The sequence below is a fragment of the Schistocerca nitens genome, chromosome 4 (genome assembly GCF_023898315.1).
Source record: "Schistocerca nitens isolate TAMUIC-IGC-003100 chromosome 4, iqSchNite1.1, whole genome shotgun sequence".
Taxonomy (NCBI): domain Eukaryota; kingdom Metazoa; phylum Arthropoda; class Insecta; order Orthoptera; family Acrididae; genus Schistocerca; species Schistocerca nitens.
In genome coordinates this window covers 254,726,630-254,870,808 of record NC_064617.1, presented here as the reverse complement: position 1 = coordinate 254,870,808, position 144,179 = coordinate 254,726,630, and the positions used below count along the sequence as shown (strand labels likewise).

The 144,179-nt window shown below is 43.0% G+C and overlaps 1 protein-coding gene across 1 annotated transcript; it reads left to right on the top strand.

The window, feature by feature from the left end:
- The first annotated feature begins 27,352 nt into the window (after positions 1 to 27,352).
- Positions 27,353 to 135,916, top strand: LOC126252237 (homeobox protein Nkx-2.5-like). Its single transcript, XM_049953110.1, has 7 exons — positions 27,353 to 27,436; positions 28,673 to 28,841; positions 28,899 to 29,183; positions 100,568 to 100,653; positions 120,272 to 120,454; positions 135,617 to 135,662; positions 135,747 to 135,916. The coding sequence occupies exons 1-7, from the start codon at positions 27,353 to 27,355 to the stop codon at positions 135,914 to 135,916; spliced, it is 1,023 nt and encodes a 340-aa protein (XP_049809067.1).
- Positions 135,917 to 144,179: the final 8,263 nt, after the last annotated feature.

Genomic DNA, 144,179 nt, shown 5'->3' with positions numbered 1-144,179 from the left:
AATGCTCGAAACGTCCATTACTGGGAAAGAGAAATCCTCACGTCACATACGTCCACAAACACCGGGAACGATTTTCGCTCAACATTTTTGCAGGCATTGTGTGTGACCATCTGATTGGGCCGGTCCGTCTACCTTCTCGACTTACCGGGGTAAATTACCTTCACTTTTTGCAAGAATCTCTACCCGGCCTTCTGGAAGATGTTCCCCTGGACATACGGCTACGCAAGAGGTTGCAGCATGTTGGGGCGCCCGCACATAACAATCGTGCTGTGGGCGGATATTTAAATGAACTCTTCGACGGCCGGGTAACTGGCAGAGGTGTTCGTAAGACATGGCCCCCGCGATCACCAGACCTCACGCCACTGAACTTTTTCCTATAGGGATTCTTCAAGGTTGTAGTTCACCCAACCAGAAGCGAACCACCTAGAAACGAAGAGGAATTAATGGATCCCGTTCAGCATGCCTCCAGACACATCAGGGCAATGCCAAGATTCTTTGAAAGAAACTTCCTGGCAGATTAAAATTGTGTGCCGGACCGAGACTCGAACCCGGAACCTTTGCCTCCGAGCGCAGGTGCTCTACCAACTGAGCTACCAAAGCACGACTCACACCCCGTCCTCACAGCTGTACTTCTCCTCGTCTCCTCGTCTCCTACCTTCCAAACTTTACAGAAGCTCTCCTGCGAACCTTGCAGAACTAGCACTCCTGAAAGAAAGGACATTGTGGAGAGATGGCTTAGCCACAGCCTGGGGGATGTTTCCAGAATGAGATTTTCACTCTGCAGCTGAGCGAAAATCTCAATCTTTGAAAGAGTTCGGCAAAACACCGTTCGTTGTTACCAAGCTCTCCTGCGAACCTTGCAGAACTAGCACTTCTGAAAGAAAGGATATTGTGGAGACATGGCTTAGCCACAGCCTGGGGGATGTTTCCGGAATGAGATTTTCACTCTACAGCTGAGTGAAAATCTCAATCTTTGAAAGAGTTCGGCAAAACACTGTTCGTTGTTACCAAGCTTGTGTCGCGTCAGACGGTCGCCAGTTCTAGCACCTGCTTTACGCAAATTATGTCCTAGCTACAAAGAAGGCCCTTTTCAGCGCCGACACGATTTGTAAAAGATTTTCTGTACGTGAACTAACAGCTGTTGACGGGTTTGTTCCCGGTATGTCTTATCATGAAACTACAATGCATGTGTCGGGAACCCGGTGGATTCGCCCACAGGCCCCCACAGTGGAAGACTGGCGCGCTACCGCCGAGCCTGCTGGCCGCTGTGGATACATCGCGATCTCCGGCGGCAAAGCATTCGTGGTCACGCGTTGTCCAGAGCATCTGGCAATAGGGCAATGCCGCCGCCAATCGGAGCGCTTGGTGCCAAGTTTCCGTAGTTTCCGACCTACACGACATCAGTAATTTTAGTTCCTACTGGCATCAGCTATCAAGGGTTAAAATTTCGTGACACGATTTTTCTCCACCCTATATGAGTTATTAAAGATACGGTTAGCGAACTGGTTGTTGATGTTCACTCTGACATTATTGGTGTATGGGAGCACCACTTTTACGGTATGACATTTCAGAGGCTGCCCTTTCCATGATACAGAATCAGCTGGCTATTATTCAAGATCTTTGCGAAGTGGAGGAGTGGCCATACGTATGAAAAAAGCTGTATTCCATTTGCATCAACTGACTTGTCAAAGCACTGCATTGGACAGGTCACTGAATATTGTGCAGGGACAGTTGAATTTAGTGACATTAAACTTTTCAATGCTGTTATCTATTGGCCCCCTAACTCTGATTTCAGGTCATTTCTGTTCTAGGGAGTAAGGTCCCTTGTTTCACATTAATTGACTGCGTGGATCACAAAATATTACTGCAAAAGTTGAGCCTTTATGGAATAACAAAAGTAGCTCACTACTGATTCCTGTCATTCCTTGAGAACGGTAGTAAAAAGGTCATTCTGCACAGTAATGGAAAACCTATGAGGTGGCATCTGATTGGTACATTTCTGGTAATGATGCCACCTTGGTGGTGAGAAGGATGCAACCTACGCAATGTATCAAAAACTGCACTTAAAGACAGAAATTCGTGGGTTGTAGAAAATAAATTGATTCTAAATCATAGTAAGACTCAGTTTTCACAGTTTATAACACACATTTCAACTAAAACAAGCATTTTGCTTACACAGAATGGATGTATGATTAGTGAGTCACAACAGTTCAAGTTTCTAAGTGTTCAAATAGACAGTAAACTTAATGCTGGTCTATTTACCATTGGAAGAGTAGCTTCAATAAGTAAGGGTCCAACAAGAAAATTTATCTTGTTTCCTTACTTTCATTCGTGTGTCATACAGCGCTATATTCTATGGTAACTGTACCCATTCACAAAGGGTATTTTGGCTTAGAAATGTGTAGTTCGAGAAATATGTGCTGTATATTCGTGAACCTCTTATCGACTACTTTTCAGGAATCTGGGCCTTTCAATATTTATTTGCTTCAGTGTTGCTTGTTGGTCACAATGTGAGCTTATTCCCAAGGATTTGCAGCTTTCCACTCAGTTACTTCTAGGCAGAAATCCAGTCTACATTTCGATCCCACCTTCTTGCCTGTTGTGCGTTTATTCTCAGTAAGCTATCACAAGAATAAAAAAAATTGTAGTAGTAATCCTTGCATTTTCAAGTACAAAGTGAAAAATTTACTCATGGTCCTTTCTTTCTATCCCATCGGGAAGCTCCTGGAAAAGATTAAGCTAAATCCTGTTTTATATTGTTGATTATGGTAATATATACTCGCAGCTAGTCATTTGCATACGAATAGTCTACATTTTATTCCATCCATGCTGATTCCGTGTAGTGACCCGTTCCACCGCCATGGCGATTGGTTTCTCAATTTGGTCCAACGGAATTAGGAGTGTAAATAATAATAAATAAAACTATATTACGGGTCAATTGTTGATCCAATATCATCAGTTACGATTGCAATTGGCACGGGATGATCGAGATTGGACCGTGGACCAATGAAAGTGTGTCAGCTGCTCAGATAAACCATGCTTCTTGTTATAACATGTCGACAGCGTGTCAGAATACGCCGTAATCCAGGCAAACGTCTGCACGAGAAATGAACCACTCCGCAGACACAGGCTGGTTGTGGAGGGGGGATGGGGTGGCGTTATTGCGCTGAGGGGGATATTCACCCGGGCTTCCATTGAACCTGTATGGGTTTTCAAAGGCAACGTGGCAACGTGACTGTGTGTACTACGGGAACATTATTGCACACCTCCTGCCTACGTTCACGCTTATTGTCTTCCTCTACGGCGAGGGCAACTTCCCGCGAGGTAACTGTCCGTGTCACCTGATCAGAATCGTGTTATTTCGGTTTGAACTCTTGTCGATGTCTTCCCTACACTATAGAACACATTGTGGTCGCTATTTGGCGTCAACTTCACGCGCAAATATTACTGGATCCTAATTTATGGAAATTGTTTGAGCAGCGCGTAGGCAACTCGTGCCATATAGCCTCGGAAAACTACCAAGAACTCGTCCAATCGATAACACGCTGTATCGCCACTGTATTGTGTTCCAGAGGTTAACCACCACGCTATTTAGCAGGTACCGTAGTAATAATGTTTCGACTCATCAGTGTAACTGCACTGTTTCAATGTATTGTGATCAGACGAAACTACATTCGTTCGCCTGCAGCTGTAGATTCTTAACGTGCTGTGGTATACGGTTCATTTTTCACTACAACAGATGAAATATTACTTCACTTTATCATATGAATAAAAGAAAATATTTCATTGACTTGAGACTGTTCCTGGCTACAGGAGAGCGTAGAATATCTACAACTGTCATTGACCATGAAAGTATCATTTGAAGGATACAATCGCATATTGTCGTCTTGAAGTATGATGTTCATCTTTAACCACTGGTCATGTTTATATTTAACTTCACGATTACTGCTCTCTCACGATGCTGTTGGCTGCTGCAAACTAGGCTGAGCTCTTGCATGGTCGACACTAGACGGACCTCCGGTGTGAGGGTGCTGCAGTGCTGAGAGGATAGTGAAACGTCCCCTTTGAACAATTATACGTGACTGTGCTTAAACTGACATACAATATTTTTTGCGCAACGCAATCTGACTTTCAATAATCCCTAAAAAAGAATGGCCCTGACTAACATTAACCTATACCTTTCACAAATCACTTACCTCACCAAAAATCTTCGCTACTCGAACTACTGTAATACAGCGAGCGCCACTACTGCCAGCTAAATAAAAGATTCAAAGTACTGAAGGCACTAACTACTGATATGCATAGTTAGCAAATGAACGATTTTGATAGAGAACAAACAATGAATTTACCTCAATAGTGTTCAAAAGTCATAATGTATATGGCAGTTCATGACATCCAGTCTTACAAATTTCAAAACTCCGCCATCTCTCTCCCCAAATCCACCACTGCTGGCGGCTCACCTCCAACTGCGCAACACTACGCGCTGTTCACATCCAGCTGCCCAACACTACAATGGCAGACAACAATGCAAACTAGCCACAGACTGCACACAGCACAGCCAGTGATTTTCATACAGAGCGATACATAACGTTGCCAACAAGAAAACATAAACAGCCTACTTACAATAGTTGTGGCCTTCAGGAGACCCTCCCATACGTAGTTGTGGTTAGCAGCGGAATCTGGCTAACGTATGTGGTATCGTTTCGGGTTGGCGACTCTAGTGTGGCACACGGATCTCTGCACGATACCACACAATGTACTTACACACACAGAAAGAGTAATTTATTTACATCTGGCCTATCCTGTGTAATGAACAACTTCGTTGTACACGAAAGTGTTTGGACACTGTTTTGAATGGTAAAGCATTACAATGAGACAAGACTAGAGCATTGGAGGAACCAACGTTTTGCCTTAAAGCGTTATGGTAATTCCAATAGAAAACAGTAGGAGCAGAAATATGTTTATGGCTTCTTATAACATTTGCACATTCGGGAGGACGACGGTTCAATCCCGCGTCCGGCCATCCTGATTTAGGTTTTCCGTGATTTCCCTAAATCGCTCCAGGCAAATGCCGGGATGGTTCCTTTCAAAGGGCACGGCCGACTTCCTTCCCCGTCCTTCCCTAATCCGATGAGACCGATGACCTCGCTGTCTGGTCTCCTTCCCCAAAACAACCAACCAACCAACATTTGCAAAAAAAAATTGTTATTCCGTGCGCAAGTGAAGTATGTTAATAAATCACACACTGATTTCTAAATTTCTCATTGAAGAATCTGTTCCAGTCTTTTTGAAAAGTTGAAAATTCATTTAATCATAGATATGCAGTGCTTCAGCAAGGTGATACTTTCATACCTTTAAACCTACTCACATTGTCCTTCCTCGTTTCTCTTTTCAGTGTCAACCTCACAACCTTGTATGGTCGTCAGTCTTACAACTCACAGGGCTATGGCAACAAATATCGCGTAAATTTTAATGCTGGTAACCCGATGTTACACGGTGATTTCAACTTCGATGTTGCAGTACGATCTTCATTACTCGTATTATCTAAAGAGGATCTGTTAATAGACGTGATGTCAGTAACGAGAAGAATCTTGAATCGTGTTAGACTGTTTTTAGCCATCATCGTAGAGAGTTAACAGCAGTAAGACATATTACTGACCATGCTGGCAGAGGCATTCAAGAGCTCGAGTTGTATATAGATACGAGCACGTTTACAAAGATACGTGGAGGAGAGCAGACTATAGGTATTATAAGTATGCATTTCTGCAATATTATTGAGTTATTGTGCTGGAGTCAACCAAAAGAGCTCACTTGCGCTAGGAACAACAAATCTCATCTAGCCAAGTACTCTGCAGCAGTGGCTGGTGGACGTCGTCACCGGAATTCTGCTGTATAATATCGAGAGCTCTGAATAACACAGGATCAGAAAAACGAAACGTAAGGTGATGTTCCCCCCCATGAACCATGGACCTTGCCGTTGGTGGGGAGGCTTGCGTGTCTCAGCGATACAGATGGCCGTACCGTAGGTGCAACCACAACGGAGGGGTATCTGTTGAGAGGCCAGACAAACATGTGGTTCCTGAAGAGGGGCAGCAGCCTTTTCAGTAGTTGCAGGGGCAACAGTCTGGATGATTGACTGATCTGGCCTTGTAACATTAACCAAAACGGCCTTGCTGTGCTGGTACTGCGAACGGCTGAAAGCAAGGGGAAACTACAGCCGTAATTGTTCCCGAGGGCATGCAGCTTTACTGTATGATTAAATGATAATGGCGTCCTCTTGGGTAAAATATTCCGGAGGTAAAATAGTCCCCCATTCGGATCTCCGGGCGGGGACTACTCAAGAGGACGTCTTTATCAGGAGAAAGAAAACGGGCGTTCTACGGATCGGAGCGTGGAATGTCAGATCCCTTAATCGGGTAGGTAGGTTAGAAAATTTAAAAAGGGAAATGGATAGGTTAAAGTTAGATATAGTGGGAATTAGTGAAGTTCGGTGGCAGGAGGAACAAGACTTTTGGTCAGGTGATTACAGGGTTATAAATACAAAATCAAATAGGGGTAATGAAGGAGTAGGTTTAATAATAAATAAAAAAATAGGAGTGCGGGTTAGCTACTACAAACAGCATAGTGAACGCATTATTGTGGCCAAGATAGACACAAAGCCCATGCCTACTACAGTAGTACAAGTTTACATGCCAACTAGTTCTGCAGATGATGAAGAAATAGATGAAATGCATGACGAGATAAAAGAAATTATTCAAGTAGTGAAGGGAGACGAAAATTGAATAGTCATGGGTGACTGGAATTTGTCAGTAGGAAAAGGGAGAGAAGGAAACATAGTAGGTGAATATGGATTGGGGGGAAGGAATGGGAGAGGAAGCCGCCTTGTAGAATTTTGCACAGAGCATAACTTAATCATAGCTAACATTTGGTTCAAGAATCATAAAAGAAGGTTGTATACCTGGAAGAATCCTGGAGATACTAAAAGGTATCAGACAGATTATATAATGGTAAGACAGAGATTTAGGAACCAGGTTTTAAATTGTAAGACATTTCCTGGGGCAGATGTGGATTCTGACCACAATCTATTGGTTATGAACTGCAGGTTGAAACTGAAGAAACTGCAAAAAGGTGGGAATTTAAGGAGATGGGACCTGGATAAACTGAAAGAACCAGAGGTTGTAGAGAGTTTCAGGGAGAGCATAAGGGAACAATTGACAGGAATGGGGGAAAGAAATACAGTAGAAGAAGAATGGGTAGCTCTGAGGGATCAAGTAGTGAAGGTAGTAGACGATCAAGTAGGTAAAAAGACGAGGGCTAATAGAAATTGAATTTAATTGATGAAAGGAGAAAATATAAAAATGCAGTAAATGAAGCAGGCAAAAAGGAATACAAACGTCTCAAAAATGATATCGACAGGAAGTGCAAAATGGCTAAGCAGGACTAAGAGGACAAATGCAAGGATGTAGAGGCTTGTCTCACTAGGGGTAAGATAGATACTGCCTACAGGAAAATTAAAGAGACCTTTGGAGAGGAGAGAACGACTTGTATGAATATCAAGAGCTCAGATGGCAAACCAGTTCCAAGCAAAGAAGGGAAGGCAGAATGGTGGAAGGAGTATAGAGAGGGTTTATACAAGGGCGATGTACTTGAGGACAATGGAAATGGAAGAGGATGTAGATGAAGACGAAATGGGAGATAAGATACTGCGTGAAGAGTTTGACAGAACACTGAAAGACCTGAGTCGAAACAAGACCCCGGGAGTAGACAACATTCCATTAGAACTACTGATGGCCTCGGGAGAGCCAGTCATGACAAATCTCTACCATCTGGTGAGCACGATGTTTGAGACAGGCGAAATACCCTCAGACTTCAAGAAGAATATATTAATTCCAATCCCAAAGAAAGCAGGTGTTGACAGATGTGAAAATTACCGAACTATCAGTTTAATAAGTCAACAGCTGCAAAATACTAACGCGAGTTCTTTACAGACGAATGGAAAAACTGATAGAAGCCGACCTCGGGGAAGATCAGTTTGGATTCCGTAGAAATGTTGGAAAACGTGAGGCAATACTGACCTTACGACTTATCTTAGAAGAAAGATTAAGAAAAGGCAAACCTACATTTCTAGCATTTGTAGACTTAGAGAAAGCTTTTGACAATGTTAACTGGAATACTCTCTTTCAAATTCTGAAGGTGGCAGGGGTAAAATACAGGGAGCGAAAGGCTATTTACAATTTGTTCAGAAACCAGATGGCAGTTATAAGAGTCGAGGGGCATGAAAGGGAAGCAGTGGTTGGGAAAGTAGTGAGACAGGGTTGTAGCCTCTCCCCGATGTTATTCAATCTGTATATTGAGCAAGCAGTAAAGGAAACAAAAGAATAATTCGGAGTAGGTATTAAAATTCATGGAGAAGAAGTAAAAACTTTGAGGTTCGCCGATGACATTGTAATTCTGTCAGAGACAGCAAAGGACTTGGAAGAGCAGTTGAACGGAATGGACAGTGTCTTGAAAGGAGGATATAAGATGAAAAAGCAAAACGAGGATAATGGAATGTAGTCAAATTAAGTCGGGTGATGCTGAGGGAATTAGATTAGGAAATGAGACACTTAAACTAGTAAAGGAGTTTTGGTATTTAGGGAGTAAAATAACCGATGATGGTCGAAGTAGAGAGGATTAAAAATGTAGACTGGCAATGGCAAGGAAAGCGTTTCTCAAGAAGAGGGAATTAGATTAGGAAATGAGACACTTAAACTAGTAAAGGAGTTTTGCTATTTAGGGAGTAAAATAACCGATGATTGTCGAAGTAGAGAGGATTAAAAATGTAGACTGGCAATGGCAAGGAAAGCGTTTCTCAAGAAGAGAAATTTGTTAACATCGAGTATAGATTTAAGTGGCATGAAGTCGTTTCTGAAAGTATTTGTATGGAGTGTAGCCATGTATGGAAGTGAAACATGGACGATAACTAGTTTGGACAAGAAGAGAATAGAAGCTTTCGAAATGTGGTGCTATAGAAGAATGCTGAAGATAAGGTGGGTAGATCACGTAACTAATGAGGAGGTATTGAATAGGATTGGGGAGAAGATAAGTTTGTGGCACAACTTGACTAGAAGAGGAGATCGGTTGGTAGGACATGTTTTGAGGCATCGAGGGATCACAAATTTAGCATTGGAGGGCACCGTGGAGGGTAAAAATCGTAGAGGGAGACCAAGAGATGAATACACTAAGCAGATTCAGAAGGATGAAGGTTGCAGTAGGTACTGGGAGATGAAGAAGCTTGCACAGGATAGAGTAGCATGGAGAGCTGCATCAAACCGGTCTCAGGACTGAAGACCACAACAACAAGGTGATGTATCCAACTCATCCTGATTAATTCGCTCCGGGCGAGTACAGAGAGCGTTGAATAATTTTTCAGCGAGATGGACGGCTTCACAATGGGACAACTCTCAGCAATAGATTTGAGACGCCATTTCAAATGGTTCAAATGGCTTTGAGCACTGGGACTTAACTTCTGAGGTCATTAGTCCCCTAGAACTTAGAACTACTTAAACCTAACTAACCTAAGGACATCACACACATCCATGCCCGAGGCAGGATTCGAATCTGCGACCGTAGCGGTCGCGCGGTTCCAGAGTGTAGCGCCTAGAACCGCTCGGCCACTACGGTGGGCTATGTCATTTCATATCTGAGAAGGGCTGTGACAGTCTTTCTTGGAATATGTTGAGGAAGTTTGTTTAAACAATCGGTCAGTGACGAATGTTGAATCAATCTGCAGTTATTGTCTGATGGCGGTGCAGTTTATGAAGTAATAGAGGAAGAGTATGGTGCTTCTGCTCCTCGCTAACGACTAGTCAATAGCCACTGTGTTTTGCTCAAATATCGCCGTCTCTAAAGGCAGAGGTGATCACCGGAAACCTCTGGATGACAAGAGGACTAAGCGTAGTTCTATGGTATGAAAGCCACACTGAAGTTGATTGTACTAGTGTGGATTGATTAATCTGGTAAATCTCTACTAAAGACAGTCAATATTGGTATTAAGGCCGACTGATATAAAGGTTATGTTGAAACTTTCAAACAAGTGCAACATATAGTTGACTGTCTTCGTTGGAGATTATAACGAAGACGGAATCTGCGAGTGGTTCATCCCATTTATTATTTTTGCGTGCGTCTTGGAAGGGCTTACTTTGAGGAACCGTTGAACGGGAGGAATCGCTGGGATTTCTGGAAGCTGAAATACAGGGGAAGGAAGGAGGTGCCACCTGTGTGCTGGAGGAGGTAGTCAAAGGAGTTTTATATATATCGGCGGTGCAAAGGGCACATAAGTGAAGATAAACGGCGGAGCCTTGATGCATAGCTACAGTGAGATGGCCTATTCGGGAGTTGTGTTATTCGACATTGTATGATATGGAAGTTTGGATAGAAAGGATGCAATAAGATAACCACTGCGAACTGGAAGTGTATACGTCTGGAGTTTTAGCAGGTGACCTGAATGTGGGCAAAGTGTACGGCCTGACCATCAGAGGAAATGTCGGGACGGAACGCACTCTGGTTGATACGTGTTGGGGGTGGGGGATGCCCTATTAGATGTTTATATTGGAAGGGAAGCATTCGAATACCTTGCTGCTCACATCACTGAGGTAAGGCTGATGAGGTCGCTAGCAGGAGGTGTGAAGTGTCAGAAGCTGCCGGCTGGAATCATCGCAGAAACATCCACAGGCTGCACCCAGCTTTTGACGGCCACAAATAAAGTCTTGAGCAGAAAGTCAGAGAGTGTGACGGCAGCTAGTAAAAGCCTCGCGGAAGGACAGATCGTGGCAGTGACGCAGGCGGTCGGGGCTGCGTAGTGTCTGCTGGCGCCAGCCACCGGGCCCCTGCGCTGTTCTGCTGCCGGCTCCGGCCCCGGCTGCAGATAACGCCGCCCGAAGCCCGCCACTGGCGCCAAAGGGGTGGCGCCAGCCGAGGCGGCGGCAGCGGCGACAGCGACGGCGACAGCAACAGCGCCGGCCACACACGTACGACGCCGCAGGGGGTCGCCCCAGGGGACCCTGTCGACGTGTTTTGTTTGGAACGCTACTAGTGGAGCCCGTTATTAGAGCGAGTTGTTACAAGAGGAAGTTTTGCAAAAATTAAGAGATCCTGATATCTAAAAAAGTGAACGCGTAAGTTTTTAAGGATAGTTCTACGACTGAGAAGTAATAAATAGAACTCAGAGAACTGTTAAAAACAGAAATGAGACAATGAAAATTAAAAATTAGGTGAGCTACAAAATGTAGATGGCTGATGTCTGGATAAGAAAACGATGAGCAAGACGTTCTGCAACACACTGCAAGCTCCAAATTACTGCCTTACGTGGAGTCTAGACAACACAAAAACTGTAAAAGTTTCACCATACTCGATTCATCTAAAGTGTATCCCATGTGTACGCAGCAGACACTACGAACGGGTAATCGAATATCTCTGTTTGGATAGTATTATTTTATAAAATTAGTCAATTTTAAGTCATTTGTGGCCATAAAACGGATCATTGCTATAGTCTCAAATGTCCTTTCTGCAGCGTCCTCCAACAGGTGAAAGTTCTTAGAGATGGAGTGTTACTCCTGAGCCAAAACTAAAAGTGCCTAATAAGCTCTCTGAGTTGGTGAAGCTTGCATTACGGTGGTAACTTTGGAACATCTGGTCATACCCGGGCTTAAAGAGGGGAATTAAAGTAGCTACCTTTTATGAGTTGAGGTTTTTCTTAGAATTTCTAGTGACGTGGGACACTGCCGAGACAAGGCGCCTTGACATATGCAGTGGTTGTACATAAATCCATACTTCCCATCTCGATGGTTACTCCATGCCAAAGAAAAATTTGATCCTGGCTGGCGTTGTCGGTTATATGAACGAAATGTTCCGGCATTATTTGCCCAAATCATTCTTTTTGGTCCTGAGATTCTTATTCTTCTTCACAGCACTAATATGACACCCGTCAATTACTGTCAGAAATGTTCCTAATGACTTCCCTAACATCTGTTGAAATGCTTAGACAGTAAGAAAGAGGAATAGAATCTATGAGAACTTCTTGTATGTTATGACTGAATAGTTCAGAAAGTGGAACACAGACACGAAATGCAAGACTTTGTTTTAGAATTCCGGTACGGCATACACTTGTAATCAGTTTAAAAGATCAAAAGTAAGTAGTAATTCCTCAGCAAACAGTAAATGAGATATGCAATGTAGAGTCCTACCGTTACATGATTTCCCGGCTCCTACCGTCTTGGCAAATGGCGTAGTTAATTTTCCATTTCTGCCACCAGCGTTGATTTGTCACAATAGCTATACCTGACTGACCATATGCTAGTAGCGAAACTAACTTGTCGAGCTGTATGTGCCAATAGGGGTCCGCATGTATCAGTGTACGTGAAACCAGTAATTTATCTCTAATATTAGAAAATGTGTCACGTGGATTTCATAAAGCGAACACATGCAATAAGTTAGTCCCATAGATGTTCAATAAGATTAAAATCAGGGGTATTTGGGAGCTACAGAATAGCTTCAACTTTTATTCAAGCCAATTTCAGATTGTGTTGAAGCAACAATCCTGATTTTATTAAAAAGTCCTGCCCTCGCCAGGCCAAGAAAATCATCAGTTGAAAGTCAGAGATAATTCGTAAGGATACCAGCCAAGAGATAGTTCCATAGCCCGCAGCTCGTGGTCGTGCGGTAGCGTTTTCGCTTCCCACGGCCGGGTTCCCGGGTTCGATTCCCGGCGGGGTCAGGGATTTTCTCTGCCTCGTGATGGCTGCGTGTTGTGTGCTGTCCTTAGGTTAGTTAGGTTTAAGTAGTTCTAAGTTCTAGGGTACTGATGACCATAGATGTTAAGCCCCATAGTGCTCAGAGCCATTTGAACCATTTTTTTGATACTTCCATATACGTTAATGTTCGTAGAGAATGCCACGAGAAGGCTTCTGTTTGTTCGTTCTTCCAGTTCTAATGTGAATGTTGGCCGATGTCTGTAGCCGACCAATATAGCGCAAAATCATCTAATCACTCTAATGAAACGCGCCTGATGCGATAAAGATGCACTGGTCAGTAAACTGCAGTCCAGTTTCCGTTCTAATGGGTGATTTCAGATACCTTCTTTCGACACAACAGCTACCAAAGCAGCATAAATAACTCATTCATACTTCGGAGTTCCACACGTAAAACGGTTCCCTGAATTGTAATGATATACACAACTCTGGTTGGCATTTAGTTTATTTGACCTATCAACTGTTCTACCCTCGCGTTTATGTTACGTTTCATGAACCGTCATAATCAAATTTGATCTCAAACATTATTGGCATGTGAAGACCATTCTTTAGAGACACGTGAACAGCCAAATCTCTTCCTCTGACAGACGATAATCAGCACTTTATTTCAACATTGATAAATCACTACATTGACCCAGGGCAGCGGTATGAGTCTGACTGTAAGCCCCTTTTCGAAACAACTTTTCCAGTGCACACACCATGACACACCAAGTGATAAGTGCTACACACGTCACATCTAGGAGGTACTCGTAATAATGACGCTCTACATCTATACACTTAAAACCAGTCTGAAGTGCACCGCAGAGGGACCCTCCCACTGTTTCATGTACTAAAATTTCTACTCCGTCAATTCGCTTTTGGAGCAGGGGAAGAATAACTGCCTGAATGGTTTTTGCGCGATGTAATTAGTACAGTCTTGCCGTCACAACCACTATGAGAGCGGTAAGTAGGGAGCTTAAGCATATTTCTAGTTTCTGCACTTACTACTAGTTCTTCGTAAGTAGTCTTTCGCGGAATATTTGGTGTGTGTCCTCAAGCGTCTGACACTTAAGATTTTTCTATATTTCTGTGATGCTCTCGCGCTGGTTAATTCGTGCTCCTCTGCTGTTGGTCCTAATTGGTGCAGGCTCCACACACCGGAGCATGTTTGCATGATGAGTCGCACGAGAGATTTATAGGCCGAAACCCACTTGCTTTACCTGCGGTCAACCCTATGTGATAAGTAAATTTCACATCCCCACAAACTGTTAGACCTAAGCGTCTGTGTGAATTGATTGATTCCAGTTTTGACTCATTAACGTTGTAATCATTGTAGCCGTTTTTTAGTTTGTGAGGAGCACAGTTTTTCAATTTTCAAAATATAAAGGAAACTGTTAATATAAGCAGTATTTCTAAACCTTACCAAGTATTGACTGAATAATCATACAGTTTTTTCACATAATACTTCACTGTAGACGGCTGTATAATCTCCAAATAGTCCGAGGTTACTGTTAATATTGTCTGCTGTGCCATCTATATTAGTAAACTTCTATCCTGGAAAGCACTTTCAATTACAGGTTGCCTATCTAATAACTTGCAGGGACAATAAAAATATGGTATTCCATATCTCGCGTATTAAATAACCGAAGTTAATAATTTAATGTATACTGGAACGTATCACCATGCACCTGGTACTTTGTATCATGTTAACTACTAAGTAATTCTGAACCGGAAGCGGAAGCGGATGTGGAAAATGATGTAAGAGTAGCATTCAGCGGCTGAAGGCTCCCGATTATAGCGTCACTCGCAATACAGCCTGCCTTCCTTGGCGAAGAACAGCGCATCTCTTGCAGTCGCTGTAGTAGAAGATCGCTAGTGTTGATAAGATCTCAGTTAATTTTTTATAACGTGAACCGATTACTATAAGATCACTAGATGCCTACGTGTTCTCAAATCTTATTTGAAGACATAGCGGCACAAGAAGATTCGAAGTGAATGACAGTTTCGACTCTAAACTTCGGATGGGTCAGCCATAGTGTACTACTTGCCTTTTGGATGACGAAATAGGCCCAGATTGCTTCCAGCAATTTATACAGTAGCTGTCCTAATGCCGAGGAGTACAGAATGGATAATACGACTCTGGTTACCATTGCAATGGACATAATGGAATGCCTGTTTTTAAAATCTACAGAAGCTGTCTTAACAATATTCTAAAACACGTTAGACTTCAGACCCTTTCGTTCACAACCAAGCAGTATACTGTAGTGGAAAAAAGCAGACTTGAAGAGTAGAATTGGTGCTCCCACGGAGGATGGAGACCATAATATGAAACATGAACTAGCAGATGATCTATTACATAGCGGCTGTAGTATGAACAAAGCGTGCACGTTGTTAGAAATGTTTAAGCGAATATTAGCCAGTTTTCGTGCTTATTAAATCACCCATTCGTATTTTAATTATTCTCTCACGCTTTTCGCGTGTCATGTAACACATCAGACAACCGAATTTCCTGTTAACAATTCGAAAATTTAACAGGGGGGTGAATATATGATACCAACGCCACAGCTCCAACAGCTATTCCCGATGCCAAAAGGTAATAGTACATCTATATATCTACATACTTACACGTTCCAGTGACATTAAAATAACGACTAATCAAAAGCCTGAGTAACCACCTTTTGCAGCTCAAGACGTGCAGGAAGAGACTGAGTAAGATTCTGGACGGTACCGACTCGGATGTGTAGCCACGCCGACCCTACTGCCATGGTCAGCTGCGCTAGGTTTCTCTGTTGACGATCCAGGCGCTACAGTCCGGGACCGCGCGAGTGCTACGGTCGCAGGTTCGAATCCTGCCTCGGGCATGGATGTGTGTGATGTCCTTAGGTTAGTTAGGTTTAAGTAGTTCTAAGTTCTAGGGGACTGATGACCTCAGATGTTGAGTCCCATAGAGCTCAGAGCCATTTGAACCATTTTTTTGTCCTCTCTTTCATGTGTGTTCTAGAAGTTAACAAATGCTGCAGTCTCAGCGTATTCAGTTTCTGCATATGCAGAACTTCCGTGGCAAGAGTATGTAACCATCCATATGAATGTTTCTGATTTCACTAATCACACTAACCTTAATACCAAACTCATGCATCTCTGTGTGTTGATTTTCATTTAACTTTCTTTCAGACGAAATCTCGGTCAGTCACACAGATGTTGCCAATATTGAACCATTTCCATGGCGTGAACAGCCAGATCCGGGGATCTTGGTGGCCAGGACAGTAAGGTCAACTCATTTTTGTACTATTCGAGCCACGCACGCACACGCACGTACATGCACGTACGTGTGACATGTTGCGTGATCGTGCTGGTAAATGCCCTCTTACAGAGGAAATACTAATTGCATGTGGGGTGGTCATGGTCACCAAGGACAGACCCGTAGCTCATTTGTTCCATCCATTGTGCCTTCCAGAATGACGAAATCACCCATTGAATGCCACGTTAACATTACTCAATCATGAACGCTCCCTCCTCCTGCCTGGCCTCCTTCGACGCTTCTTGCAGGGTGTTTGCGTTCAGACGTTTCACACAGTACACGCCAACGGCCGCCTGTCCTATGGAACATAAAACGTGATTCATCTGAGAAAACCACCCGTCGCCGCTAAGTGGAAGCCCAGTTGCTGTATTGGATGCAAATTCCAGATTTCATCGCCCATAATAAGCAGTCACCAAGGGCGCATGAACCAGGTGCCCGTTGCAGAGCCCGATATGCAGCAACGTTCGCTGAACAGCCGTTGCGGAGACACTGTTGATAGCCCCCTTCGTCCATCTGCGCGATCAGATGCTATGCTGTTGCACGTCTGTTGGCCAGTACATATCTCCACAGCCACCGTTAACCGCTGTCACTATTCCCGAGTGCACCACAGTCGCTTCGGTGCCGCTTTTCAAAAGCGCCGTTTTGCTGTGCACGGTATACTTTAAACACTGCGACACGCGAACAGTTTATAGATTTAGCTGTTGCGGAAATGGTTTCTCCTTTGGCACGAAAGCCAATGATCATGCCCTCTTGTACGTCAGGTAAATACACAACACTGTTTCCCGCGTACCTGCCGACACCCTTTACATAGCCTTCGCTGCTACTGCTGCCACGTGCCGTCTATGAGTGGTTACTGCGCGGTTGGGGTTGGGTTGTTTGGGGGAGGAGACCAGACAGCGAGGTCATCGGTCTCATAGCATTAGGGAAGGATGGGGAAGGATGTCGGCCGTGCCCTTTCAAAGGATACATCCCGGCATTTGCCTGGAGCGATTTAGGGAAATCACGGAAAACCTAAATCAGGATGGCCGGACGCGGGATTGAACCGTCGTCCTCCCGAATGCGAGTCCAGTGTGCTAACCACTGCGCCACCTCGCTCGGTACTGCGCGGTGACGTCGAACATAGGCGGTAGTCACATTAATGTGGCTGGACCGCTTGTATACACAGCAAAAAAAGTTTTGCATCACCTCGGTTCAGAGAGTTCCGGAACCTGTACAGAAAATTGGAATACAACATAAACTACATTTCCGCTCTTTTTATTGCTCATGAAAAAAAAATTCAAATGGCTCTGAGCATTATGGGACTTAACTTCTGAGGTCATCAGTCCCCTACAAATTAGAACTGCTTAAACCTAACTAACCTAAGGACATCACACACATCCACGCCCGAGGGAGGTTTCGAACCTGCGACCGTAGCGGTCGCGCGGTTCCAGACTGATGCGCCTAGAACGGCTCGGCCACTCCGGCCGGCGCTCATGAAATCATTGGATGTTGCACCACCATTCAGCGAAACCTTCAGAGGTGGTGGTCCAGATTGCTGTACACACCGGTACCTCTAATACCCAGTAGCAAGTCCTCTTGCACTGATGGACGCCTGTGTTCGTCGGTGGCATACTATCCACAAGTTCATCAAAATGCCTTCCATGACCACCAGCGACGTACGTCGGCCTCATATAATGCCAAAACAGCAGGGAACCTCCACCTTGCTGCACTTGCTGGACAGTGCGTCTAAGGCAGGGCCGCCCAGAAATTCTGCACGCGTGCGGTGCTCTTGCACATGTGCAACTTCCGGGTCACAGCGTGCACGCCGCAGCCGTCAGCGTTCATGTAGTGCATGTGTCTACCCACAGATGTCGCTTTATCCACTTGCTGGGATACTCTGTACCGGCGCATTCTAGTGCTCTTTCCACAGCTTTCAAGCCAATCATGAGAAGGTATTTCGCGCATTGAACATTTAAAATACTGTCACAGTCTACTCACTGAGACGTCTACTTTTATGTTAACAGTTTAACCCAGTAACACAAGTAATACAGTTAACAACCGTGGGCTTTTAGTAAGGCAGCTTGACTGACGGCACGTAAATACGCTTAATGTTTTTGATCTAGTATTTAAGAAAAAGAGCACTTAGCGACTTTCAACGAACCTTACTCCTGATTTCAAATAACATTAAACCAATGCAAGGTTTCCTATAACTAATTCTCGATGCCCTCAGTTACACCCACATAATTTCTGTCTCACTGACCTCTGAACAGAATGACAACCGCAGACCTCTCGATGATGACCTGTACCATTATTTCTATATCTTTCATCAGTTCCGTCTGAAATCTGCATAATAACCGACAATTAGATGAATGTTATGTTTTATCAACTTCAGCTGAGCGTATCCCTTCACACATTAAAAAAAAAAAAACTCTAAATGTAAGTATACAACAATCGGTTTAATGACCAATTTTCCTGGTAATAATGCAACATGGAGTAGAATGAGGTAATAATGCACAGTTAGTAAACAATAATTTTTAATTATGAAAGGAATAAATCCAAACACGTTTATCACTGGTCATGAGAAATGATATAGTTAATATCGGGCACAAAAGCACGTCTCATTGACAAACGCAAGCAGTTGCGGGAGATTTTAATCACTGATGCTTGGTCGAAACGACTGAGAACATAGATCTTCCGTTCTTTGCTTTTTCACAGTACCTGCCATTTCTCAGTACTTCTCTGTTAAAGTTACGGTCACCAGGGGTAAACGAGGCTGGGTATGTTGCGCTCGTGCTTGTACCACATAAACAGGGAAGAGGAGCCGCCGCCGTTCATTTAGGACACATGTCTAATAACAGATGTCACTGTCGCACACGTGCGCACATGTGCAACACTTCCGCACACCTGCACACTGTGCAGCGTTTGGCCGGCCCTGGTCTAAGGCGTTCAGCTTGACTGGGTTGCCTCCGACGAAGTGTCATTGAAAGGCGTGCTCACTTTACTAAAATGTGACTTTTTACCTAGCTGAATGTCTTGAAGTTGGTCTCGTTTTACTAGCAGGAGTATGGCTATGACCACAGCTCTTGTTTGTGTGAAGAAAGGAAACTGCTTCCACGTTTGTGGATGGTCGAAGAATCACTAACTACGAAATGAAATAAAAATGACAATAGTTTTAACGTTTGTACTAATATTTTCAACTCTTCGTGCATCAGACTGACTAAACTAGTATCTATTGGCTCCGTTGACCTACACATTCCTAACAAACACCTTTCTGTAATGTCACAAAACATCATTTTAATCCATTACACAGCACTTCTCACCGAGTGTCAACGAAAAGAAGGACAAAGTTTACATCTGAGGCAAAGAGGATTGAATGATTTTTATCGTTGTCAAAGACATTGCTTCAGGTAAGTGATACATACTTAGTGAAGCTCAGTAGAAATAAATTTACATGTTTTCATGTGAAATCTTCAGAATTATACTAATCACACACATTATAAGTAGTAATACATAAAATAACGAATTTTAGTTAATACAGTTTTACACGCACTAGTTTACTCATAAATAAAAATACTGATACCCACTGGTATCGAAGAGTTCATAATGTGTATCAGACTTCATTACATCACAATCGACATTTGCCAGATAACTATTGCTAAAATATTGCCTGTAACAGATTTTGATATTATGTATTTACTGACGCGTTATACCCATTAAACATATGCTGCATGAAGTCAGTGTCGATAGCAAAGGAGCCACTGCCGATTACTGGCAATCGAATTTCATCGACGCACCGTTTTTCAACCCTCACCCCGCCGAGAATCTCCTCGGAACGTGTATTTACTACTGTTGTTATTAAATCACATACTACCAAATAAAGCAGATCTATTTTTGTATAAATCATAGTTTCAAGTCCTTTCCGACGCAATCAAGAGTGATTAAGAATACTATGGAGTACATCTGTAGACAAGTCAGAAGGTACATCCACGAGGGCCCGTCATGGTTCGCAGCTGGCTGCACAGATGCCTACGTCTAACATACACTCCTGGAAATTGAAATAAGAACACCGTGAATTCATTGTCCCAGGAAGGCGAAACTTTATTGACACATTCCTGGGGTCAGATACATCACATGATCACACTGACAGAACCACAGGCACATAGACACAGGCAACAGAGCATGCACAATGTCGGCACTAGTACAGTGTATATCCACCTTTCGCAGCAATGCAGGCTGCTATTCTCCCATGGAGACGATCGTAGAGATGCTGGATGTAGTCCTGTGGAACGGCTTGCCATGCCATTTCCACCTGGCGCCTCAGTTGGACCAGCGTTCGTGCCGGACGTGCAGACCGCGTGAGACGACGCTTCATCCAGTCCCAAACATGCTCAATGGGGGACAGATCCGGAGATCTTGCTGGCCAGGGTAGTTGACTTACACCTTCTAGAGCACGTTGGGTGGCACGGGATACATGCGGACGTGCATTGTCCTGTTGGAACAGCAAGTTCCCTTGCCGGTCTAGGAATGGTAGAACGATGGGTTCGATGACGGTTTGGATGTACCGTGCACTATTCAGTGTCCCCTCGACGATCACCAGTGGTGTACGGCCAGTGTGGGAGATCGCTCCCCACACCATGATGCTGGGTGTTGGCCCTGTGTGCCTCGGTCGTATGCAGTCCTGATTGTGGCGCTCACCTGCACGGCGCCAAACACGCATACGACCATCATTGGCACCAAGGCAGAAGCGACTCTCATCGCTGAAGACGACACGTCTCCATTCGTCCCTCCATTCACGCCTGTCGCGACACCACTGGAGACGGGCTGCACGATGTTGGGGCGTGAGCGGAAGACGGCCTAACGGTGTGCGGGACCGTAGCCCAGCTTCATGGAGACGGTTGCGAATGGTCCTCGCCGATACCCCAGGAGCAACAGTGTCCCTAATTTGCTGGGAAGTGGCGGTGCGGTCCCCTACGGCACTGCGTAGGATCCTACGGTCTTGGCGTGCATCCGTGCGTCGCTGCGGTCCGGTCCCAGGTCGACGGGCACGTGCACCTTCCGCCGACCACTGGCGACAACATCGATGTACTGTGGAGACCTCACGCCCCACGTGTTGAGCAATTCGGCGGTACGTCCACCCGGCCTCCCGCATGCCCACTATACGCCCTCGCTCAAAGTCCGTCAACTGCACATACGGTTCACGTCCACGCTGTCGCGGCATGCTACCAGTGTTAAAGACTGCGATGGAGCTCTGTATGCCACGGCAAACTGGCTGACACTGACGGCGGCGGTGCACAAATGCTGCGCAGCTAGCGCCATTCGATGGCCAACACCGCGGTTCCTGGTGTGTCCGCTGTGCCGTGCGTGTGATCATTGCTTGTACAGCCCTCTCGCAGTGTCCGGAGCAAGTATTGTGGGTCTGACACACCGGTGTCAATGTGTTCTTTTTTCCATTTCCAGGAGTGTAGAAACTACTGTTAAAGCTCCTGAAGAAGCGAAAACCAATTCATTGCACGTTTTAAACGATAGATTGCTCTAGAAACCTAGGAAAATCAAAGCTTTCGTACAAAATAAACAACTTTGTGCCTACTATGAAAGGACTACGTCTTAAACGTTTGTTAGTGTTTCAGAAAACATGAATTACCTTTCAGGTGATGGAAGTTTTTGCTCAAAGGCCTTGTTGCGATAGAAACAAGTACAACAATTCCATACCAGGAATGCGTTCTTCAAGGACCAGTCCACCGACCTGAAACTGAGTAGTCTCCACGAGCTGTATCTATATCCAACAACTGCAGGTACGGGGTGCGAAAACTAATAAAGATTTGGAGCTGTCTTTCAAGTACAATTCTGCCAAGTTCCGCCATCTGCCTTGAGTTTAGGTCAGCGCAGAACCCCAGGTGGGCCGAAGAGAACACCGTAGTCTCTCGTGAACAGGAAACAAAAAAAAGTTACGTACCGATTGCTAAAGCAGTAGTAATTCTTATTATGGTAGCCCACGCTGTGCTAGAACTGTGTACTGCGGTTTGGCGGAATCAGGCCGCATCCAGCATATAGAAACTCTTAGGTTGAACATGTAGCGTGGGCCCTACCTATGGGAACTTGTGATAGATGACTCGTACAACATGGCAGAGAGATTTTCGACTTTAAAACCTAAACGTGGTATTCAACGTTTATTACTTAGTTCCATCAAATTTTACTACACAATTTGTGATTTAACGATTTGATGAGACTAAAAAAAGAAAAATTATCGATTTGCATTTTCGCTTTTAAATTCTTCTTTCCTTTTGTGACGATTAGTTTGTATTTAAAGGAAGTCTGTAATTATAGCTTATATGAAAAAGTACATTAAAATCTTATTAGAGTAATAGGTTTGCTTTCCTTCTACATAGTCATGCCCCGACAATGATGGGTAAAGCGCCGACAGATGTGTGGGTACTGAGCTATAATGACAAGTACAACCGATATAACTTTGTAATAGGGATGTGTGCCAATTTTTTAAGTTTTTTGAAGCTGTGGGTTGCTGGTATAATCAGTGCGAGCAAAGGATCTGTATGATCGACTTTGCAGGCCTTGAGGAGTAAGCAGACGGAGTGACCTAAAGAGGCATGATATATAGAACAGATTGTAGGAAATCACATGGCAGTCTGAGGTTCACTGAAAGAAACTTAAGGAGATATAATTAATCCACAAAAGTAGCGGCTGGCAAGACTGCTGTTCTACCGATTCTTGAATACTGTCCATCAGTCTGAGACTGTTAAAAAGTGTGACTAACAGAAAAGACAGAGAAGATACCATTTCGGCTTCGGGATCGTGTAGAGAGGGCGGGAGCGTTACGGAGACGCCCAACGAACTCAGTGGCACTCACTAGAAGACAACCGCTGTTTATCACGGAAAAGGTTACTGTTGAAAGAGCGTTAGTTGGAAGAACAGTGTAGCGACATGTTACGTCCTCCCACATATGTCGCACAAGATAACCACGAGGAAAAAATCGTGGAAATTTGAGCTGATTCAGAAATATACGGACAATCGTTACTCCCACGCAACATCTGCGAATGGAACAGAGAAGAGGGAAAATGACTTTCTAATTGTAGCAAAGGTACCCTTCACCGCATACTGTAAAGTGGCTTGCGGAGCGTAGATGTGTAGATGTAGAATTTTGAATTTTCTCCTGAAATGCTCGTCAGATAATACGTGCCAGTAAGACGCGTAAGGCTACGGATCTTAAGACGTACATTTCCCGTAAAAGTTTTCTGGAAATGGTTGAGCTCAGAGATACGAAGTATAAAAAATTATGACCCTCCTTTAGATGAAATGAAATATGGAAGAAATCTTATTCACAAACACATTTCAAACTTCTAAAATTTTCATAACGATTATTTTAAAAACCTTTATGGTTTTGCCAATTGGATTAATAAATATTTGATGGGTTCACTGGAAATTTGATGCGACCCATGGAACCAGCATGCCGACTTATTCACACCAGCTGTCCACTGAACCAGATGAAAATGTTTGTATGAAATAATTACGTTTTCGTATTTTCCTGGTATAAGAGTGTCCTCGCCACAGTTTCATAATAAATATATATTTTATTTTACAGTTTTGTGGTGCTGACTCCTAAGCTGGAGCCTAAATAGTCTGAGGGTTCATATGGGCCAAACAGAATTACACAAAATCATTTTTAAAAGTGTTTGAGAATTCTCGTTTTGCTGTTGTTGTTTGTTATCGTTGTTGTTGTTGTTGTGGTCTTCCGTCCCAAGACTGGTTTGATGCATTACTTTACCATGTGCAACCCTCTTGGTCTCTTCTTAGCTGCCGGAACCTGCATTGCGTCGAAGCTGCTTAGCTTATTCAGAACTTAGTCTCCTACTATTTTTATGCTCCCTCTCTCCCCCCCCCCCCTAGACTACACTTAGTTCCTTCACTAAACAGAGAAATCCTTAATGCCTCAGGACGTGTCCTATCAGTCGACAGCTTCTTTTAGTGAAGTTATGCCATAAATTTCATTTTTTCAAATTGGTTCAGTACATCATTAATTATTCAATCTATCCACCTAATTTTCATCATTCTTCTGTAATGCCACATTTCAAAAGCTTCTATTCTCTCCCTATATGAAGTGCTTATCGTCCATGTTTCACTGTCGTACGACACTGTTCTCCGCAGAGATAACTTCAGAGAAGGTCAACACGTAAATCAATATTCGATATTAATTTCTCTCTTTCAGAAACACTTTTCTTGCTATTTCCAGGCTGCAATTTTCATCCGCTCTACTTTGGACATCGTCAGTTATTTTCCTGCCCAAATAGCAAAACTCATCCACTTCTTTTACTGTCTCACTTCCTGACCTAATTCCCTCGTCATCGACTAATTCAATTCGACTACGTTCCTTTAAACGAGTTTTACTTTTGTTGATATTCAACTATTAATTTGTTTTCCTCATCTGAAGACACTACCCATTTCACAGAACTACAATGACATCGGCAAGCCGCAAAGTTTCTATTTCTTCTCCCTCAACATAAAATCCCTTTCCTAATTTATCTTTGGTTTTCGCGTCTACAGACTGCTTAACATTGAGGAGAGCCTACAGCGCTGTCTAGGACCCTTACCAAATACTGCAGCCTTTTAATGCCGTTTGACTCTTCTAACTGCAGCCTTGTTTCTGTACAACTTGTCGATAACCTTTCGCTCCCTGAGTTTTACCCCTGCTGCCTTCAGAATTTCACAGTACAATGTAGTCAACAGTATCAAAAGCCTTCTCTAAATCTACAAACACTGTAATTGTAAGACTGAAGACTGTTTTTCTTCATTCTGTCTCCTAAGACAAATCGTAGACTCAATAATGTCTCCCTTGTTCCAACATTTCTCCGGAATACAACCTGATCTTCTCCAAGGTCGCCTTCAAGAAATTTTTCCGTTCTTCTGTGCATAATTCGTGTCTGCAACCATGACTTATTAACGTTGATTAATAATAGAGCAGTGCTCCAGATTCTGGATGGGGAATGCACATTCCATAAGTCCTATTACGGTTCCACGCCTTATAACTTTTTTCTGTTGAACATTCGCCTTACACTGTTGCGTTCTGTATATTACGTGCCAGTTACCCAGTACAAATGTGCACGTGGATATGAGGGTGATTCATATTAACAGGCCGGCCGAAGTGGCCGCGCGGTTCTGGCGCTGCAGTCTGGAACCGCGAGACCGCTACGGTCGCAGGTTCGAATCCTGCCTCGGGCATGGATGTGTGTGATGTCCTTAGGTTAGTTAGGTTTAACTAGTTCTAAGTTCTAGGGGACTAATGACCTCAGCAGTTGAGTCCCATAGTGCTCAGAACCATTTGAACCATTTGAATCATATTAACACCTAAAACACTCCGAGGTGACGTAGATGACGCTGAGACAAGTAATTCAATATAAGACACATGGAGCCTCAAATATCGGGAAATACCCCAACAGTGTATGACAAGTATCGATCATGTGACATCAGAAGATGACGTATCTCGTCAAAAGATCAGCCATTATGCTTGTTGATACTGCCCTCTCCAGTAGGGGCAGTGCTAAGAGTAAATGATATATATATATATATATATATATATATATATATATATATATATATATATATATATCATTTTATTTATATTTATCATTTTATTTATTATCATATATATATATATATATATATATATATATATATATATAATTAACGTTTTACAATGCAACAAACGGCACTGATTACGTATTTGTTTATATGTTCAGGTGTGCTAACAAAACTAATGTGGTTCCATTTAAAAAAACGTAGGTTTGTGTTAAAAAACATACTTCCGTGCATTTTTGTATGGTTTGTATTAACCAATTACACTAGCCCCTCTCCTCATGTTCGGTCTGTGGAAACGGTTCGTCAGTATTTGATGTGGTTTACGAAATATATACAGCGGTAACGTTAGGTGACTCACCGTCTTTTACTCTTAGCTGTGAAATTCGGAAGCTTATATATTATTTTCTTGTGACGCAATACTGTAGGTCTTTGTTTTACTGTCTTTTGCACTTAACAACTGTCTAACGCAATCCAAAGAAACACCGCCTGCCAAACGCAAGGCACGAAACCAGAGCCCCACATGCTGAATTCGAGCCCGGAGCCACACCGACGGGAATACTTGATTTGGGTTGGGATGATCGGGTGCGACAGACTGATAGGCTTCACCATTGCACGAGAGGCGAGGTACGTCATCTGGTGACCTCACATGTTCAACATTTGTCATCCACTTTTGTGGTATTTTCCGACATTTGCAGCCCCATGTGACTTTTATTAAATTACTTGTCTCAGCATCAAATAAGTCGCTTCGTGGGTTTCTAAACGTTAATAAGAATCACCCTGTTTATGTAGGGTGTTTCACAATTCAAATTACACATATCTAGAGGTTGTATAGAAGACTTAATACAACAAGTTTTACATAGGAACCCATGTCCGCTAACGTCATCCAACGACGCCACAGAGCGTCAAACTTGTAAGCACCGGCGCCTGTACATGTTATGTATATACAGGGTGATTCCGGGGTGATGTTTCAAACTTTCAAGGATGATGGGGCCGCAAAATTGATAAATTCCCCGGAAGGGTCCATGGTTTGGAAACGAAGTGTCGAAAGTTAAGAGCGAAACCCGTTCTGATATACCTGACATTGAAATGCATGTATCGGTACCGTTGTTGCTAATGATGTAGAGTAGGCAGTATTCGGAGGTGGTTGCATGGACCAAAATAACAACAAAAAGTCTAAAAAACATGGGCTCTAAATGTATACCTTAAGAGCTGTGACCACCTACTCAGTACAGGAGAGTGCTCCACACTAGCGAAGAAGAACAATGCTCCTAGCTCCTCAGGTATGCGTTTTAGGGCCCTTGTGTACTGGGAATTTTTTACCTTGTTTTGCACGATACTACCACACTCGGAAAGCTGCCTACCCTACAATCTTAGCAGTAGCAGTACATGTATTCCAGGATCAGAGGTATCAGAACGGGTTTCGCTTATGACTTTCGACTCGTTTTCGAATCAGGGACCCTTACATCAAATTAATACATTTATCTGTCTCCATCATACTTGAAAGTTTTTACCATTATTATGGAATTACCCTGTATATACATACATTTACAGGCAGCGGCTATAACTTTGGCCCTTTGTAGCGTCATCGGATGGCGTTTACGGACATGGGTTCCTATGTGGAACTTGATCTAGTAAGGCTCCTCTACTACCGCTAGCAGTGTGTGACGTTAATTGTGAAAGACGCAATAATTTTTTAAGCTCAGTGAAGAATTTCTGTAGGAACATGGGGCCGTCTGAGGGTTCGCTGCCTTCGCCGGGTCTCAGCCCTAGATTAGGAGGTCGATACGGCGGCCCATTGGCCGCGGCGGTTTGTTAGTGGGCGTGTTTTGTAACGGGCTGCACTGCTGGAGGGGGAAGGGGGGCGCCTGATCGCCGCCTGAGGGGAGGGGAGAGGCCGGTGGCGGTGACGGCTGACACGCTCCTCCGCCCCCACCGCCGCCCCCGCGCTGCCTCCGCCTCCGGCGCGGCCGTCCATCGGCAGTCCCCGGCGGGCGCCGCTCGTGGCTCATTACCAGCGCGTGACACGCAGGCTGGCGGACGCGCACGGACGCTCGACGCCGCTGTCAGCGTTACCTGCTAGTGGCCGGCTGGTGATCCAACTTGTCACCAAGGCGAGTCGCTCCGATGCCCGCGTGGCAGGTGACGAGGTAAGAGACGGTCGCCGCCACTCGAACTGTGCGCGTGTGCCGCCACACCCCCTCCGCCCAACTTTCCGGAAAGCGTCGCTCCGCGTGTTGATGGACGTGTGTCGAAGGAGCAATCTCGCCTGCCAACGGCAGCTGCCCCTGCATCACGAGCTGTGCCAAAGTTGGTAGCGACGCTACAGCAAGGAGTTGACGCGGTGCGGGGTGAACTGACCGCAGAGACAGTTGTCAACAGAGCTACGACGAACTGTTCACACATTACTAATACACTACTACAGTGCTCTTAAATAAACTGCGATCTTTTCATTCACTGCCTGCCCTAAATAGTAAGCCAAATGCTATTTAATTTTTTGCGCAGCTTAAGGCTCTTGGCTGTACACCACGCTATTTATATGACGATTCGTAACTTCTAGTCGTGATCCAGAAACAGTTAAGCTTTCTTTGGCAAACTCGTAAAGACACTACTGTTCCTAGGAAAGTCTGAAGTGATGAGATTGCAGTATTACTAACTGCTCTCTGTCGTGCTGTACAAACTAATAGTGTCGTAATTTGTAGAAAGTGTTTGATCTGCACTCTGGACTCTGGGAAATAATAGCAAGAAATGTAAAGCAATTCTAGTCTCCGCGAAATGTCTGCTACTAGATTACTGGTGGCATTCAGAGGCCAGAATTATCGCTGAACACTCATTCAGAAAAGTATGGAACGCCCTGTTTGTACTACCGAGTTCAGAGCGTCAGACACTCGACCGTCCACCGTGTGACCGAACCAAGATGCTGTCTGGCGGGTGCTACCAGCCGCAGTACAGCGGCAACTGCACCGCAGCCTTCAGCGGTGCCACCACCACGGGGTACCACCCAGCGCACCACCACCATCACCACCACGTGCACCACCACGGCCAGGTCCACGCGGCCGCCACCCCCTTCTCCGTCAAGGACATCCTGAACCTGGCGGCGGCCAACGAGCAGCAAGCTGCGAGCCAGTTCTTCCCCGTCATGGACGTCAGCTTCGCCTTCGACGAGTGCTCCGCAGCCGGCGCCACCTTCACGGCAAGCAACAACAATAACATCTGTAACGTCGCGAACAACAACAATAACATCAACGGCTCCCTGATCGGTGGCAGCGCAGTGAACGGCACGTCCGGTTTCTGCGACGGCAACGCCCCTCTCGACCCGTTCGCTGACCTGTACTACTCCACCGGGTACGCAGGGGGAGGCGCCAGCGGGAAAGTGTCCGTGTCTGTGGAGGGCTTTTGCGGAGGCGGCGGCGACGTGGACCAGTCGCTCACGTCGCCGCACGTGCAGCAGCTCAGCCACCTGTGTCCGCCTTACCCGGAGCAGCAGCCGCCGCACGTGCACCAACAACTGCAGCCACAGCAGCAACACACCCAGCCAGGCGCGGTTGAAAGCGACAGTAAGTACTATGATAGCTTGTTTTCACTCATCAGTCTTCTGTCTTCTTTGGACCTGTCTTAAATTTATTCCTGTCTTGTGTTAATCTTTCAGTCTCTGCGTAACTACTATACCAAAAATCTTTTACACATTCATAAAATCTTCTCGGTGTTCAGACAGCGACAAATCGGAGGTAAAGCCTCAAGCTTCACCAGCTGCTTCGTAAGGAGATATGACAGCTGGAAGCGATCTTGGCAGACATCCATCTCCTGACGAAGGGGATCGTGATAGTCTTAGAAAGCTCAAGTTTTAGCTCCGATCTGATGCTGTCTGAACACAGAGAAATCCCTTCCTTAACCTGATTCGCATATTGTATCCTTTTTCTACCCCTTCTGTATTTCCTTTCTGCCACTCTTTCCAGAACCTAATATGTTGTTGTTGTTGTGGTCTTCAGTCCTGAGACTGGTTTGATGCAGCTCTCCATGCTAATCTATCCTGTGCAAGCTCCTTCATCTCCCAGTACCTACTACCACCTACATCCTTTTGAATCTGCTTAGTGTATTCATCTCTTGGTCTCCCTCTAAGATTTTTACCCTCCACTCTGCCCTCCAATGCTAAATTTGTGATCCCTTGATGCCTCAGGACATGTCCTACCAATCGATCCCTTCTTCTAGTCAAGCTGTGCCACAAACTTCTCCCCAATCCTATTCAATACCTACTCATTAGTTACATGATCTACCCACCTAATCTTCAACATTCTTCTGTAGCACCGTATTTCGAAAGCTCCTATTTTGTCCAAACTATTTATTGTCCATGTTTCACTTCCATACATGGCTACACTCCATACAAATACTTTCAGAAACGACTTCCTGACACTTAAATCTATACTCGATGTTAACAAATATCTCTTCTTCAGAAACGCTTTCCTTGCCATTGCCAGTCTACATTTTATATCCTCTCTACTTCGACCATCATCATTTATTTTGCTCCCCAAATAGCAAAACTCCTTTACTACTTTAAGTGTCTCATTTCCTAATCTAATTCCCTCAGCATCACCTGACATAATTCGACTACATTCCATTATCCTCGTTTTGCTTTTGTTGATGTTCATCTTATATCCTCCTTTCAAGACACTGTCCATTCCGTTCAACTGCTCTTCTAAGTCCTTTGCTGTCTCTGACAGAATTACAATGTCCATCTGAGCTCTTGGTATTCATACAAGTGGCTCTCTTTTCTCCAAAGGTCTCTTTAATTTTCCTGTAGGCTGTATCTATCTTACCCCTAGTGAGATAAGCCTCTATATCCTTACATTTGTCCTCTAGAGAACCTAATATACTGGTTCACAATGTTTAGCAGTTGCCACACTAATATGCCCCCTTTTCTGGCAACTGTCTTCCACAGTTCATCACCTTTGTTCTTTGTAGGACTTCTTCATTTCATACTTCCACTGTCCATTTCATTCTTAACGATATTCGATAGGTCCACGCTTAAAACTTTTCTAGTTTCTTCTTCCTCCGATATCCGGTTGTCCCTGTCTTTCTTCCGTTCAGTACTGTCCTCCAGATTTCCGCTGACAGGAAGCTATATTCAAGGTGCATAATATAGGCTACAGTGCTAATTGTAGTCGTCTGACTGCTTCCCGGAGCAACAAAAATTTAACTTTCAGTATTTAATATAATTACTTACCGAATTTAAAATGTTTAAATGTATTCGTAATCTACTCATTAACAAAGCTTAACACATTAACAAAGTTAGAAATTGCTATATGTCTTCAGGCGGCGTTGCTCACTGCGCGCAATTATCCACATTATATTCATCCAGAATTTGGAAATGAGAGCACAAAGGGACTTCCAGTACACCTAACGCATAATATGAAACCAAGTTTATCGCTCAATATATTTCGCTGCATATGCAATGAAACTTCATCAACAGGCGTGACGTTTTAATTTATTACTTCTTAACGACTGACTCTATTCGCAACAAATTTTGCGCGCAGTATCCACAAATACCGCAGAGCATATCTCCAAAATTAAGTCACTGAGTATACGTAGCTGATACGTGAAAAGCTAGTTCTTGCTTAAAACTAAGTGCAAATTATCCAGACTGTAATTATTGATTAAGTGGTTGATAATGAGAGTACGTGGCGATTACCAATGAATTTTTAACTTAATCCAGACCTTTTCTTAGGTTTTCCTTGCCTACATGCTTAAAATAAGATATTTTAAAAATCAGAAGCTTGAAACAGTTTGGTAGTCCTACATGGGAGTTCGATTCTTTTTAAGGAAAAGAGGGGGGGGGGGCAGAGGGGAGGACCTGTTTACTGACTTCTTCCAAATTTCCATATCAACATCTAACTTTCTACTGAATAAAGTTTTCTCCACTTCTGCCAATCTACTTCTCATCTTTGCATCAGCCATCCTGCATAATGTTCCTTCTGAATCAGTAGGATTGTTTCACTTCCACCACTACAAATTTTGAAGTCAAGAGAGTCGTTATTCTCCTTTATATTATTCTTTATCACCTCCTCCTTCTCTACCTAATTTATCCTTAAACCATATGCAGTTGTGAACCATTTTGCAACATACAGAACTTTTATCTTCGTCAAGAACTTACAGGGTGCTCAAACGTCCTTCAACATTTAAAAACGCACAATTCATGGTATATTGTAGGTAGAGAGTTAAAACTTGACACTCACGTCTGAAATGACATGGGGTTTTATTAAAACGAATACTAGTGTATAAACTGGCCAACAGAGAGCTCTATAGAGCAACACGTCAGTGCCGCTGCTTGAGAATCGTGTATACAACGAACTCTAATGAGACACTGAATCAGTCCCTAGGAGTCACTCTGTGTGATTATTGGTTGTGTGGCTAGTAGAAGTCGCAGAACTGCCACGATCGTCCGACATCATTGTCGATGCTAAAAGACCACATCCAACAGCAGTTTCTTACCTTTGCCACTGATGTACTGCACAGTGATTTGCTAAAAGTCAATTGGAAAGAAATTATGTGCTTTCTAGATGAAGGATGATTAAATGATATTGAAGTAAGATGATGCACTTTGCTGGAAACAAATATTTTCTATTAATATTTAGCAATAATCGGTCAAGCGTTAATTCTTTTCTTTTCTGAGGTTAATAAAAATAATTATTGATTTGGATTACATGGTTTGGAATACGGTACACAAGTGTAGAATGTCAGCAAATGTGAATTACCATTTTCAGATTCGGAAGTAAAAAAGGAATGATACAGTTGTTGCTGAAAACATTTTTTTTTCCTTTTCCAGCAGTTTGCTCAGCACGTGCAGTCGTTTCGCCTTTTTCTATACATTATTCATGTAATTCTTAATCGTGTCGTTTGAGAAACAAGTTATCCCGTAAGACTCAAAAACTTTAAAGGAACTGTAATAGGAATATTAGTTGACGGACACTCTACCTAAGTAGCCCAACGAACGAAGGATAAAGATCCGTGTGGTCACCGATTTTTGTACGGTGTTACAGAGGAATGAAATGAGTAACATAACAAAAGTCCTGACCATTGGTGTCTGAGCTTGGCGGCGAGAGGGGGAGGGGGGCTTTAGAGGTACGATTTTATGTTTTTCTGGAATCTCTAAATCTGCGAATTCTAATGAAAATGTTTCCCAGTAAAAAACTAAATTACATTATATTTCCTGCAAAACACGTGGTATTCCTTTTTTCTCTAGGAATAACAGCTTCCACGTTGCAAGGAATGAAGAAATCGCAATTTATTAAAAATGGTGATTTAATGATACAAAATTAATGAATATTGTTAAATAACATGGGATGAGAACAAAGATTAAATTTTTGTACCATAAAGAAGAGCAGTATTAATGGATAAATTGTATTCTGGGAGTGTAACAGGGTGAATGGTGAGGGTGGAAGTCAGAAGCATGTGGGAAGACTGGTCGCCAGATTATGGTCGCGCACTTCCCTCCGTCATAGGTCTGCAAAATTAAGAGCGAGCAGGCAATCCCTCATCCTCTCAGCCATATTACCCCAGAAAAGGCAACTACAGTATGTTTCACAAAGCTATACTGACCTTTTCGCAGCTCGGCTTATGAATCACTGGCGACACAGTGCACTGATATGCATGGGGATATATATTTTCCATATTCTCTCCACTTTTTCTTTTCATTTTGAAGACCTACAAAGGAGGGAAGTGCATGACCACAATCCGGTGACGACCTTCTCTCACTCTTCTAACCTTCACTCACGCCTTTCCACTCTGTTACACACACAGAACACTATTTATCCCTTAATACGGCTATATTACATTCAGATGTGGCACACGCAATTAATTTTGTGCGTAATCAACTTCATTTAACAATAAATATCAAATTTATACCATTAACCATTAAAACATTATGTTAATATGCTGCGATTTCTCCACAACCTGCAACGCGGAAACTAATAGTTCTAAATAAAAAATGAAAATGACCTTTTTGGAGGGAATTGTATGAAGCTTAATTTTGTGCGGAGTAACATTTTCTCAAGATGCCGCGATTCTCGAGATATTCAAGACAAAGCTAAACAGGTGACCAATACAGACAACCCCTCTCCCCTCAACCCTGCTCACATCTCATCGGTAAGGATTTTTGGTATGTTGTTCATTGCACCCCTGCCTTTGGCCTTCGTGGCTTGCCATACGGCAGAGTTAAGAAATCGCCATAAGAATTTCTACTGAAAAAAAATTACAAAAAAAATATTTGCCCTGGCTTGCAACTATCTGCACATAGCTGGAATGACACTTAGCTTTGTTATAATAAATGTATATATCACCTGAAAACGGTTACTATCTTCTCAGGCTTATTCAATATGATAGAACCCCCGGCCTTTGTTTATGAAAGAAATACTCAGCCGTTAAAGCACTTGCGAAAATAAAACGCAAGCTAGCGAAATCTTTCAGTCATCAGCCACGCAATGTTTCGTTATAGTGCGATATTTCAATGAGTTTCGTAATCGACGTTCCCCTGACAGACAGGGCCATGACAGCGAGTGGGCCGTTGATGCTTAAGATATAACCTGTCTGAGAAATTAATTTAGAAACCTAGCATTCATAAATGAGAAATTAATATCTCACCCAGGACTGCGTACCTATTATCATCGATTTGACAGTATCAATTTCAATGGATTATGATGTAAGTATTAGGTGACATCACTGTTTTTCTCTGATCAGTTTGCATTGGTCACGAAATAATCTGATGTAGATTCGCTTTTAATCAAGCACGTCTGATGAGAGCCTCCTTGAGAAAACAGCCAAGTTTCTTAAAAAGGGAATCAGAAGAATCAAGGTGTCAATGTTATTGAATTTCACAACACCCAAAACGCTATTGTAGAATAAAAGAGTGTGAGTATGGTTTAAAATTCCAACATTCGATGACAACGCTGTTCTGTTACAATAATGGCGGTGCACTCCTTGTTTTTCTTTCTTATCTTTGTACAAATATGGTTACCTTCGATAAGGACTGAGACTAAATACGGCTCCAGGAAAATAAAATTACGTCAGATTCACTAATATGATTACATCTTTCTTAAAAATGAGTTTTAATGTATGATATATAAACAGTTCAGACTCCGAGTCATCATGTTTCGTCAACATATTTATATGACCACAGTAATGCTTTTAAGAATGCTACTTCAAATTAGTGAGCCAGTTTGGACGCCACAGATAAATCAGGTGAGTCAGAACGTTGTGACTACCTGCTGAATGTCATGTTGTTTCACCTTCTGAATGGAACACGTACACCACTGATGACGAATCTGCTTAAAATGGGTTCGAGAAATCCTTTCTGGTTTTCCGAAAGAATACGGCGCTGGATGTCTACGCTCAGACCACGCCATTCTCGTAAATTACAGGCCAATTGGTTGTGGACGCGAAACTGGCGCCAATAGCATGTCGGATGTATTACATAGGCTCCAGCTCACGCGAATTTGGTGGCGAAGACATCAACATGAGTTCATTATCAAGTTTCTCCAACCACAGTAGTACTATTCTGGTCTCGTGAGACGAGCTGTTATCCTGATGGAAGATCGCAGACAGGGAAGATAAGCATGAAAGGGTCCGCCCCCTCCGCTGAATAGACAGCGCGTCTGGTTTCAATGCAGCGAACCCGGGCTTGATTCCCGGCAGATTCGGAGATTTTCTCTGCTCGGGGACTGGTTGTTGTATTGTCCTCATCATCATTTCATCATCATCGACACCCAAGTCGACCAGTGTAGCACCGACTGAAAAGACTTACAATTCGTGACCGAACTTCCCCAGGTTGCGACTCCTGGTCATCAGTGCCATACTACCATTTCCTTTTAGCATGAAGGGGTGCAGGCGGTCCACAACAATATTCACGTACACCGCACCTGCTTTGGTGCCTTTGATTACTACCACGGGTCACATGGAAGTCCAGGCAAATGTTCTCCGTTGCACAATACTTCCTTCATCAGGCTGTGTCCGTGGCGCATATTTCGACCAGCGATTCGCCTGGACGAGAGCATACCTGGGGACGACCACTAATCTGCTTTAAAAAGAAAAGTGTATCTAACTAAGTGATAAATGCGGATGACCGTGCCCACTGCAATCGTAAACGACAATATCGGTGAGTAAACAAGCAAGCATATAGTGGTCGTCCGTTGCGGAGCCCAAAGTTCAATACGTGCTGAACGGTGGTGTGCTCCGACACACTTGAACCTGCGCCATCATTGTATTCTGTTGTCAGGTCTGCAAGAGATCGCCGCCTGTCCCATTTTCCAGAGTGGGCAAGCCTCCGATTGCTATGTTCTGTAATGGGGCTTAGACGTCAAACGCCTTGTTGCGTTACTCGTGATTTTAATGAATTTCCCCATTTACGGCCCTAGAATGATTCCTCATACAGCTGTGGTCCGTTTATATACTTCTGTAAACGCGTCACGTGTCCGCTTCGCCACGGGGCAGCATTCAGTCTCGCGCTGGGGACCCGTCATAATGTTTTGGCTTGGTAGCCTGCGTGTGAGTGTGTGTATGTGTGTATAAGGATTTTCTGTCCTGCCAACAATGAGGTCCATAGAGACGGAGTACACGGTCTGCTTGCACAGTATGGCAAACTAAATTGGCTGCGTCTCTTTCAAACTACCCATCTCATTATTCGCGTTGGCAAATTTAGGGGAACATCAAAAAATATAAAACTGGATAGAATGACGACGATTTGAAACTACTCCATCGGAAAGGAAGTCCAGATCCTTCACCACTGAATCACTTCGCTCGGGTAAGTCAGTTATAAGGGGTATTCAAATGAAAGTGACACAGACAGAAAAAAGTAAGTGAACTGTTTATTATTTGAGAAGGAGTTGCCATAACCACTAATTGATTTATCCTACTGTGAGACAAGAAGGACAGTACGCTCATAGAAAAATATTTGTGTTGTCCATGGAACCATGATTGTACCTACGCCTGCACTGCATCTTCCGAAGTAAATCGACGGCCACGAATTTCTTTCTTCAGGGCTCGAAAAATATAGAAATTGCTTGGAGAGATATCGAGGCTGTGTGTCTGATGGGTAACAGCTTCAGATCGAAACGGTTGCAACGTAGACGAAACAACCTTGGTAATTCTTAAACGACTGGCTGGGCTTGATGGCGAGCTTCAGTTCTTGCAAGGTATTCACCTACCATTGTGCGTTATCTGTGGCACCGTTTTCCAGAAGGTCAATGAGCAACGGGACTTTTCAGTCATAGGAAGAGGTCATCATGACTTTCCCGAAGTTGGTGTGTACAGCTTTGGATTTTTTCCGAGGGGTGGAGTTTGGGGGAGGGGGTCAATCCATGTGCTTCCACTTTTAACTCTGATGCCTGATCTCCGGCTCAAAATGATGACATCATGTTTCATCTCCCGCGACAGTAAGGGACAGAAATCAATATTCTTCAGTGTAATAATGTTCCAGGTGCTGCAGTGTTGTTGACGTTCTTTTCACTGTTCAATTAGGCCGTGGGGAGCGCAGCACACACAAGTTTTCCGTAGCTTCAGGGGAAGTGTCATGTTGGCGTTGACACCAGCGTCCACCGCAGCAGTGACAGTGGGATAAGGACACGATGAGCTTGTCATGACCAATTTCTGTCTTTCAATGACACACGACCTTATCGAACTCTTTTAGTCCACTTAAATACACGCGCAAGCGACATACTACGTTTGCCATAAACGAAAGACCTGAATTTCACTTCATGACGCTCCTTCCGCAGTCAAAAACCACGCTTCAGTTCACTGTTCCTTCTTCCTGGCCTCCATCGTGAAGTAGGATGCACAAAAACCACTCTCTGACTTCACGCCGAGCAAGTCTAAAAGACAAATGGCACAGCCGTGAACGTCTGCACAGTTCCTTCCTGATTCCCAATAGAGGGAACTTCTATAAACACACGTACCTGCGTTATCCAGTGCTCGTTATACAGTCTGACGCGTTTTCATTTGACTACCCCTGACACAGTGAAGCACCAGAGAAACTGGTAGAGGCATGCATATTCAAATATAGAGATATGTACAAAGGCAGAATACGGCGCTGCGATCGACAGTGCCTATGTAAGACAACAAGAGTCTGGTGCAGTTGTGAGATCGGCTACTCCTGTTACAATGGCCGGTTATCAATATTTAAATGAGTTTGAACGCGGTGTTATAGTCAGTGCAAGAGCGATGGGACACAGCACCTCCGAGGTAGCTATTATGAAACGTCCCCTTTTTGAACAATTAATACAAGACTGTGCTTAAACTGACACACAATATTTTTAGCGCAACGCAATCTGACTTTCAAAAATCCCTACAAAAAAAATGGCCCTGACTAACATTAAACTATGCGTTTCACAAATCGCTTACCTCACAAAAATCTTCGTTACTCCCACTACTGCAATACAGCAAGCGCCACTACTGCCAGCTAAATAAAAGATTCAAACTATGGAAGGCACTAACTACTGATAGGGATAGTTAGCAAATGAAAGATATTAATGGAGAACAAAAAATGTATTTACCTTAATATCATCATGTATATATCAGTTCATGACAAATTTCAAAACTCCGCCATCTCTCTCCCCACATCCACCACTGCTGGCGGCTCACCTCCAACTGCGCAACGCTACGCGCTGTTCACATCCAGCTGCCGCTGCCCAACACTACAATGGCAGACAACAATGCAAACTAGCCACCGACTGCACACAGCACAGCCAGTGATTTTCATACAGAGGTGGCGTTACCAATAAAAAAACCTAAACAGCCTACTTACACTATGAAGTGGGTATTTTCCGGTACAACCATTTTACGAGTGTACCATGAATACCATAAATCCGCTAAAACGTCAAATTTCCTACATCACTGCTGCCGGAAAAATACCCTGCACGAACGGGACCAAGGGCGACTGAAAATAATTGTTCAAAGTGACAGAAGTGAAACCCTTCCGCAAATTGCTACAGATTTGAATGCTGATTTCAATGGCATAAACAAGTATCAACATCATCGATATGTGCTTTCGGGCCGGCCGAAGTGGCCGTGCGGTTAAAGGCGCTGCAGTCTGGAACCGCAAGACCGCTACGGTCGCAGGTTCGAATCCTGCCTCGGGCATGGATGTTTGTGATGTCCTTAGGTTAGTTAGGTTTAACTAGTTCTAAGTTCTAGGGGACTAATGACCTCAGCAGTTGAGTCCCATAGTTCTCAGAGCCATTTGAACCATTTTTTTGTGCTTTCGGAGCCGAAGGTCTACTCGTGTACCCTTGATTACTGCACGGCACAAAGCTTTACGCCTCACCTGGGCCCGTCAACACCGACATTACACTTTTGATGACTAGAAACTTGTTGCCTGGTCGGACAAGTCTCGTTTCAAGTTTTATTGAGTGGATGGACGTGTGCGGCAATGGAGACAACCTCATGAATCCATGAACCCTGAATGTCAGCAGGGTACTATTCGGGCTGGTGAACGCTCTGTAATGGTAAGGACCGTGTGCAGTTAGAGTGATACGGGACACCTAGATACGAATCTGACAGGTGGCACGTACGTAAGCATCCTGACCATCTGCATCCATTCATGTCCATTGTGCACTCCGACGGACTTGGGCAGTTCCAGCAGGACAACGCGACGCTCGAAACATCCAGAATTGCTACAGAGCGGCACCAGGAGCACTCTTCTGAGTTTAAACACTGCCGTTGGTCACCAAACGCCCTAGACATGAGCATTGTTGAGCGTATCTGGGATGTCTTGCAACGTGCTGGCTGTTCAGAAGATATCTCCACACCCTCGTACTCTTGCGGATTTATGTTCAGCCCTGCAGGACTCATGATCTCATTTCCCTCCAGCACTACTTCAGACATTAGTCGAGTCCATGCCACGTGTTGTTGCGGCATTTCTTCGCGCTCGTGGGGGCCCTACATGATATTAGGCAGGTGTACTAGTTTCTTTGTGTCTGCAGTGTACAATGGCAAAGAAGGCATGGAGCACTTTATCTGTTTCCTCATTGCAAGTGTTTCTGCAGTCTAAATATTTTGTGTTGTGGGAGTAAGACGGAAAATAGACTCACCACACTATTTCACTGTTAAATAACCTGAAAGTCACACCAGTAATGGCGAATGGGGCATGTCGCTGGAACACATCAAATGCCTGTCGTCTTTTTAAGCTGTCAAAATTTTCGCTGGACGTACAAGCAGTTTTGACATATTTATTGTACACTGATGAGAAACTGATTCAGAGACGCCCAGTAAGTATCACTACACTTCGTTACCATTTCGATATGGGTAGGACGACACGGAACTGTGTTAATCCACGACCGTGCAGCAAGCGTCCTCAGATTAGTTCAGGAGCTTCTAAAACGCTTAGGTCTTTCCTGACAGTATCTCACAACTGTTCAGTAGATTAGAATAAGTTATCATTAAGTCTCCGGAATGTTTATCGAACCATCGTGCCAGAATTGCGGAGGTGTATGGCTGGTCACTGTAGTGCTGAGAATGCTTTTCATCAAGTGCGTCTCGTAAGCGGACAAACACTTGTACGAATTCCTCCAGCCCTTTCTTACAACGTTCTGTGGCAGAGATTCTATCAGATTCTGTTTAGTTGCCCATCAACATTCCTGTTACGAGGGTTTCAACGATAACTACATTGTGCGATGTGTAGTTGTGATACAAGACTGACTTTCCATGACGATCGTTGAGCTAGATTCCCTGGGACCACGTTTGCTGTTGTATCAATCTGAGATTGGCATTGACGACCCAGCTCATCCACACATTGTTGTCCGCAAGCATTTAACACCTTAAGCAGCTGTTTTATCCTTACTGAGGCCAATGAAAAATGGGGCTGTATTATGCCTAATCTACAGTTATGAAAGCGATGTCTCTGGTTAGCAAACGCCCCTGTAGTTGTCGATATATGTAGTATTTCAGTTATCCTTTCTTAATCAGGCATACGAAGTGGCTCTGGCCTAATGAGGTCCTGTCAGAGAAGCGACATGGAGGAGGGGTAGTCATAATGTTGTAATTAACCACTCGAAAAAATAAAGTTACGTAACTATTTTCTTATTTATTTGCACTCTCATGTCTTCAGGTCTGACACAAATTCATATCTCTGGGTGGCTCTACCGTTGTACTGAACCAGAGGGGCCAAAATAAGATGATATAGTCCATACGACGCTATCAATGATGTGCGCCATTGCTGCAGTACTGTGGTTAGAGAATCACGGTGTCAATTTCGCTGAGGACGAAGCCATACTGCGCAAAAGTGAAGATGAGATCCAGGAGCTGTTGAATGGTATAGACAGTCTACTGCCTGTATGTATGGGTGAAGAATAAACCAAAGAAAGACAAAAGTGTTAAGCTGTATCAGAAATGAGATTAGTGACAAACTTAATAAATGCCGGGGCACATTTAATAGAGCAAGTTAAGGGACTGTGCTACCTTGGAAGTAGAATAACGGATGAAGGACGAAATAAGAATGACTTAAGTAACCACCAGCACAAGCAAAGAGAGGATATCTTGCCAATAGAAGTGTACTGGTATCGAAGATAGATGTTAATCCCAGGAAGAAATTTCTGAGAATTTTGTTCGGAACGCTCCATTGGAGGAGGATGATGTGGTATGGGGAAACCAAAGAAGGGGATCAAAGCTCCTCAGATATGGATTTATAGAAAGATGCTGAAAATTAATTGGAGTGATAAGACAAGAAACGATGAGGTATTTCGTGAAATCGGCGATGAAAGGAAGACGTTGACAACACTAACTAAAGTAAGAGGTGAGATGGTAGAACTTTCGTTGAGATATTGGGGATTAACTTCCACAATACTAGTGAGAACTTTATAGGGCAGCGATTATAGAGCAAGGCTGAGATTTGGAATATATCCACCAAACAGTTGAGGTCGCGTTAAGTTCTCCTCAGAGATGAACGATTTGGTACAGGAATTGAAGTCGTAGTGGACGTCTTCAAAAGAGTCAAAAGATTGGCTTGCATAACGCATTTACCGCCACTCAGTCAACTCAAAACGTTTTCCAACCTCAAAGTTCTTTGACACGGGAATCAGGAAAAGATAGTGGCTGCCAAATTTGATGAACAGAGACGACATGCCAAAAATTCATACTTCAAATCCTTAATTTTCTCCTATTGGCGAAGCACTTCTATGGGCGGGGGTATACTAGTGACGAAATAAGTTTATTTTGTTTTCCTTTATACATGTATTTGCATTTATAAATTATATCACAAATTTTGTTCTTACAATTGGCCTAGAACGCCCTAGAAGTCTAGGTCTAGAAGTATTCGCCCAATATTGTCTTCACGTTTGTAAGGTAATCGATAAAAAGAATCTGTTTTATATCTCTGGAACCACCAGTCATAGCCTTACAGCCTGATATAATGGACCCAGTCTACAATGGTGTGGTAACAACTCACATCTTTCATTGGGGCTTCATTCTGGAGTGAAATGATGTGTTCACGGCTCACCTGCATTGAAAAGTCACCGTTTTCGGGCTTTACGAAAATTGTCGCGAAAATCCGTTTTTGCCCTTGCTGACGTTCAGTATTCAATAAATGAGGCTGCTATTTTGAGGACGTCTTTCTCGTCAGAAATTCCTCAAGTAATATGTATAGTACTCCATCTCTTGATACACCTACGGCATTTATTACATCATACAAATTTAATTGCCATTGGATAATACTATACAGTACAGTTAAGCGGTTTTTTTACCTGTGTGTGAATTTGGTCGCGTCCTTCAAGTATATCTGTTTAATGATCACGTTTGAATTCACAACCAAATTTTTAATGGTTGAAAATGTTGGAGCAGAATCCTTACGAACTCTTCTGTAAAGTTTGGAAGGTAGGAGACAAGTTACTGCCAGAAGTAAAGTTGTGAGGACGGGCCGTGAGTCGTCATTGGGTTACTCAGATGGTAGAGCACTTGCCCGCGAAAGGCGAAGGTCCCGAGTTCGAGTCACGGTCCGGCACACAGTTTTAATCTGCCAGTAAGTTTCAGCTCTCAATTACTTCGAATGAAAATAGGTTGACTATAAAAAACCCAAACTGAAAAACGTTTTGGACCATACTGTATTTCAACTAACCACACAACACCACTACTGTCAACGTAACTGTTGCGCGAATCAAACTAATGAAAATCATTTCGCTAAATATGCCGAAACTATAAGAAAGAAATTTCGTTGATATCGAAGCCATCTCCGTGCCATGCCGAGTAATTTTCACCTCACTGCAATAGGGTTTCTCTCGGACAGCGTGCATTGTCTGATCAAAAGTATCGGTACAACAATTAGTGGACATTATCGTGGAGTGTGACCATTCTTCACCTTCATGACGGCTTAAACTTTGCTGGGGACATTTTAAATGGGATATCTGAATGTCTGTGAAGCAATGACAGCTCATCCTTCCTCAGGAGCCAAAACCAGTGAAGGTAGCGATGTTGGACGCTGGGGTTTGTAGCGATTGCGGCGTTCTGATTCATCCGAAAGACGTTCCATTGGTCTGAGGTCTGAGCTCTGAGCTCTGGACAGGCCAGTTCACTTCAGGATTGATAGTGTGCACGGACTACCGCCTCGCAGATGCTGCTTTATCACAAGGTGCATAATCATAGTCTAAGACTGACGATGAAACATGGAAAAACTATGTATGTTACAACAAGTTTTGTGGTTCATTTATAGCCTGAGCAGTTCAGGCATATACCTGAAGGGACACTGATTTAATTTGTGACTATTCCAGTTATACACACAACTGAAGGAAATGCAGCCGGGCGACATCGTCGTCGACTACGTCATCCGGCTGCATTCTCGTAAGTTATTTGAACATTGTATACACCGGGAATCAGGTCTCATATAGCAGTTTCGCTCCTAGGCTTAAAGATGCCCGGGTACCATCGTTGCCTGGGAAGTTGCATGCTTGGATCTGGGTTTTAAATGTGCTGTTTCTGTTCGTACCTACTACAGTAAAAAAATTAAATAAGACAAATGAGTACACTTAGCTTCTCACTGCAAACCAACAAGTGCTTACAAACGTGGTTGAGACTCAAAATAAAACTAAGTGAAACAAAAGGAAACTACGGAGCGGATCGCATAACAGGGCTGACAAATGCCGGATTTCAAATGTGTAATAATAAGAAAAAAATAATAAATATTTCGAACATATTTTTACTTAATGATAAAACAAACCACCATACATGTTATCCATTTAGTAAGTGTGGGACGCACTTTCTCCGTCAGTATATTGCTGAATCATGTGATCTGTTCTCTTTCATTTCCCTATATCTTCACCTTTAACTATCAATAGCTTTTCTTAGATTGATAAGACATCAATATCTCATATGCCGTTTCACTTAGGGCCGAAATTAATAATTTAGACACTCGAAGCGGAAGGCTAACGCGTACACTGCAATCACTTTAACTCTTCCACTGTCGTTCTCGCACTATTTGTAAGAAAAACATGGACGTCTTGTAAACATTTTTTCCAATAAATTTTACTGAAGCTACCTTGTAATATTATTTTTATTTGTTCTCCTGAACTATTACTTACGCCAAGGCTTTAAGATCTTCTGAGAACTGTGTATTTACAGCCAGAGCCCTAAGTCATTTTCAACAAGAAACAAATGGAACCCATCTTTCTTATGTCGCAAGGGCACCTTTACGAAATCCACGGCGGAAAGCGTAAAACTAGTGGGAGACCTACATGGTGATATGAGTATAGTAAATTCGGACTCGCTTCTGTCACCAGTGAAGCATTTAAGCTGGGCCTGACACAACTGTTTTCAGTTATCGGCATCTGACTGACCCACGTCGAGCTCTACTGAGTCGAGCGGTCTCTAGCAGGCAGCTATGTTGCTTTTGTATTGCTGGTATTCTAGCTCTGACACCATCGTGTGAAGTAACGCTCGTGTTCCTCCACCAAGTATTCTCTGCAAAACGTACGTCAATTTTATTATCGTGGTGGCATTACATGTAATATCATGCTTCATGCAAGATCAATGTCGCTATCTAAAAGCGAATTCACTGCTAGTAACCTCTTAGACATTCACCTCTTTACTGGCGTCTTTCACATGGTTCATCTGCATCCGAAATTGTTGGAATTCCTTAATCTCTGTCTATAGTGTCACGTTATACGTGTACTTGAATAATCGTTACAACAAGTTATTCTGTTTGTAATTATGAAATGTCTGCTCTTCCCGGAAAATGTCAAGGAACAAATATTTTATTTTTTATTTTTGTGTCGTATCTCTTGTTAAAATGGGCACAAAATCTTCGTAAGTCTACAAGTAGACACAGAGGACATGTCTTACTTGCTAGATGAGGTAGGAGGTGCTGTCACCAGACAAGTACAGTACAAGCGCGTAAAAAGATAGGCTCTGAACCTTCTTGTACATTGATGGGAATTTCATTATGTTCGGTGTGCTTTCAATCATAGAGATATATGTTCACGGTGCACTGCAGTTTGAGACTTGCACATCTTTTGGACCAGTCAGATAGTAGAAATATTAGTAGTTACGTTGGGACGGAAAGCTATGAAAGTGAAGTCACGGCTAACTGCTCGACGAATAACGAAAACATACTCGCCTATTACCTCCGTATCATTTTGTCGCTGTGTGTAAGACCTTTCTGTGAAGATACATAAACGGTTTCTTTGCATAGTACCACTGGTAAGGCACAGGTGGTCAGTAATGATCATTTTCAATATGTTTTTGTGTAACAATGATTTCCTTATCCTCATCACACTACCAACTGTGTGCACGGAGTCGCTGTGTTACCTTCACGAATATTCCTCAGAGGACGTCACCATGACACACTGCTCTTGGACCCAGTAACAATGTATATTCACCACCGCAATACGACCAGCGTTCTGAGGGAACAGCATTAAGAGAACCCAGTACGGAGGAAAGTGAGGATACACTCGGGCAGTGGGTACCCACTATCAAGGCCTGCAAGAGTACAGGACCTACTTCACAACACTTTCTCTGCGCCCAACACTTTTGCTTGTCGTACGTTTTCAACCAATTCCACGATGTACATTCACATCTGTTTCTCTAGAATCACTAAATACATCATTCGTGAGGTCACAGTGACATTGTCATCCATGAGCAGCTATGAATGTGTGAATGCACCTGTGTAGGCCTGATTATCACACTTATCATGTATGCACGTATCGAAACATACAGTAAAATAAGATCAGAAGACCAGACTGGTCAATGGCACGGACCGCGTCTACCAATACTCCGTCAAAGGCGGATATCGGCCAAAATCCTGGTAGCATGAACTTCGTGTTCATCAAGAAGGCCAAGTAGGCTCGTCAGCTGAATCACCAGCGTTGCTAGCACGAGATTATGCGATGGTTATGATACATAATCCTATAGCGCACCACACAATAAATCTTAATCGCTGGCCGCGACTGGTAACCTCCGCACCAAAGGGGTTGTCACATTCCTATGTGTTAGTTGTACGTACGTTAACGATGCCATCTCGGCCAAATTAGCATGACTTGTGAAAAACGTGGATGACCGAAATGTAAGTAGGCTTGTGGCCATGTGTGCTAACCACAGAATTCTGAACGAATGAGAATAGCCCTCAGTTAATTGCTATACTGTTTGCAAATAGTTTAGGTGTACAGCAAGTCAAGAGAAAGACACTAGACAGACATAAGACTTACATTCATTACACGGTCCACTTATAGTCACTTCTTAGGTGGACCGCTGGTTACACTATCTAACACTGGTCACAAAATGTAACACGCGTCGTCCATGGAAAGTAATGCTATACGTCGCGTTACATCGCAGTTTATACGGTCACACCACTCTCAGATTGCTTTACACACGTGATGAGACACTCCTACATGTATGCAGATAGCGGTATTGTGTGTGAAATGCGACGTCCTCTCTCGTGAACATTGCCATTTGCAAGGCAATATAAGCAAATTGGACAAAATTGTTGTCATTCCCAGGAGAAATAACTATACTCGTAATACCGTCTAACATGGTGCAAAACTGCAAGTTTATTGTTTCACTCGCATCCTCACATGGACGATTTAACACAGAAATGGCGTCGATATTCCATACTAAACACTAAATAATAACTAATAAAAACTTAATCTTAACTAACCTAAGGACATCACACACATCCATGCCCGAGGCAGGATTCGAACTTGCGACCGTAGCAGCAGCTCGGTTCTGGACTTAAGCGCCTAGAACCACTCGGCCACAACGGCCGGCCGCTGAAAATGGTCCCAGTTTGGCGATGGAGAGAGCCTACACCTTCATGCAGGTATGCCATATCCAGGTGAAGCAAATCATTGACGATTGGAAGTAACAAACTGCTGAGACATTGACTGCTGCGTTACACTTGGTCACGGAGCATGTAGAAATAGACGCCTTGTTTGATGTTCACAGTGACAGAAAAATGTGCACCTAAATTATGGTATGATAAACACCCAAAACATCTCAGAATCACCCGTGGCGTAACCTCCACACACAGTGGGGTAACACCTCACGGGGCACTCGTTGCATCAGCGCCCTGCTTTATTTGCAAAGAATTAAAATCGTGACTCGGCGGACAATACTACACTCATGCTCATAAATTAAGAATAATGCTGATACATGGTGAAACAATGCTCTGGTGGGCGGTTTGCTGGTTGCATCACCTCGGGGTATGACCATGCGGTGCATCTGACCTGCAGCCGTCGCACGGTGGCGCTGGTAGCAGTCCACATGCGCAGAGGTGTGGTGGTGTACGTCACAGTACGGTGCAGACGTTTTCAGACGTGCTAATGGTGACAGTGTGTTGAAAATGGCTCAAAGAACACGTATTGATGACGTTATGAGGGACAGAATACAAGGGCGACTGGAGGCTGGTAAAACACAGCAGGTCGTAACACGTGCCCTCTGTGTGCCACAAAGTGTGGTCTCAGGATTATGGGAATGACTCCATCAGACAGGAAACGGAACCGGACGCTACAGTACGGGACGTCCACAGTGTACAACACCACAGGAAGACCGATATCTCACCCATCAGTGCCCGCAGCCGGCCACGGAGTACTGCAGGTAGCCTTGCTCGGGACCTTACTGCAGTCACTGGAACAGTTGTCTCCAGACACACAGTCTACAGACGACTGAACAGACATGGTTTATTCGCTCGGAGACCTGCAAGGTGCATTCCACTGACCCGTGGTCATAGGAGAGCCAGTACAACCTGGTGTCAAGAACACAGTATATGGTCATTGGAACGGTGGTTACAGGTTATGTTCACAGACGAGTCCAGGTATAGTCTGAACAGTGATTCTCGCGGGGGTTTCATATGGCGTGAACCAGGAACCAGATACTAACCCTTAATATCCTTGAAAGGGACCTGTATGGAGGTCGTGGTTAGATGGTGCAGCGTTGGATTTTTATTGGTGCACGTACACCCCTGCATGTCTTTGACAGAGGAACTGCCACAGGTCAGGTGTATCGGGACGTCATTTTGGACCAGTATGTCCACCTTTTCAGTGGTTCACTGGGTCCCATCTTCCGCCTGATGGATGATAACGCACGGCTCCACCGAACTGCCATCGTGGAGGAGTACCTTGAAACAGAAGATACCAGGCGAATGGAATAGCCTCCTTTTCTCCAGACCTAAACCCCATCGAGCACGTCTGGGATGCTCTTGGTCGACGTATCGCTGCACGTCTTCATTCCCCTACGACACTTCAGGAGCTCCGACAGGCACTATTGCAAGAATGGGAGGCTATACCCCAGCAACTGCTCGACCACCTGATCCAGAGCATGCCAACCCGTTGTGCGGCCTGTGTACGTGTGCATGGTGATGACGTCCCATATTGATGTTCGGGTACATGCGCATGAAACAGTGGTGTTTTGTAGCACATGTGTGTCGGGTCGGATTTCTCAACTTATCACCAATACGGTAGGACTTACAGATCTGTGTCGTGTGTGTTCTCTATGTCCCTATGCTATTGGCGCCAGTTTTGTGTAGTGCCACGTTGTGTGGCACCACATTCTGAAATTATCCTTAATTTATGAGCATGAGTATATATTCCTGCAGTCAGTTACTGTCAGTGCACTCCAGGTAGCTGAGTGGTCGCCGACCCGGTAGCTCAGTGTGTCCGGTCAGAGGGTTATCTAGTATCTGTAATAAAAAAAAACTGAGTTAGCGAATCAACAAAGAACCTAAACGGGTGTCATCAGACGTCCGCTCCGAACAAATTCCACAAACAATATAGAACAAAGTGAGATCAACCAAAATAAAAAAAAGGTGGTCAGAGCGACAGAATGTCAATCCTAAGGGCCCGGGTTCGATTCCAGGCTTGGTCGGAGATTTTTCTCCGCTCAGGGACTGGGTGTTGTGTTGTCTTAATTATCATCATTTCATCCACATCGACGTGCAAGTGGCCGAAGTGGCGTCAAATCGAAAGACTTGCACCCGGCGAACGGTCTACCCGACGGGAGGCCCTAGTCACACGAGAGTTCATTTAGGATGTTTCTGTATTCCTTCGATTTACTGAAGATGTGTAGCGTTATTCACCGGTGTCAGCAATGGCCTTTGCGAGGTACCCGACTCAAAAAGTTCCTTGCATGCGGTTTACTTCAAAGTGCTCGCTCGGAAACTTGTTGAAATGGATCTACATTCACTGACAACAGCAGTTCATGAGAGCTTTGAAACCGACTGTCAGCGGCAAGGCGTGACACTGGACTGCGATCTTCTAACTACCACAGTTCTTACATCATGACAGTGAGTAGTACACTGTTCCTTGCACTCACGTTGGACAGACCACTGTCATACACAAACAAATTGTGAGATCATGGGCACGTCCAAAAATGATAGCTACTTTCTGCTATTCTCTTACGTCTTCACGTCGACTGACATCACTGTGCTGATTCCATACAACAGACTGGCTCAAACGCTTTAGTTTACTGTTACGAGTTACGTCAGTGATTGAGGGTGATGGAGAGTCACCTGACTTCCTCTTTCTAGTTCTACCCGAACACCAAAGTCAGTGTCTTGTTGACACTGATGACCGCGAGCAACAGTTTGCCACTGAAAAGTAACCTGACAGAGCAGTTATTTTTCTGCTGGAGTAGGCATTTGTTAAACAGGAATTTGGTCACCACGTAATGGCCATACATCATCCCTACAGAGTTTAATTCATCTAACACGTTTGCTGGTATACGCAATATTAATTGAACTAGCTCAAATAAACAATGACTGGAAAATCACCTTCGCTTATTCAAAGGAGATTTGGCTGGCCAAAGGAGTGCTCAGGGCGTACACGTGTGGTGAGTCAAGGAATCGATTAGAACCCAAAATATGGGTGATGGGACGAGAATTTGAAACCCAGTTCTTCAGAAAGCGAGTCCTGTGTCTGAAATGAATGTGAAATTCTTGGTATATGCATGTGAGATGGAAGTGATTTCGGACTGATCTCAGAGATGGATGATAAGGCTGCTACAGTTAATGGTTATATACAAATATTCATGAGTCACCAGTAACAGGTAAAATATCGCATATTTCGAAGAGGATGGGGTTATCTAAAGGAGAGTATTATTCGATTATTAGTCAAATTGATGTCCAACTGCTATGAAATCCTGAATATAAATAAAAATATTAGAGGTATTCGATAATAATAAGTTTGCTTTCGCACAAAGTGCAAGCATTTCGGAAGGCATTCTTCATGCTTCATGCTAAAGGAATATACATCGCGATTTGAACCTCCCCGATGAATATTTTTCTCATTTTAATTCAAGAAAATATTTGCAGTTCTTGGCAAAACAGAGAAACACGCATCTAAAATTTGTAAATGGTGATATAATGTTGCCCTTCTGACTGAAATCATGAGGATTAACTGATAAACGGAATCAGTGACGTACATAGCACGTAATTCAATTTAAAGAAAATAAAAATATATCAAAAGTTATGGTCTTAATGGAGACGAAAATAATTATCTACTAAGCCTCTAAAGAATCTATGGAGGATGTGAATGAATACTGCTCCCTGGGAAAGATATTACTAAATACATTAACAGATTAGCGACGAACTTCAATTTTTCACTAAAACTCTCTTCAACAAAAGTGAGATACAACTGTCAAACACTAACAGTTAGATGAACAACTTTTTAGAGTAGCACTGAACCCTGAGAAGTGTGGACAATGAACAGAACTGAAAATAGATGGCATTTGAATTCTTGTTTTTGGTATGACCGTATGATGTGCGAAATGAAGAAATGAAAGATGTCTACTATAAACTCTTGTCAGGAGGAGGAATTTATTATAGTATCGTGTGCTGAAGCCTGTAAGACCATTTTACCCGACAAGAGGGATCGTTAGAGCCAAATACGTGTTCAAATATGCAAAGTTATGAAAGTACAGACCATATTTACAAAACCAGTGGTTGATACAAATTTTCTGAGCTGAAAATGTTTGTTAACTTTAAAAGGAGATCTGAAGATCTAGTACAACCAGCTGAAGGATTTTTAGTGACACTTTTAAACAATTCTACTTAACAACAGCATGAGAAACGTTAACACAACATACGTACAGAGCTTTTTTTAAAGTGGTGACTCTGTGTTAAAATATTATGACGTTGCGACAATCAGCAGAGACAGTGGACTCAGATTCGAGAGGAAACGATATGAGACGCCTATGGTGATTTTCCTGAGACGCTACGTATGGCTGTTTCTTACACGAGTACTACAGTATAAAGTACATTATGGGAAAGAGAAATGCTTAGCCCAGAACATGAAAAATTTTCTATTTCAGATGTTTTTCAAATAAGCAGCAAATGCTTTACTGATTCAATGATAGTTGAAATTAAACAGATTGCAAACAGTTAATAGAAATTTCATTGAGCTACTGTGAGACAAACCAGCATGCTGTTGATACATAGATCGTAAAGAATTAGGCTGGGTACTGAAAGTTTTATTACTTCATTTATCAATCGTAAAATAAATAACCTAATTGAGTCAGTGTTTTAACTGTGTCAACTTTGGTATTAACTCGTGACAGGTAAGGCAGTTAAATTCGTGGTATGAACTCACTGGAAATGTTGGAAATCAAAGAAAAGAAGACTCTAGAGGATACGTAGTCTTATAGCTGCGTAGATGTAATGAAAGCTTGGTTTATCTACATTTCAACAACATCGCCCTTAAAGGACCTCTGCAGTTTATTTTAGTGGCCACTGATTAGGAATCAGTCCTATTAGTGTCTTAAATTACATGTTATGTTAACCGGGGACCTAGAAACGAAGGAGAGGCTCCGTCCCCGCCGCAGCCGCAGTGGTCCGCAACCCCACGACGACTACCGCAGTCCACTTCACCCCTCCGCCGCCCCACACCGAACTCAGGGTTACTGTGTTGTTCGGCACCCAAGGGATCCGCCAAGGAACGTCTCACACCAGACGAGTGTAACCGCTATGATTGCGTGGTAGAGTAATGGTGGTGTACGCCTACGTGGAGAACTTGTTGGCGCAGCAATCGCTGACATAGTGTAGCTGAGGCGGAATAAGGGGAACCAGCCCGCATTTGCCGAGGCAGAAGGAAAACCGCCTAAAAACCATCCACAGATTGGCCAGCTCACCGGACCTCGACAGAAATCCGCCCGGCTTATTCGTGCCGGCGACCAGGCGCTCCTTCCCGCCCGGAAAGCCGTGCGTTAGACCGTACGGCCAACCGGGCGGGCTCTTATATTACATAATAATAAGACATGTAAGTTAAAAAAGGGAACATCTGTTTGTGGATATTATATTATAATTTTCTTCACGGAACCCTGGTGATGTTACATAGTTGCTTCAGATAGGTAGACGTCTAATAAACTGTAACAGACCACAAGCAACTAAAGGTTTAGTATTGTGTTTGTTTCTACGTAACAACGTAGCAAACTCTTTGGAATGCTTCTATTACCGAGTATAATCATAAATATGTAATGCATTGTAAGCGATCCGTTACGAATGGGAGTGTTTGGTTGCTTTAAGTTTGATACACAGAAAAACTTAAAAGTCGCTACATAGTAACGTTATTAGTAAAGATTCTTAATAAGACTATCAGACGCCTTAACTGGAAATTATAACTTTCGTAAATTAAATTTTAATATAAGGAATCAATTTTAAAACTGAAATATTGGAGTTACGTCGACTTACATCTACACTCCTGGAAATTGAAATAAGAACACCGTGAATTCATTGTCCCAGGAAGGGGAAACTTTATTGACACATTCCTGGGGTCAGATACATCACATGATCACACTGACAGAACCACAGGCACATAGACACAGGCAACAGAGCATGCACATTGTTGGCACTAGTACAGTGTATATCCACCTTTCGCAGCAATGCAGGCTGCTATTCTCTCATGGAGACGATCGTAGAGATGCTGGATGTAGTCCTGTGGAACGGCTTGCCATGCCATTTCCACCTGGCGCCTCAGTTGGACCAGCGTTCGTGCTGGACGTGCAGACCGCGTGAGACGACGCTTCATCCAGTCCCAAACATGCTCAATGGGCGACAGATCCGGAGATCTTGCTCGCCAGGGTAGTTGACTTACACCTTCTAGAGCACGTTGGGTGGCACGGGATACATGCGGACGTGCATTGTCCTGTTGGAACAGCAAGTTCCCTTGCCGGTCTAGGAATGGTAGAACGATGGGTTCGATGACGGTTTGGATGTACCGTGCACTATTCAGTGTCCCCTCGACGATCACCAGTGGTGTACGGCCAGTGTAGGAGATCGCTCCCCACACCATGATGCCGGGTGTTGGCCCTGTGTGCCTCGGTCGTATGCAGTCCTGATTGTGGCGCTCACCTGCACGGCGCCAAACACGCATACGACCATCATTGGCACCAAGGCAGAAGCGACTCTCATCGCTGAAGACGACACGTCTCCATTCGTCCCTCCATTCACGCCTGTCGCGACACCACTGGAGGCGGGCTGCACGATGTTGGGGCGTGAGCGGAAGACGGCCTAACGGTGTGCGGGACCGTAGCCCAGCTTCATGGAGACGGTTGCGAATGGTCCTCGCCGATACCCCAGGAGTAACAGTGTCCCTAATTTGCTGGGAAGTGGCGGTGCGGTCCCCTACGGCACTGCGTAGGATCCTACGGTCTTGGCGTGCATCCGTGCGTCGCTGCGGTCCGGTCCCAGGTCGACGGGCACGTGCACCTTCCGCCGACCACTGGCGACAACATCGATGTACTGTGGAGACCTCACGCCCCACGTGTTGAGCAATTCGGCGGTACGTCCACCCGGCCTCCCGCATGCCCACTATACGCCCTCGCTCAAAGTCCGTCAACTGCACATACGGTTCACGTCCACGCTGTCGCGGCATGCTACCAGTGTTAAAGACTGCGATGGAGCTCCGTATGCCACGGCAAACTGGCTGACACTGACGGCGGCGGTGCACAAATGCTGCGCAGCTAGCGCCATTCGACGGCCAACACCGCGGTTCCTGGTTTGTCCGCTGTGCCGTGCGTGTGATCATTGCTTGTACAGCCCTCTCGCAGTGTCCGGAGCAAGTATGGTGGGTGTGACACACCGGTATCAATGTGTTCTTTTTTCCATTTCCAGGAGTGTATGTATTGCCCATTTCCTGGACGCCAGTAGCAAAGTGAAACAAACTCCTGCAAATTTACCGAAAACAAGTTAGATCCTATGATTGCAGAAACCATGACAGTGTTGATATGCATACAGCTTCAGAATTTTTACGAAAAGATAATCAGTGACTAGATTTCTGAACGAAAAGGTGGTAATAAACAAATGAAAAATAATGTTACCAAATTTATACATAATAATGATGAAAGTGAAAAATATTCCATGTGAACTTTATTTCTCTGAGGTGGGATCTCAAATTGACCTCAAGAGTGCATGGCAAACCAGAAAGTAGCGTAAAAACAACATGAGCTCTAATAGAGAGCTCTGTGTGTTACAGCGACGCTGTCGCTGTTGTGGACTTCAATATGAAGACTGGTTTGATACAGCACTCCACGCTGGTCTAGCTTGCACAAGTCACTTCATCCGTTCAAAGCTAGTGCAACCTACATTCTCTTAAGTAAAGTCTCTGCGCAGCGTGAGGCAGCCGTGCGGTCTGCGGCGCCTTGACGTGGTTCACGCGGCTGTCCCCGTCGGAGGTTATAGTCCTCCCTTGGGCATGGGTGTGTGTGTTGTCCTTAGAGTAAGTTAGTTTAAGTTATATTAAGTAGTGTGTAAGCATAGGGACCGATGACCTCATCAGTTTGGTCCCATAGAACTTACCACAAATTTAAAAAATGAAAATGAAAGTCTCTGCCTGTCTCTCTGAGTTGTACCCTCTCCCCCCCCCCCCGCCCCCTTCACCACACACAAAGATCCGTTCATTGCAAAATTAACTATTCCTTGACGCCTTAGGACGTTTCCTATCAGTGTGCCTTCTTTTATTTAAGCTGTGGCATAAAGCACTTCTCCAAATTCCATTCCTCTTCATTGGTTGTTCTATCTACTCATCTAACCTTCAGCTCTTTTCTCGCACTTCACATTTCGAAGGCTTTTGCCTCTTCCTGCCTGTACTCTTTATCGTCAGGGTTTCACTTCGATATGAGGCTAAACCACAAATACTTTCATAAAAGGTATCTCAACACTTGTATGTATATTTGACGCTAAAATTTATCTTTTTCTAAGACGTTTTTACTGATATTGCCAGTGTATGTGTAATAACCTCTTTACTTCAGCCATCCTCGTCTGTTTTTTTGCCAAATAGAAAAAGTCGTCTACCACTTTTAGGCTTGCATTTTCCAGTCAAATTCCAATAGCATTGCCTGACTTATTTCAATCACATTCCATCACTCTCGTTTAATTTTGTACAGCTTCGTTTAACAACCTCATTTCCAGGCATTATCCACATCGTTCAACTGATCTTCGTGGTCCATAGCCATCTTCGACCACATGAAAGTGTCACCTAAAAAGCTTAAAGGCTCCTGATCTTTACTTCATTTTCCAATTTTTCTTTCGTGTCCTTTAATGCTAGCTCTATGTACAGTTTGAATAATAGGGAAGATTCTACTAATCGAAGAAAATTAGCGGGAGAATAATACGTAAACGTCTGTTCCATATAGTTGTTTCAGATTACGACTAGATGCGAAGAAGTTGAGAATAGGGATATTAAGTGAGATCCAGAAACTTAGATGAATTCAGCATTCTAAAATGCGGAATATCAATCAACACATTCGATGAGATATCTTCGCGCGACGATCTTTAAGAAATCGAACTTGGACAACTAAAATTATAGACTATTGTAATTAACAGCATTCACTTAACTTGCTTGAAGTAAAATACAATCGAGCTATGAATTGTATCACAACTTGTGACACACCGAGTGTAGAGACAATCAAGAGGTCTCACGAGTGTTCAGTTGTGTGTATATGACAAATATAAAATATAAAATACGTATCTATGGCACCAGAAGTCGCTCGTGATTTCTAGGTACTGGACGTTCTAAAAGGAAGGATAATACACGAACTATTATGGGATCACTGACGAAATACACTCAGATCAACGTTTACAGTATTCAAAAGATGCGTCTCCATAGCCAAAGATTCTAACGAACGGTGAGGCATTGTCACACTACCCGAATATAGCCACTTCGGATGGATACTGACAATGGGAAACATTTTTACCACCCGGATTTGGCCAACGGGATAAGCGGTCTAAGTAAGCGATTCGAAATCATAAGAGTGCTCAAACGATACGAATTATTATCCAAAACGAGCGATATCGTAAGACCCTTTAATGGTGCTTTGCATGTTGGAAGAGAATGTAAAACTATGTGAGCTTTTTAGGGTTTTACGAGAACATCAGATTTCATCCTTCCTTTCTCTCATCAGCATCGACAATGCAAAGAAACTACAACATTCAAGAACCACTCGTCACAGTCGTCTGCAGGGTGAGACAGCCAAGACAAGTCTCCCAAATATACACTCCTGGAAATGGAAAAAAGAACACATTGACACCGGTGTGTCACACCCACCATACTTGCTCCGGACACTGCGAGAGGGCTGTACAAGCAATGATCACACGCACGGCACAGCGGACACACCAGGAACCGCGGTGGTGGCCGTCGAATGGCGCTAGCTGCGCAGCATTTGTGCACCGCCGCCGTCAGTGTCAGCCAGTTTTCCGTGGCATACGGAGCTCCATCGCAGTCTTTAACACTGGTAGCATGCCGCGACAGCGTGGACGTGAACCGTATGTGCAGTTGACGGACTTTGAGCGAGGGCGTATAGTGGGCATGCGGGAGGCCGGGTGGACGTACCGCCGAATTGCTCAACACGTGGGGCGTGAGGTCTCCACAGTACATCGATGTTGTCGCCAGTGGTCGGCGGAAGGTGCACGTGCCCGTCGACCTGGGACCGGACCGCAGCGACGCACGGATGCACGCCAAGACCGTAGGATCCTACGCAGTGCCGTAGGGGACCGCACCGCCACTTCCCAGCAAATTAGGGACACTGTTACTCCTGGGGTATCGGCGAGGACCATTCGCAACCGTCTCCATGAAGCTGGGCTACGGTCCCGCACACCGTTAGGCCGTCTTCCGCTCACGCCCCAACATCGTGCAGCCCGCCTCCAGTGGTGTCGCGACAGGCGTGAATGGAGGGACGAATGGAGACGTGTCGTCTTCAGCGATGAGAGTCGCTTCTGCCTTGGTGCCAATGATGGTCGTATGCGTGTTTGGCGCCGTGCAGGTGAGCGCCACAATCAGGACTGCATACGACCGAGGCACACAGGGCCAACACCCGGCATCATGGTGTGGGGAGCGATCTCCTACACTGGCCGTACACCACTGGTGATCGTCGAGGGGACACTGAATAGTGCACGGTACATCCAAACCGTCATCGAACCCATCGTTCTACCATTCCTAGACCGGCAAGGGAACTTGCTGTTCCAACAGGACAATGCACGTCCGCATGTATCCCGTGCCACCCAACGTGCTCTAGAAGGTGTAAGTCAACTACCCTGGCCAGCAAGATCTCCGGATCTGTCCCGCATTGAGCATGTTTGGGACTGGATGAAGCGTCGTCTCACGCGGTCTGCACGTCCAGCACGAACGATGGTCCAACCGAGGCGCCAGGTGGAAATGGCATGGCAAGCCGTTCCACAGGACTACATCCAGCATCTCTACGATCGTCTCCATGGGAGAATAGCAGCCTGCATTGCTGCGAAAGGTGGATATACACTGTACTAGTGCCGACATTGTGCATGCTCTGTTGCCTGTCTCTGTGTGCCTGTGGTTCTGTCAGTGTGATCATGTGATGTATCTGACCCCAGGAATGTGTCAATAAAGTTTCCCCTTCCTGGGACAATGAATTCATGGTGTTCTTATTTCAATTTCCAGGAGTGTACATCCAGATCTAGTGAATCTGTCGAAGTACCCACTTAGGGCGGACGATGTGGCGAATTTTCTGACGTACGCAAGCATTTTTCAACACTTGTAGCTGCCGAATTATGACATCGATATTGGCTTTTTCTGTTAACCGAACAGTATATTTTATTTGTGGCTCTGCCAGGTCCCTTCCAAGAGATCTTCTGCGACTCAGCATGTGTGGATGTAGGATGTAGGAAGATAATAGCGTCGCAAGCCACTGTCACAATGTACAATTGTCGAAAATGTATGTGAGTTTCGCTTATGGGGAATCTAGCCACATTGTTTGAGCAGCGGCGATACCGCTTGATAGAAGGCATGTTGATCGTAACAAGCCCTCTCCTACTGACTTTGCAAACATCATTTTTTTTTCAATGGAATGGAAATATGAAAAATAAAATACGCCAACGAAAAAGAACAGCAGTTGATGAGAAAAATGGAACTCACATAGCAGCAGTAACAAAAAATGATTTTTCTGCTAATACTTATTTCCAAGATCACTTTTTTTTCTATGCACTACTTTGTTTACTAATGAAGGGCCGATACAAGCTAGGGACAAATCAATCTTCGTAATATGCACTGCTTGTCAATTGAAAACCCACGGTAAGAGAAGTGTATGAAGAGCGACGACCATGGTCTGTCAAAGCGTGGTGACTTTTTTAGGGTTTTTCGAGAGCATCGTGTGTCACTGGTTATATTGATTCGACCTTACGTAGCCATAAGCAAAATATCTGTTGCCTCAGTTCGTGGAAGACGTCCCACTGGACATAAGGCAATCCATGTGCTATCAATGTGACGGACGTCCTGCCCATTACACGCAGATGCACCCACAGATAGCCTTCAGGCTAACAAGCTCTGGAATTTGGTCTGTGTGGAAAATTAGATCACGAGCTATAAGACGGTAGGCTTCCACGGCCGGCTTCATTTTGGACAAAATAATTTTGGGTATTAGGCCACGTCATTGGAAACTATTAAAAAAATTAAACTGCCGACGTTTCGACCGACTGCCTGTGAATGTCTTCAGGGCAGTTCACTGCTCCAGTGAACCGCCCTGAAGAGGACCGAAAGAAGTTCAGTTTAGTTGTTTTACTAGTTTACAATTACGCGGCCCACTACCAAAAATTATCCAAAATAGAACACGAGTTGTACAAGGAAACTGCCGACAACTTTCGAAGCCTTGAAATACAATATATCACATTCCTGTGGTGCGATAGGTCCACGTGACAAGGTTTATAATTTCAAACACCATCCAGCCCCAAGATGGTTTAAAAATTTTGTTTATGTCAAACCATTACTGGTTTCGCATTTATTACAAATCCCTCTTTAGATAACTGTCACAGATTTTCTTTCTCTACTGCTGGATCCTCGTTCTGTAGTCATTGTTAGTTTTGGGCACTAAGATAAAAAAGTTTTTAGTTCAAAATTCAGTAAACTTACCAGAGTTTTCTTTTATCTTCAGAGATGGAGACAGGAAATGATTTTAAAGTTAATGACACATGAGATGCGGCGCAAAATTCTCGGGAAACTGTTTTTACACATACCATTCTTTGTTTTACGGCAGCATATTTGTAAAACGCAGTTCCTACTTCAGATAAGTAACAAACATTAGTTCAAAGACGTTTCGGTGCAAGGATGGTTAGTTACAGACGCCGTATAGAGATTATCGGCACAGTAAAATACACTCCTGGAAATGGAAAAAAGAACACATTGACACCGGTGTGTCAGACCCACCATACTTGCTCCGGACACTGCGAGAGGGCTGTACAAGCAATGATCACACGCACGGCACAGCGGACACACCAGGAACCGCGGTGGTGGCCGTCGAATGGCGCTAGCTGCGCAGCATTTGTGCACCGCCGCCGTCAGTGTCAGCCAGTTTGCCGTGGCATACGGAGCTCCATCGCAGTCTTTAACACTGGTAGCATGCCGCGACAGCGTGGACGTGAACCGTATGTGCAGTTGACGGACTTTGAGCGAGGGCGTATAGTGGGCATGCGGGAGGCCGGGTGGACGTACCGCCGAATTGCTCAACACGTGGGGCGTGAGGTCTCCACAGTACATCGATGTTGTCGCCAGTGGTCGGCGGAGGGTGCACGTGCCCGTCGACCTGGGACGGGACCGCAGCGACGCACGGATGCACGCCAAGACCGTAGGATCCTACGCAGTGCCGTAGGGGACCGCACCGCCACTTCCCAGCAAATTAGGGACACTGTTGCTCCTGGGGTATCGGCGAGGACCATTCGCAACCGTCTCCATGAAGCTGGGCTACGGTCCCGCACACCGTTAGGCCGTCTTCCGCTCACGCCCCAACATCGTGCAGCCCGCCTCCAGTGGTGTCGCGACAGGCGTGAATGGAGGGACGAATGGAGACGTGTCGTCTTCAGCGATGAGAGTCGCTTCTTCCTTGGTGCCAGTAATGGTCGTATGCGTGTTTGGCGCCGTGCAGGTGAGCGCCACAATCAGGACTGCATACGACCGAGGCACACAGGGCCAACACCCGGCATCATGGTGTGGGGAGCGATCTCCTACACTGGCCGTACACCACTGGTGATCGTCGAGGGGACACTGAATAGTGCACGGTACATCCAAACCGTCATCGAACCCATCGTTCTACCATTCCTAGACCGGCAAGGGAACTTGCTGTTCCAACAGGACAATGCACGTCCGCATGTATCCCGTGCCACCCAACGTGCTCTAGAAGGTGTAAGTCAACTACCCTGGCCAGCACGATCTCCGGATCTGTCCCCAATTGAGCATGTTTGGGACTGGATGAAGCGTCGTCTCACGCGGTCTGCACGTCCAGCACGAACGCTGGTCCAACTGAGGCGCCAGGTGGAAATGGCATGGCAAGCCGTTCCACAGGACTACATCCAGCATCTCTACGATCGTCTCCATGGGAGAATAGCAGCCTGCATTGCTGCGAAAGGTGGATATACACTGTACTAGTGCCGACATTGTGCATGCTCTGTTGCCTGTGTCTATGTGCCTGTGGTTCTGTCAGTGTGATCATATGATGTATCTGACCCCAGGAATGTGTCAATAAAGTTTCCGCTTCCTGGGACAATGAATTCACGGTGTTCTTATTTCAATTTCCAGGAGTGTATGTCTTTCCTAGAGCGATGGAAGTAATTTAACGGTTGAAGAGAAAGGTAAAACTATTTAGAGTAAATTCTAATATGGCATTCTCCTGAATGGCTAAGACTACACGTACACAAATTTCATACGTAAATAATTAAAGATTTATAGGGCTGAACGAAGCCGGCCGGAGTGGCAGAGCGGTTCTAGGCGCTATAGTCTGGAACCGCGCGACCGCTACGGTCGTAGCTTCGAATCCTGCCTCTGGCAAGAATGTGTGTGATGTCCTTAGGTTATTTAAGTTTAAGTTTTCTTAGTTCTAGGGGACTGATGCCCTCAGAAGTTAAGTCCCATAGTGCTCAGAGCCATTTCAACTGTTTTTGAGGTCTGAACGAACTAATCAGTGTATATGTACATTTTAAGCTTTTTTTGTTACTTATATGGAGCTGGACTACGTTTTGTAAATGTTAAGCGTGTGTGCTGTCATAAAACGTGGTACGGTGTGTATTACGCAGTTCATCGACAATTTCACAGCATTCACACAACGCACGTCCCCAATTGTGTACGCTTCAAAATGTAAAGCACAATTACACGAAGAATTTGTCCTACAGAAAAATATACAACGTGAGTTTACCCACATTTCTGTTTTAACTTCCAAATCAGTTCATGTACCTTTTTCTATGGTAAAAAAATAAATCAAGTAATATAAAATAAAATCAAATAAAAAATCTCACTTTAGTTAACCGAATTCTGAAGGAAAGTTTTTTGGTTATCTCACGAAGGACCGTACGAACTTCGCTTCACCGTTCTGATTCATACTGAAAGGATGTGTAGAGCACGACTAGGACTTCAACATATGTAAACAAGAATACAAATCTCTCAATATTTGTGGAGAAAACATAATCTCAAAATTTTTAGCGTGTTCATATATTTCGTATGGTCGTAACTGTTAGAGGATTCCGCAGTCGAATGAGTAAGTGCTTAATTTCATAAGCGCGACGTTTGTCGATCGCTTCTCGTTGCCAGCAGTCTTCTTTTTTTCATTCCCACGTAATTGTAACAACAGATATGCTTGGTACGCTACAAAATTGTATGACGACCGAGAACCCTTTAAGAATGTAAACCAAGTCGGTTTTGCTACAGACACGTTACAAAACTCATGCACATGAAAAATTCGGTGCTCCTTACAACTGCTGATGTCGCAGGCATTACTGCTTTCCTGTTTCTATGATATGTATCATCGTCTGTAGGCTACATATTATAATTGTCACACATGTACATATAACAATATAAATAAAATTACTATACTGATTTGACGCAAAGTATTTATTCATCCTTTTTTTATTTCTAATCAGTATATGACAATTTTTCACCTGTTTTTAGGATTAAAAAGACGAAAATAATAAATAAATCATTAAAAACTGATAATTTAATCAGTAATAACAAGTCTATTGTTAGAATTACGTGCAAATAAAAAAACAGAGCCAGTACGGGCGTTCGATCTAATGACCTCGCACTTTTGAAACTAAGCGCTTAACCACTCGACTATGGACTCCTTGAATCGTAGCGGCCAAACAAATTATATAAGCAGGCGTAAAATTTCAAACTCTGTTTTCTCGAAACTGGTTGATGATTGCTTCTTGTCGTTTACGTTTGTTGAAGATATTGTAGGGCTCTACACACCCTGTCACAGAGGTGAGGGGAAGCTCGTACGACCCCCTCGGCAGTGGTCACAATCAGCGATGACCATAAAACGAGGCCCCAACAGGAAAGCAAGATAAACTGTAAGAGCCATCCGAAGATGGGTATCTAAAACTGATAGTCGCTTGAAATGAATAAATATTTTAAATAATATTTGTGCGTAGAGCTGTTTCAAATTATAGACTTTTAATTGAACTATAGGCACGGCTGTCGCTATATCTTCGTTCAAGATAGCAATATCTATAGAAATTCAGCTTGCAGTATTGTCTATCCAACATCGCTTTATAGCATGTATGAATGCTCGGGATTAACATTTTGAGTACGTGAAATGACAGTTACAATAATAAACAAACGCACCACACCTGAGTTACATGTTTGATTAGTTTTGGTGCAGCAGGGCAAACGTTTGTGACACCTAATCTAGCGAAGGCAGGATAGTTGTTTATTGTGCTGTTGTCGTCTTACTGTCTGATTAATTTTCACATATGTACAAGTTGTCTTGCAAGGCTCTTTCAGAATACAAAGAAACAGTATTAGTTCGTTACAAAAGTTATTTCGGTTTCACAATTCAACAAAAATAAACGGTAAAAATTATTTGCTTACGTCCCCCTGTAATCCGCTATAACTTAGCGAAAACAACATATCCATATTTTCACTCGTTTTGCATACACCTGGGATGGTCTTTTTCAGATGATTCATTCTGTTTGCTACACTATGTCGTTCACACACTACACGAGGTCATGTGGCGATGAGAACGAGAGCAAATAGCATGAAATAAAATATGTAGAACTCTAGCAGCTGAACCTAATCTTCTCGGTATCCAATAAACGGCAAAAAAAGCAAATGACTTTACTTCTAATTTAGACTCAGGAACTTTCTTATCAACACAAGGACAAGCAGGTGCTACACGTGCTACATCAGCTAGATCTTTTGAGTATGGGAATGACGGGGAAAGGGCAGGTCGAAAAAAGGAGATGCTGTAACGATTATTTGGTCTAAAAGAATAATAATCTAGGAGAAGGAAGGTAAAACTAAAGGTTCTACCGAAAAATAATCATCCTTTCCTGTTTGCATCAATGAGGCTTAGAGTTCGCCGAGTTAATGACGCTAACATCAGTAGAGATGTGGCACCAGCTCAGTTTTTTAATATATATACCATATAAATAGATATATAAAATCAATACTGCTATACGAAGACAAGTCGTTGTTTACCGTTGTTATCCAAAATTTCGAAAAATTGTTGATAGATTTGCTTCAGATTTTACACGATAGGCTTTTGAAACAATGTGGCAGAATCTCGAAAAGTCCTTGACCAATCCACTTCAAATTTTTACACAATATCCTATCAGACGTTTGGACGGAGATAGGATGTATATACTCCAATAAACTTTCGGACCGTCATAGGCTACATACACTGATGAGCCAAATATCATTACCACCTACTTAACAGCTTGTTTATCCGTCTTTGGAACGAATTACATCACTTATTCTGCGTATCAGGCATCTGACAGTTTGTTGGTAGGTTTGTGGATGTACGTGGCATTAAATGAGTAAACACGGGTTAATTCTCGTGAGTAACGAGCCGCTTATTTTGCGTACAGGGTGATGGCGCCCGATTGCGACCCAGATGGGTTCCATAGGATCTACATCACGTGAATTTGGTCGCCGGGACATCGACGTGACTTCACTATAATGCTCCTCAGACCACTGTAGCACGGTTCTGGCTTCGAGTCACGGAACGATGTCATCGCCGTTGGGGAGGTCATCAAGCATGAAGCGATGTAATTGGTTTGTAGCTGTCAATGTCTTCGATCACTACCAAAGGTCTTATATAAGCGCAGGAGAAAGTCTCCCAAAGCATAACACTGCTCCCACCAGCCTGCGTCCGTGACGCTCTGCAGGCTTCGAGACGCCGTTCACCTCGGTGACGGCGTTTGTCGAGACGAGCAGCGACCTAGTGTAGCAGAAATGTGATTCACCCTAAGAGCAGAAACGTTTCCATTGATCCACGATCGAATCCCTATGGTCCCATGCCCACAGCTGTTGTAATTGACAATGTCGTTTGATAAACATGTGAACACGTAGGGGTGGTCCGCTGCGGAGCCCCATGTTCAACAATGTATACGAACGGCGTGCTCCGAAACGTGCGTGCACCAGCACTGTGCCCCTTAGGCAGAGAAGACCCACACCACCATCTCCTCTACTTTACAAAGCAGACAAGCGTCCATCCCACGTTCTGTAAAGAGTCGTAGACGTCCAACCACTTAGCTCCTACTGGTAGTTTCATTGGCCTTCAACCTCTTTATGTAGTTGCTCATGACAGTCGCACGTGAACATTCGACGAGCTTCGCTGTTTTCGAGATAATCGCTCACAGGCTGTGTGTAATAATAAGCCGCCTTTTGTCAAAGTCGAACGTCTCAATCAATTTTCCTATTTGCAGCCCATATCTTTGCTAGGGTGATCGCTCGTCCTTACTGCTCTACTTACTCGTACTTACTCTTGATACCGCGTCACGTGCGCGTAACGCCACCAGGCGGCATCCGACTTCAAAATACACTCCTGGAAATGGAAAAAAAGAACACATTGACACCGGTGTGTCAGACCCACCATACTTGCTCCGGACACTGCGAGAGGGCTGTACAAGCAATGATCACACGCACGGCACAGCGGACACACCAGGACCCGCGGTGTTGGCCGTCGAATGGCGCTAGCTGCGCAGCATTTGTGCACCGCCGCCGTCAGTGTCAGCCAGTTTGCCGTGGCATACGGAGTTCCATCGCAGTCTTTAACACTGGTAGCATGCCGCGACAGCGTGGACGTGAACCGTATGTTCAGTTGACGGACTTTGAGCGAGGGCGTATAGTGGGCATGCGGGAGGCCGGGTGGATGTACCGCCGAATTGCTCAACACGTGGGGCGTGAGGTCTCCACAGTACATCGATGTTGTCGCCAGTGGTCGGCGGAAGGTGCACGTGCCCGTCGACCTGGGACCGGACCGCAGCGACGCACGGATCCTACGCAGTGCCGTAGGGGACCGCTCCGCCACTTCCCAGCAAATTAGGGACACTGTTGCTCCTGGCGTATCGGCGAGGACCATTCGCAACCGTCTCCATGAAGCTGGGCTACGGTCCCGCACACCGTTAGGCCGTCTTCCGCTCACGCCCCAACATCGTGCAGCCCGCCTCCAGTGGTGTCGCGACAGGCGTGAATGGAGGGACGAATGGAGACGTGTCGTCTTCAGCGATGAGAGTCGCTTCTGCCTTGGTGCCAATGATGGTCGTATGCGTGTTTGGCGCCGTGCAGGTGAGCGCCACAATCAGGACTGCATACGACCGAGGCACACAGGGCCAACACCCGGCATCATGGTGTGGGGAGCGATCTCCTACACTAGCCGTACACCACTGGTGATCGTCGAGGGGACACTGAATAGTGCACGGTACATCCAAACCGTCATTGAACCCATCGTTCTACCATTCCTAGACCGGCAAGGGAACTTGCTGTTCCAACAGGACAATGCACGTCCGCATGTATCCCGTGCCACCCAACGTGCTCTAGAAGGTGTAAGTCAACTACCCTGGCCAGCAAGATCTCCGGATCTGTCCCCCATTGAGCATGTTTGGGACTGGATGAAGCGTCGTCTCACGCGGTCTGCACGTCCAGCACGAACGCTGGTCCAACTGAGGCGCCAGGTGGAAATGGCATGGCAAGCCGTTCCACAGGACTACATCCAGCATCTCTACGATCGTCTCCATGGGAGAATAGCAGCCTGCATTGCTGCGAAAGGTGGATATACACTGTACTAGTGCCGACATTGTGCATGCTCTGTTGCCTGTGTCTATGTGCCTGTGGTTCTGTCAGTGTGATCATGTGATGTATCTGACCCCAGGAATGTGTCAATAAAGTTTCCCCTTCCTGGGACAATGAATTCACGGTGTTCTTATTTCAATTTCCAGGAGTGTAGTTCAAATGGCTCTGAACACTATCGGGCTTAACATATGTGGTCATCAGTCCCCTAGAACTTAGAACTACATCACATGCCCGAGGCAGGATTCGAACCTGCGACCGTAGCGGTCACGCGGTTCCAGACTGAAGCGCCTAGAACCGCACGGCCACACCGGCCGGCATCCGACTTCGCTGTGGGCAATGTCCACACTTATCAGTGTATTACTTATATTTGTGTGGCGGCCCTGTAGGATCACGCCAAAGCATTCTGCCTCATTTGGGTATTCTTTCTTATCTTCCACGGTTCCCTCAGTTTTTCCTCGATGGAGTCTCTATCGTCACTGCACTTTGTGCCTGGTTGCTTTGGGACTTCATTCTGTAACTTAACATTCAACTTGTATATCTTCTCTCTGTTCATGCCTCTGTCTTAAACATCTATTGGATCGAATTTTGCCTTTTCTAGCTCAAGCTTTGACTTTTGTGATGCATAACATAATTGACTTAATCCCTTGTTTGTATGTCACAATTCTGATGGTGAGTATCGTTGGTGGTAGCCTGCTGATGTGAACATGGAACTTTATTCTTCTCTTTCTGACATTTGGTGCTAAGTTTGAAACCTTCTCTTTGGTTTTCCTATAGTGTAATCTGTACCCTTTTTCACTCGCCTTTGGATCGAGATTTTCCTCGTGATTCTACGTTCTTCCTTCAGTACACTTTCCGTGTCCCTTTTCATATGCTGTTACTGTCTCACTTGTGTACAGTATTTCAAGTTTGATTATTGTGTCGTAGTGTCTGATCTGTGTTTGAATGGACATGCATTTCGTATTGCTGATTACTTGTGTCCAGCAAGCTCTATTTTTTGTTGTCGAGTCTTCTGTGAGATCTTTTCTACTCCTGTAGGTTCGCAGCTTACACCTAGATACTTGGTATGTTTAACTTTGTTTATCTTGCCGTATTTTGCGGCTAATTTTTATATGTTTAATATTGGGCTGAAGAAATCGGATTTCTGGAAAAAGACTTGCAGGCCATCTTTTCCTGCACATTCCTTTAGTATGTCAATTTGTTTGGTCGCTGTTGCTTCGTTATCCGCGAGTATGGCCAGTTCGTCTGCGAAAGCTACGTTTGAGATTCCTATCATGTCCCGGAATCGTCTTTAATATATTTTTGTAAGGGATCTAAAATTTAAAAACCTCTCTCACACCGGCCTGATTTAGCTTCACTGATCAGGATAGTAAAAACATGCGTATATTAAGGGAATTTTCATTGACAAAGCAGGCTTATCACATTCACACAGTTCAATACTGTTCTATCCTGATTAAATTAAGCTTAACTTAAATTCCATAAGGCAGTGAGGCAATTTCGAAGTCTCGGTGCGACGAAAATTGTCAGTCGATCTCCTGGAAACATTTGTAATAATTATTAACTTTCGGTGATCACATGGGGAAGACCGGAGATCTGCTGGTAAGACCGTGTTAGCCTATTTACTTGAAGGAACTGGATATTTTGAGCATACAAAACGGCAGGTTCGTCCAGTGTAAATCAGACGTTCCCCATTGATCCCGTGCAACACAGCGTAGTAAGCAGACACTGTCAATAATAATAATCCGTTAAATAATACGCGAACACACTTACTTTAGTTCAGTTCATGTATTAAATTCCTTCTCATACAGAATCTCATCAAGATGGCGACTATCTCAACACTACATACATATACATCCTTCTTTTACGACTAATCGGCAAGAAGTCCTCTATTCTTTATTCCTAAGAGAAAACATAGATAGCAGAGAAGCTATTCCATGGAGTAAATGGACGCTCCAAGGAATAATTGGGCTTGAAACTACTTTGCCTTGATAATCGGTAAGATAAGAAGAGATATTTCGAGATATGTACTGAGTTATATGATTTATAAAATTTCTGTAAATATCGCGGAGAGACCGCTGCAAGAGACATTACACGTCCTAGTCGTGTTGGTTCTTGGATTTTCCGTTCTTTTTCCCATTCTCTCATTACCTTGCCCAGGACTAGGTTGGACAATAATGGGGATAATCCGTCACGTTGGCGCACCCCAGTTTTCATCATGAACAGCTTCTAGGATTTCAGCCATGAATTTAACGTTCGATTTTATGTCATCCATTGTCTGTTTGATTAGTCGTAGTGTTTTGGGTCGAGTTCCTGTTCTTCTAGGATGTTGAATAAGGATTGTCAGTCAACACAACCGTATGCTTTCTTGAAATCCATGAAAGTGAAAATGATTGAAGTATTCTTAACAGCCTTGTATTTTATAAATGTTTTCAGACCCAAAATTTGTTCTGTGCATGAACGACTGTGGCGAAAACCTGCCTGGTAGTCACTAATTCTATGTTCTAACTGTTCTTGTGTTCTCTGGACTAAGCACGACAAGAAAATTTTGCAGGTGATTTATAGCAGGGAAATTCCTCTGTAGTTGTTCACATTCGCCCGATCTCCTTTCCTGTGCAGCGGGTGGATAAGTGCATATTTCCACTCATCAGGAAGTTTTTCTCTTTTTCCAGATGTTTGTGTTTATTTGCGCAAGTTCCTGTAAATGCTTTAGGCCGAGGTCCTTCAGTAATTCTGCAATGATGCGGTCTTCATTGGATGTCTTGGTGTTTTTTTTTTTTAATTTCAGTAAATGTTTCCGGATCTGTTTTCATGTCGGTGGGAGTGATTCTGGGTGAGAGGCAGTGCAATCCTATGTTGGAAATCTTTTTTCAGGTTCTGGGCAGTTAAGCAGATCATAGAAATAACATGCCATTTCCTGTCAATTCTTCTTGATAGTTTTCTATCTTGTTTTCTGAGGCACAAGTTTTGAGGTGTGTACACGTGGACCTTCCTTGCGAAAGTCCTGTAGAATCCTCTTGCGATGCGGTTTCAGAAATTTTCCTCTATAGCGTACAGTTGCTCCTTCATGTACTTTCTCTCGATTTGACTAGTGACTTTTGCTGCCTGTTGTCTGGCCTCATTAAAATGGCTCAGGTTTTCTGTGGATTTTTTACTCTTGTATTCCTGGAACAAACTAGTTTGTGTCTTTCTAGTCCATTTTCACATACTCAATCACTCCATGGGTGTTAAGTGTTCTCTTTTCGTCGTATCAGTTCTTTTGCTTTTTGCGCAATTTTCCTATGTAATTTTTCTCCTGCGTTTGCTTTTTGTCTTCTATATATATACGGAAGAGACAAAGAAACCTGTACACCTGCCTAATACCGTGCAGGGCCCCCGCGAGCGCACAGAAGTGCCGAAACACGGCGTGGCATGGACTCGAGTAATGTCTGAAGTAGCGCTGGAGGGATTTGGCTCCATGAATCTAGCAGGGGTGTTCATGAATTCGTAAGAGTACGAAGGGGGGAGATATCTTCTGAACAGCATGTGCCAAGGCATCCCAGATATGCTCAATAATGTTCATGTCTGGGGAGTTTGGCGGTCTGTGTTTGAACCCAGAATGTTGCTGAAGCCACTCTGTAGCAATTCTAGACGTATCGCATTGTCCTGCTGGAATTGCGCAAGTTCGTCGAAATGCAAAATGGACAGGAATAGACGCAGGTGACCAGGCAGGATACTTACGTACGTGTCACCTGTCAGAGTTCTATCTAGACGTATGAAGGGTCCCATTTCTCCTACTGCACATGCCTCACACCATTACAGAGCCTCCACCAGCTTGAACAAACCCCTGCTGACATGCAGCGTACATGGATTAATGAGGATGTTTCCATACCAGTATATGTCCATCCGCTCGATACAATTTGAAACGAGACTCGTCCGACCAGGCAACTTGTCTGCAGCCATCAACGGTCCAATATGAAAAGTTGTCAGGAAAAATCTCGATATTTTTTGACTGACTTACTTCAAATAAACATTCAGTCAGTTATATATTTTTTCTTTCTCACAGTCATTTTTAACTGCGATTGCACCGCATTTGCACTCTGGAACAGTTGTTTCTCCCATGCGTATTGTTTTTCCTTACACATAATTTTTAACAACTATATCCTGTTTCTTTTTTTCTTTCTCACAATTCGTTTTAACAGGAAACAGGTGAGTTGTATTTATGGCTCATTGGCTTATGTTTAGAAGACTACTACAGAATCGGAATCGTCCGGAACTTTGTAATCCAACCTGTTTGCGCTATGCAAAATACTATAAATGAAGCCGCTATCCTCACAGATCCAGAAGGAAGAGAGATCTCTCATGTACTGTATACCAATGTTACCAACCATTTTCCACATTCATTTTAAGTGACTTCAATTCTCAATCAATATTTCGTTGGTAATCACAATAAACAAGGCTCATGATCGGAGAAAGAGGGGAAGAGAAGATGGACGGCGATGAAATGGACATAAAGAGGGGAAAGGAGGAGATGCTCAGAAAGAGAGGAGAGAAAAAGGTGGAGAGAGGTAGAGGGAGCAGGAGATGGACGGAGAGAGGGTGACAGAAGAACATTCGAACGTATATTCCGGATTTGCTAGTAATTCAAATGAAAACTAAATAGTGACGGTCGGAAGTGGATTTGAGTCGCACATTTCCAGAATGTACCGACGAAAAGGAGGTGTTCTTTCGACAATATCTAACGAAATGTGACAATGGTATTCTCTTACCGTACAGATGTGAGTCTAAGGATGGGCACAGTGTGAAGAGTAGAAGAGGGGAAACTGCTGGGGAGAAGCGGAAATGTTGCGGAAGCAGTAGGGGTTAGTGTACCGGCTGGGGGGTGGGTCGCCTTGCCTTTCCCGTTCTCCAGAATCGCCCATACATCACACGCTGACGGAGACTCCTTCGGTACTGAGAGGCTGTACTTGTCCGGCGGAAGAGCCTCTTGAACGGTCGATTCCGTCAAGACCTTCTCCGTGGCCGCACTCGAAACCTCTGCTAAGGACCGCTACTGGAGCGCAAAAACTCACGCCCGCCTCTAAGAGCCCAATAATAAATCGACACCTCACTCTCGCCTCGTAACAGCATCCATAAAATTCGTATTTTACTGCAGTTAAACCTCCTTCGTTACTGCAGTCAGCTATATGATCATTTTGAAATTTATCGTACGGACTCCTGGATGTATCATCTCGTACATTCTGTTCAGCAACATGTCTGTGCTAAGTTGCTCTTATAGCTCTCCCACACCACGAATTAAACGCGAATCACATACGAATCGTTCAGTAACCGTTTCTGAAGAGCAGACAGTGACAAAAACAATGATACCGAGGCATCGAATACCCATACAACGCCTACTTCTATAGCTGTACAATTCCAAAACTCGTCATTCTCAAAGAAGCAGGTGCACCATTAAAGCAAAAACAAATGAAAAGACCGCCTGAATCGAAGTCCTCTGTTATGAACAAATATCTGGATGAAAGAGAACATAATAAGCTAATTCTTATGCTATGACTTTCTGGCAACAAACCTACATAGGTTGGAAAATGAAATGGACATGGAACTGCCAAACGAAGTTCATATGTTCAGGCGTATGGTAGAAACAACAGCCAATAATGCGAATGAAGGTGATTGGAAGTATATACAAATTAAAAGCCAGAGTGAAAAGGTAACATAGAGGTGCCATTATCATCGAGTCTTAACCCTGTTAGTGGTGAAATCAGTAGCAAATCATGACGATCCTTCTGCTGTGTCAGTCATATTAGTGGTCGTATTTATACTATGTCAGATGTCATAAATTATGACATTCACGCGAAGAACTTTCTGGTATGTTTGAGACTTCGGTGGCCTGTTTTCACCAAGTGAGACATGAAATAATGATTAGCGTAATATCGCAAACCTATTAAGCACAGGCGTAAGGACCACTACTTTTACTTCAATTTAGTCAGAAAGAATTGTGCTGTGCTAAGGCTGTACAATAGCCTTAATAAAAGAGACAAACTCGATTATTGCTATTTCATTGATACGACGTAACATACGGGAGTTTAAAACTGAGATTATCAGCTGTTCTAGCAGCATATGGAATGTTGCACCAACTGTAAGCTAATGTCACTCCCAATAGCAAAAGACTCACATAAGTTCGAGATTTTTAGTTAGTTGGCTTATGCTCTTCGGAGGATCTGAATGAAGTACAGTGGAGCCGATCTTTTACACAGATCACATTTGTTGGGATATCACACACTGGCCTCGCATTCGGGAGGACGACGGTTCAATCCCCATCCGGAGATCCCGATTTAGGTTTTCCATGATTTAACTAAAACGCTTCAGGCAAATGCTAGGATAAATTATTTGAAAAGGGCACGACCTGTTTCCTCCCCCATCCTTCCATAATTCATCTCTAATGACTATTGCTGTCAACGGGACGTTAAACTCTAATCACCATCCTCTACTGGGATATCTATCAAAATTAATTTACAGTAAATTCTTCAAAAACGTGTGCACTTACATTTTACGAGAACTAGCGGCATATTTATTGCGACAGTTTCAAAATCCGTAGCCGCTGTTGCTTTGTTCGTGAAACTCACACGTTGAATACGTGTCCGTTGAACAAAATTTCAACCTCGGAGAAAGCTTTTGACAGGGAACGGATGTATCTTAACCCAATTTACTGACATTCTACGTAAGTAAATAGCATGCCAACTAATTCTGTGTTAGCGAAACTCAAGGTAAAGCTACTTTAAACTAATTAACCGCAGCACGACACTTTAAAAAAATTATGAAGACAATAATCCACATAAATTTCGACTTACTACCAATAAATGAGATATGCATAAAGGCTAATCCCAGGGTACTTCATTAAAATGTTGTGGAGATAGACGAATGACAAATTTCACAAGCTGTTTTTTGCACTTAAGAAATCATTCACACAGGAAGATCGATCACCATACAAACTTTTCAACGAATGATTTAGATAAAAGCATTACTCATGCTAAAAGGTAAATGTGCCAGTAGAAAATTATAAAACGCTAGAAAGTGATGGAATTTCAGTTCGGTTTTACGGAGAGTAGGCTTAGATATTGACTACTTTATTTGATCGAATTTATATGGAATTTCTAGAACAGCGATCATTCTCAAGATCTGGCAAAAAATGGAAGTTATTCCTGCGCGGTGTGTTCCAGGAGTAATATGAAACATTTTGAGAGGTTGTAGATAGACTAATTCGAATAAAACATTCCATATAACGTGTGTTCAATACTTATTTATTACAGAGATACGGATGTGTACTGATATAAATTTACATTTCGCTTGATCAATTACAATGTATCATTTAAACACGCCGCACGTAATTACAGGCGCAGGTATACTGATGTGGTTTTTGTTACTAGTTTTGTAATGGAACATAGGCTAGACAATTTCCTAACCACAGAGTTCCACATCCACTAAAACGCGTGAGACTAATGCAGTACTCAACAGTCACATTTCATCTGGACGTGCACATGAAGTTGAAGCTATTTCCACTTGTGACATTATCAATATCGTTCGTGAGTCATATCGGTGGTCAGACGAGAGAACTGCTTGCTTCTCTGCGGGATAGCTGCGCTTTCTAGGGCGACTTGCCACGGTTCGCGCGGCTCCCCCCATCGAAGGTTCGAGTCCTCCCTTGGACGTGGGTGTGTGTGTTGTCCTCAGCGTAAGTTAGTTTAAGTTAGATTAAGTAGTGTATAAGCCTAGGGACCGATGACGTCAGTAGTTTTGTCCCATAGGAACGTACCACCACCATCACCATGCTTTTGTAGATATAAATTTTCAAGAATGCTTTTCTGTAAAAGAGTAGTTTTGTGTTATAGACAATCAGCTGACAGGGTCTGTTGTGTTGCCCCGTTGTCTAACGGGACTGCTTTACATAAAATTTTTTGAAAAAGAAATTCCAATATTAATGAAAGAGGTTCCTTTAGCTACGAGGATTTTTATGATCTTCCAGCATGAAGTGACCCTGCACATTCTAGTTGGCAGAGGAAAGATCATCTAAACCTTACACTTCCCGGAAAATGGATCGACAGAAACAGTGATGATTTTTGGCCACAAGTGTTGAACTACGCGTGGTGTTGTCAAGAGATTTAGAGCGTGTGTAGAAATTGGAAGAGGAATTTATGGAATCTAACTTTGAAATTCATTATTTGCCTTTGCTTAACACCTTCTGCTAGTATTTGCTTGAATTACATTTCAATAGCTTCATTTCTGTAAATAATAAAAACTGCAGTTGATTTCTATGGAATGTTCCATTCGAATTTATCTATGTTACCACCTCCTGAAACACCCTGCGTATGTATAGGATATACGAAAACTTTTACTGCCTATTTTTAGATCCTTACGACTATGAGCACGTATTATAACGCTGCTCTGTTAGATCCCTAAATTCAGCGACCAATTGTTGTTAAAATCTATATTTTCTGGCGCCTTTCGGGCACAGCGAATCATCAGATCATCACATAAAATGCCTTAATACAGAATATCGTTTCACCTAATTACATTCTTGACATTAGTGCTTAACTGACGGCGAACTGCTGTTTCAAAACCTTACAATACCATGTATTAAGGTATTTTATGAGGCACATAAACTTAATTGCGGAAATTTTAAAATATTTTTACTCTTAATGTCATGCTTACACTGTACTTCCAATTTTAAGGCCATGCGTTTCATTTGAAGATGATCCCATGATGGGATGAGCCTGAAATGCATAGCAAGCATCATTTTTAACTAAAAGTTATCTGGTGCCTTTAGCGAGCTATTAGAACAGTGACAACAGATGCTCATTTACATAATGGTAGCAAGCCTCCTTCGCGACTCTGTGTTGCCTTCTTAAACCAATATCCTTAGCGTCTGTCTCCTCCATTATCCTTGAGCGTATTCTAACATGGAAAATAAAAGGGTTTTACATAGAAAGGAAAGCTTATGTCCACAAAACAGCAATTATTGAGAACGTGAAAGTGGTTTTAATGCTCCAGGTGTTCTAGATAATCTCCCTTAACTTAAGTCGAACAGAGTGAACGTTCAGGCACACATGTGAAACTGTCAGAATAGACCATCTTTGGGATGTCGTTCAACTTACGCGTGTCATTCTCTCACTGTTCGGCCTTGGATGAACCGTCAGAGATCCGTTCTGCACTTTGTGGTTTTGTGGTAGGTTCGTATTGATAACACCAACTCTCGTCACCCGTGATGATTTTTCTAGAATGAAAAGTCAATGTTTTTCATTTCAACCAAGTTGCGGCAGGTGTCCACTCGTTGTTTGTGTTAGGGAGTCAAAGTGTACGGCACAAAATTTGCACACACTTTTCTCTTCTTCAAAGCATTCTGGAGAGTAACTTGAACACCTGATTCAGAAATCTTGCTTCACTGAGGTTCGTGACACAACGTTGACTCACTACGGTTGCTCGTCCGCTGTATGACATGCCTGCTGACAACTGACTTGTCGAATGCAGATCTATTATTTACAGTTGTTGGTTCAAGCTGCCACCTTAGTCATTGTTCTCGGAACTTTTTGGACGGTCGGTATAGCACTAATGGTGCGCAGCCTGATTTAGTCATGTCGGTTAATTATGTGAACATAGCGTTGTATAAAGCCACAGAAAGCGGCGAGCATGAAAGGACAGTTGTAGGAAAGGCTACTGATGATTATGGTTTCGTGGAAAGTTCTGCGGCTGTGTAACACGCCTTTAAGAAGCACAGGGGACAAAACGCTTATGTGAACCACTGGAATTCCCACCACATCTGATCAAAGGGAGATATCGACACGATTCAAAGGCATACTGCCTGTTAGATTTGTTACCGGTAAGTTCGATCAGTACCAGACTATTACGGAGGTACTTTGTGAGTTTAAACGAATATCCATGGATTGAAGAAGACAATCGTTTCAAAAAACGCTACTGAAGTTTTCCGCAGAATCATAATTTGAGGCTGATAGCTGAACAAGTCTACTGCCGCTAATATTCATCTCGCCTAAGGACTATAATGATAAAATAAGAGTACACCAGTAATTGTAACTTCATCGTTCAGAATTGTAAAAATTTAGAGAGTGTGTCATTCAATTTGTCACACAACTAACAGAAAAACCTGTATTATATGCATGTGTACTCCGTAACTTCTTATAAGACATACGAGATACACCGCCTGGCACAGAAAGTGATGCTCTATAAAGGCATGGTCGGATGTCAACGTGCTTTCTTACACGTACAGCCTATTGGTGGGTAAGTAACGAATTAAGGCTACAGTTCTCTGCGACCGGTGGAACGGCCATCAGAGTGAGTGTTGTTGCCAGGCCTGGTAGGATATATCAGCCGTGAACAGCGTCGGATGTTGAGTGATAACTACAAAGGACACGGCGATGTCTCGCACTTGTGTAACACAGTAGCATTAAGAAGTGGTTGATTTTGAAAGGGGACTCCTTGTGGGTCTCCATTTGGGCTGCTGGTCAATTCGTGCATTATCCAGACTGGTGGATCATTTGGATACGACAGTGTCCCGATGTTGGACTGTCTGGGAAAGAGGGGGCTGGCGTACACTTTGTCAAGGTTCCAGTCAACCACTACTGACCACCACAAGAGAGAATCGCCATATTGTGCACCAAGAATAGGCTGTAGTTACCATTCACAGCTACGCCTTCCATCCGAGAACAAGTAATGGACGCCCTGCAACATCTGTCGGAGACTAGCAGCATAGCAGCAGCCGGACTAGGGAATTACGTCCCATTGTCACTGCAACACGAACGGCTGCGTTTGTAGCTGAGACGCGATCGGAAAGCATGGGCTGTTGATGACTGGCGTCGCACTATGTTGAGCGTCGGATTATGATTCTGCACTACACCGGATGACCATCGTTAACGAGTATGGCAGCTACTTCGGGAATAGGCCCATTCTTCCAACGATTTGGGGAGATACTGCGTTGTTACTCCTGGCGTCCTGGTGTGAGGAGTTTACGGTTAGTAGCGAATGGGGGAACTCTGACAGCAGAACGGTACCTCAAGGACATGCTGCTTTCTCATGTGTTGTCTCTCATGTGACAGTATCGTGTTGCTATTTTCCAATAGGACAACACTAGTTCACACATGGCACGTGTCTCTATGAACTGCGTGAGTGATGTTGAGGTAATCCTGTGGTCAGCAATATCCTCAGATCTGTCCCCAGTAGGACATTTGTGGGACCAACTCGGAAGTCAACTCCATCCTAAATGAAATGTCGAGTGGCTATGGCCTCCCGTCAGGTAGACCAGTCGCCTGGTGCAAGTATTTTGATTTGACGCCACTTCGGCGATTTGCGCGTCTATAGGGATGAGATGATTATGACAAAACAACACCCAGTCCCTGAGAGGAGAAAATCTCCGACCCAGCCGGGAATCGAACCCGGGCCCCTTTGCAAGGCATTCCGTCGCTCTGACCACTTTTTTTTTATTTATTCCACAAAAACAGTAACAAAAATGGCTACAATGAAATGACATAAATAAGGTGACAGATGATTGCAGTCATAAATTACAGCATTCAAAGAATGAGTCTTTAGCAGTAGCACAATTTAGCACCTTCACTGTCACCTTCAACTGGTGGCAGTTCAGCACGCACATTTTCTTCTTCTGCAGCCTGAGGTTCCTCATCATTATTTCCCAGACCCAAATTAATCATTCAGTAAATCCTTTATGTGTGTTCCTTCCAGGGTAAATTACGTGGACAGAAGAGCAGTCTCGAACAGCGACATCGCAAAATCCTTCACTGCCTTGTTATTTTGGCCAGTTCCAGCCTTCTGAAGGCATCCTTAGGGAGTTCAAGGTCTTCCTTTATATCAGACACCAGATGTTTGTCGCCATATTATTGTATCTGCTGTACTGTTGATTTATTTTTCATGTGTGACTTGCAGGTGAGGTTAGGGTCGGGAACGTGACCCAACCCATTCCCCCTCTACTAGGAATCCAGTTCCTAACCTATACCCATTCTGTTGAAGACAATTCGGAGCATGTTACCATATTTCTTATTGTGATTCCAGTATTAAGTATTTTCTCGAATTCATTCTCCATATACATTTTGTATTCAATATGTTCATCGCTCCCAATATTGTTAAAAACATAACTTGTATATTTGCCCATTAACCAAATCACTGCGTTAGTTTTTGACCGAGGGTAGTAACTTTTCTCTGGTCTGAAGAAAATGTTAGTCGGTACAGCTATCGGGGCGGACAACTCCATCCTAATGCGGATATGCTATCTAGGATACCAAGAACCAGTTGAAACAGTAGTGCACTAGCGTGCGTCAAGGGAGAATAAAGACTCTGTTTGACACCATTGCCAAGCGAATCAGCGCGTGCCTAGGTCTTTAAAAATATTCTCGATTGTGTAATCTTAATAACACACCCTCTCAAACTGTGAAGTTTCCTGTAGTTTTCGTTTCCCCTTCTGGGTACTTCACCTTTTTGTCGGATAGTCTGCTTATAATAGCAAATTCGACACACTCTTTCAGCAACATGAGATCTGTGGTTCTGACTTGACGCAAGCGTTCTGTTCATTATATCCGAACTAGTCTTAGCATTGAGTCACAATTATCAATGGTTTTCTTCATTTTATATTTTTTCTGTCTTACACGCTGCTAATTTGGTAACGTGTGGGGGGTTTCCCACACAGCACGTTATGTGTTGGCCTCCATTTTCGAGATAACTGCTTGGAAAACTTCATGCTTGGGTGTAAACCGCAACTAATCAGTCTTGCCTTCTGTCGGTGACTTCAACCGACTGTCTTAAACAGCGAAATCCACAGGAGCAGAAAATCGATCAGCAAACAAGACTGATTAACTGCAGTTTTACTACCAAAGACGAAGTTTTAGAATCAGTCCAGTAAACCGAGGCCAACACTTGACACGCTGTATGACGGAAGCGCAACACGTTACTAATGTAGCGAGTTATAAAAAAAATAAAAAATAACGCTGATGATGACTTGGTATCGCTCAACTTACTTGAAAATAGTAAAGCGTTTCCATCTACATCTACATCGACGTCTACGTGTACTTGATTAATCTGCAATTAACACTTAAGTACTTGGCAGAGAATAGCGCTTGGGATGGATAAACACTTAAACCTTTGTGTACGAACTGTGATTTATCGTACTTTATTACGAGGCTCATTTCTTCCTATGTAAGCGGGTGTCAACAAAATGTTTTCGCATTCTGGGGAGAGATTTGGCGATTGAAATTTCGTAAAAATGTCCCTCCGTAAGAAGAAAAGCCTCTCTTTTGGTGACTGTCATGACCACTCACATATTTTATCCGCGACAATCCTTTTCTTTTTTCGTGTTGATAAAAAACTTTTTCCATGTCGTCCGTCAATCCTATCTGGTAATTATCCCATATTGCGCAACAATACTCCGCAGGAGAACGAACAAATGTAACGGTGATACTCTCCTTAGAACATCTTTGAAGTGTTCTGTCAGTTATATCCAGTCTTTCGTTTACCTTTAACAAAATATTTTCTATGTGATCGTTCCAATTCATGGTGTGCGTAATTACAATCCCTAAGTATTCTGTAGTATTGACGACTTTAAATTTTTGTAGTTTATCATGTAAGCGAATTTTAATGGACTTCTTTTAGTAGGCTGCTCAAGTGGACGACCTCACACTTCTTATTATTGACAGCAGTGGTCACCCAAGTTTTCTGCTCAATTACCAATACTGACAATATGAGGTGAGACCTGGGGCTACATGTGAACCAATGTTATTGTTAATTGGAAGCCAATATAAAGTGGTTGGTTAGGAGCCCACAATAGACTAGTTATAGCGAGAATGCAATAGGTTTGGGGCCGTTATTCGGAGCACTTTGTGTGTTACTGTTCTCCGTTTCAGGTTACTGCTACCCGCAGACACCCCAAGGTTATGAGACTGTAACTGTTTGAAGAAGTGTTGTTGTGATGTCCGCGTATCGATTAATTAATCGATTAATAACAGCAACCGCACTTACATTTAAAAGCATTTTGTAATATAAGATACGGTCTCAAATATTTATTAAATGTTTTGAATGTCAATTTACTTCTACTCATTGCACTGTATTACAATTGCGCTGTATTACAATTGCCTTAACTTAATTTCGCACTCCTTGATACAAATATGTGCTCTCATTGAAGACGGCCATCTCTATAACGCATATTCACTAATCCATGTTACTTTAGTTTGAAATTTATACCACAGCAGCTGATCAATACAAGTCGCGCACGCCAGTGAGTTGTCAGCACTGGAAGACAAACAATAAAATATTCGTACTTTCAAACAATAAAACATTCGTACTTCCGCACACTGTAACCCTACTGTGATCGCTCTACTACCCCTCTGCCGCTGAAGTAAGAAGCCAGATTTACTTACCTCACGACAGAAGTCATCAACGTCAATTTAAATTAATCAGATCGTAAAATATTACTGCCTCTATGAACATATTTGTCTGTTACTGACCAGGAAACTTACAGTCTTAGGAAGCTGTCGACGTTTGTTGACGTTTTTGAATTGCGCTGTTAGTTGTTATATGATAATTGTTATACAATATGTAAATACATAAAACTGCAACCAGTCACTTCTGTGAATATTTATTCATTTCTGTGAACCGGTTTTCGAACTTTTACAGGTTAATCTTCAGATGGTTTTCTGGAAGTTACATCACTGTTCCCAACGTAATGCTGGGCGCTGGCTTGCGGCAATATGAACGGCTTTTCTCGTTAGTGTTCATCTGTCTGCTTCTATTTTGATGGGCGTTTGGTACCTCACTTCACTCACTTGTGACGCATGTGAAGTGATGAAATAAGCCGCCCATACTGTCGCAAACCAGCATTACGCTAGAAATGGTGATGTAACGTGCAGAAAACCATCTGAAGATGAACCTGAAAAGGTTCATATGGTTCAAATGGCTCTGAGCACTAAGGGACTTAACATCTGAGGTCATCAGAAGTACTTAAACCTAACTAACCTAACGTCACACACATCCATGCCCGAGGCAGGATTCGAACCTGCGACAGTAGCGTTCGCGCGGTTCCAAACTGAAGCGCCTAGAACCGCTCGGCCTCACCGGCCGGCCTGAAAAGGTTCGAAAACTGGTTCATGGAATAATAAATAACTATCCATAAAAGTGTCTGCCTGCAGTTTTATGTATTACATTCAATTAACAGTCTGGATTTCTAAAATATCCATAATGGATAAGCTTAATCTGTAACACTATATGGCGCGAACCGCAGGCCACACGAATATTTGATTCGGTCCGCACGCTCGCCTTTGCTGCAGTTTGACGACCGGTGATTTACAGTCAGTTGTCCTTTTCTCACCACATAGATGTTTTATACATGCCATTCTGCAATTGGTTCCGAGCTTCTTATTGTTTCAGAAGACTTTAAACAACTGCATCACCTACACACAATATAAGAGTGTTGCTCAGATTATCTCCTCAATCCATTATCTAGAATAGGAACAGCAGAAGGCCTACAATACGGCCGAGTTCACTTCTATTTTACTCGACGACTTTCTGCCGATTACAGAATACTGCAACCCTTCTGACAGGAAATCACGCACCATGTTGAATAATGCTTTTCGTGCAGCCGCAGGACGTCGTCTGACGACTCAAACTGTGCGCAATGGCCTGTATGATGCGCAACTACACTCCCGACGTCCATGGCGAGGTCCATGTTTGCAGCACGGTAGACATGGGCCCAGCAACATGCCGAATGGACCACTCAGGATTGGCATCACGATCTCCGATGAGTGTCGCATATGCCTTCAACCAGAAAATCGTCAGAGACGTGTTTGGAGGCAAACCGGTCAGGCTGAACGCCTTACACACAGTCCAGCGAGTGCAGCAAGGTGGAGGTTCCCAGCTGTTTCGGGGTGGCATTAACTGGGGCCGACGTACGCCGCTGGTGGTCATGGAAGGCGACTTAACGGCTGTACGATACACGAATGCGGTAGCATATTGGCGAGACATTCGTCTTCATGGACGACAATTCGCACCCCCATCGTGCACTTCTTGTGGATGACTTCCTTCAGGATAACGACATCGCTCGACTAGAGTGGCCAGCATCTTCTCCAGAGATGAACCATACAGAACATGCCTGGGACAGACGTGACCCACCAACTACTCTGAGGGATCTACGGCGAATCGCCGTTGAGAAGTGGGACATTCTGGACCAACAGTGCCTTGATGAACTTGTGAGTAGTATGCCACGACGAACACAGGAGTGCATCAATGCACGAGGACGTGCTACTGGGAATTAGAGGTACCGGTGTGTACAGCAATCTGGACCACCACCTTTTAAGGTCTCGCTGTATGGTGGTACAGTATGCAATGTGTGGTTTTCATGAGCAATAAAGAGGGCGGAAATGATGTTAATGTTGATCTCTATTCGAATTTTCTGTACAGGTTCCGGAACTCTCGGAACCGAGGTGATGCAAAATTTTTTTTGATGTGTGTAGACTGAAGTCGCCACCACCATTGTATGAGCGGGTACTTGCTTCAGACGATACTCAAGTTTTCTTTGAACTGTTGAGCAAACTCGGGGGTCGGTAAAAAGAACCAATTATTAATTCATTCCGGTTGTCAGGTGTGACCTCTACCCATACTAACTTACAGGAACTATTTACTTCACTTTCGCTACATGATAAACTACAGATGACAGCAATAAGAACTCAGTCATCAACTGTATTTGATCTGTTCTTTCTGAACACCGTTAAGTCCTTTGCGAAAGTTGGGGCTGAAGGTATCTGCGGTTCAAGCCAGCTCTCGTTATGTATAAAGATTTGAGCTTCAGTGCTTTTTATTAGCGCTAGGAGCTCTGGTTCTTTTCCAGCACAGGTACCAAAATATTCTGCAACATTGCTGATTGCTGCTATGTCTAACCACTTTCTGTGGTCCTTTGAGACTGAAGCCCTTTCTGTACTTTCCTGAGACACTCTTACCTAAAAAAACCACTCAGTTTGTTCCTCACGAAACCCGTTGTTTACAAGTTACACGGCCGCAGAACCACCTGAGCCTCTGATTCAGACTCTCCACTCATCTCTGCACCAAAGGGCAGCATACTGTGCTGTCATGGGTGGTACAGATGGTAAGCTCTACTTTAACTCACAAGCAAGACTTGCTTTACTACTGCAGACAGCCGCCAGAAACCAGAGGGAATCTCTTCCGATCAACAGTGACACACACGATTGGTACCGGTGTGTACCACCACCTCCAGCTGGGTGCACCCTGTGCTCATCATGGAATCTGGAAGGAGATGTTCCACATCTGGTTTGACTTCCTCGTGTGCACATAGCGGGCACACTGGGCTTCTTTCCCTCTGTGGCAGCCTTACACCTGAGGAGAGCCATCACGCGCCAATCACCTGTAAATAATTCCATCTTCTGTGAATGCCCGGATCTTTTAGGCTAAGAGGCTTCCACGCAAACAGAGCAGACGACTGCAGCTGACTCAGGATTTAATCAGCCACGGATAGCACCTGAACCCTGTTTGCGAGACAAAACACAGAAGCCTTCCGATTGGTCCCCCAGAAAGTCTTTCGCGGAACACCACATCTTGAAACGGCCTCCCACTCGACCACTGGTGACACGTCAATCTCAATGCTGGTAGTACCTGGGCCAACTATAGTAGTGCACCAATCAGGAAACAAATGGGACGTGCTGGACGCACCTTGAGTCGCCATGTCTGGGCCTCACCCTACCCCTCCCCCAGTGACGCCCATTGGCAGCATCCTGAAACTGTGGGACTGAAGCCAGCACCACCTAGAGCTATGGACGACAGGTCACCAAGTATACATCCGAACAAAATATGCATATACCTATCAATATTAATGACGGTGGAAAATTCCATTACACGAACACACAAGAAATTTATGGTTCAATTTGCACACAGAAAATTCTTAATAAGTCACTCGCTTCTAAATGGAATCTCTTAAAATGAACTCAAAAACGAACTACTATCCTGCTGCTGCTTCTATAGAAGTCGGCTGAGGACTGAGCTCTCTAGAACGGTCCTGGCTGGCCAAAACAAATGACATAAAACTACACTACATCAAATCAGACACACAAAGTCGGCATTGTTAATCTCAGGGAACAATAAGTAGATGAGTTCAAGTGTACAGCGATGGACACACCTTTAACTTGTCACATACGTTCATCGCGAAAAATAGTTCGTCGACTAATGAAAACATGTTGATTTAGATATAGTGACTTCTTCTTTTCCTTGTGCTTTTATCCCGCAGTGTTGGCAGGGTCGCTATGGTTACAATCGGATTTGGCATGGTTAGTTTGAAGGGGTGGCCGGATGCCCTTCCTGCCGCCACCCTGTGCCCCCCAGGATGGAAACAGTGCACCCCAGCTGTCGGAGTCTAGTGTAAATCGTGGAATAGTGCCAACGTGTTTAGATATAGTGACTCTAGTTGAATATTTTAGTATTCACACATATTGTACGACTAGTCTTAAATATGTTGTGTACAATATCCATATTCATGTAGACTCTGATTTGTGTTTAAAATATAAACGAGTTAACCAATATACTCCTGAAAGATTAGGCCTACAAAGAAAATGTAAATGCAACAGACGAATCGACCTTTCCGCTTATGAATAATACTGCCCTCATAAAAGAATCTCAAAGTGGCCTCAGAAGAGCGAAACGTCGTGTTGACGAGATTTCGAAAGTGAGTTGAGGTAGAATTTCGAAAATCAGCTTTGAACTTATTAATTTGCCTTTATTTAACATTTTCCCTGAGTATTTATTTGCGTCCCATTCCGACAATTACAACTTTGTAAACAAAATGTATGAAATATTTTACATGGTATGTTTTATTCTGATTAATCTGCAATAATAGTCGCAAAATATTTTCAAATATATGCCTCCTGCAACACCTTGTATTTACGCTGCCTCGCTTTCTGATCAAAGGTTCTAGTGTCTTTTATATTTATCTACTGTTTGTGATGAAGTAAATGATGAAACTGAAAATTTTCTATTGCACATTGGCAGTTGTAGACTTCCACCGTTCTTGTCGTAACAAAGAGCCTTTAAAAAGAAAAGAAAATCCTCGCCCGAATAGATAAAAAGAAGTTCAGAAAACTTTTTCTTCAGGTTGCAAATCAACGCTACTCAACAAGGAAAAATGGAGAACAAACGATCCACGTGGCTGAGTGATTACTAATTGCTGAAAAGCTTCACAAAGGTACATTTCATCCAGCGCTGAACACAAATACATGATCTTCCCACTGACTCAAAGGACTAATTATTTACATTCCCTTGTTCTTGATGAGTCGCCCAATTGACAACTTCGATATAGAAGGAATGATTTCTATTGTGTGGATGTTCTACGACCTTGTGCTGTGACAAGTTTTATTAAAATCGATCAACTCATTAGCAGATTTTATTGCATAAAAATTTTTAATATAAGAAACTTTTACTGCCTAGACTGCAATTCAGTTACTCTTAGTTTTGACGTGTCTTGTCAGTCTGGTTGTGCTTGTAGCATTTTACTTTTAGTAATCAACTTCTGCTCATATTGTAAGGTTGACTGTTTTATACGCCATGATACTTAGTTCCTTTGCAAGCAAGGTTATGGAACCTTGCTACCGTTGCATATGTTATACAATTGCAGATAATAAACATTTGAACCAATTTTTACCTACGCAACTCGCCATTTTCCTTCTTTATTACCTGCATCTTCCGAGTTATGGTTTACAACCTGGTTCGCTCTCTAAGACGCTTTTAACAGCATACTGTCCTAGGCCTTGTTGGTTCATAATACGAATACATGTCATTTCATGACTGTTTCTATTTCTGATGCTTTTCAATGCGTATTCAACTCGTTTTTACTCTCCAAACGACCCGAAGGTGGTTGCTGTATGTAACCGAAACTAGTCATCACTTCTGACTGTATAATGTAAATTGCGGTCTAGGCAGTAAAAGTTTTTTAGGGAGGTTTTTATTCAATAAATTGCTTTCAGTCCCCTGTCTCCCATCTGACAATGTTAGGCCTCACTCATTAGCAGAAGACGAGGAGGATTTTCGTAAATATGTGTTCTCGCGTTGCGACGACAGGGAGATATGAAGGAGCTGTTTCTCTGAGGGCAATCACATGCATAAAACAAACTCAGACTTGTGGAGACACAAACGATTTCTAGTTAGAAGGCGACTACGAGTGACTAAACATACCTGGTAGGGAGACAAGTCTGCAATATGTCTCTTTCTTTTAAAAACATACTTCGTTCCCGACATTCTTTAGTGGAGCGCTAAAGAACTTCTATATTAAACTACTGATTTACAGTCACACAGTTAATCGATTCTGATTAAAATTCAAGGTAGAAAATCAGATGCGATCTCATACGCAACCACATATGGTTCGTTATTAATGCGAGCGGTTTGCTTTTTCTCTTGCGTCGAGGTAGTATAAACCGTCGGATGTCCGCGAAAAATTCCAGTTCTCCCCAAGCGCTCTCAGTAGGTTTGGTATAATGTTATCTGCTGCTGTAGTCACAAAACTTTTAAATTCCGATAACGTGGCTAGAGGCCTGGGGCTATAAATTTGTCCTTGATAATCTACTACGGGAAGATATTAGCACTGAATAACGTGCAGATTCGGTAGCAATAGCAGTTTGCCGGTTTGTAGTTTATAATATTTAGTTTGGTAATTTGCCTCTCCACACTGATTTCTCCGGGCTTTGTATGAAACATTGACACAGTAATTTACATTAGCTACCAAATGCATTCTTTTCCTGTCGGCAGATGGGACGCTTGTCGCAAATTGGCGATTGGAGCTCTCCGTTTGTTGACACAGAAGGAGTACAATATTTACATTTATTTTTCTTTATCGACTGTTTACAGGAGCAGTACATTTGTTTCCAAACCCGTAATGTAGATAATACAATAACAACAACGGTAAGAACAAGCACAATTCACTTTCAGTGGCGTATCCAATGAAACGGCTACGCCGAAACTTCGTATTTACAAATTCAAGATGGCGGCATGATACCATATTTACGTTGATAAGCCAAATACTTTTGACCATTGCCCACCGCGACGTTGTAGGCCGCCTGTTCGCGTTGCGGGCATGAGACGCAGTAACAAAAAGTATGAAAGTTGAGCAGACATGGACGTGGATCACCCTAGCGGAGATATGGGCTGCAACTGGGAAAATCCATTGGGATAAGCTATTTCGACAAAGGGGAAATTATTATTACTCACAGCCTGTGAACGAGTATCTGGAAAACGGCGAATCCGGTCGAGTGTTCACGTGCGACTGTCAGGAGCATCTACGTAAAGAGGTAGAAGGACAGTGAAACTACAACTAGGCGCCAGATGGTTGGACGTCCACGACTCTTCACAGAACTTGGGGTGGACGCTTGTCTGCTTTGTAAAGTAGATTGGATGGTGATCTGTGGCATCGCTGCCAATAGAGCACAATGCTGGTGCACGCACAAGTGTTTCAGAGCAAACCGTCCATCGTACATTGTTGAACATGGAAGTCGGCAGCAGACCACTCCTACGTGTTCACAAGTTGACTCAACGACAACATCAGTCACGATTGCAGTGGGCACGGGACTATAGGGATTTGACCGTCCATTAATGAAAACGCGTCGGCTCTTCGGGTTAACCGCATTTTCGCTACACTAGGTCGATGGTCGTTTCCACTAACACCGCCATCTACATCTACATGGATACTCTGTAAATCACATTTAAGTGCCTGGCAGAGCGTTCATCGAACCACCTTCACAATTCTCTATTATTCCAATCTCGTATAGCGCGCGTAAAGAAAGCTGGTGATTGGAATTTCGTGAGAAGATCCCGTCACAAGGAAAAACGCCTTCCTTTTAATGATGTCCAGCTCAGATCCTGTATCATTTCTGTGACACTCTCTGTCATATTTCGCGATAATACAAAACGTGTTGCCCTTCTTTGAACTTTTTCGATGTACTCCGTTAGTCCTTTCTGGTAAGGATCCCACACCGCGCAGCAGTATTCTAAAAGAGGAAGGGAAAGCGTAGTGTAGGCAGTCTCCTTAGTAGAACTGTTACATTTTGTAAGAGTCCTGCCAATGAAACGCAGTTAACCTTCCCACAACGTTTTCTATGTGTTCCTTCCAATTTAAGTTATTCGTAATTGTAATACCTAGGTATTTAGTTGAATTTACGGCTTTCAGATTAGACTGATTTATCGTGTAACCGAAGTTTAACGAATTCCTTTTAGCACTCATGTGGATGACCTCACACTTTTTGTTATTTAGCGTCAACTGCCAATTTTCGCACCATTCAGGTATATTTTCTAAATCGTTTTGCAACTTGTTTTGATCTTCTGATGACTTTATTAGTCGATAAACGACAGCGTTATATGCAAATAACCTAAGATGGTTGCTCAGATTGTCTCCCAAATCTGTTATTAAGATAAGGAACAGTAAAGGGCCTATAACACTATCTTGGGGATAGCCAGAAATCACTTCTGTTTTACCCCATGACTTTCCGTCAGTTACAACGAACTGTGACCTCTCTGACAGGAAATCACAAATCCAGTCACATAACTGAGACGATATTCCATAAGCACGAAATTTCACTACAAGCTGCTTGTGTGGCGCAGTGTCAAAAGCCTTCCGGAAATCCAGAAATACGGAATCGATCTGAAATCCCCTGTTAATAGCACTCAACACTGCACGTGAATAAAGAGCTAGTTGTGTTTCACTGGAAGTATGTTTTCTAAACCCATGTTGACTGTGTGTCAACAGACAGTTTTCTTCGAGGTAATGCATGATGTTTGAACGCAATATATGATCCAAAATCCTGCTGCATATCGACGTTAACGATATAGGCCTGTAATTTAGTGAATTACCCCTACTACCTTTCTTGAACATTGGTGTGATCAGTGCAACTTTGCAGTCTTTGGGTACGGATCCTTCGTGGAGCGAACGGTTGTATATGATTGTTAATTATGGAGCTAATGCATCAGCATCTCCGAAAGGAACCTAATTAGTATACAGTCTGAACAGAAGACTTGCGTTTATTAAGTGATTTAAGTTGCTTCACTACTACGAGGATATTTACTTCTACGTTACTCATATAACTGAACTGCTGCTGGCCGGCCGGCCGGTGTGGCCGTGCGGTTCTAGGCGCTTCAGTCTGGAACCGTGTGACCGCTACGGTCGCAGGTTGGAATCCTGCCTTGGGCATGGATGTGTGTGATGTCCTTAGGTTAGTTACGTTTAAGTAGTTGTAAGTTCTAGGGGACAGATGAACACAGGTGTTAGGTCCCATAATGCTCAGAGCCATTTGAACCATTTTTTTGAACTGCGGCTCGAAACGTGCAGTGTGCCTCGGACTCAGGCTGATGGGAGCAGTATTATGCTGTGGGAGACATTCACCTGCACTTGCATGGGACCTGAGGTAGTAGTCGAAGACATGCTGACAGTTGCGAACCACCTGCATTCTTTCATGCTTGATGTCTTTCCCTAAGGCGATGTCCTTGTCTCGGAGCCAGAACCGTGCTGCCGTAGTTTGAGGAGCAATACAAAAAACTCACGGATGTCTCCGCGGCCAAATTCGCCTGATAAATTCTGTGAGGCCCAGCTGAAACCCTATCAGGTGCCATCACTGCGTACGTAAGTCAGCGGCCCGTTATTTACGCGCATTACATGACCCGCGCGTACACATCTAATGCCACATACCCCCAGAAACCTACCAACAAACTATCGGATCCCTGATACGTAGAATCAATGACTTGTTTCGTTCCAAAGAGGGACAAATAAGGTAGTAAGCAGGTGATCATGATGTTCTGGCTCATCAGTGTATATTATATGTTGCTGAAAATAAAATCTACAGCAATCGTCCAATCTGCTCTCATTCAGTTACATCGACGTACGTTGTAAGTATGCCGTTATGCTCGTATATATTTCAGACACCTTTGTTATTAGAATTCTGTTTTTAATTAAAATTCTTCATTACTATCATTAGGGAGAGTGCCTCGCACCGAACGATTAAAAATTAAATCATACTTTTTAGCAGCCGTTACTGAAATAACAATTAATACGAGCTTACTGCTGAAATTCGTCTGCTTATGAACTCTTTCTGCACTTTTACAGAACGCCGCACTAGCAATAAGAAGAATCGTGTAGTTAACGCACGATGGCGGTTCAACGCGTTTTAATCACATTGTTGAAAACAAATTGGTTCACATCTAACACACCATGTATGGTAAAATCAGTTCAATGGCCTGCATTTTCGCCGACCTCACACTTCAAGTTTTTCAGCCCTGGAAGCACATTAACGAACTAAATTCTCTTACGGCTGTTCAAAATGCAGAGGTACGATATTTCTTGTACAAAGTGACGACATTTTACAACACTCATACGCGCTGTGCTACCAGTCTTCCGACACTTTCTGTATCACTTGAAGCGATACATTGGAAATTATATTGTTGCAGGTACATTGTCAACATTACACATCTCTTTTCTGCCACAAAAAAAATGTAACTAATGTAATTACAGGCATTAGGACGGGGCGTGAAGATGTTCCCTTCGAGTTCAAGCAATCCGCCAGAAATACTTCTAATGAGTTACTACACTTCCAAGATCCACGGCCAGTTACGTTATATGAGAATGGGAACGTAAGGGAAGCACTAAGTGAATGCTTTAGTAGGTCAAGACAATCAAATTATAGAGGCATATGAACTATAAAATAACTATTGCACAAACGAATAGACTTTCACATTATGAAAAGATCCGTGACGGACTGTTCCGTCGAGGGACAATCGACGTGCTCAACACGGTCAAGATCTAGCTCATAAACCACCAGCCACAAGAAACAATGCGAGACAATACTTAGGGTCGTTAAACAGCGCCGTCATTGACTCAGTGGGCTGAAGAAGAAGGTTGTGTGGAGTGGTCTTGTTCTCAGATGGGCGTGTATGATTCACGTAATTCGTGGAAAACATTACATAATTCAGTGCGCTGTGGCGAGGGTACTACATGAGGTTGTTGGTGTGATGTAGGGTGCAGTGTTCACAGATGCAGTACTGGCTATTACACTTGGTTGACAACTAAACAAACGCAAATTTTTACTATTAGCTCTCTGACAACAATGTGCTGCCCGCAATGGGGCGAGGGAGGGACGGGAGGGGGGGGGGAGACAGTCTTGAAACGGAGCCACTATGAATTTGCCTAACAGTATCCCTGTTCACAAAGCAAAGATCTTACACAAAAACAATTAATTATTCCATAAATCCAGCTGCAACTATTCAGGAATAGTAGAAAGACATTCCGCTGTCAGTTTGTAGGAAATCTCTGAAAAGATAAGCCTGAAACTTAAAAGCTACAGTAGTATCAAAAAAGAGGTTCTGTACACTTCACTGGGAGCTGCAGGCGTGACGTCGCTGAATGGAAAAAAAGAGATTGTCCATACACGTTCGACAAATCGAATAGATAACTGAAAAATTTCCATGAGCCAGACACTGTTTTGGAGAAAAGTTAGTATGCATACAAGCTACTATAGGGTGTTACAAAAAGGTACGGCCAAACTTTCAGGAGACATTCCTCACACACAAAGAAAGAAAATATGTTATATGGACATGCGTCCGGAAACGCTTTCTTTCCATGTTAGAGCTCATTTTATTATTTCTCTTCAAATCACATTAATCATGGAATGGAAACACACAGCAACAGAACGTATCAGCTTGACTGCAAACACTTTGTTACAGGAAATGTTCAAAATGTCCTCCGTTAGCGAGGATACATGCATCCACCCTCCGTCGCATGGAATCCCTAATGCGCTGATGCACCCCTGGAGAATGGCGTATTGTATCACAGTCGTACACAATACGAGCCCGAAGAGTCTCTACATTTGGTACCGGGGTTGCGTAGACAAGATCTTTCAAATGCCCCATAAATGAAAGTCAAGAGGGTTGAGGTCAGGATAGCGTGGAGGCCATGGAATTGGTCCGCCTCTACCAATCTATCGGTCACCGAATCAGTTGTTGAGAAGCGTACGAACACTTCGACTGAAATGTGCAGGAGCTCCATCGTGCATGAACCACATGTTGTGTCGTACTAGTAAAGGCACATGTTCTAAAGCACAGGTAGAGTATCCCGTATGAAATCATGATAACGTGCTCCATTGAGCGTAGGTGGAAGAACATGGGGCCCAATCAAGACATCACCAACAATGCCTGCCGAAACGTTCACAGAAAATCTGTGTTGATGACGCGATTGCACAATTGCGTGCGGATTCTCGTCAGCCCACACATGTTGATTGTAAAAATTTACAATTTGATCACGTTGGAATGAAGCCTCATCCGTAAAGAGAACATTTGCACTGAAATGAGGATTGACACATTGTTGGATGAACCGTTCGCAGAAGTGTACCCGTGGAGGCCAATCAGCTGCTGATAGTGACTGCACACGCTGTACATGGTACGGAAACAACTGGTTGTCCCGTAGCACTCTCCATACAGTGACGTGGTCAACGTTATCTTGTACAGCAGAAACTTCTCTAACGCTGACATTAGGTTTATCGTCAACTGCACGAAGAATTGCCTCGTCCATTGCAGGTGTCCACGTCGTTCTAGGTCTTCCCCAGTCGCGAGTCATAGGCTGGAATGTTCCGTGCTCCCTAAGACGCCGATCAATTGCTTCGGACGTCTTCCTGTCGGGACACCTTCGTTCTGGAAATCTGTCTCGATACAAACGTACCGCGCCACGGCTATTGCCCCGTGCTAATCCATACATCAAATGGGCATCTGCCAACTCCGCATTTGTAAACATTGCACTGACTGCAAAACCACGTTCGTGATGAACACTAACCTGTTGATGCTACGTACTGATGTGCTTGATGCTAGTACTGTAGAGCAATGAGTCGCATGTCAACACAAGCACCGAAGTCAAAATTACCTTCCTTCAATTGGGCCAACTGACGGTGAATCGAGGAAGTACAGTACATACTGACAAAAATGAAATGAGCTCTAACATGGAAATTAAGCGTTTCCGGACACATGTCCACATAACATCTTTTCTTTATTTGTATGTGAGGAATATTTCCTGAAAGTTTGGCAGTACCTTTTTGTAACACCCTGTGTATTAACAAACAAGTAAGACAAATGTTGAGATTTCTTGTTATACAACAACTTTAAGTGGAGCTCGTTCCATTTCTTCAAATCTAATTGACTGAAATGATCATTGAAAGATTCGGAATGCCACAACCTGAAATGTGTGCTTGCGTAAGTTCCAATTGACGAAAAAAAAAGTTTCATGTGCTTTGTGCTCTGTTCTTCAGGTACCTGCTCGCAGTAAGGTTGGTGTGCTGTGCTTCAGTTGGAAAGAAAGTGGGTACTGTAATGGTACTTAACTGCAGTCAGTACAAATACTTTCAATGCACTACGAGATACATTGCTGGTACCCCATTAAGCACTCATCTGTCAGTACGAAGTTTTACAGAATTTTTAAACGAAAGACCACATCAGATCATTTCAGAATGCTTAACTGGATCAATAAATATCGCCGAATGGCGCTAAGGTAGAACGTCTTGGAGTGAAATGATCCAGCTTCGAACCTGGTGGCGAAATATACGTTCACCACAAGAATTCCTCAGCAGGATTTCCCTTGATTAGCAGACTGTCCGCCAGTGCTGTGGCTTCAGCCCCAAATCTCAGCAGAGTGTCTCGTGTGGTGAGGGGATACCACGCTGTTGATCCGACAGCAAGCTGCAGCCCCCTTTACTGCTATTTGAAATGAGTGAGATCTGTTCCAGTGTCGGGTTTCACCCTCTCCCTTCACTCACGAAGAAAAACAACGCAAACATAACACGTCGCAGATGCTTTCGACACACTCAACTACTCTCTTTCAAAAGCGACGCCAGAGATAGAAAGCTCATAGGAGCTGGGATACAAATAGCGAGAAAGAAAATATTTCTGTCTTGAGCGGATTAATTTACCTCATATCCCAGCAAACGGTTCTTTAGAAACTCAGTTCAGTTCTTGATTCTGTACATATTTCGGTTACAATTACAATTTCTTTCCATTTGGAAAACGAATTTGGTGTCCTGACAGCATCTGATATGTTCCATACTACTATTCGTTAAATTGCCACTCAGATTTACGCCATCCCTGAATCCTACAAACAGCGCACTCGCGTTAACAGAACTAGAAACAGAAAATAAAAAAGTTAGTATATGCTGAAAAGTTGTAAATAAACTGATAACCAAATAGATGAATATCTGGCCATCATAAAAAATTTCTCCACCCCCTCCGGCAATATTAGGTACGTCGCGTTTTGTGCCGATCTAATTTAAAACGTTTCTTGGAAATGCGCCAAACACACAGAAAGTCGACCTGTTGACTACAGCATGAGACAAGCGCAACTTGAATTGCCCGAATTTCATAATATAATAGCATTTCACAAACGAAAGTGTCTGTAGTACAACAAATTGTAGGAACTGCATCACGTTGTCCATTCTTAGATACCAAGGTACGTAAAACTGAAGTTCTTTCGTTGGCCACAAAGTCAAAACTTCTGTTCAACCCTGTCACGAAAACAATGAAATCTGTGGTCTGTTTCTGTTCATTTGTCAACACAAAAATTTCATTTACGTTTGGTATGACATCGGCAAATGATAATTCTGTCCAATGATTCCATCAACCTTTTCCCCATGTAACAACAAGAGTTTTGACGAGAATGGTTGTTTTTCTCTTGTGGTAATTATCTGGTATTACTTATAATACTTTTGTCTCTCTAAAACAGGAAACTTTCTACTATCTTATTTTGAAGCTGGCACATTGTTACAATCTCTGATAACCACCGATTGACATTACTTGAATTACTTGTATTTTTTACTCGAGTTTCATTAGTTTGTTATTATGATCATATCTAACAATGTCTACAACTTTATATGTTTCTATTCTTGTTCTCATTTAACTTTACTATAGTCACAGCTTTTACTGCGTTTTAGCTCGCGCACATATTTTCCCTTTAGTCGCCTGATAGATAACAATTACTGCCTTCTCTTTATGTGTTAAATCTAGAACACAGTTAAAAAATGTCAGTTGATAACGTGCACACTTTCTCAGAGGCAAATTATTTTCATGCAGTACACTGAAATAACACGTGCGTTTAAATAAACTGTATTGTTATCGGCGCATTATAACAAAATTTGCAACAATTTCTACCATTATTTGGAAATACCTCTTGTGCCATACAATAATAATAAAGACGAAAGTTTTGTTACTCGCAACTGGCGTCTTAATGACTACAAAAGAGTACGAAATTACAAATAATGTGTCACTCCTTATTATAGACTGAAACAAACGCCCTTTCTTCTTACCCGTGAAATAATGTTTTATATTCTCTTGGCTTCAGCGGGATATGTTAGCATTACATTCAATTTCGCAAGTAATTCTTTATGAATACGTTGCAGGTTATGTAATTTGATTTGTATGTTTTAGCTCTGTTTACGACTATTTTACGGTTATTCATTTCTAGTAATACTGAAGTTTGGAAGACTCAACTACTGTAAAAGTTTCACAAGCTTCGCAGTGAAATCATGACGAACAAACACTTTATGACGTGAAGACGCTTAGAGACCTAGTTTCGATCCACAGTTGAACGGTTAACAGCTTTTGCAATAGTGTTTGTCCACATACAAGAACCTATTATAGTTTTATGTAGTTCAGAAGTGGCAATATTTTCTTAGTTAAAACTAATATAGGCCGAATTCCCTGTTTCCAGCAAAGACATTATGAGTGTTATTCCTTCGTACTAAAGCAGATTATGGAACTTGCAATAAGGTTATCTTTCTCTCACACTTTGCGAATCAAGTCCCAGTATAGTTAGGCTCGTTACTAGCCGTGGCGACGTCAGGTTTGAATAGTGTTGACTAATTTACCTAAGTATGTACACATACCTGGTTGCACATGTCTCTATGGGGGCAGTAATGCTCTAGTAGCACATTAAACTAACTCCAATTACCGAACCCTAACAAAATTTTTCTGAACATTTCAAGTGACTGTCATGTTTCCCACCTCGTGCTGCACATTGTCAAACTACAACCTACGTATTACAAAACTCATCTGGAAAAAAAAAAGAAAGTAAATACCTTTTCTTCCAGTTTACTAAAAAATTACTCCAATTCCCTTCAAGGCTTCCGAACGTTGAACCTTTGTATAATCATAACTATTATCAAATAGAATATAAATTTATAGTTCATCAACAATCACAAATCAGAATCACAGTTAACACCTTCTCTTCTCATAATAAGCAAAACAAATGTCTTCACATTACCAATTCTACGCTAAAAATACTGATACATGCTAGTGATGACACGATATATTCGCATGCCTGATTAGAGATCGTGTATCATGAGTTGTACTACCGTCAAAGCAATGAATTAAATTAAGAAACTGGCGAGCTCCCTTGTAAGCCAACAAAATTAATGTACGTCATATAACTGTTTTACTGAAGTGCTAAAGCACAGAGTACGTAATCGTATAAGCGTGTTTACCTACATGTTAGGAGTGCCTCACTGGTTGTATCAGTTAATGTTAAACAAAAACACATCTGAATAATATTAAATGTTCATACGAAGAGCTTTAGGAAAGGATCTTAAATCACAAATTCTCTCAACAACCACCTACATTAAAATTTCATTTTAAATGGTGTGTTCAAAAAACAAAAAAAATTAAGAAACAACGCTATTTAGAATTACTGTGTTTATACCTGTATATCTGGAAATCAGTACATCAACTGTGTAGTTGGTATTTTCATTACAAAATAAAATCACTACTTCATGTGTAGTTTAAGTTCTGGAATTCCAGTTATGGTGAAACAAGAATATACTTTACCGAAAACATTGAGGATTATAAAAAAATGTTTGCAATATCGTCGTTTCGTATTAAGTGCGCCGATCGCAAATTTCTCTCAACACTTACCTGCAACACGTTTGTTTGAAAGAAGTACATGCTCTGCAAATCTGCCGATGTCTGTTACGAGCTTCTGCCAGTACATGCCACTCTCTGATGTTAGTAAACTTTTTCCACCTCACGTTTTTCCTTTACACAATAATATTGACGTATTCCACTACACAAAAGCTTATATAAATTTTAAGCAGCGAGCTTTCAAAACTGTTCGACAGTGCGCCATTACCTTTCAGGCCGATTTTCTTGATGCAGCGCTACGCCTCTACCAAATTAACTTCTTTGACCCATACTACCAACAACAAATATATATCGTTGTTCTTTCGACGCATTGCCGAATTATTAACATAATTACTTTGCAGATATGTTTAATATAGCATTATAATTGTCCCAAATACAGTTTTCGACCGTCTTTCAGAAAACCGTTTCAGTTTATATCATTATTCGCACTCGCAGTCGCACAGACATTAGCATCGGTGACCACCCATAATTCGCCCTGTTTCTCAATAGATGTCACTTGCCTCATTACTACAGTGTGAGTCTGTTTCCTCTTGTGAAAAAAGGAAGGAACCACCAGGACGCTAAAAGTAACTAAAATTGTTGTTTCCATAACATTATATGTATGGGAAGGATTCCTTGTGAATTACTCGTCGTAGCGTGAAATAAGCGGCATCAGTTGGGCATAGTATCTAGTACCTACGTTGAAACTGATACGGGGTAAATTAAAACTTTTGTTGTCATCTGACAAACATCGATGCTTGTATAAGCTATCAAGAATACACTGAAGACTGCAGCAGTGTGTGCCAGACACGAGATGTCGGTAGGAATCTATCTCGTGTCATGTCGCTCGAAATGTCCGTGAAAGTCTACTGTAAAAAGTGAGTGATTATGCTGCTACGCTGTGTTTCTTCTTTATTAGTAAATTTGTATGAAACATGTTTGCCCAGGGATTAATGTGCTTGGCATCGCAGGAGCACTTCTTTTGTTTCTCCCATTGAGGTAACAAATGAAGGGAGGCGGCACTACAGACTTGCGCTGTACGTTGTTTTGAAGACAGAGTGGGCGCTATTTCAAGTAGCCCAAAACATTAGCAGACTACTGTTTACTGGTGCTTCTTGTTCATTATTTCTGTCGTGCGCGCTCAACAACAGTTTTAAATACTAAAAATTGTATAGCTCACATGAATAACGTAGTGTCAAGAAGGCAATTTCGAACGTTTTTCTGTTCTTGAATGCGTATTTACTCTAGTAACACGACACAGTCAGAGTGACGTCACTGGAAAGTATCACCGCGATGAACTATGAGGTATCAATGCGGTGATCCTAATGGTTTGGGCTAGTTAAGGTGGCGGACATCGGCTTAAAGTTTGGAACGTAAGCCGCCTCCCTTCTTTTTTTACCTCTGTGGTTTCCACCGTAGATTATGTATATCTATGGAATGAGCATAGTCTACAGCGCATGTTTTCAACATCAAACGGAGTCACTCGCGTGATTATGGGACGACACTGGCTGTCTTCGATTTGTGGTAATAGCCAAACTTGAATAGTACACGTATTTGTCTTGCCTATATACATTCAGCACGTCTGAGTTTTCATAACAGCTATTGTCGTTGCCACGGATGCAAGGAGAAATATGTGAGAGGAGTAGCGGTTACTTTTCATAGGTATGTACAACAAATTTGTAATTGTAAATTAATTACTGATATGAGGCACTGTTGAAAAATATAGAGACGCTGTGTTAAAATGTATTCTAGAAGTAATTTCAGTAATTTGACCGTCATGTGATTACGAGACATGTGCTAGATAAATTTACAAGTGTGTTTGAGTAAAATGTCAGTTTATAAATATTGATGCTATTTCATATGCAGATAAAATCTATACACAACAGTCTGATTAACTCCTTCCAGTTCATGCAGGTTTTCAAAACCGTTCCGTGCATCTTAGTTTTATTCATGAAACGGTCTCCTATACAGGGTCATTGTTACGCAGTTAATTAAAATAATTCCGACAATATGAATCAGTGTAACAAAAATCTAAAAAAAATATATTTTTGGCTGTCACTTCTTTAATTACTCCAAAATTAGAGCATTGATCTTGTATTTTTTATTTTCATTTGAGTAGTGTATGGTTTTAGTTTTCTTGTGAGATGGCGAAAAATATCAGAGATGTTTTACTTGTTCACAAAAAGCAGAAGGCTAAATAAAGAAAAACTGAAAATAATAATGGACAAGCATGTGGTGCAAATCGCTTGCCGTATTTACTGCAACAGTTTCATAGTTCCAAATGGGTAGTTTTTTCCTTACACTTTAGCGCCGTCTACAGCGTCATTGTAACGTAATTAATTAGAATAGTGATTCGACAATATGAATAAATGTAACAGAAAGCGTAAAGAAGTATTGTTGGCTGTCACTTTTTATCCTGTTACCGAAAAACGTAAATAACGTGGAAATTGAGCTTAGATACTGGAGCGAAAAAACACAATATCATTGCTCTTCCCATCTTCAAGCCAACAACAGTTCCTGGTATCAAACTGTTAAGCTATCCGTAAAACATGTATACATAGTGTCACGGTATTTGTGACCCTGTAGCAGTGAAGTAATAACACTCCAAATATGTTAAGCGCCATGCTAGTTAAAAGTCGCCGTAACAAAATCATGTGGTTTGAGCTGCAGGGAAGTTACTGACACAATTCTCGGTCTACGCATCCAAATACGAATTCCATATATATTTATACTCTAAAGTTTCTACCAATGAGCTCAATACCTTCGGCTCACTGGATTCTATCCACTGCTGAATTTCTCTAATTAAACTCTTGTACAAAACTATGAATAAGCACTACCGTCGTGACTACGCATCTCCAGAGTCAGGAAAGTTTTCTGTTGTACGGTTACTTACATTGTATATTATCATGTGACAAATAAAAATTCAGATGATGAAACGTAATTCTATGATCGATAATCTATCATTAAAATTTCTAAATGACATAATTTTTACGTTGTTGTGTTTAAAGGGAACGTAGATGATAGTGTATTATGTCAATGTTTCGTTTCAGAGACGGTCCGAACAGATTCGAAAAGGAGCCAGACTGGTCAGCATCGCCAAAGGATTAAGAGGAAGCCCAGAGTGCTCTTCTCGCAGGTCAGTACAGCAAGACATGTTGGGTCATTTACATAAATATACTAAGAAATACGTATAGGACGTAGTATGAAATGAACGCAGAACTCCAGTTTATCTTAGGCAAGACAACAAAAATAATACATTTATTATAGCTATTTGCTGAAATCTAAACTACGAAATGAGCTCAGGACGTAGTATGAAATGCCTACAGGACTCCAGTTTATCTTCAACGAGGCAACATACGTAAGATACAAAAAAGGAACTAGTCGTTAATTATCTTTGTAACGTGACAGGCCAAGATGTTTCTCTCCTCTTCATTGTTGTTGTGACACTTTAATTTGATACCCTGCAATATTTTGGAATACTGCTGCCATGCAGAAAATATCGTTTCCGATGCCGATTCACCAAGGCTTTTTTTTCACTTTCACCTTCTATTCTGTCGAAAGCTATCTCAGCTCTTCTTTTCTTTATTCCTGTACTTCTTAATTTGTATCTATTTACATCCTAGTCGGCGTACTTTCATTCCGTTCGATTATAAAATTGGTTCGTAATCTCGACAAACATTTTAGAAATCGTTATTATACACATGGACGTGCAGAGAATTAGTTAATTGTATATATATCAGGGACAGTCAAATTGTGACGAGACAGACGGAAAAAGAGGAATTGGACTTTTATTATTTCAAAAGTAATCACCACAACTTTAATCGATTTATAGTACTATGTGACAAGACAACCAGCACTCTCGTGGAAAAAGTGTTTGCAGTTGCCTGCGGAATCATTATTGTAGCGAGGCATGCACTTCGTCGGAAGCAAACGAAGGCCGCGAATGTCTTTCTTCAGGGCTCCAACGATACAGAAATCGCATGGGGAGGGATCGGCAGTGTATGGAAGACATATAAGGGCTTCCCAGCGAAACTTCTGCAGCGTAGTCGAAACAACAGCCACGTCAGCTCCGGGAAACTCATGATCACCTTTTTCTTTAACTGCAGATGCCCGCTGCTCATTGACTTTCAGAAACACGACGCCACAATTAACCTACAGAGGCACGTGAACACTGTACTAAAATAGAAATGCGCCATCAAGTCGAAACGCCCAGTAATGTTGGCAGACGGCTTCTCTCTATTGCAGGATAAAGCCTGCCCAATTGCAGCCAGGGTTATATCGGCTACGCTGCAGTAGTTTCGCTGGAAACATTTACGCATCTTCCCTATAGTCCCGTTCTCTCCACATGCGATTTCCATATTTTTGAATCCTGAAGAAAGGTATTCATAGCCGTCGATTTGCTTCAGACCAAGAGGGTCACGCATGGACAGTCATGGACTCTATAGGCAACAACCAACATTTTTCCACGGAGCATTGACCTTCTTGTCTAGCAGTGGGATAAATTTATGAGCTGTTTTGGAGAGCCTCTTATAGTATGTGGGCTGCCCAAAGAGTAAATTCCATGTAGCATGGGATGTTGTTGGGGATACGAAACAGTCGCTGGCACCGATTCACGCAGTAGGTCACTGTGGTTAAGAGCTACAATAGCGAGAGAAAAAACTGCTTCTCGTTCGTCTGTAATAGATGTTGAAAATGAGCGTGGCGTCGGGAAATTCCATCTAATCGGAAAATTCATCCTCATATATGATTTTTAGTGCCAACAAATCTCAGATTTCTTGGCATTCAACGCGAAATTTGTGCTGCATGCGGACTGAATGTGTTGTCTGAACGTAGTGTGCGTCACTGTTATTTATCTAAGAGGGGAAGGACGATCGTTCACAGTGATGAGAAAGTGACAGTCCGTCGTCGTCAGCAAAGCACTGGTACAGGAAATGAAAAATTACATGACAACCTACGTTTCTGTGTACTTCAACACTCAGAATACTTTTTACAGGTTTTCCGGAGTGTTCTACATGATGTCGTAAGTAAATAGTTAGGATAACCGAAATTCTTTTTTGTTCGTTGGGTTTGAGGATTTATTTATGGGAACCTCAAAACTCAACAGATTACTGCAGCTGTAGATTTGCTTTTTCGTTGTGTTGTAGAAGGGAAAAGCCTATAAAACACAATGTAACGGTGACAATACTTGGTTTTCGACTCTAATACACAGACAAAGCGGCCGTCAGTATTGTGGATCATAGAACCTCCCCCAACAAACCAAAACAAGCTCCCAAAACGTATCCGCCAGAATGTTTATGACGTCTTGTTTTGTGACGCTAAGGGAATACTGATTAAGGATTTTCTGGAGCGCGGATGGACGATCAGTTTTGAAGTCTATTGTGAAATGTTAAAGAAACAGAAAAGGTCAAATTAAATAAAAAAAGTGTTTCTTTGCTAATTGTGTCGTGTTTTCGTGGAACAATGCTCAGCTGTACTCTCCAGTAGGAGGAATTGTTGTGCCATTTCAAAAGAGACGGTTCTGAACGCCCACTCTACAGCCCATACTCGTCTTGTAACACTTGGATCCCAACGTTTAACGTTTTTACACCAACGAAGTTGAAAACTGTTACGGCCTCCAAGCAAGGACGTAACCAAAGGGGGGGGGGGGGGGGGGGGAGGTGGGCGGGGAGGAGGCCTAGGGAGTCTGGACCCGCTCTATCACTTAAATGAAGCTGCAGATGACCTAGTTGCCATGCAGTGAATTTAAAAGATATCTTGATTTTCAATTTTACGATGATAAAGGGTATACGCACTGTCGATTGTCAACAAGGCCCTCGATAGATTTAAATTACTGGTATGTCGACAGCACTATAGGCTATCGCTCATTCATACTTTAGCCAAGACCGTTACATTGGTCTTACTTGATCTCAGTTGTTTTTTTAATAAGTTGATTTCTTACTGCAGTTGAATTCAATGAAAGTGCTGCCATTTTTTGCTTTTGTTCTGTTCGGTGTTGTGATAGTGTCTGATTGGAGGTAATTTTGTAACACGAAAGAAGAAGAAAATCAATTTTGATTGGTCCTCTAGCATTACCGTATTATCATATTAAGAATATGTACTCGCTACTGGAATATTTGATTTATCTACTATAGCAGTTTAATTTTAACACTGGAGTCGTTATTTGAAGACGGATAGAACTTTGGGATTGCAATATTTCAGTATCTGACAAGACAATGGAGTGTAAACATAAAAACAAATAACATTAAATTAAAATCAGTACATAAAAATAAACTTGCATTTGACTATGTCGCCCAAAAATCGCACTGATCAACAAAAATATCTCTCAAAAGGCGATGTTGCATTGTTTAAAAAAATTTGCTCAAAATTCTATCATTAGAAGCCCAAGTGGCCAAATATCTTCTCATATTGTCACCTGGGCGACACTCATTTACGAAAACCTATTCCGATACTGAACGACGGGGAGGAGTTTGCTGATAGTGGAAGGGGTATATGATGACAGTACATTCGTTTGTAAGAGATTTTTTCAGCACGTTGCTTGTATTCGTCTGAGCCGCATGCGCCTGCACCCCCGCCCCCGCCCCCGCCCCCGTCCCCCACCCCCATTCTCCTTCACCGTCCACCAATAATCTGTTCAACTTCTTCTATCACTAATAACATGCCTTCTCGGATGTTCTATAATTATCATCAAACTCTAACGTTTCTAAGTTGTGGAAACAACTGTATAGAACAATTTTTTCGTTACTTTTGTAATAGTACTTACCTACATTTCGAGAATAGTTATTTATTTCTTGGGCAGAGAGTGTTTAATTTTAATGTTGGTTTGGATAAGATTTCGACAATATACGTAGTTCAACGATATTTGTTTTGAAAGGCAGCTCTCCAACACCATTTTCTACTATGTACATTTGCGTAAAGATAGCTTACTTGTGGAACCGTGATATATCATTTCTTCAAATTTTGCTGCAAGAAAGTTAGCCCACAATGAAATGCCTTATTCGTAATATTCTTGGAACAAGGAATACAACCGTCATAATTCTAACATATTTGTAAGTAAACATCACATAACTGATAAAGTATGTTCTACATCACGGAAGAGTTCATTATCATCAAAGACTGTATAACCATTATATCACAGAAAAACGCCGATTCATTTGTGATGTCGCATACATTTTAAGTCTGGTTGATATCAGTGCATGAACCAACGTTACGATCCCAAAACTGTAGCTCATGTTATATGTGTATTCCGTCTTGCTATAATTTCAAGTTGACTATTCAAATAATCATTTAAAAAGAAGAGCTTGATCACTTGAGGAAATTGAAGAATTTTAATGAAATGTAACACACGTAATTTGAGACTGAATTGAGGAACTTGATATGGTTTGATGTACTGAAGGAATTTAAAGACAAGATTGTAGCAGGAGAAAGATAGCTACTCTCAATAAAGGTTTGCACCTCAGAATTTTATACTTTGACGTGACATATAGATAAGTATTTATATTACCATTTTGACAGCTTACCTTCACTGATATTTAGCTTTTGTTGAGGCTGTCTTTCTGCAAGGGCTACTTTCTCACAGATGCGTAGATGTAGTTCATCCTGAACATTATATTATGCTCTACGCTGAAGAGCCAATGAAACTTTTACACCTGCTTAATATCGAGTAGGGCCCCCGCGAGATCGCGGAAGTGCCGCAACACGACGTGGTATGTACTCGACTAATGTCTGAAGTAGTGCTGGAGGGAATTGACACCTTGAATCCTGCAGAGCTGTCCGTAAATTCGTAAGAATATGAGGGGTGGAGATCTCTTCTGAACAGCACGTTGCAAGTCATCCCAGGTGCGCTCACTAATTTTCATGTCTGGGGCATTAGGTGGCCAGCGGAAGTGTGTAAATGCAGAAAAGTGTTCCTGCAGCCACTCTGTAGCAACTCTGGACGTGTGGGGTGTCGCATTCTCCTGCTGGAATTGTCCATGTCCGTCGGAATGCACAATGGAGATAAATGGATGCAGGTGCTCAGGAAGGATGCTTACTTACGTATCACGTGTCAAGAGTCGTATCTAGACAAAACGGGGGTCCCATATCACTCAAACCGCACACGCCACACACCATCAAAGAGCCTCCACCAGCTTCAACAGTCCCCTGCTGACATGCAGGGTCCATGGCTTCATGAGATTGTCTCCATACCTGTAGACGTCCATCCATCAATTCGAAACGAGACTCGTCCAAAAAGGAGACATGTTTTCAGCATCGGTGTTGACGGGCCCAGGCGGGCGTAAAACTTAGTGTCGTGCAGTCATCAAGGGTACACGGGTGGGTCTTCGGCTCCGAAAGCCCATATCGATGATGTTTCGTTGAATAGTTCGCACGCCGACACTTGATGATGGCCCACCATTGAAATCTGCAGCAATTTGCGGAAGGGATGGACTTCTGTCACGTTGAATGATTCTCTTCAGCCGCCGTTGGTCCCGTTCTTGCAGGATCTTTCTCCGGCGGCAACGATGTCGGAGATTTGATGTTCTACCGAATCCCTGATGCTGACTGTACACTCATGAAATGGCTCGTATATTGGCAATGCCGACCGCAGCGGCGTATTATGCCTGTTTACATATCTCTGTGTTTAAATACTCACGCCTATACCAGTTTCTTTGACGCTTCAGTGTATATATTCTGTGTATGGTATGAGTAGGTGGTTTTCTGCATTTGGTCTCGGACATTCATTTGATACATATGACATAATTATGCTTATATTCGGTTTTCTTCTTGGCATTTTATAGCTTTGATGTGGCGAACAGATATTTTTACACTGTCATTTTGCTATATTTACTTATATTGACAATAAGATGTTGCTGATGCTGTCATTGTGCAAGGACTACTTGCACATCGATGCATATTTCGTTGGTTTGCATGTTTTTCTGATGTAGTTTCCTTCATGTATCTTTTTTTACAATATTTTTGACTAGTAGGTTACTTCAAGATTCTGCAGTTTAATGTAGCATCCAACTGACCAATAAAAATCATGGCATGTTTAATTAATGATTTTGTTAGTAAATAGTACATTTTCACAACGTGTAGAGTGGAAATTTGTTATGGTATACTATATATAATTCTAGGTATGTGACGATCGATGTATCTGTTGGTTTTATCAAATGATTACTATAAATTCAGTTGTATAGTATTGTCCTTGATTCTTGTTCTGTCTTTAATCTGTCTTTGATTTGCGTGATTGGTAAGTTGATGATGCTATCGTTAATGTTTAAGCATACAGGACGTGTGTTTGTGTACTGAATCTCCGAAACTGGTGAATATATAATAAATAAAATCGAAAGGACGGCTGCAGGGGTTCCATTTTATTACGTGAGTGAACGGCTGAAGTCCCTCAAACCTTCAGTCTGAAGGTTGGACATACAAAATCATTGAAGATGATCGTAGGTCAAACATGACACGTTTGCCAGGTTGATAAAACATAGAAGTATGTAATCGCGACAATGATTTCTATTTAAAGAATGTTGATTCATGAAGAAGACACAGGATCGACTTCAACTGCAGGCGATCGATGACTCTGGCCTTCTTCCAGGCTTTGGAGTAAATCTGACATTTGATGGATTTCGCACATTTTGATGATCGTGTGTAAGTCTACTGTTCCTTGACAGACGTTGAAATTTAGGCTGTTCCCAACGACAAGAACGAAGACAATGACGAAGCAGGAGGAGAAGAAGAAGAAGAAGAAGAAGGGGAAGCAGAAATAGAGTCAAATTCCATTTATGACTAGAAAATGAGGAAAGCCATTATTGAAAACTTGTACGTTAGCAGAACGGATTATACTATGATATTCTTTCAGTACTTGGTACGCCCATTTCGTTTCATTTTTTACAATAAATAAAAATTAATGAACTTTGTAAAAGAATTAACTTTCTTTTGAGTTTCAGTTACTTTCTTTCTTTCTTTCGCTTGTGCCTTTTTCCTGCAATGACGCAAGGTCGGCATGGTTAATCGGAATTGCCAAGGGTAAGTTAAGGGGTGGCCGGATGACCTTCCTACCGCCAACCCAGTACCCCCCGGGACGCAATTAGTGTACCCCAACTGTCTGTGTCTAGTGTAATCCATGGAATGGTGCGAATGTGTTCAGATGTCTACGAGCCGTGCAACTGAGGCGGGACGTGAGGACCAGCACGATATTCACCTAGTGGAATGTGGAAAACCGCCTAAAAACCACATCCAGGCTGGCCAGCACACCAGCCTTTGTCGTTAAGCTGCCAGGCGGATTCGATCCGGGGCTGGCGCACCTACCCGAGTCCAGGAAGCAGCGCATTAGCGCTCTCGGCTAACCTGGCGGGTCTTTTCAGTTTCAGTTACTGATTTCTAAAAAAATATTTCTTGATTAGTAAAACTTTCGTGAAATCGAATTCTCATAGAATAGGACTTTCAGTTGCGCCCCTCGTGCTTTGCATTTTCGAGAGTCGACTGTATTATTCTGAAATTTGAACGGTTATTATGTAGAGAAGTACAGTAAAGATATAATTTTAAGATTTTTCTAATAATTCTGCTTTAAATGTTCCATTTTTACCCTACCTAAAATTATTTCCTGGATTTTCTTCATTTTTCACGTTGTAACCATAAGTTAGTCCCATAGTACATTCATCCGGAGATGATTCGTGGCAGTTTGACTGGGCTCTGCTCTTTCGCTTCACGCTTCTGTAGTAGTGAGCAGTTAGTTTGTTTACGTTCCTATAGGAAAAACTCAGTGTTGATTCAGTTTCAAGAAACACCAGTTTTTAGTCAGTACTGACGGCAGCCTTTCGCTGTTCAGAGCAAACAGCGCTGCCAACTGTGGGACATCTTTCCCGCCGAATAATGTATTGTGTTGTGTACTTCCGTATACCAATCAAGATAACGTCTAAGCAAACCTGTAGCAAATGAATTTTAAAATAAAATATTAACAACTGTGAGCCGACGATTTTTACAACTGTCTTAAATTTTTCTCAAAATATTTCTTCATTCTCTTTCTTGTACACGGAGATGGGAGCAATATGTTTGTTCAGATTCATTGAAAGTCTTTGATTCGTTTTCATATTTAACCTGATTATTGTTTTTCTAAACAGTAGATAGTGTTAAAATGATTAACTAATTAACTATATCGTTTACAATGAACAATTAACCATATTTTTTAGTATCGCAAGTTACGGTTTTAAACGCTGGAGTTAATTTCTTATTCATAAAGGTCCATGCTTTAAAAATGCATTTTTCCGGATCTGTTGTCAGTCTCACTCAAATGGGGTTTAATCAGGTTGACACCAGACGCGAAAGAGTTGACCTGTTTGGTGGAGTGTCTTTACTATGAGAAAGTTACATTCAAAGCCACTTCTTCGATCGTGAACCAGTGGGTACAGGGACAGAGCGTGGTAGCTTTATGGGATATCTGAATTGGTTCAAGGTTGCATATGTTGTCTATTTATGTAATTGGATGATTACAGATGATATTAGAAATGACTGGAAGCGAGATTAATAAACCTAATGTTGGATGGACTGCTTTTCACAAGAGAAGTTCAACGTATACGGGTGTTCGGAATTTATAGTTATAAACTTCTAGGACTTGCAAATGGGAGTGAGTACACAACATTCTGAATATGAAGCAATGTCCGGAAACGTACCATTTCCGTGCTACAGCTGTTTGAAAACATGTTTGCTACGTATGTTTACAACAGGAGGGGCGGGGTTCGTGCTTACGTCGGATTGGCTGATGTCGTTTGACGTCTATCCTACCTACCTGATCGGTTTCGAGCCTCTTCCTCCTGCCTGCGACTGATAGAGCAACATGGTTGAGTACACGTTAGCAGAATACGCTGACATGATCCTTCTTAATAGTGAAGCTCACGGTAATCGAAGAGCTGCTCGTCGCCTTTATTAAAATCGTCTTCCACAACGTCCGACTCCATCGCATACCCTTTTCACCACAATTACGCCACAGCTTCGAGAAGGGGTATCTTCACGGTGAGCAGGCATGACTGTGGTGCTCCAACGACACGCCGCACACCCGAACTAGAAGAGGTCGTACTGCATCACGTTGAAGAGAACTCATCAATGAGTACACGAGGAATTTCTTTGGCTGTTAATAAATGGAATGGTAAAACAAGTGATACGTTTCCAGACATAGTTTCCAATTCCAACTATTATCTATTCACTCCGCTCTACAAGTCCTAGAAGTTTGTAAGGGGAATTCCCGAACACTCTGTATATTCTGTAGGCTCTTCAGTCCTCGCTTCACAATACACTTACGGAGTCGTTTATTCAAAAGAAGAATTTGACCTAACAGTCATATGATGAGAAATTGTCTGTGATAACCTATCTATATCTTTAGTTTCCTTGCACTCCTTCAACTCATTCCATCATTCACGACAGATTATATTCTGGTGATGAAGATAGTTCACTGCTCAAAAACCACCCCGTTACAAGAGATCATGAATGCAGATACAGTTGCTCTCACTACATGGAATAATAAACAGTCTTTCACTATATCTTTCTACGAATTTCCAACAGTTCTCCACCCTCAGATAAAATACGCATTTTTTAGTATCTTAATTTTTGTACTCTGTGCCACCTCCGTTGAAATTTAGGGGTAGACTATGTCTCCGATATCTTCCTCGTTTGCACAATTAAAAAACTGCTAAAATATCATATCCATTGTTTTCTTTCCGCTTCTCACTTTATTGCTGGTTTACATCCCTTAGCTGAAATGTCGATACGTCTGTTCTTTTTTTATTTTTAGGCACAAGATCCGCCAAACCGATGTTGTTGTAGTGTTCAATCCGAAGACTGATTTGATGCATCTCTCCTCGCTATTCTGTCCTACGCAAGCCTCTTCATCTCCGAATGACTGCTGCATACTACAACCATTTGAACCTGCTTACTGTATTCATCTCTTCGTCTGCATCTACAGTTTTAAACCTGACCCAACCTTACTTCTCTCCAATGCTTAATGGATGATGCCTTGATGTCTCCGAATACGTACTATCAACCGATCACTTCTTTTAAACATACGATAGAGCTGTATGTCCTCGGGAAAAAAAGCAGCTGCTGTTTCCCCTTGCTTTCAGGCTGTAAATGTCATAAAGACCTATGCATTAAATATTTTCATTTCCTCTGTTTCATACAGCACAGTCTCCCTCCCAGTGGTTACTCCTTCGGAAATGTAAAGGACAACCATAGCGTGGGCGTATTATGCTGTTGCACCGAGCACTCGCTGCTGTTGGTGAAAAATCATGAACTACTGCTCATACCACTGCTATGCTGTCTCTTCCACACTACAAACGCGGATAATATTAGTTGGAATTTCAGACTTTTCACAAATTACACTACTGGCCATTAAAATTGCTACACCACAAAGATGACGTGCTACAGACGCGAAATTTAACCAACAGGAAGAAGATGCTGTGATATGCAATTGATTACCTTTTTAGAGCATTCACACAAGGTTGGCGCCAGTGGCGACACCTACAACGTGCTGACATGAGGAAAGTTTCCAACCTATTTCTCATACACAAACAGCAGTTGACCGGCGTTGCCTGGTGAAACGTTGTTGTGATGCCTCGTGTAAGGAGGAGAAATGCGTACCATCACGTTTCCGACTTTTATCAAACTCGGATTTTAGCCTATTGCTGTTTATCGTATCGCGACATTGCTGCTCGCGTTGGTCGAGATCCAATAACTGTTAGCAGAATATGGAATCGGTGGGTTCAGGAGGGTAATACGGAACGCCGTGTTGAATCCCAACGGCCTCGTATCACTAGCAGTCGAGATGACAGGCACCTTATCCGTATGGCTGTAACGGATCGTGTAGCAACGTCTCGATCCCTGAGTCAACAGATGGGGACGTTTGCAAGACAACAACCATCTGCACGAACAGTTCGACGGCGTTTGCAACAGCATGGACTGTCAGCTCGGAGACCATGGCTGCGGTTACCCTTGACGCTGCATCACAGACAGGAGCGCCTGCGATGGTGTACTCAACGACGAAATGGCAAAACGTCATTTTTTGGGATGAATCCAGGTTCTGTTTACAGCATCATGAGGGTCGCATCCGTGTTTGACGACATCGCGGTGAACGCACATTGGAAGCGTGTATTCTTCATCGCCACACTGGCGTATCACCCGGCGTGATGATATGGGGTGCCATTGGTTACACGTCTCGGTCACCTGTTGTTCGCAATGACGGCACTTTGAACAGTGGACGTTACATTTAAGATGTGTTACGAACCCTTCATTCGATCCCTGCGAAACCCTACACTTCAGTAGGATAATGCACGAACACATGTTGCAGGTCCTGTATCGGCCTTTCTGGATACAGAAAATGTTCGCCTGCTGCCCTGGCCAGCACATTCTCCAGATCTCTCACCAATTGAAAACGTCTGGTCAATGGTAGCCGAGCAACTGACTCGTCACAATAGGCCTGTCACTACTCTTGCTATGAGGAAGTTTTATCTGATATAAACTGCAGAAGTGTGTCGTTGGATAAAGACATTAGGCTTGTAATAGAGCTGGCAATTACCTGCTAAAGAATTGAAACCTGCAAGACATAAAAGCGTTAATGTTTTAGCTTAGTACAAAAAAAAAATCAGGTAGCAGGAGGCTACGATTGATTGACTGCATTTTAGGTAAATACCAGTTGATATACGAAAACACTGCTCAAAATACCTGTGTACCCCACAGACTTGTATAGTGAACAAGAGTTCGGCATACATACGCGGTAGAGCTAGTAGGAGACGTCTGCCGAAAGAACAGAAGACGCTTCGAATGGCCATTGGCTTTATTGACTGTTGACAAAGTTTAACTGAAATGTTAAAAAGTCTTTACTGTGGGACACTGAAAGACTTCGAATATCTGGAAAAAAAGTGCTTCTACAGATGTTAGAAGCAGCCAGCAGGCGGAACTTCCACAGTTTCGATAGCGCTGCATGTTTCGCGACAGCAGTCAGCGCAGGCCAAGGCAGTGCTGTTTATTCTTCATGATTTACTGTCCCTGGTAATACATACCAATAAAACGAATATCGCACCAGACCAATTCTGGAGCGCTCTATCGAATGAGCACGTAAAATTTCGCTTCAAAAGTAATTTTGTTCGTAACTGGAAACAAACCGACGCTTTCCGTCGACACTGGGCCTCGAATGAGAGACCTGATGAGTAGTATTTGTTTCGTGTGATACATTGCAAAAACGAAATTGCAAATATGTTTCGAAACACAAGAGAAAATTCGCCAGTCGATTCTTTGGAGTGACACCCAGTGTAAGTGTATTTAGTATACTTAGTACTGCATTTTATCACAGAAATTTTACTGATTTTCAGACCGTAAATGTTGATGAATAGGTAGGAATAACATGCAGTTGATAGTGGAACACTGCTTATAATACCTTCTGTTTTTTTCACTTGTTATCACACCATCTAAGTCGATTTTCTGGCACCTTATGTAAATGTTAACAAATAAATAGGTGATACATGTTTAACACAGCAATTTACGGCAGATGTACAAACGTTGTTTCTGAATGATTCTCAAAAAACAGTAAGGAAATTGGGATTAGACAAACAGCATCTACTATCGTATGAGACCGAACATCATGTTGAATGGGCTGAACCAGTTAGTCCAGTTTCGAATACACGTGATGTGTTTGGAATCTGATAATGAAACAGACAACACAAAAAATAATATATTGTGTACTCCAGTGTGTTAGATAGGGTAAGATGGGGCTAAATGAATCATTTCAACTTTCTGGGTCCAAAAGGAGTAGTAAACATTTTATCACGCATGTTAAATTATAACGGTGAGCAGATCATAGCTATAAGTTTTGTATGCTTAAAGTAGTAAAGGAGTTTTGCTATTTGGGGAACAAAATAGCTGATGATGGTCGAAGTAGAGAGGGTATAAAATGTAGACTGCAATGGCAAGGAAAGCGCTTCTGAACAAGAGAAATTTGTTAACATCTAATATAGATTTAAGTGTCAGGAAGTCGTTTGTGAAAGTATTTGTATGGAGTGTAGCCATGAATGAAAGTGAAACATGGACGACAAATAGTTTGTACAAGAAGAGAATAGAAGCTTTCGAAATGTGGAGCTACAGAAGAATGCTGAAGATTAGATGGGTAGATCACATAACTAATGAGGAGGTATTGACTAGAATCGGGGAGAAGAGAAATTTGTGGCATAACTTGACTAGAAGAAGGGATCGGTTGGTAGGACATGTTCTGAGGCATCAAGGGATTACCAATTTAGTATTAGAGGGCAGCGTAGAGGCTAAAAATCGTAGAGGGAGACCAAAAGGTGAGTACACTAAGCAGATTCAGAAGAATGTAGTTTGCAGTAGGTACTGGGAGATGAAGAAGCTTGCACAGGATAGAGTAGCATGGAGAACTGCATCAAATCAGTCTTAGGACTGAAGACAACAACAACAACAAATGTACATTGCTTGAAGATCTATTCCTGCCCTTTGTAATTAGCAAAATTTGAAATGTTGAAAGTACGGAAAAATTAAAATTTTTTGATGCTATTTGAATCTTAAACGTGGCTCCGTGGACCATTGTAAACAGTAATACAACTGCACACAATTTGGAAGATTATGTTTTTTAACTTTTTCAGTAGTAGTCACATGTATTTCCCACAGCTGAGTTATTTACAACCAGCAACCTCCACACCACTATTTTGAAACCTCACCTTGCACTTACCATACCTGATACATTCCCCTTTCTTCACAGATCCGGGGTGTAATATCTGGCCGGCCGTTGTGGCCGAGCGGTTCTAGGTGCTACAGTCTGGAACCGCACGACCGCTACGGTCGCAGGCTTGAGTCCTGCCTCGTGCATAGACGTGTGTGATGTCTTTATGTTAGTTAGGTTTAAGCAGTTGTAAGTTCTAGGGGACTGATGACCTCAGAAGTTAAGTCCCATAGTGCTCAGAGCCATTTGAACAATTTTTGTTATATCTGGTGTTGCAGAAACTACATGGTAAGTTTTCTTCTTTGGCCTCAGCTTCAGGTGATCATGAAGATGGATCCTCTTCAGGATTTGAAAGTTTCTCTGGGATATCTAGGACTTTTCTGCAAAGTTAGACCTTCTCTCCTCGGGTGTTTTCTAAATACAATTGTCTCCTCACTCCCGTAACACTGAAATGAACTTATGAAGCCAGATGGCAAGCTGAATTGTTATCGCCCTTTGCACTAAAGGTACCGAAAGTTTTCGCTGGGGTTCGCAAAACAGAAGAAAATGATGAAGATGACGTTGCTGTGCTCTGACATTCCGAATTTCTTGAAGGACTTGAAGGTGTCGCAGGGCCTCGGTTTGGTTCTGGTTCTGTGGTAATAAAATGGGATTCCTGGTTCAGGAATGTGGACGACGGAAGGAATTTGTATGAAGATATTTTGTTGGTATCGTAGTGGAAAATTCCCTTCTATTCAAATTCCTTAGGAGTATTTCTTTTATTAGCTTCACGTTCCCAGCCGATGTCGAAAATTTTTCCTAAAAAAAATTGTAATAGAGGCAATGGCATTATTGTGTATAATGAAGTAACATGAATACTTTAATAAAGAAGAAATAATACATGCTTTATTCTGATTTAGAAAGCCCAACGAAGACTGATTCGCCGGCCGGAGTAGCTGAGCGGTTCTAGGCGCTACAGTGTGGAACCGCGCGGCCGCTACGGTCGGTGGTTCAAATCCTGCCTCGGGCATGGATGTGTGTGATGTCCTTAGGTTAGTTAGGTTTAAGTAGTTCTAAGTTATAGGGGACTGATGACCTCAGAAGTTAAGTCCCATAGTGCTCAGAGCCATTTGAACCATTTTTTTTAAAGACTGATTCGCATAACTCCATTCCCCTGTTATTTTTTAAATGTAAACAGTTGCTCAAATTTATAACAGGTTTCGGTAACTTTTCTGTTGACCACTCTGATGGATCCTATGCAACCGGTAGCTGAATGATTGATAACTAGCATTCATCTATTTCAACAGCACACATTATTTTAGACATGGCGCATTGTTATAAGCGATACTGTTTTACCGCTTCTGTTTCCTTCTGTATGATTGTTGTCTGGATTAAATATGTTTGCAAAAAGCTTCCTGTCGATTGTGCACATCTTATCCAGCAAAGGCCTGTAGGATAATGACGTCAGAGTTACGCACATGGGCTGAACAGTAGAAAATCTGCTTATTTCTGTCCACATAACATCATGGTTCAAGCATCCCGACCCAGTTGTATCTGCTCAGCGACAGTTTAATTCATAGTACCTCATAATTAATTTAACAAACATCAGTTAAACGGAAACATTGCTGGAGATACGAAGAAACTACTTAAATAGCGAATTGATACAACACAGGAAGTAAGTCAGAAGGTTACTGAAGAAGAATAACGTTTGACCCTTTCGTAATCTAGAGGACTGGTCCTCTATATCCCACGACTTGATAAATTAGAGACAATTAACTACATTACAAACAGTCTGTAATTGTTTTTGGTGCCTTTGCACAGGTTTAAGTTCATCGAGGCCTGCATTGGGTTTTAAAGCGACTGTTGTGATGGGACATTGTGGTGGGTCAGCGCCCCAAGTGTCCACCGGAAGACGCCGCCAAGTGGAGGCGTGACGCCTGAGAGGGAGCAAACAGACGCCTACTTCAGCCTGAAGAGCACAGCCTACTCCCGAAACGATACAGCCGAGCTGACCCCGGACAGAGTACGAGACGTTTGCATGTTGCAAAGATGGAGAGAATTTTGTGGAACGACAGCGTCTATTAAGTAAACGTTTTAGTGAAGGAGAAAAAAATAGGAAGTGGGCTATAGAAAATTTAAATTTAAAAAGGATACCATTTACTGAGAGTACTATGATGTACTTCTGACTGACCACGAGTGGCGTATTTCACAAATCCAGACCAACAACATCCTCCTTCTCCTTCTCCCAATCTTAACAAGTCATGCGACGTCAGTCATGGTACAAATTAGATGTAGCTTGGGTAACAGACTTCTCACCTGCAAACCGGGCACCTGTATATCAACGGTTATGAAACGTCATGTGAAAAAACATCATACTGCTTGCCTAGACAATGCCTAGTAGATACAGATTATATCATTGTATTAAAATTTCTTTCAACGAATAAATTTACCGTGCCAAAATGAATCCCGTAAATAACAAACGACGTCAGTGGCTTTTATAATATACTCAACCGGTTCCTGCAAGATTTTACTTTATCCTGATTTCGACACCGACTGTGGGTGTCTTCAACACAAATCAGTATCCTGCACGCAGAGGGAAAAAGGCGTCAGGGTTAATATCGTTGAAGAATTAGAAATTTTCAAACTCCCATCTCTTAATGAAGGTTTCATTCTGAGTGAACAGTTACAGCTACGTAATGAAAATTTCTTCGTTGGTATAAAGCCCTCACTTAGAAATGCTTAAAATTTACTCCTCGTTTTCCTCAGAAAAGTCTCTAAAATATCGTCTTCCTGGCTCATTTTCATTTATGACATTGTAATCGTTTTCATACAAGATGCATACAATAATTTCTATAGCTTTGGCCTGTATAAATTTCAGTTTTCATAATACTGACTTTTAACTTGTGAGATGGAAGCTGTTACCCTATTAAAATTTTTTTTGTAATTTAAGCAGTTGATATCTTCGATTGCTAATAGGTGGCGAGACATCTTTCGCTTCCGAGTTGTGGCAGCTTCAGCCAGTGAGCCTCTTAGTCTGTTGCCACGCCCAGTGCCTGTTTCCTCTTACGCACCTTTGCGGTGTATAGCAACGTAGCTATAATTTAACTCACAACTGCCAACTTTATTCCACTTCAAATGCCTGTACTTTTACGCTCTTAATTTCCTATGAAACTACATGTGACCACACTCTCTTCATCAATCTGTTCGGTGTAGTAACCATCTATTCTTAGTGCCTGATGAAGACGACCATAGTCGGTGTCGAAACCAGGTTAAAGGCTATTCTTGTTGCAACCGGCTGGCCGTATTGCAAAAATCATGTTTCTGTATGGTTGCTATTTCATGAAATTATTTAAAATTGAACGACATAAGTGACAATAATATCAGGAATAGGCAATAACATTTGAAAATACATTTGTAAATGCGAACTGTTTTTAACATATGTGTTACATTTTGCTCAACAATTGACATTCTGAGAATTTAGCATTTACATATTTTCTATCATAAACATGAGACTTGCTTTAAAAAATGTATGGTAGTTGGCGTCCAAAATATAACAGCAGTAAACAACACAGCCAAATATACACAATGTAGCAAGTCTCAAATGCAATTAAAGATTAGATTTTTTCTGTTCATAACTGATGGAGAGCTATAGTTTGCTATAACTTCCTACTAAATATCTTTCGAATGATAATATTATTGAATATTGCTTACTATCGTAGTTGTACATCATAGAAAAACCTCCTGGTATTCTCTGAGCATAATACACGGATGACCGGCCACATGCGTAAGTCATATTGATAGTATACATAAGGAAACTTTAATTCACATAAATATTACCTTATAAGAAGTAAATGAAATTCATGTGGATCAGGGCAGGGATTGTAGATGCGGAGACTCATCTATCGCTCGCATAAAGCGGGACATCCGGTTTCGAGTCCCAGACCGGCACAAATTTTCACTGTCGTCATTCCATTACACAACCGATGGTTCTACATATTCGCTACCGCGAATACGTTTCACGTAATTTATAACGGTTGTAGTAGCAGCAGTACCGGTTCTTTACGAAATGCATACATGTCCGAAGGTGTAGTGTGCAATGACCAGTCGCGGAATAATCGGTGCGATATTCCTTGATGGTATGGTGACTACCGAACGGTACATGAAGATTTCTGGAGGTGACTTCATCCTCAGTATCCAAAGTGATTCTGATTTCGACAAGGTGTGGTTCATACAAGACGGAACTCGACCCCATCGGAAGCAGCGGAGTGTCTGATGTCCTGGAGGAGCACTTGGGGACCGCATTCTAACTCTGGGGTACCCAGACGGTATTGGCATGGGCCTCGATTGGCCCCCATATTGTCCGAATATGAGCACACGCGACTCCTTTTGTGGGGCTATATTAAAGACAAAGTGTACAGCAATAACCCCAAAACCATTGCTGAGCTGAAAAGAGCTATTCAGGAAGTCATCGACAGGATCGATGTTTCGAAACTTCAGTGGGTCACGCATAATTTCGCTGTTCGTCTGCACCACATGATCTCGAACCATGGCAGGCATATCTAACATACCGTAACCTAAATCGCAATACCTGTCGCGATATTTACATGTTGAATAAAGTGTTTGCACGCCATAGTTTCTAACTAATTTAGGTTTTTTCCATATACTTTAGAAATTGTCGTCTTGTATGTCTTTCGTACAAATTGTCTGCGTTATGACGAATTAAAGATAGGTTGTGATGATCATGCCATTGCCAACTGGTGAACAGCCGCCATAACTCGCAAGAGCAGAAGTGCCTGAAGAACTCAGAAAGTGCGAGCTAATTCGGATCTGGTGTGGCGGTCTAGTGGCACCGAGCGGGATGGTTGTTACTTAATCGCCTCACTGCAGCGTCGCTCGCTTGAACTGCTTTTCCTCAGCCTTGTTCGTGTCTTCGTGCGTGTCACGTCGTCGTTTGGTATGTAACGATAGATGTTGTTCGTGTCCGTCGGTAGCGGCGTATCGTGTCATAACGTCCGCCACGGGTTCCAAGTGTGTTCCAAGAAAAGGTACAGTCACCTTTAGTTTCGAGAAATCGACGCTTCCCGTGCAGTTCGGATCTTTGGAGGTTCATGACCGGCTCGTCGATACCGTTAATGTAACATCCGATGAGATTCATACTGCCTATTTCGACTCTGATAACAATGTCTTTTTCGTTACGTTTTTGGATCCACTACAAACAGGTAGGCTGCTTTTGCGTCATGGTTCACAAATTCCCTACTATGCTGCCTCTCGCTAACGCGGAACTAGATTGCTTCAACGTCCTAGTGTTCATTCTCCCACTGGAAGTTGACGACAGTTCATTTAAGGAGATTTTGCTCCCTTTTGTTGATGTCAAGGATATACGAAGCGAACTCTGGTCCATTCAACACCGATTGCTATATTATAGCGGAATCCGTTTAGTAGAGATGGTAACGATATGTTAACATTCCTTCCTATCCTCGGTTCTGTGACTATAGCATTCAGATAACGGATAGTGAGCAAGTGTGACTTGCATTCTTTCCAATGAAAGTAGCAACCTCAGATCTAATTGCATGAGTCAGGTATTTGTATTGAAGTCCTCATTTACACAGCGACGGAAATTGACGTTAGCTGATATCGATTCTGCTGCTCACGATGTTGGTGCTACGCCTTCCCTGGGTGATGTGGAACAATCAATGCCAAGCAAAGAAACTGCTTGGATAAGGGCCGGAGGTGGACCGACGCATATTGACTAGCTCAGTTCTGTGAAACTGTTTTTCTTGAACAAATCATCCACCTGCAGTTGTAATTATTTGTTTCTCTGTGCATGTATATCACACACACCGATTTCCGTGCCATTCGGATAAATGCTTCGAGGGTCTTATTTTAATTTTTTTTTTTAATCATTGCCGTGGTTGCGATATGGCAATGATGTTCTAGTTGGTAAGCACAAACTGTACTGTGGAGCGACAAGGACTGGGCATCAATGCGTTAACTTTAAGAACTCAGTAGGAGAATCCTGTCATACTTTCGGAGTCATCGCAAAAGGAAAGTACGTGACTGTGTGTGTGCTGCGTTACAGGCGCAGGTGCACGAGCTGGAGCGACGCTTCAAGCAGCAGCGTTACCTGTCGGCCCAGGAGCGCGAGCACCTGGCGTCGCACCTCAAGCTGACGTCGACGCAGGTGAAGATCTGGTTCCAGAACCGCCGCTACAAGAACAAGAGGCAGCGGCTCCTGGAGGGCGCCACCGCAGCCGCCGCCGCAGCCGCTGCTGCCGCCGCTGCAGCCGCTGCCGTCACAGTGAAGGTATACCGTCTGTCTGTTGGTGGAATTGCGCAAAGCGCTGGAGCATATAGTAAAAAACTGCGTCTCGTCCTTATTGGGCTGGCTAGCTCAGATGTCCCAAAAGTGCATAAACGCTGCGCTTCCGTCCAGGAAAATCTCAATCCCAATCTCGGGCTGAAATTGCCTGTTAAATCTTAATCAATGTTTTCAAGAATTATATTACTAAAAAAGTAAAGATTAAAGAAAGTAAACCTAGCTGGTTGGTGTTATAAACGTTTCTATGAACCTTCTCATAACGTGCAACCACATTGTCAGGACTTAATTTCGACTGGAACGGCTGTCTCGCACCTCACAGGGAATTTTTTTTAACTCATTGGAACAGCTGAATTAGAGTAAAATCATAAATCAGGAGCTGTAATTTCTTCCTCAGTTGACAGTAATTCGATTTGTGGTAAGTTCGCATGGGACCCAACTGCTTAGGTCATCGGTCCCTAGGCTTACACACTACTTAATCTAACTTCAACTAACTTACGCTAAGGACAACACACACACCCATGCCCGAGGGAGGTCTCGAACATCCGGTGGGGAGAGAGCCGCGCGAACCGTGATAAGGCGCCGAGACTGCGCGGCTACCCCGCGCGGCCGTAATTCGAAATAACGACACAGAACTCGGCACAATGAAATACAGTATTAACCAGTTCGCTATATTAACATCGACCACATTTACATAACATCCTGTGAAAATCACAGGAAACTGCCCATAGCAGTCACGTCTAGTTTATAATTCTATTACACGTTTCGCCGCATTACACGTATATAAAATGCATGTTGAAAACTTGTTAGCGTATCATGATAGTTGTTTTTGTACTTGAGGACTACCTGCTAATAAAGCAACAAACGGCACGAGAAACGAGTGACAGTGATGGAAAACTGCAATATATTAGGATTTTCTTTTCTTAAAGAAGTGCACAATTATAAGTCATTAGATAGCAATTTACAGTTCGTCCACGATCTGCCATTGTTCAAACGCACATTAGCTTATCTTACCTTAAAATAGAAGGAACTGAATAATATACAGAATATATTTAGAGAATAAATGTTTATACTATAGAGAAGTAGGTCTAATAAAAAAACTCACGAATGAATGACCAAATCAGATAGAAGCAAAAAACTACAAACAAAAATACCAACAGCTAATTTCTTCCTGTAAGTCCAAGGAACACGCGTTATAAAATAACATAAAAAATAAAGCATATTTGCGATTGATGTAAAATACACGTAAAATAGTATTTTACGTATGTAACGTAACAATTAAAAAGAGCGGTTGGTTTATATGTGAGGTATACATGAAATACATGTGAAAGTAATATAAACTAAAACGACAGTGAACATAATATTATTAAGAAGAGTAGAAGATGCAACAAAGAAACAGCAACTAGCTCTGCAGGACGACGGTATCAAATACCAAACACTAAGGAAAAACAAACAGTCGCAGTTGCACAAAATATTTCCATTAATACAAAAATATTCATGGAAAGTTGTCCGAATTTGAATAGTTGTCTCCATTCATTCTACAGCAATATGACAGGTTTGTCAAAGTCATTTTCGACAACCTCGAGGATTGCCCAGAGAGTAACGCACCGCAATTTTTTCTCAGCTGGAAACAATGCTACGAATGTGAAGCGGTACGTATGTATTATCTGAAGTCTCCTGAGTGAGCACGCCAAGTTTCCGTCGCTTCCGACAGATAGCGCAGCTGCAGGACAGTTTCAAAATGGCGTCTTTAGAATATGTCCGTTACAAGAAATGTTCTGTCATTGAATTTATCACTGCAGAGAAAGAAACTGTGAGGAATATTCACTAACGCTTGTGCAAAGTCTATGGAGCACGTGATGGCGACAGAAGTACAGTTAGTCGCTGGGTACGGAGGGTGAGATCTTCAGAAGGCGGTTCGGTGGAGCTCCACGATTTGCAGCGGTCGTGGAGACCATCCACGGCGGTCACACCTGACATATAGCGAGCTGATGTGGTCATTCGCGAGGACAGACGCATTACGACTCAGCAGTTGGCGCTACATCTGCCAATCAGCAAAGGAAGTGTGGATGCTGTTATCCGCACTCTTGGATATTCAAAAGTGTGTGCAAGATGGGTGCCCCCGTGTCTAACGGTGGATCACAAATCGTACAGAAAACACATTTGTCTTGATTTGTTGCAACGTTGTGAAGCTCAGGAGGAGGTCTTCTTGTTCCGGATTGTGACATTTGATGAGACCTGGGATCACCATTTTGAGCCCGAAACAAAACGACAGTTGATGGAATGGCACCGTTCCCACTACCCCACAGCAGAAAAAATTCAAAGCAACTGCTTCCGCCGGTAAGGTCATGATCACCGTGTTCTGGGACTCTGAAGGTCTGATTCTCATTGATGTGATGCCAAGAGGGGGTACCATTAATTCAGAAGCATCTGTGAAGACATTAACAAACCTCAAGACGCGCTTCAGGCGACTTCAGCGCCACAGCAACCCAAAAGATGTTTTGCTGCAACACAATAACGCTCGTCCCCATACAAGTCTGAGGACTGCGGAACACATACCAAAACAGGGTTGGACAGTGCTACCCCAAACACCCCACAGCCCTGACCGATCCCCTCGGCCTTCCACTTGTCAGGACCATTGAAGGACGCCATTCGTGGAAGACATTTTGAAGACAGTGGGGAAGCGATTCACACAGTGAAGCACCGGCTCCGCCACCGGGACAAGGACTGGTACCGACGGGGCAGACACGCCCTTGTTTCGAGATGGAGGAAGGCCATAGAACGGGATGGAGATTCAGTGGAAACATAGGGTCTGTAAATAAAACACCATTCTTTCGTGTGTGTAATTCTCATTATGTTCAATAAATAATTGTCGAAGGAAAAAATGCAGTGCATTACTTTCGCGCAACCCTGGTATTAACATCACAATAGTTAAATAAGACTGCATCGTACAACGGAAACGAAAATAATCTCAGGAGACAGAAAGCTGAGAATACGACGTGAATGAGAAACTTTCTATTTACAGATCAGAAATCGCTTACACACCGGCAGAAACAGAATAAATGCGAACATAATTTTATTGAAGTAAGTGCACTATGTAACGACTTATTCAAGTTACAAAACATGAGATAGCAATTTACTGTGAAGGGAATCACTACTGTCGCTTCTTGTACCAGTCGCCCGAAAATGGCATTTTTTTCCTTATCTGAGTTTCAGGCAGCTCGTTTACCTTTTTCCATGATTATGTGAATAGATGGAAACGTAGACTGTTGCACGTATCTTAAGTGAGGTTCTAGACTACCAGGTGCCTTGAAGGAAAAATTCACATTACGTGGCATAATTAATTCGTAACTGCCTCACAGAGAAAATTTTCTATAGTCTGTTCTTTGGAAGGTTCTGTAGTCCGCCAAAAATAAATCTCCATATCACCAAACATAATGCCCTTGCACCTAACGTACAACAATCTCTCGATTTTCTTCACGTTTTAGGCCACATACGTTGTTACAGTACCCATCTGTTATGTTGTCTGTGGACTCTCCTTCTCCCTCAATAATCCTGAATTTTTGTTATAACGGATAAGATTTCATTGTCCGTTCTTTCAAGATGATCATTCGAGAGGAAAGAATTTTTGTGTATCACTAGCTGTATCCGGCCACGCTTTTCGGTGGCTCCGTCTGCTTAAAGAGAAAACGAAAAACAGGGAATACACAGGTTTCTAATATGTATGGAAATTAGATGTACGTCCTAATCTCCTTTTCTCCCCTTTCTATTCTATCTCCCCTCCTCTTTTCTTTGTCCGTCTTCTCCTCCTTCCCCCTCTCTCTGTCCACCACCTTCTCCCCCTCTGTCTGTCCATCTCATTCATCCCGTTTTCTATGTTAATTTCCTTCCATCCCTCTGTTCGTCTCCTCTTCCGCTCTCACTGTGACCTTCAGCGTTAATTAGTGTTGTTACGAATTCTCATTCTGTTCTATTGTTCTAATCGTAAACCAATATGTCATAAATACAACTCTCTCGTTTCCTAACAAATTTCCTCTCTCGTATATTTTATATGTGTTTTATACACTAAAAAGTTTGTATTCCATATGCGTCTAAACGTTTATTATAGAAACGTGGAAAAGTTTATAGTAAATTGGATAGGTACATTTGAGATTTTTGGTAACAGTGTTTTCCTTTATATATTATATATGTGTTGTATGTATTAAAAATATACATATATTAAAGAATTGCATACTAAAAATACACCCATATTGGGATTCAAAGTTGTGTCAACATTTCTAAGAAATCGCTCAAGAACTTTCGGAGATCAACGATTTTGAACAAACCAACGTTAACATTTTTATAACCTTTCTCCTTCTGCTGCATATATGTATTACATATATACCAGATGCCGTTCCAGTAGGCATATAAAAACGTTTGGGTTTTCGAACGCACTTTGTGTCTAAGTTTCAAAGCAATTAAATAACCTCCAGAGACTTTAGATTTTGAAGAAACTAACTTCTTGTTTGTACTTATATAGAAAATGTAGGCGTTCCTAATCGCAAATCCGCGAAAGTTTTTGATCATCTGTTTTGAAATTTTTCCACTACTTTCCATTGGTATACGCACGTGTTTTTATCTACATATTTTGTAAATATATGTAACACATAAATTTATGTAAATTTAATAATAGGGAAACGCTGCTATAAAAATGTCATAAAGTTATATATACATACATTATACATCATATACGAGGCCTGTTCAGAACGTAAGCTCCGATTGATTGCCAAATTGAAACCACAGTGAACATCAGAAATGTTTTACTTGTAACAATTAGCTACACCTTTCAGCTACTTCTCTATGTAGTCGCCGTTCTGACTTAGACTTTTGTCATAACGTTGTACCAACTTTTCAATAGCCTCATCATAGAAGGCAGCCGCCAGTGCTTTCCGCCAATTCTCCACGCTGGCCTACACCTCGTTGTCTGTGTCAAAATGTTGTCTTCAAAGACAGCGGTTCATGTGACCAGAGATGAAACTCAGGGGGAGACAATTGCGGACTGTATTGTGGGTAATCTCACATTTCCATTTGAAAACGATGCAGGAGCATCTTCATTGCCCCTGCAGAATGCGGCTGAGAATTGTCTTGAAGAAGAAACAGCACGACAGTTATGTAATGTTAGCTGCATAGCTTCAGGCGAAATTTCTCACCAGGCCCTCGTACTTGGCGGCAGACACTATTTTCTAGACATCTTTACGCACTCACTGCGAGCTCAGAAATGAGAAGAGCGACGTGATGCTAACTGGGGTTATACTAGAGACACTACCCAACACATCTGTGCAAAGCTTTATCGGATTTTCGTAGTCGTTTCCATTTCGCGACCGATCGGAGCTTACTTTCTGAACGCCCCTCGTATTACAGAATTAGGTACCTAAAATCACGCCAATATCAGAATTCAACATAGTGTCAAAATTTCAAGAATTTGAACAAATGAACCTTTACAATTTTATTTATATACATTTATTCGAGGCTATATGTTTGTAGTTATTCTCGGATTGTTTCAGTTTTAATTGTACCTGCTCTCCTATAATCATTCACTCTTATAAGAAAACTGTTTCTTCTACTGAAGAATTTTGATCGGTAGAATGGTAAATCGAGTAACTAACGAAGCAGTATGGATTATGACTGGCGACAAAGTAGTTTAGAGCACAATTTCACTCAAAGATGAATAAGTTAAAGAGACACATCCTGTGGGCTCCAGGTGTAGATAATTTGTTTGTGGGGGAAGTGGAGAGAGTAAACATTGTAGAGAGAAACCGAAGGTGGACTACAGAAGATAGGTTCAAGTACAGTAGTTATGTAGAGATGAACAGAATATTGTGGACTGGTACATCTAAATAGTCTACAAACTGACAATAACAACAACAATCACAGCACGTATCTTGTTAGTCACGCAACAGAATGTGAGTGTGGGGACAGGTGACGTCTTCTACAGTTTCTATAACAACCGCTTCAGTGCCTGGTCCCTTCTACTTCGTAATAATTATTTCACAAGAGAAACTGAATTTAGCAATTTTTTTCGACTTCTTTATTTTAATAGCCACGTTATTTTGCATTCAAGATATATGAAACTGCTAACTACAGTCTTTGAACTTCATGGGTCGTGGGGACAGAGGACATTGCTTTACTTTTCTCGGAGGAAATTTTCGTGTTGAATACTCCTCATGTTTTACTTGGGATGTAAGTGAGAGGGGACAGTAAAATTACGCATAGGGTGTACAGGGGTGATATAATAAGAATGGTCTTGTCTTATAATTTTATCGATCTCATAAAATGAGGTCTGTGTAATTATTAAAAAGGCCGGTAAAACGTAACTTCTATGTCTTACTCACCTGTTAGTCAACACATTTTCTCTCAGCTTTTCTCCCAAACGTTATTTGGTATGATGTAAAAAAAGTGCACCAGCTGGGCATCCTGATTCATTCAGGCCCAAGGAGGTGTTCTGGACATTAATGGAAATCAGGAAAAGTACTTCTGGTAAAGGGCAAAGAGGGAGTACGAAATTTTTGCTACAGAATTTCGCAAGGCACTTTGTTCTGGGCACTTGTTGATGAGTATTTTCAATATTTCTGTTACGAACATGAGACACATCACGTCTCAGCACTCCAGGTCTGGTACTCTTACGTGATCGCTGTTGCCAGACTTGAAAACATACCATGTACCAAAAGTACGAGGAGATGTTCCAGTCACGTAAATTTCTGACGATAAGATGAATTTGATTGCTCTTTAGCTCGTTTTGGATACAGGTTCAACTGTCTCGGCGTTGTATCTAATGTCACGTACTATTGGACCTGGTAACTGTAACAAAAACATAAACATTAATTTAGTCGTAGAAAAAAAACACATCTCATGTAAATAAAATTATTCTGATATTTCATTCTCATTCTCTGCAGCTGTCGCTGCTACTTACATTATGTGTCTCACTGCGGCTGTACTTTATTATTGGAATCTGACCATAATTTACCGGTCATCAACTGTAGATTAAAACTGAATAATTTGCAAAAATATAGAAAATAAAGAGATGGAACCTGTATAAGTAGTTTAGACCCTTTAAACAACAAACCAACCAACCTAGATATGTGGAATGAACCAAAGGGTTTTAGAGACAGACTAGAGAACAACTGAATGAAACAGGCGAAAAGAATACACTAGAAGACGAATGCACAGTTTTAGAAACGAAATAGTGAGGGCAGCACAGGGCAAAATGAGTAAAAAAACTATGTTGGACAGTGCACCTAACGTTGCAGGTGCACACTGACGGAAAAAAATCGCAACATATAAAATAATTAATGTAGGGTAATGAAATTTCGGGTATACATTTGCTGGGTAACATGCAGGGTGAATCACCTAACATTACCGCTGGATATATTTCGTAAACCACATCAAATACTGACGAATCGATTCCACAGACCGAACGTGAGGAGAGGGGCTAGTGTAATTGGTTAATACAAACCATAAAGAAATGACAAACTGCCTATTGGCTTCTGTCTCGGGTTCTTCGGCCGACGTTCATCTAATGATTTTTCTGACGTTTCGCCAGCACGAGTGGCTGGCATTGTCAAAGCTTCACCCTCCATTGCCGGTGGTGAACTGGAGCCGAGCTCGCGGGCGCAGGCTATATGTACCTGGCGCGCCAACGTCCGAGGGCTTCTCCGCGGTCATTTCCGGTGCGGTTCTCCTCTTGCTACCTGCGACGGTCTTTCGCTGCAGTACGGGAAGCCAGGATCCGTTGACCTTAAGGCTTTCCTCTTTCTTGTTCAAACTGTTCGCGTGTTTTTGTATTTCTACAGCTTCTCTGAACAAGCGCGTGTGATAGTGCTTCTCTACAGCCAGAACTTCCGTGTCGGCGAATTTAATTACATGGTCGGTCTCATTCAGTGCGTGCTCTGCCACGGCCGATTTCTCCACCTGCCCCAACCTGCAATGTCGCTTATGCTCTTTGATCCTGGTGTTAATGGATCGTCCAGTCATTCCGACATAAACTTTTCCGCATGTGCATGGTATGCGGTATATTCCCGACATTGCAAGTGGGTCTCTTTTCTCCTTCGCCGATCTAAGACACTCTTTGATCTTCCTTGTCGGTTTGAAAATCGTCTTTACGCCATGTTTGCGCAATATACGGCCGATTCTGTCCGTCACTCTGGGAATGTATGGCAGAAAGGCCGTACCCGACAATTCTTTTTCCGGTTCCTTACTTCGCCGAGGGTTGGGCCCTGTTACACTTCTAATATAATTTGTGGAGTAACCATTGCTCCTCAGGACAGTTTCCAGGTGTTGCATTTCTCGTTTGAGGTGTTGCGGCTCACATATTCGTCCTGCTCTCGTTACGAGCGTACTAATCATGCCTCTTTTCTGGCTCGGGTGGTGGTTTGACAGTTTGTGCAGGTATCGGTCCGTGTGAGTCGGTTTTCGATACACGCTGTGTCCCAGATCTTCGCCGTCCCTTGTGACCAGAACATCTAGAAATGGCAGTTTCTTGTCCTTTTCTACTTCCATGGTAAATGTTATGTTGGCATGGAGGCTGTTCAAGTGTCTTAGGAAGTCACTGAGCTGTTCTTCACCATGGCTCCACACCACGAAAGTATCATCGACGTACCTGTACCACACCTTAGGTTTGCAAGTCGCCGAGTCCAGTGCCTGTGCTTCGAATTGTTCCATGAAGAAGTTGGCCACCACTGGACTGAGAGGACTACCCATGGCGACGCCTTCCAGCTGTTCGTAGAAATCGCCGTTCCACGTGAAATAGCTCGTGGTGAGACATGCTTGGAAGAGCTTTCTGATGTCTAGCGGAAAAATGGAACCGATGTGCTCCAGAGCGTCACTGAGTGGCACTTTCGTAAATAACGAAACAACATCAAAGCTGACCAGGATGTCGTTTGGTGCAAGTTTCAGTTTCTTTAGCTTCTCAATGAAATGTCCTGAGTCCTTAATGTATGTGTCGGTCTTCCCCACGTGTGGCTGGAGCAGAGAGGCCAAGTGTTTTGCCAGTTTATATGTCGGTGATCCAGGAGCGCTAACGATCGGTCTCAGTGGAACGTTGTTCTTATGGATCTTGGGTAATCCATACAGCCGAGGTGGTAGGGCTTCTGTGTCGCGCAGGTTTCTCTGTATGTCCGCCGGCAGAGAAGACGCCTTGATTAATCGATTCGTATTCCGTGTGACAACGTATCACACGGAATACGAATCGATTAATCAAGGCGTCTTCTCTGCCGGCGGACATACAGAGAAACCTGCGCGACACAGAAGCCCTACCACCTCGGCTGTATGGATTACCCAAGATCCATAAGAACAACGTTCCACTGAGACCGATCGTTAGCGCTCCTGGATCACCGACATATAAACTGGCAAAACACTTGGCCTCTCTGCTCCAGCCACACGTGGGGAAGACCGACACATACATTAAGGACTCAGGACATTTCATTGAGAAGCTAAAGAAACTGAAACTTGCACCAAACGACATCCTGGTCAGCTTTGATGTTGTTTCGTTATTTACGAAAGTGCCACTCAGTGACGCTCTGGAGCACATCGGTTCCATTTTTCCGCTAGACATCAGAAAGCTCTTCCATGCATGTCTCACCACGAGCTATTTCACGTGGAACGGCGATTTCTACGAACAGCTGGAAGGCGTCGCCATGGGTAGTCCTCTCAGTCCAGTGGTGGCCAACTTCTTCATGGAACAATTCGAAGCACAGGCACTGGACTCGGCGACTTGCAAACCTAAGGTGTGGTACAGGTACGTCGATGATACTTTCGTGGTGTGGAGCCATGGTGAAGAACAGCTCAGTGACTTCCTAAGACACTTGAACAGCCTCCATGCCAACATAACATTTACCATGGAAGTAGAAAAGGACAAGAAACTGCCATTTCTAGATGTTCTGGTCACAAGGGACGGCGAAGATCTGGGACACAGCGTGTATCGAAAACCGACTCACACGGACCGATACCTGCACAAACTGTCAAACCACCACCCGAGCCAGAAAAGAGGCATGATTAGTACGCTCGTAACGAGAGCAGGACGAATATGTGAGCCGCAACACCTCAAACGAGAAATGCAACACCTGGAAACTGTCCTGAGGAGCAATGGTTACTCCACAAATTATATTAGAAGTGTAACAGGGCCCAACCCTCGGCGAAGTAAGGAACCGGAAAAAGAATTGTCGGGTACGGCCTTTCTGCCATACATTCCCAGAGTGACGGACAGAATCGGCCGTATATTGCGCAAACATGGCGTAAAGACGATTTTCAAACCGACAAGGAAGATCAAAGAGTGTCTTAGATCGGCGAAGGAGAAAAGAGACCCACTTGCAATGTCGGGAATATACCGCATACCATGCACATGCGGAAAAGTTTATGTCGGAATGACTGGACGATCCATTAACACCAGGATCAAAGAGCATAAGCGACATTGCAGGTTGGGGCAGGTGGAGAAATCGGCCGTGGCAGAGCACGCACTGAATGAGACCGACCATGTAATTAAATTCGCCGACACGGAAGTTCTGGCTGTAGAGAAGCACTATCACACGCGCTTGTTCAGAGAAGCTGTAGAAATACAAAAACACGCGAACAGTTTGAACAAGAAAGAGGAAAGCCTTAAGGTCAACGGATCCTGGCTTCCCGTACTGCAGCGAAAGACCGTCGCAGGTAGCAAGAGGAGAACCGCACCGGAAATGACCGCGGAGAAGCCCTCGGACGTTGGCGCGCCAGGTACTTATAGCCTGCGCCCGCGAGCTCGGCTCCAGTTCACCACCGGCAATGGAGGGTGAAGCTTTGACAATGCCAGCCACTCGTGCTGGCGAAACGTCAGAAAAATCATTAGATGAACGTCGGCCGAAGAACCCGAGACAGAAGCCAATAGGCAGTTTGTCAACAAGTGGCCACGAAAGCCTCAACAATTTTGCATAAAGAAATGCACGGAAGTATGTTTTTTAACAAAAACCTACGTTTTTTTAAATAGAACCCCGTTAGTTTTGTTAGCACATCTGAACATATAAACAAATACGTAATCAGTGCCGTTTCTTGCACTGTAAAATGTTAATTACATCCGGAGATATTGTAACCTAAAGTTGACGCTTGAGTACCACTCCTCCGCTGTTCGATCGTGTGTATCGGAGAGCACCGAGTTACGTAGGGATCCAAAGGGAACGGTGATGGACCTTAGGTACAGAAGAGACTGGAACAGCACATTACGTCCACATGCTAACACCTTTTTATTGGTCTTTTTCACTGACGCACATGTACATTACCATGAGGGGTGAGGTACACGTACACACGTGGTTTCCGTTTTCAGTTACGGAGTGGAATAGAGCGTGTCCCGACATGTCAGGCCAATAGATGTTCAATGTGGTGGCCATCATTTGCTGCACACAATTGCAATCTCTGGCGTAATGAATGTCGTACACGCCGCAGTACATCTGGTGTAATGTCGCCGCAGGCTACCACAATACGTTGTTTCATATCCTCTGGGGTTGTAGGCACATCACGGTACACATTCTCCTTTAACGTACCCCACAGAAAGAAGTCCAGAGGTGTAAGATCAGGAGAACGGGCTGGCCAATTTATGCGTCCTCCACGTCATATGAAACGCTCGTCGTACATCCTGTCAAGGGTCAGCCTAGTGTTAATTGCGGAATGTGCAGGTGCACCATCATGCTGATACCACATACGTCGACGCATTTCCAGTGGGGCATTTTCGAGCAACGTTGGCAGATCATTCTGTAGAAACGCGATGTATGTTGCAGCTGTTTGGGCCCCTGCAATGAAGTGAGGACCAATGAGGTGGTCGCCAATCATTCCGCACCATACATTTACAGTCCACGGTCGCTGTCGCTCTACCTGTCTGAGCCAGCGAGGATTGTCCACGGACCAGTAATGCATGTTCCGTAGATTCACTGCCCGTGGTTTGTGAAACCCGCTTCATCGGTAAACAGGCAGAACTGCAACGCATTCTCTGTTAATGCCCATTGACAGAATTGCACTCGATGATTAAAGTCATCACCATGTAATAGCTGATGTAGCGACACATGAAACGGGTGAAAGCGGTGACGATGCAGTATGCGCATGACACTACTTTGACTCAGTCCACCGGCTCTCGCAATGTCCCGTGTACTCATGTGTGGGTTCATGGCAACAGCAGCTAACACACCAACTGCACCCACTTCTCCTGTGACGGGCCTGTTACGGACCCGTTTCCGTGCTACGACCATACCTGTTGCATAATGTTGGCGGTAGATGTTTTGCAATGTGCGGCACGTTGGATGCTCTCTGTCCGGGTACCGTTCTGCATACACCCTGCAGGCTTCAGCTGCATTTCGCCATAGATGATGAGTATCATCTCCGCCTTTTCAGAGTTCGAATACACCATGGTCACAGTTCCTACAACACTACACTATCACAGACGTCTGGTAACACGGTGTAGTACAGTTGGTCTGCGTGCGGATACGAATGCAGAATAACAATAGCAGCAAGCGCTACATGCGGACACTGCGACAGCTAGACCAAACCACAACAGTGCACTACAGCCACACTCGTAAACACGGTCGTGATCGTAAACATGTCCCTGCAGATGCTGCTCGCCGACCGTAGCCCGTGTTTGTTACAACACGCAACTGAACGTCGGAGGTTTCAAGCGTCAAATTTAGGTTACAATATCTCCGGATGTAATTAACATTTTACAGTGCAACAAACGGCACTGATTACGTATTTGTTTACATGTTCAGATGTGCTAACAAAACTAACGTGGTTCCATTTAAAAAAAACGTAGGTTTGTGTTAAAAAACATACTTCCTCATATTCGGTCTGTGGAATCGGTTCGTCAGTATTTGATGTGGTTTACGAAATATATCCAGCGGTAACGTTAGGTGACTCACCCTGTATTTAAGAGATTATCATTGCAAGATCATAGGTTAATGTAAGCGCGAGTTAATCCATTGGAATTGTGAAATGCTGGTACATTAATAACCGGTGTAGCCCCAGAATGTTGACTGCAAGCATGCAATCGTGCGTGTATTGTGCTGTAGAGGTACCGGATATTAGTTTGTGCAATAGAGTTCTATGCTTGTTGCACTTGGGTCGGTCAATACAGGGACGGTTAATGCTGTCTGTGGATGACGCTGGAGTTGATGATGAGTCCCATGTGCTCTAGACTGGAGACAGGTATGGTGATCGAGCAGTCCATGACAACATGTCGACACTCTGTAGAGCATGTTGGGTTACAACAGCGGTATGTGGGCGAACGTTATGCTTTTGGAAAAAATCCCTGGAATGATGTTCATGAATGGCAGCGCAACAGATCGACTCGCCAAATTGGCGTACAAATTTGCATTCAGCGTGAGTTGGGTGACGACGAGAGTGCGCCTATTGTCACCCGAAATCGCACCCCAGACCGTAACTCCAGGTGTAGCTGCAGTGTGTGTAGCAACGGACATGTAGGTTGCAGCGCCACGGTCATCACTGGCATCGAAGCAGAGCGTACTTTCATCAGAAAACACAATGTACCTCCACACTGTCCTTCAATGAGGTCTCTCTTGATATCACAGTGGAATGCATGCTACAAGATAGTTACCTTCGAGATCTGTCCTTGAAGTAACCGATTTCTAACAGTTCGTTGTGTCACTGTGGAGTCAACTGCTGCTCAGACTGCTACTGCAGATGCCGTACGATGCGCCAGAGCCATACGCCGAACAGAATTATCCTCCCTCTCGGTAGCGCCACGAGGCCGTCTTAAGCCCAGTCTTCTTGTGACCCTACATTCTCGTGACCACGGCTGCCAGGAATCATGTACAGTCGCTGCATTCTAGCCAAGTCTTCCTACAATAATGTATCGCATTAGAAACATCCAGCTTCTCGTAGCCTTATTACATGACCTCATTCGAACTCAGTGAGGTGAGAATAATGGCGTGTTTGTCGCCTTAAAGGCATTCTTGCCTAACATAAACTCACTACGTCCAATCTCAAAGGTAATTAACTCTCAAGACCGTAACAGTGGGTATTTAAAGGAAACTAGATTCGCGTTCTCATAGTGTTGCTACTAGCGCCACTCTCGAAAGGAAGAAAGACTGGGTTTAACGTCCCGACGACATAGAGGTCATTAGAGACAAAGCACAGAGTGACAAGGATGGGCTACGGTCGCAGGTTCGAATCCTGCCTCGGGCATGGATGTGTGTGATGTCCTTAGGTTAGTTAGGTTTAAGTAGTTCTAAGTTCTAGGGGACTGATGACCTCAGACGTTAAGTCCCATAGTGCTCAGAGTCATTTGGACATTTTTGGACAAGGATGGGAAAGGAAATCGGCCGTGCCCTTTGAAAGGACACGGCCTGAAGCGATTTAGGTTAAAAAAATATTTCAAATGGCTCTAAGCGCTATGGGACCTAACATCTGAGGTCATTATTCCCCTAGACAGGAAAACCCCAAAATGGTTCAAATGGCTCTGAGCACTATGGGACTTAGAACTACTTAAACCTGACGAACCTAAGAACATCACACACATCCATGACCGAGGCAGGATTCGAACCTGCGACCGTAGCAGCAGCGTGGTTCCGGACTGAAGCGCCTAGAAACGCTCGACCACAGCGGCCGACTAGCGACTTAGGGAAATCAAAGGAAACCTAACTCTGGACGGCCGGATGTAAATCTGAACTGTTGTCTTCCCGAATGTAAGTCCATTGTGTAATCACTGCGCCACCTCTTATGTGGCTGGCGTGAACTTTGAACAGACATCATCTTTCAAATCTAGATACACCCCTTGCCACTTTTGTTTATCTTACACAACTCCTTTTTGGGTTGGGATATTTTTTAGTTAACGAAGGTAAAAAGACAAAGTTGCACATTGCCCCAAACGTTGGTAAGTATTTAATGAGCTCGAGATGTATGCGACGTTAAACCCATGTTTTCTATCTTGTGCTTGCTTGGTCCATACGTAATTAAGTGTGATCGAAATAGCGATTGGTTACCCAAACCTTTGTCTGAGCTGTACACGTTTCCTGTTGATAGAACCTGACGCCGTCTTCGCGGCAACACGCACCACCGTGCCAGCAGCAGCAACATCATCAGCAGCAGCAGCAACATCAGCAGCAGCAGCAGCCGCGGCGCATAGCGGTGCCGGTGTTGGTGCGCGACGGCAAGCCGTGCGCCAGCCCGCCGCCCCCGCAACCGCCCCCGCCAGCCTACCACCTGCCTCTGGCTGCCACCGCCGTCGTGAAAGCCGAGGAGGAGTCATTCCTGTGCCACGGCTACCCCACGGCCTCCACCCCCGGCGCTCTGCAGTTCGACCAGCCGCCGCCGCCGTCGCCCCCAGGTCTGGACGTCTTCACCCGCCAGGACTCTGCCCCCTACTGTGCGGTCGTAGACGCCCACCAGCTGAGAGCCTGGTGAAGGCCGAGCCTTAGTATGCGACATTAAATACGACACTCAGCGGAAAATCGTGCTGCACTGCCTATGTGGTGTGGTACCGGAGCGTATGCTGATACACGTGTAACGTCTCACTTGGCCCAACACTGACAACGTGCTTCAGCTACGGAACTTCGGCATAAGGAAATAGGTATAATCTGCTGGACACTCGCTGATTATTGAAGACTGCTGTAATGTGAGGCTACACCACTATGAGATGCAGAAACTTGGCCTAAATTGATGCGCTTAATTTTGGAGTAGCGGAAATGACGTTTATCATTAAACCACTGCAGATGAGTCGTAGGAAGCACATATAAGTTCAGAGAGAGAGAGAGAGATCTCGCGAGAGAGAGGAGGGAAGAAAACGGAAGGGAGACACGGTGGAAAGGGGCATGCCGCTACTCGTTTGCAGAAACCAAAATGAAAGAACTCTGGTATCATATTAACTCTTATTTCGGATACAAACCTTCTGTAAAACACTAAATATTTTGTCACGATGCTCACCCAGCGTTATTTCAGCGCATGTGTGCCATGTATAGCTGATTTATACTTTTTCTATGTGTATAATACCTTTGCACGTTTACTCTTCATCAGAATATTTTTTATTCTTCTTTATTTAGTTTTTTGTAACAAATTTGAATTAAATTTTCTTTGTGCAGAATACGTAGCATGTATCAAACAATTTTGCGCATAAAGACATCATTACGAAAGTGTCGAAAATTGCCAGAAAACTTTGGTGTGTTTCATTACCACGAGCATTAGATGCTTACATTCAGTCACCCCAAGAATTTGCTTTTCAGGGAAACAGTAACGAAAATAGAGACACGTTCAAGAGGGATTATTAAAATGGAAGAAACGGACGTATTCTGGAACATACACGGCTCCTTATGAAAAGAAAAATAGTTCGTGTTTTGCAGAAGGTCTTCCACAATTAATTTTAGTTTACAATAGATTATAAAAATAAGGAGCTATCAGATTTAAAGATTACTGTGGCAACAGAGTTTAAATGTGAAGGAAGGAGTTTTGAGCTACTTCACACATGATGTAAATACATCATCACACTCAATCCTGTAGGAGGCTGCCCTTAGAAAGAAGTGATTATGAGACAAATATTGAGGAGTATATTAGGAACATGTAACATTCTACGACGCGTATTTCAAGATAATTCTCCAAAGTAGATGGTGTGGAGTTACGGAGAAATGACGGGAAGCCCAAATAAACAACTTGTGTTTAACTGGAGACGTCTTTCGGCTCAATTAGAGAGTGAATAACAAGTAATGGGACATCCCATAAATTACAGACACTTATTATTTAAGTTGCTACGCATACGAAAGACTATAAATGTGTATATTATGAGTGAAGCTAGAGTTTCAGCTGCAAAATGTTTGTCGGTACATGAGCAAGTCTTAATACCTTTCTGTCATGTTTGCGCAATTGCTACAGACGTTTGCTAGAAGCATAGAATTTCGCAGAAGTTTGTTATTCGTGGTCTTTATTTGCTGAAATTTGAGCGAATGTGTAATAAAGAACTCGGCTTGTATCCATTGTATAGTTTCTCTTTTTCTACGACATAATATTTAAAGCTCGATGGAACTGTATCTGGAATTGTCTCTTCCTGTTTCTTATTCACTTTTCTCACTTCATCAGCTTATCATTAAGCCCTTTTTGTCTCGACGAGTGTTTCAAGAAGACACTTTGGTCTTGCTATGCTTTGTATGCTGTGGTGAGTACTATTCTCTCATATGTTTACCAGAATGATTTGTCGGTGCTTGACACAACATGACACCACACTCAAATAGCAATCACTTCCTGATGTTCTACAAAATTCAGCTCATTTGGTCATGAAATGTTTTCCAGCTTCTTATGTCATCGTTAGGTGGCAACTGAATGTCACTAACACAGGTGAAATGACATCTTATTTACACGAATATCACTCACACAATTACAGAAGTTACAAATAATGAAGAGTTGTAGAGTGATTACAAAGGAAATAGTTACCGCATAAATACAACACCAAAAAATAATCAATGTAGTGTAATTTAATTTCGGGAATACATTTGTCTAGGTAACATATGTCGACTCTGTGTAGAGTATGTCGAATTACAACGGCGGTATGTGGGCAGTGTTAACCGGTTGGAAAACACCCCTGGAATGCTGCACATGAATAACTGCACAACATGTCGAATCACCAGACTGACGTACAAATTTCCAGTAATGGTGCGTGGGGTGCCGTAGAGAGTGATCCTACTGTGATACGAAATCGCACCCTAGACCATAACTCCAAGTTTAGGTCCAGTTTAGCTAGCTCCTACGAACCAACTCACGACCATTACTGGCACCGATACAGAAGCAGATTCCATCAGAAAACACAAGAATCCGTCACCCTGCCCTCCAACGAGCTACCTCTTAACATCACCGTAGTCGCAAAAGGCGGTGGTTTGGTGTCAGTGGAATGTACGCTACAGAGAATCTGGCTCTGACCTGTCGTTGAAGTAACTGATTTTTAACAGTTTGTTGTCTCACAGTGGTGCCCACTGACGATGAAATTGCTGCTGCAGATGCAGTACGATGCACCTGAGCCATACACGATCGTCTTCCGTCTCTATAGTGCCACGTGGAGCTCTGGACCCTGATCTCATGATCGCTGCTGCCAGCAATGACGTACAGTGGCTACATTCCTGACAGTTCTTTCTACACTATAGCAAAAGGTACAGCCAGCTTCTCATATCCCTATAATACGCCCTTGTTAAAGTTAACTGAGATCTAGATAATGGAGTCTTTGTCGCCTTAATGGCATTCTTGAGCAACATCAGATCATAGCACCATGTCTCAGATGTAACTAACACGAACTAACAGCATGTATTTAAACAAAACCTGATTTACATCCTTATAGTGGCGCTACTGGTGACACTCTTACGTGACTGGCGATGAATTTAAATAGACACCATCTTTCAGATGTAGAAACACGCATACCACTACCAACCTTCCTTTATGTCACTCAACTCCTTCTTGATGTTGCGATATTTTTCCGTCAGTATAGTTACATTTAACAACAGATGAAATGAATTTACAGTATTGTTATACAATATTTGTAAAACTGAAACTTAATTTAAAAGAAAAGAAAGGAAATTGTGTTTGGTGATTTAAAACTAAACTGCCATTTTGGATCGTTGCGTCAACTGAGTTGAAGTATTTCATGTGTCATGTTTCTGTTTTGCTGAATAGTATATAACTCTTCACAATCTACATGATATGGGTGGTTTTCTGTTAAAACCTGTTCCACAATAGTTGAATTTTTCTTCCAGATTCTCTCCTGTTTCTACAGCCTAACTGACATAGCTTTGCCTGACTGAACCTTATACACCCCACAGCGCGTGAATGTGACTTTATACGCTTCACTCTCTGCCAAAGAGTGCAGTCGACATAACTACTAAGTAATAGTTTACATATGCTGTTATTATGCCGGTCTGTTGTTCTGTGGTTTCAAATTTTTTGCGAGTTTACCTAAAATTTAGCTTACATATCTGATGGCACAACTTGACTAGAAGAAGGGATCGGTTGTTAGGACATGTTTTGAGGCATCAAGGGATCACAAATTTAGCATTGGAGGGCAGCATGGAGGGTAAAAATCGTAGAGGGAGACCAAGAGATCAATACACTAAGCAGATTCAGAAGGATGTAGGTTGCAATAGGTACTGGGAGATGAAGAAGCTTGCACAGAATAGAGTAGCATGGAGAGCTGCATCAAACCAGTCTCAGGACTGAAGACCACAACAACAACAATCTGATGGTGCACTGCAGTTGGCCAGCGCATAGAAGTGTTGTAATTTTACTCATTTCATGTTTTTAATTGAATGTTATGACTCAGAACTTCAGGAAAGCGTTTCAACTTTGCAGTTGTTTAAAATAATATACCGGTTGTTACGGCAGAGGCTGAATTCTCGTAATTCCGTATCTGCAAAGTGCAGGATGATAATTATTGAACTACATGAAAACCACATAAATAAGTTACGAACTACGGCCTGCACACATTTTATTCAACTATAAACGTCGCTCCAGATATTCGGATTTAGGTTATGGCATGGTTGATTGCTCGCCATCATTGGAGATGATGTGGCGCAGACGAATAGCGAAATGCTGCATGACCCGCAGAAGTGTCGGAACACCGATTCTGTCGATGACCCCCTGAATGGCTGTTTTCAACTAAGCAATGGTTTGGGGGTTGTTGCTGTACACCTTGTCTTTAACATAGCCCCACAAAAACGAGTCGCATGTGTTAAGATACTGAGAATATGGCGGCCAATCGAGGCCTATGCCAGTGGACTCTGGGTACCCCAGAGCCAGAATGCGGTCCACAAAGTGCTCCTTCAGGATATCAAACACTCTCCTGCTTCGATGAGGTCGAGCTCCATCTTGCATGAATCGCATCTTGTCGAAATCTGGGTCATTCTGTATAATGGGGATGAAACCATCTTCCAAAACCTTCACGTACCGTTCGGTGGTATCCGTGCTGTGAAGGAACATCGCACCGATTATTCCGTGACCGGACATTGCACACCACACAGTCACCCGTTAAGGGTGAAGAGATTTCTCGATCGCGAAATGCGGATTCTCAGTCCCACAAATACACCAATTTTGCTTATTGAGGAGGAGGAGGAAATTAGTGTTTAACGTCCCGTCGACAACGAGGTCATTAGAGACGGAGCGCAAGCTCGGGTGAGGGAAGGATGGGGAAGGAAATCGGCCGTGCCCTTTCAAAGGAACCATCCCGGCATTTGCCTGAAGCGATTTAGGGAAATCACGGAAAACCTAAATCAGGATGGCCGGAGACGGGATTGAACCGTCGTCCTCCCGAATTTGCTTATTGACGAACCAATCCAAATGAAAACAGCTGACAACGGAAAGCCTCGTAAGCATGCGCATATTAATTCTTATCATGCTCCGTGGTCATTCGTGCTGTTTTAATGTCCTAACGCAAACCGTTTAGAAGTTATGACGATTTTATTTCATGTAGTTCAATAATTGTCACCCTGTATGTAGGAAGTGCAGTAACAACGTAAACCCTAGCATGAAAGCTGCGTGACATGTTGGTAGAATCTGGTGCCACATATCTCCAGAAACCTACCAAGAACTTTTCAAATCCAAGCCACACAAAATCGCTGTTGTATTGCGTTCCAGAGGTGGACCAACACGCTGTTAAGCAGGTGGACGTAGTGTTTTGGCTCATCTCTGCAGAGATGGCGACAACGAAGAAACCACAACGTGTTTCTGTACTCGCATTCTAGACAGGCGCACAAGTTCTTGTGTCCTCGGAGTCTTTCGCGGCCGCGTGACTGAATAAAATCTTCTGGGTTGTCAAGCCATGTCAATTCGAATAAAATTCTCGAGCTTTCGCTGGCGGAGCTAGCCATCGAAGGTTCAAGATCTTTGTTCGATTTGACGCGGTTTGAAAACCGAGAAGATTTTGTTCAGCACAAGTTCTTGCTATGATTATCGTAGTTGATGGTCAAGAGATTCCGCTCTGGTAGCGGAAAAAGAACGCAGAGTTTAGTAATGCACATATACTCAATCTCTGATGACGGATTGCTAATTACAGAATAGCCCCCACATCTCTGTACCATATGCACATACAGTAGTGAGACTGACCGGGCAAATTTCTTACTTCTTGTGTCAAGCTTCTTTAACGTCACAGGAAAAATTTTGCGAAACTGTAATTCTCAGAGCAAATCTGGTGTCCTATACCAGAAGACTGGAAAATCATTCGACCTGCTTCCAGCCAGGGAGTAAACTATTTTGGAAGACCGAAATTATCGTTTCTTTGTTGTTTATAACACATTCTTTGAAGGGAGGTGAGATATTGTCCAGTAATGTCAGACGTAACACAAAATAACCTTGGAATATACGTCATTAGTCAACAGCTAGCAGGAGAAGGTTTATTTTCGGTTCAAAATCATAATGGTGAGCAATAACTATATATAAATCATTAGGACGCGAGAAGCTGCCTTGAGAAAAATGCACAGTATTGGTTTTATGAACTTGCAAAGTTACAGCTTTGGCTGGATGTTCGTTTTACGGATTAACAGATTTTGCTGACCTATTATCATTCCAGCATGCTGGAGGTTCTGAAAACTTAATTTATGCAAACACTAAACCGACATTATTTACAAGAGTTTACTAAAATCACAATAATATTCAAGATAGTTTTCTATTCATTTTGATTTTAATTTATGTGTAATAATGTTGAACTTTTAGCCGAAATGTCAATATTATTCTTTTTCGTCTGTTAACAAATTATGTCTCCGAGTACTGTATGCTGTCGTAGCTTCATGTACAACGGTGTCGCTTTTGCCAATACGTGAACGATATTATTTTGTATCGATGTTTCAGGAAACGCCAATTTGGCTTCGCTCTACGTGTGAAGATGGTGCTGAACTTAACGTGTTGAGAAATTTTCAGGACGCTTCATGATTACCTTTAGAGACCTGCTAGATGAACTGTTCTACGTTTAATGCGACATTTAACGCAGCATAATAGGGACTTTCACAGTAAAATGTTGAAAAAAACTCATGCCTAAATAAGCAAACGGGACTTTATGCCTCTGACATCATATTGACTGATATATTGTTGAATGGAAACAATTATCGCAACACCATCAAGTGAGAAAAAATCGGTTTACTAAAGAATATGCGCGTGCAAGAGCATTCTGTGTAATACACTGTTAGGCTGAAATAGATTTTAGACATTAAGAAAACCATTTCTTAGCCAATAGTTGGTCTTCAGAAGGAATAACACAGGTATTTCACATCTGCAGTACGGTGTATAACGATAGTAAATGCTGGACTGCCGTTTTATCACTTCATACCAGTGTTAATTAGTATTAATCGTCATAAGAGAGAAACAAACAATTCGGACAAAAATCTCAGAAGTCAGACACATTATTTCTAACATTAATTTACTACTTACCTCAAACATCACGTTGGTTTCTCCGGCAAGCTACTACAGAACAGTACCACTTCCAGATAAGTGAGGCCTGCGGATGATCGAAAAGGTAATAAAAAGTGTGATATTTCCTTCCTTTCTGAGGCGCTCAACCACTGAGAAGCCAAAGAACTTTTAGATTAGTATAAATTACATGTAATAATAATCACACAGATGGAACCTAACTTCTTGTTAATCTTTACAATTTCACTTTGTTAATGGTCGTAAACAAACTATCTGTCCAGAACAATACAATAAATTAATACGGATGGTGTTATTTACTCCCCAGCGGCGTGTATGTAGTTTCGATCTTTTGTAGCAAAAATCGTTAATTCAGATAAAAGAGAAACAAGCAGTTTGGATCAAAATATCAGCGTTTCGATACATCACTTCCACTATGCATCAGAATTCAAAACAGCAAAAGTAACTTGGGTGGGTCATGTTCTTCCAACAGACGACACGCAAGATTTCGACAGCTTGCGGCCACCCGAAAGGGATTCATGCAAAAACGCTTATCCCATTAGGCACTTGTGTTCGAAAAAAAATCAACATCAGGTGTCATGAGGCAAGATGTTTCTTGTACCAGGCGCAGTGGTTATAATCCTCGAAACTAAGGATGTTTTGTTTAGTCATCCCAGACTCGCAAAATAGTAAGCTCCGAGAAACCGAAGGAATAGTGTTTTCGATACGTTTCGCATACACTTCAGCTGGGAAACGGCGTGATGAGCAAGTGACGGTTCGGAGGAGGGAGGAGGGGACACCGTCAACGAGACTCGAAATGCTAAGTCCTCGCCCACTTTCGTAGCTCTCTGTTTAAAGAGGTGAGGGTGAAGTTGAAACTCCCAACATGAAATAAACGACCTCACTGACTTTCTCAGCCGCTGACTGCGATGATCAAAATCCTTTGTTTATCATTCTGGATGAAAGTTAGCCTTTTACACACTCAGACGTTGTTTTATTTACTTCAGACTTCAAAGGAGCTTCTTTGAATTTTGTTTGAAGTTACGGGAGTATTTATGTTACTTCAAAACTGAATAAGGCTTAAAAGAATACCATCTTCCATTACAAGAGGAAGAAGAAGGGAGAAAGAAGTAATAAGTCACTAAGGTCTGGACATGAGTCTGAAGTAAGCTGCCAAAAAAAGAAAGTAGTTTTGGCAGTGGTCGCCAGCGCAAAATTGTAACAGTGCGCTACAATGTGGTGGCCTACAGACTTTTATTTACAATGGTAGTAATCTTATCTTAACTGATTATATTAATTTTACAAATAT

Coding starts and splice junctions, on each gene's coding strand:
- LOC126252237 (XM_049953110.1), top strand. CDS start 27,353: ATGGGGCCGTCTGAGGGTTCGCTGCCTTCGCCGGGTCTCAGCCCTAGA. Junction 27,437..28,672: donor GCGGCCCATTGGCCGCGGCG/GTTTGTTAGTGG, acceptor CACCACGGCCAG/GTCCACGCGGCCGCCACCCC. Junction 29,184..100,567: donor AGGCGCGGTTGAAAGCGACA/GTAAGTACTATG, acceptor GTTTCGTTTCAG/AGACGGTCCGAACAGATTCG.